This window comes from Anomaloglossus baeobatrachus, unplaced genomic scaffold, assembly GCF_048569485.1.
Source record: "Anomaloglossus baeobatrachus isolate aAnoBae1 unplaced genomic scaffold, aAnoBae1.hap1 Scaffold_2909, whole genome shotgun sequence".
NCBI classification, from domain to species: Eukaryota; Metazoa; Chordata; class Amphibia; order Anura; family Aromobatidae; genus Anomaloglossus; species Anomaloglossus baeobatrachus.
The window spans coordinates 1-130,165 of NW_027442360.1; the positions used below are offsets into that span (position 1 = coordinate 1).

At 53.3% G+C, this 130,165-nt stretch overlaps 2 protein-coding genes across 2 annotated transcripts; one reads left to right on the top strand and one right to left on the bottom strand.

The window, feature by feature from the left end:
* Positions 1-14,454: 14,454 nt before the first annotated feature.
* On the top strand, positions 14,455-29,862 carry LOC142266784 (U3 small nucleolar ribonucleoprotein IMP4-like). Its single transcript, XM_075332317.1, has 4 exons — positions 14,455-14,619; positions 14,692-14,786; positions 14,868-14,941; positions 29,709-29,862. Exons 1-4 carry the CDS (start codon positions 14,530-14,532, stop codon positions 29,819-29,821), a joined length of 372 nt encoding a protein of 123 aa, XP_075188432.1. The 5' UTR covers positions 14,455-14,529; the 3' UTR covers positions 29,822-29,862.
* Positions 29,863-30,239: 377 nt separating this feature from the next.
* Positions 30,240-102,977, bottom strand: LOC142266786 (tubulin alpha-3 chain). Its single transcript, XM_075332318.1, has 5 exons — positions 102,759-102,977; positions 89,592-89,814; positions 89,084-89,232; positions 50,237-50,917; positions 30,240-30,637 (listed from the first exon to the last, which is right to left on the bottom strand). Exons 1-5 carry the CDS (start codon positions 102,759-102,761, stop codon positions 30,341-30,343), a joined length of 1,353 nt encoding a protein of 450 aa, XP_075188433.1. The 5' UTR covers positions 102,762-102,977; the 3' UTR covers positions 30,240-30,340.
* Positions 102,978-130,165: the final 27,188 nt, after the last annotated feature.

Sequence of the window (130,165 nt, forward strand, 5' to 3'; positions counted from 1 at the left end):
GAGAGAGGAGGAGGAGAGAGGAAGAAGATAGGAGGAGGAGGAGAGAGGAAGGAGAGAGGAGGAGGAGGAGAGAGGAAGAAGAGAGGAGGAGGAGGAGAGAGGAAAAAGAGAGGAGGAGGAGGAGAGAGGAAGAAGAGAGGAGGAGGAGGAGAGGAAGAAGAGAGGAGGAGAGAGGAGGAGGAGGAGGAGGAGAGAGGAAGAAGAGAGGAGGGGGAGAGAGGAAGAAGAGAGGAGGAGGAGAGAGGAAGAAGAGAGGAGGAGGAGAGAGGAAGAAGAGAGGAGGAGGAGAGAGGAAGAAGAGAGGAGGAGGAGAGAGGAAGAAGAGAGGAGGAGGAGAGAGGAAGAAGAGAGGAGGAGGAGAGAGGAAGAAGAGAGGAGGAGGAGAGAGGAAGAAGAGAGGAGGAGGAGAGAGGAAGAAGAGAGGAGGAGAGAGGAAGGAGAGAGAGGAGGAGAGAGGAAGAAGAGAGGAGGAGAGAGGAAGAAGAGAGGAGGAGGAGAGAGGAAGGAGAGAGGAGGAGGAGAGAGGAGGTGGAGGAGGAGAGAGGAAGAAGAGAGGAGGAGGAGGAGAGAGGAAGAAGAGAGGAGGAGAGAGGAAGAGGAGGAGGAGGAGAGAGGAAGAAGAGAGGAGGAGGAGAGAGGAAGAAGAGAGGAGGAGGAGAGAGGAAGAAGAGAGGAGGAGAGAGGAAGGAAAGAGAGGAGAGAGAGAGAGAGAGAGGAGGAGAGAGAGAGGAGAGGAAGAAAAGAGGAGCAGGAGGGGAGGAAGAAAAGAGGAGGAGAGAGGAAGAAAAGAGAGGAGGAGAGAGGAAAAGAGAAGAAAAGAGAGGGGAGGAGAGAGGAGGAGAAAGGGGAAGAGGAAAGAAGGGAATTTTGTTTACTTACCGTAAATTCCTTTTCTTCTAGCTCCAATTGGGAGACCCAGACAATTGGGTGTATAGCTACTGCCTCCGGAGGCCGCACAAAGTACTACACTTAAAAGTGTAAGGCCCCTCCCCTTCTGGCTATACACCCCCCGTGGGATCACGGGTTCCTCAGTTTTAGTGCAAAAGCAAGAAGGAGGAAAGCCAATAACTGTTTCAAAAACAAATTCAATCCGATAAACAACATCGGAGAACTGAACTTATTAACATGAACAACATGTGCACCCGAAAAACAAAATCCCTAAGAAAAAACAGGGCGGGTGCTGGGTCTCCCAATTGGAGCTAGAAGAAAAGGAATTTACGGTAAGTAAACAAAATTCCCTTCTTCTTTGTCGCTCCTAATTGGGAGACCCAGACAATTGGGACGTCCAAAAGCAGTCCCTGGGTGGGTAAAAGAATACCTCATGATAGGGCTGTCAAGCAGACCTTTCCTACAGGTGGCCACCGCCGCCTGAAGGACTTGTCTACCTAGGCCGGCATCCGCCGAAGCGAAGGTATGCACCTGATAATGTTTGGTAAAAGTGTGCAGACTCGACCAGGTAGCCGCCTGGCACACCTGCTGAGCCGTAGCCTGATGCCGTAATGCCCAGGACGCACCCACGGCTCTGGTAGAATGGGCCTTCAGTCCAGATGGAATCGGAAGCCCAGCAGAACGGTAGGTGTGAAGAATTGGTTCCTTGATCCACCGCGCAAGGGTGGATTTGGAAGCTTGCGACCCTTTACGCTGACCAGCGACCAGGATAAAGAGTGCATCCGAGCGGCGCAGGGGCGCCGTGCGGGAAATGTAGATCCTGAGTGCTCTCACCAGGTCCAACAAATGCAAACCCTTTTCGAATTGGTGAACTGGATGCGGACACAAAGACGGTAAAGTGATATCCTGATTGAGATGAAAGGAAGATACCACCTTGGGAAGAAACTCTGGAATTGGACGCAGAACTACCTTGTCCTGGTGAAACACCAGGAAGGGAGATTTGCAAGATAACGCCGCCAGCTCGGACACTCTCCGAAGAGACGTGACCGCCACTAGAAAAGCCACTTTCTGTGAAAGCCGAGAAAAGGAAATCTCCTTCATAGGCTCGAAAGGCGGCTTCTGGAGAGCAATTAGAACCTTGTTCAGATCCCAGGGCTCCAACGGCCGCTTGTAAGGAGGGACGATATGACAGACTCCTTGCAGGAACGTGATAACCTTAGGAAGTCGCGCTAGGCGTTTCTGAAAAAATACGGATAGCGCGGAGACTTGACCTTTAAGGGAGCTAAGCGACAAACCTTTTTCCAACTCAGACTGCAGGAAGGAAAGAAAAATAGGCAATGCAAATGGCCAGGGAGAAACTCCCTGGGCAGAGCACCAAGATAGGAATATCTTCCACGTCCTGTGGTAGATCTCGGCGGAGGATGGTTTCCTAGCCTGTCTCATGGTGGCAACCACCTCATGAGATAACCCTGAGGCCCCTAGGATCCAGGACTCAATGGCCACACAGTCAGGTTCAGGGCCGCAGAATTCAGATGGAAAAACGGCCCTTGATACAGCAAGCCTGGACGGTCTGGTAGCGCCCACGGTTGGCCTACCGTGAGGTGCCACAGATCCGGGTACCACGACCTCCTTGGCCAGTCTGGAGCGACGAGAATGGCGCGGCCGGCAGTCGGACCTGATCTTTCGGAGCACTCTGGGCAACAGTGCCAGAGGTGGGAACACATAAGGTAGCCGGAACTGTGACCAATCTTGAACTAAGGCGTCTGCCGCCCAAGCTCGGTGATCGTGAGATCGTGCCATGAAAACCGGGACCTTGTTGTTGTGTCGTGACGCCATCAGGTCGACGTCCGGCATCCCCCAGCGGCGACAGATCTCCTGAAACACGTCCGGGTGAAGGGACCATTCCCCTGCGTCCATGCCCTGGCGACTGAGAAAATCTGCTTCCCAGTTTTCCACGCCTGGGATGTGAACTGCGGATATGGTGGATGCTGTGTCTTCCGCCCACGACAGAATCCGCCTTACTTCCTGGAAGGCTTGCCGACTGCGTGTTCCCCCTTGGTGGTTGATGTACGCCACCGCCGTGGAATTGTCCGACTGAATTCGGATCTGCTTGCCTTCCAGCCACTGTTGGAAGGCTTGCAGGGCAAGATAGACTGCTCTGATTTCCAGAACATTGATCTGAAGGGTGGACTCTTTCCGAGTCCACGTACCCTGAGCCCTGTGGTGAAGAAACACTGCTCCCCACCCTGATAGGCTCGCATCTGTCGTGACTACCGCCCAGGATGGGGGTAGGAACGACCTTCCTTTTGACAAAGAGGTGGGAAGAAGCCACCACCGGAGAGAATCCTTGACTGTCTGAGAGAGGGAAACATCCCTGTCGAGGGACGTCGACTTCCCGTCCCATTGGCGGAGAATGTCCCATTGTAGAGGGCGCAGATGAAACTGCGCGAAAGGGACTGCTTCCATTGCTGCCACCATTTTCCCTAGGAAATGCATGAGGCGCCTCAAGGTGTGCGACTGGCCCTGAAGGAGAGATTGCACCCCTGTCTGCAGCGAGCACTGCTTGTCCAGTGGAAGTTTCACTATCGCTGAGAGAGTATGAAACTCCATGCCAAGATATGTTAGTGATTGGGTCGGGGTTAGATTTGACTTTGCAAAGTTGACAATCCACCCGAAACTCTGGAGAGTCTTCAGTGCCACGTTCAAACTGTGTTGGCATGCCTCTTGAGAGGGTGCCTTAATAAGTAGATCGTCCAAATACGGAATCACAGAGTGACCCTGCGAGTGCAGGACTGCTACTACTGCAGCCATGACCTTGGTGAAGACCCGAGGGGCTGTCGCCAGCCCGAAAGGTAGCGCTACGAACTGCAGGTGTTCGCTTCCTATAACGAAGCGTAGAAAACGCTGATGCTCTGGCGCAATCGGCACGTGGAGATAAGCATCCTTAATGTCTATTGATGCTAGGAAATCTCCTTGAGACATTGAGGCGATGACGGAGCGGAGAGATTCCATCCGGAACCTCCTGGTTTTTACGTGTTTGTTGAGCAACTTTAGATCCAGGACGGGACGAAACGACCCGTCCTTCTTTGGCACCACAAACAAATTGGAGTAAAAACCGTGACCTTGTTCCTGAAGAGGAACGGAAGTCACCACTCCTTCCGCCTTTAGAGCGGCCACCGCCTGCAGCAGAGCATCGGCCCGGTCGGGCGGTGGAGAAGTTCTGAAGAAACGAGTTGGAGGACGAGAGCTGAACTCTATCCTGTACCCGTGAGACAGAATGTCTCTCACCCAACGGTCTTTGACCTGTGACAGCCAAATGTCGCCAAAGCGGGAGAGCCTGCCACCGACCGAGGATGCGGAAAGAGGAGACTGAGAGTCATGAGGAAGCCGTCTTGGTGACGGTTCTTCCTGCTGTCTTTTTTGGGCGTGATTGAGTCCGCCAAGAATCTGAGCCTCTCTGATCCTTTTGAGTCCTCTTAGACGAGGAGAATTGGGACCTGCCTGAGCCTCGAAAGGACCGAAAACCAGACTGACCCCTCCTTTGTTGGGGTTTGTTTTGTCTGTGTTGAGGTAAGGATGAATCCTTACCCTTGGAGTGTTTAATGATTTCATCCAAACGCTCACCAAACAATCGGTCACGAGAAAAAGGCAAACTGGTTAAGCACTTCTTGGAAGCAGAATCTGCCTTCCATTCCCTCAACCACAAGGCTCTGCGTAAAACTACGGAGTTGGCTGACGCCACCGCCGTACGGCTCGTAGAGTCTAGGACAGCATTAATCGCGTAAGACGCGAATGCAGACATCTGAGAGGTCAATGGTGCCACCTGCGGAGCAGATGTACGTGTGACAGTGTCGACTTGTGTAAGCCCAGCTGAAATAGCTTGGAGTGCCCATACGGCTGCGAATGCTGGCGCCAACGACGCTCCAATAGCTTCATAGATGGATTTCAACCAGAGCTCCATCTGTCTGTCAGTGGCATCTTTAAGTGCCGCTCCATCTTTCACTGCAACTAAGGATCTAGCTGCAAGCCTGGAGATTGGAGGGTCCACCTTGGGACACTGGGTCCAGCCCTTGACCACGTCAGGGGGAAAAGGATAGCGTGTATCTTTAAGCCGTTTGGAAAACCGCTTATCGGGATAAGCGTGGTGTTTCTGGATTGCGTCTCTAAAGTCAGAGTGGTCCAGAAAAGAGCTTAATTTACGCTTGGGATATCTGAAATGGAATTTCTCATGCTGTGAAGCTGACTCCTCCTCAGGAGGAGCTGGCGGAGAAATATCTAACATCTTATTGATGGACGCTATAAGATCATTCACTATGGCGTCACCATCCGGTGTATCCAGATTGAGAGCGGTCCCAGGATCAGAATCCTGATCAGTTACATCCGCCTCATCACCCATAGATTCATCCCGCTGGGATCCTGACCAGTGAGACGAAGTTGACGGCCCCTCATAGCGAGCCCGCTTAGGCTGTCTGGGACTGTCGTCCGAGTCAGAGCCGTCACCCTGGGGTGCATGTGACACCCCCGGAGCCCGGAAGTGTTCCAGTTGAGGGGGACCAGGGAGCAATGATTCAACAGTGTCCGTGGTCTGAGTTACTGGTCTAGACTGCAATGTTTCAAGAATCTTAGACATTGTCATAGACAATCTATCAGCAAAAGCTGCAAACTCCGTTCCTGTCACCTGGACAGCATTCACAGGTGGTACACCCTGGGTCACGTCTAGCAGAGGCCCCGGCTGAGCAAGTGCTGCAGGGGCCGAGCACTGCACACAATGGGGGTCAGTGGAACCTCCCGGTAGAGTAGCCCCACATGCGGTACAGGCAGCATATAAAGTCTGTGCCTTGGCACCCTTGCGTTTAACGGACGACATGCTGTTGCCTCCTTGCAATCTAGGAGGGTATATAGCCGAGAATCACCAGCGACCGTACAGTGAAAAGTATTTGCAAACACAAAATACCAAGTACACAACGGCACAAGTGGGGGTGAGCCCTTGAGGGCTGCTTACCGCCCGCTGAAAAGCGGGTATGAGGTCGTAGAATCCCGTGTCTGGGTCTCCCAGGCTCCCCTCTCCAGCTCAGCGTGCAGACAGGAATGGCTGCCGGCGTCCTGTGAAGAGGGGCGGACCGTGGGCGTGCCACAAACAAAGTGCGGGAAACTGCGTCCTACTGTGCCTGGTGTGAGGGCTGGAGTATGTAAAACAGACTCCAGCCCTCAGCGCTGATGCTCTGTACGGCGTCCCGCCCTCCTCCTGACTGGCAGGTGCGGAGGCGGGAACGAGACGAACTAGGCCGCAAAAGCCGGGGACTGTAGTAATAAGCGCGGCCGTGATATATGCACGGCCAGCGCGGAAGTCCCCGGCGCACCACAAGTCCCAGCCGCGTCGCAGTGTGACTGACCCCAGCGGCCGGCGCGACCGTTCGCCCTAAGTCTACCCACTCAGCCAAGCTGTAGTGAGGAAATGGCACAAGCGCAGCAGCGCTGATGTCCCCGGCGCACTAACACACCCAGCCATGCTGCGGTGTGCGCGCGGTATGCACGGGGACACAGAGTACCTTGACGGAGCAGGGTCTGTCCCTGACGATACTCAGCTCCATATCCAGCGGCTTCTCCAGGGGCTGCGGATGGAGCACGGTCTCAGTGCCTGGAGACCGGTAAAGTCCCACTTCACCCGGAACCCTAATGGGGATGGGGAAGGAATCAGCATGTGGGCTCCAGCCTCCGTACCCGCAATGGGTACCTCAACCTTAACAAACACCGCCGACAGAAAGTGGGGTGAGAAGGGAGCATGCTGGGGGCCCTGTATGGGCCCTCTTTTCTTCCATCCGACATAGTCAGCAGCTGCTGCTGACTAAACAGTGGAGCTATGCGTGCGTGTCTGACCTCCTTCGCACAAAGCAAAAAACTGAGGAACCCGTGATCCCACGGGGGGGTGTATAGCCAGAAGGGGAGGGGCCTTACACTTTTAAGTGTAGTACTTTGTGCGGCCTCCGGAGGCAGTAGCTATACACCCAATTGTCTGGGTCTCCCAATTAGGAGCGACAAAGAAATAGAGGAGAGAGGGGAAGAGAGAGCAGAGAAGAAAAGAGGATAGAGGAAAAGAGAGGAAAAGAGAGGAGAGAGGGGGAAGAAAAAAGGAGAGGGGAGGAGAGAGCAGAGAAGAAAAGAGGAGGAGAGAGAGGCTAGAGGAAAAGAGAGGAGGGAGAGAAAGGAGGGGAGAGGAGAAGAGAGGAAAAGAGAGGGTAGGAGAGAGCAGAGAAGAAAAGAGGAGGAGAGAGGAAAAGAAAGGGGAGGGAGAGAAAGAGGGGAGAGGAAAAAAGAGAGGGGAGGAGAGAGCAAAGAAGAAAAGAGAGGAGAGAGAAGAGAAGAAAAAAGAGGAGAGCGGGGGGAGAGAGAAGAGAAGAAAAAAGAGGAGAGAGGGAGGAGAGAGCAGAGAAGAAAAGAGGAGAGAGAGGATAGAGGAAAAGAGAGGGGAGGGAGAGAAAGGAGAAGAGGGGAGAGGAGAAGAGAGGAAAAGAGAGGGGAGGAGAGAGCAGAGAAGAAAAGAGGAGAGTGAGGATAGAGGAAAAGAGAGGGGAGGAGACGGGAGAGGTGAGGGGAGCAGAGAGGAGAGAGCAGAGAAGAGTGGAGAAGAGAGCAAGAGAGACTGTGTTCACGCCAGGCTGGTTTCCGGCCAAACAGGATCCTGTCTATCAGTATAGCACCGTTCACATGCGTTTGCTGTATAGTCAGGATCCAGCGATTTTGCAGTATTTGGACGCAGCTCAAAAACACTACAAGGAGCGTTTTTGAAAAAAGTTAAAAAACTGCAAGTCGCTGGACCCTCACTATAACGCACGGAAACGCAAGTGAACGCATGTTGTCGCAAGTCCATTGCAAATGCATTGAAATGAAAACGCATTTGCACTGGATCCGTTTTTGCGTTAAAAACCGTTCAGGACGCATGTTAAAAAAGAAGGGAATTTTGTTTACTTACCGTAAATTCCTTTTCTTCTAGCTCCAATTGGGAGACCCAGACAATTGGGTGTATAGCTATGCCTCCGGAGGCCACACAAAGTATTACACTAAAAGTGTAAAGCCCCTCCCCTTCTGCCTATACACCCCCCGTGCTCACGGGCTCCTCAGTTTTGGTGCAAAAGCAAGAAGGAGGAAAAAATTATAAATTGGTTTAAAGTAAATTCAATCCGAAGGAATATCGGAGAACTGAAACCATTCAACATGAACAACATGTGTACACAAAAAACAGGGGCGGGTGCTGGGTCTCCCAATTGGAGCTAGAAGAAAAGGAATTTACGGTAAGTAAACAAAATTCCCTTCTTCTTTGTCGCTCCATTGGGAGACCCAGACAATTGGGACGTCCAAAAGCAGTCCCTGGGTGGGTAAATAATACCTCATAATAGAGCCGCAACCGGCTCCGTCCTACAGGTGGGCAACCGCCGCCTGAAGGACTCGCCTACCTAGGCTGGCATCTGCCGAAGCATAGGTATGCACCTGATAGTGTTTCGTGAAAGTGTGCAGGCTCGACCAGGTAGCCGCCTGACACACCTGCTGAGCCGTAGCCTGGTGCCGCAAAGCCCAGGACGCTCCCACGGCCCTGGTAGAATGGGCCTTCAGCCCTGAGGGAATCGGAAGCCCCGAGGAACGATAAGCCTCGAGAATTGGTTCCTTGATCCATCGAGCCAGGGTTGATTTGGAAGCCTGTAACCCTTTACGCTGGCCAGCGACAAGGACAAAGAGTGCATCCGAGCGGCGCAGGGGCGCCGTACGAGAAATGTAGAATCTGAGTGCTCTCACCAGATCTAACAAGTGCAAATCCTTTTCACATTGGTGAACTGGATGAGGACAAAAAGAGGGTAAGGAGATATCCTGATTGAGATGAAAGGGGGATACCACCTTAGGGAGAAAGTCCGGAACCGGACGCAGAACCACCTTGTCCTGGTGAAACACCAGGAAGGGGGCTTTGCATGACAGCGCTGCTAGCTCAGACACTCTCCGAAGTGAAGTGACTGCTACTAGAAAAACCACCTTCTGCGAAAGGCGTGAGAGAGAGATATCCCTCATTGGCTCGAACGGTGGTTTCTGAAGAACCATCAGCACCCTGTTTAGATCCCAGGGTTCTAACGGACGCTTGTAAGGAGGGACGATGTGACAAACCCCCTGCAGGAACGTGCGTACCTGTGGATGTCTGGCTAGGCGCTTCTGAAAAAACACAGAGAGCGCTGAGACTTGTCCCTTAAGGGAGCCAAGCGACAAACCCTTTTCCAATCCGGATTGAAGGAAGGAAAGAACAGTGGGCAAGGCAAAAGGCCAGGGAGAAAAACCCTGAGCAGAGCACCATGACAGGAAAATTTTCCACGTCCTGTGGTAGATCTTGGCGGACGTTGGTTTCCTAGCCTGTCTCATAGTGGCAATGACCTCTTGAGATAACCCTGAAGACGCTAGGATCCAGGACTCAATGGCCACACAGTCAGGTTGAGGGCCGCAGAATTCAGATGGAAAAACGGCCCTTGAGACAGCAAATCTGGTCGGTCTGGTAGTGCCCACGGTTGGCCGACCGTGAGATGCCACAGATCCGGGTACCACGACCTCCTCGGCCAGTCTGGAGCAACGAGGATGGCGCGGCGGCAGTCGGCCCTGATCTTGCGTAACACTCTGGGCAACAGTGCCAGAGGAGGGAACACATAAGGGAGTTGAAACTGCGACCAATCCTGAACTAAGGCGTCTGCCGCCAGAGCTCTGTGATCTTGAGACCGTGCCATGAATGTCGGGACCTTGTTGTTGTGCCGGGACGCCATTAGGTCGACGTCCAGCATTCCCCAGCGGCAACAGATCTCCTGAAACACGTCCGGGTGAAGGGACCATTCCCCTGCGTCCATGCCCTGGCGACTGAGAAAGTCTGCTTCCCAGTTTTCTACGCCCGGGATGTGAACTGCGGATATGGTGGAGGCTGTGGCTTCCACCCACAGCAGAATCCGCCGAACTTCCTGGAAGGCTTGCCGACTGCGTGTCCCGCCTTGGTGGTTGATGTATGCCACCGCTGTGGAGTTGTCCGACTGAATTCGGATCTGCTTGCCTTCCAGCCACGGCTGGAACGCCTTTAGGGCAAGATACACTGCCCTTATCTCTAGAACATTGATCTGAAGGGAGGACTCTGTCTGAGTCCAAGTCCCCTGAGCTCTGTGGTGGAGAAAGACCGCTCCCCACCCTGACAGGCTCGCGTCCGTCGTGACCACCGCCCAGGATGGGGGCAGGAAGGATTTCCCCTTCGACAGAGAAGTGGGGAGGAGCCACCCCTGAAGGGAAGCTTTGGCTGCCCGAGAAAGGGAGACGTTCCTGTCGAGGGACGTCGACTTCCTGTCCCATTTGCGGAGAATGTCCCATTGAAGAGGGCGCAGATGAAACTGCGCAAAAGGAACTGCCTCCATTGCTGCCACCATCTTCCCTAGGAAGTGCATGAGGCGCCTCAGGGGGTGTGACTGACCATGAAGGAGAGATTGCACCCCTGTCTGTAGTGAACGCTGTTTGTTCAGCGGAAGCTTCACTATCGCTGAGAGAGTATGAAACTCCATGCCAAGATATGTTAGTGATTGGGCCGGTGTCAGATTTGACTTTGGAAAATTGATGATCCACCCGAAACTCTGGAGAGTTTCCAGAGCAATGTTCAGGCTGTGTTGGCATGCCCCTTGAGAGGGTGCCTTGACAAGGAGATCGTCTAAGTAAGGGATCACCGAGTGTCCCTGAGAGTGTAGGATTGCCACCACTGTTGCCATGACCTTGGTGAAGACCCGTGGGGCTGTCGCCAGGCCAAAAGGCAGTGCCACGAACTGAAGGTGTTCGTCCCCTATGGCGAAGCGCAGGAAGCGCTGATGCTCTGGTGCAATCGGTACGTGGAGATAAGCATCTTTGATGTCTATTGATGCAGGAAATCTCCTTGGGACATTGAGGCGATGACGGAGCGGAGCGATTCCATCCGGAACCGCCTGGTTTTCACATGCTTGTTGAGCAGTTTTAGGTCCAGAACGGGACGGAAGGATCCGTCCTTTTTTGGCACCACGAACCAGTTGGAGTAAAAACCATGACCCCGTTGCTGAAGAGGAACAGGGATCACCACTCCTTCCGCCTTCAGGGTGCCCACCGCCTGCATAAGAGCCTCGGCTCTGTCGGGGGGCGGAGATGTTCTGAAGAAACGAATCGGAGGACGAGAGCTGAACTCTATCCTGTAACCGTGAGATAGAATGTCTCTCACCCATCGGTCTTTTACTTGTGGCAGCCAGGTGTCGCAAAAGCGGGAGAGCCTGCCACCGACCGAGGATGCGGTTTGAGGAGGCCGAAAGTCATGAGGAGGCCGCTTTGGGAGCGGTTCCTCCGGCGGTCTTTTTAGGACGTGACTTAGACCGCCATGCATCGGAGTTCCTCTGACCTTTCTGAGGCCCTTTGGACGAGGAAAATTGAGACCTGCCCGCGGTCCGAAAGGACCGAAACCTCGATTGTACCTTCCGTGGTTGAGGTCTGTTTGGTTTGGACTGGGGTAAGGATGAATCCTTTCCCTTGGATTGTTTAATGATTTCATCCAATCGCTCACCAAACAAGTGGTCGCCAGTCAATGGCAAACCGGTTAAGAACTTTTTGGAAGCAGAGTCTGCCTTCCATTCACGTAGCCACATGGCCCTGCGGAGTACCACCGAATTGGCGGATGCCACCGCCGTACGGCTCACCGAGTCCAGGATAGCATTAATGGCGTAGGACGCAAACGCCGACGCCTGATTGGTTAAGGACACCACTTGCGGGGCAGATGTACGTGTTACAGCATTAATCTGCGCCTGACAAGCTGAGATAGCTTGGAGCGCCCATACGGCTGCGAATGCTGGAGCAAAAGACGCGCCTATAGCTTCATAGATGGATTTCAACCATAGTTCCATCTGTCTGTCAGTGGCATCTTTGAGTGAAGCCCCATCTTCCACTGCAACTATGGATCTAGCCGCCAGTCTGGAGATTGGAGGATCCACCTTAGGACACTGAGTCCAGCCCTTAACAACCTCGGGGGAAAAGGGATAACGTGTGTCCTTAAGGCGCTTGGAAAAACGTTTGTCTGGACAGTCTCGGTTTTTTTTTTTTTGGATTGCCTCTCTGAAGTCAGAGTGATCCAGAAACATATTTAATGTACTCTTTGGAAACCTGAAACGGAATTTCTCCTGAGAAGCAGACTCCTCAATTGGGGGAGCTGGGGGAGAAATATCCAACACCTGATTGATGGTCGCTATAAGGTCATTCACTACTGCGTCACCTTCAGGTGTATCTAGGTTGAGAGCGGCTTCAGGATCAGAATCCTGATCTGATACCTCCGCTTCATCCTCCAGAGAGTCCCCCTGCTGGGACCCTGAACAGTGTGATGAAGTGGAGGGAATTTCCCAGCGACCCCGCTTGGGCGGCCTGGGACTGCGGTCCGTGTCAGAGACCTCACCCTGTGACCTATGGGTTACCCCAGGGGCACTTTGCTGTTCCAAATGAGGGGGACCAGGGGTCAAGGATTGGACAGTGCCCGGGGCTTGAATCACCGGTCTGGACTGCAATGCTTCCAGTATTTTAGCAGACCATTTATCCATACTCTCAGACAGTTTGTCAGCAAAGGCTGCAAACTCCGTCCCTGTCACCTGGACAGTGGTAGCAGGTGGTTCCACCTGGGCCACCTGTAGCAGAGGCTCCGGCTGAGTAAGTGCCACAGGGGCCGAGCATTGCACACAATGAGGGTCAGTGGAACCTGCCGGTAGTACAGCTGTACAAGAGGTACAGGTTGCAAAGTACGCCTGTGCTTTGGCACCCTTGCTTTTTGCAGATGACATGTTGTCTCCTCTGAGAACAACCAGGAGGGTATATAGCCAAAAATAAACAGAGCGACCATACAGTGCAATGTATAGCCTATAAGCCTATATATATATATACACTTCGGTACTCAGTGGGGCCAGCACCAGAGGTGCTGCTTACCGACCGCTGAGAGCGGTTGTGTGATCACCAGATTCCCTGCCTGGGTCTCCCTGTGTTGTCTCTCCTCTCCAGCATCTGAATCGCTGACAGGAATGGCTGCCGGCGTTCTGTGGGGAGGAGGGGACCGTGGGCGTGCCCAAGAAAAGTGCGGGAATCTAGTGCCCCAGTGTACTGAGTGAGGAGGGAGGAGGATACAAATGTATGCTCCAGCCCTCGGCGCTGACGATCTGTGCAGCGTCCCGCCCTTCCCCTGACTGGCAGGCCTGTGGGCGGGAATAAACGACACTAGGCCGCAGAAGCCGGGGACTAAAGTTATAAGCGCGGCCGGCAATAAGCGCGGCCGCGCGGTAGTCCCCCGGCGCACTAACACCTCCAGCAGTGCTGGAAAGTGTCTGGCACAAGCGCCCCATGTCCGGCGCACTAACACACCCAGCCGTGCTGGAAAGTGTCTGGCCCAAGCGCTCCATGCCCGGCGCACTAACACACCCAGCAGTGCTGGAAAGTGTCTGGCACAAGTGCTCCATGTCCGGCGCACTAACACACCCAGCCGAGCTGGAAAGTGTATGGCACAAGCGCTCCATGCGCGATAGTCCCCGGCGCACTAACACACCCAGCAGTGCTGCAATGTGTGTGGCACCAGCGCTCCATGCGCTGTCCCCACGGGGACACAGAGTACCTCACAGTAGCAGGGCCTTGTCCCTGACGATACCCGGCTCCTATCCAGCAGATTCCCAGGGGCTGCGGAGGGAGCACGGTCCCAGTGCCTGGAGACCGATCCGGATCCCACTTCACCCAGAGCCCATTAAGGGATGGGGAAGGAAAACAGCATGTGGCTCCTGCCTGTGTACCCGCAATGGGTACCTCAACCTTAACAACACCGCCGACAAAGTGGGGTGAGAAGGGAGCATGCTGGGGGCCCTGTTATGGGCCCTCTTTTCTTCCATCCGACCTAGTCAGCAGCTTCTGCTGACTAAGCTGTGGAGCTATGCGTGGATGTCTGCCTCCTTCGCACAAAGCATAAAAACTGAGGAGCCCGTGAGCACGGGGGGTGTATAGGCAGAAGGGGAGGGGCTTTACACTTTTAGTGTAGAACTTTGTGTGGCCTCCGGAGGCATAGCTATACACCCAATTGTCTGGGTCTCCCAATGGAGCGACAAAGAAACGTAGTGTGAAAGCCGCTAACAAAAACAAAACAGACCCCAAAACTATGTATGATTAGATTGTACTCGCTGATCAGATCACAAATACAGTTTGGTACATTGCAGAGCAGGGCGGGGACCGTGCGTCTCGGGTGACTACTCTGAGGCACGTTCCTGGTGGCTTCTCTGTGCCTCTGATCCTATTGGCTGTTGGGTCTCTCCGTGTGTCTGTATATGGAGAGATCAGTCAGTCGTGGACTGAGAGAAGCCGTCACGGATCAGCCCCGGTTTGGTCAGTCTGTGGTCGGCCCTTTCACGTGAAGTCTTATAAGGCTGCCAGACGCCCCGCCCAGGACCCGAGCAGCGTGAATCAGATGACGAGTTCCCTTTAAGTATCTGGATCTCTGCTGCACCTGTGTGTATCGGGCGCAGTAACTCACACATCATTTCCTGTTCTTTAGACGGGCTGATCGTCTGCCATCTTCCGTTTGGGCCGACCGCATATTTCACCCTCTGTAACGTGGTAATGAGGCACGATATTCCGGACCTGGGCACGATGTCGGAGGCGCACCCACACCTCGTCTTCCACAACTTCACCTCGCGGCTTGGACAGCGGGTGAGACCGGCTTCCTGGACCACCACATACATCAGTCGTTACTTTTCTAAACCTTTCCTTTCCTGCCTCCAGGTGTCCAATATCATGAAGTATTTATTCCCTGTGCCCAAGGATGACAGCAGGCGAGTGATAACTTTTGCAAATCAAGAGGACTACATTTCCTTCCGGTACGTGCTGTGGACCAGGCCTGGGTGATCAGCACCCACTGTGCCGGGGTCCTCCATAATAACCGCTGCTTCTTCCTGCAGGCACCACGTCTACAAGAAGACCGATCACCGCAATATTGAGTTGTCTGAGGTTGGGCCTCGGTTTGAGATGAAATGTGAGTAACAGTGAAAGATTTTTGCCAGGATCCGATTATCTCTTGTAGGATGAGCAGTGGTCTGCCATCCGCGGGTCTCAGGCTGGACAGAGTAGAGCCTGCCCGGTCCTGCGCACTATAAATGGTACAGACTGATCATTGCCATTAGTGAGGGGCTGTGATCTGGGCCCACGTCTTCAGCTTCGTAGGCTAGTTTCAAACTTGCGTTGTTTTCCTTCAGTCGCAATCCACCGTTTTAGAAAACAGCGGAATCCGATTCCGCTGCTTCCCATAGACTTGTATGGACGACGGATTGCGACTGATGGACCTGTGTTGCTTCCGCTGGCCGACGCTGCGTTGCTTCCGCTGGGCAAAAGGAACGCAGCATATAACGTTTTTTTGAGCGGTGGAATCCTTTATTTTTCACTGCACATGCTCAGCATTTTTTTTTAATCACAGAAACTTTGTTCGGCCATCGAGAGACAAAACAATCAGTTGATCGCCCGGCAGCCGGCTTTTGAGAGCGCTCAGCTGATCGCCCGGCAGCCGGCTTTTGAGACTGCTCAGCTGATCGCCCGGCAGCCGGCTTTTGAGAGCGATCAGCTGATTGCCCGGCAGCCGGCTTTTGAGAGTGATCAGCTGATCGTTCACAATAGTCTGCCGCCGGTAAAACTGTAAAAAAAAAAAAAAAAGCAGATTCCGTTGGTTGTTTTGTACGATCCGTTGCGCCACTTTATGCAACGGATGCCGTTCAACCCAAGTGTGAAACTAGCCTTACAAGTGCAGTACAATATGATGGTGACCTCAATATAGCGGAGATCTGAGACTTCAGACGTGATCAGTAGCTTTTTGAGCTCATAGATTCCCATCACCCAATTTCTGGTCCAGAAAAGCATTTTTTTTTTTCCCCTTAACGTGGTTTCTGACGGGATGGTCCAATTCATCATTTGTGTATATTGTACGCCCCTTTTCATCTTTTTTTATCTGACATTTTTGACCCAAACTACTTAAAATAGTACATGGGATTCAAGAATTTTGCACAAAGCAAAAAAAACGCAACTCTTTAGTGGGAAATGTAACATTACGGGTAACACACGGGTACAATCTGATGTCATCACCCCTCCCCCTTCCTTTCCAAATGACTTGGTGGGATGAGAAGTATTATCACTGTTCAAACAAATATGTTGTAATATGATTTTATGTTCTAATAAAAATTTAAGGTTTAAAAAAAAAAATAAATGTCACAAAACAATTGCCAAAATAACTGGTGTATATAAAATCACTCGGGAGGGGGGGCTGGAGTGGGGTTAAGATGAATTTTTCTAACCATTTAAAAGTTTATTTCCCTGACTTTGTGTAAGACGTCTGCAGAAGCCGCAATGACAGTAACAATCTGAAAAGAAACCTTAAGGCCCTGTGCGCACTAGACATTGACTTTTTCTAAGGGAAAATCCGGACCCTCTGAAAGAATCCCGCACCTGCGCTAAAAAACGCACCAAAACCGCAACGAAATCCGCATGCTGTTTTTCCGCAGGTTGTTCCCTGCGGAGTTTTACCATTATCTATGGCAAAAACTGCAGGTGCCTGCGGAAAAGAAGTGACATGCACATTAATTCCACAGGTATAAAAAAAACACATTTTTTTTTAAACCCATAGGTTTTGCTGGGGAATGACTGTAGCAATGTTAAAAACATTTTCTGCAGCAAATCTGTGGTAAAAGCCGCAGCGTGTGCACAGGGCCTTAAAAGAAGGGAATTTTGTTTACTTACCGTAAATTCCTTTTCTTCTAGCTCTAATTGGGAGACCCAGACAATTGGGTGTATAGGCTATGCCTCCGGAGGCCGCACAAAGTATTACACTTAAAAGTGTTAAGCCCCTCCCCTTCTGCCTATACACCCCCCGTGCTCCCACGGGCTCCTCAGTTTTGGTGCAAAAGCAAGAAGGAGGAAAAAGAATTATAAACTGGTTTAAAGTAACTTCAATCCGAAGGAATATCGGAGAACTGAAACCATTCAACATGAACAACATGTGTACACAAAAAAACAGGGGCGGGTGCTGGGTCTCCCAATTAGAGCTAGAAGAAAAGGAATTTACGGTAAGTAAACAAAATTCCCTTCTTCTTTGTCGCTCCATTGGGAGACCCAGACAATTGGGACGTCCAAAAGCAGTCCCTGGGTGGGTAAAATAATACCTCGTAAGAGAGCCGTAAAACGGCCTCTTCCTACAGGTGGGCAACCGCCGCCTGAAGGACTCGTCTACCTAGGCTGGCATCCGCCGAAGCATAGGTATGCACCTGATAGTGCTTCGTGAAAGTGTGCAGGCTCGACCAGGTAGCCGCCTGACACACCTGCTGAGCCGTAGCCTGGTGCCTCAAAGCCCAGGACGCGCCCACGGCTCTGGTAGAATGGGCCTTCAGCCCTGAGGGAACCGGAAGCCCAGCCGAACGGTAAGCTTCGATAATTGGCTCCTTGATCCACCGAGCCAGGGTTGATTTGGAAGCCTGTGACCCTTTACGCTGGCCAGCGACAAGGACAAAGAGTGCATCCGAGCGGCGCAGGGGCGCCGTACGAGAAATGTAGAGTCTGAGTGCTCTCACCAGATCTAACAAGTGCAAATCCTTTTCACATTGGTGAACTGGATGAGGACAAAAAGAAGGTAAGGAGATATCCTGATTGAGATGAAAGGGGGATACCACCTTAGGGAGAAATTCCGGAACCGGACGCAGAACCACCTTGTCCTGGTGAAACACCAGGAAAGGGGTTTTGCATGACAGCGCTGCTAGCTCAGACACTCTCCGAAGTGAAGTGACTGCTACTAGAAAAACCACTTTCTGCGAAAGGCGTGAGAGAGAAATATCCCTCATTGGCTCGAATGGTGGTTTCTGAAGAACCATCAGCACCCTGTTCAGATCCCAGGGTTCTAACGGCCGCTTGTAAGGAGGGACGATGTGACAAACCCCCTGCAGGAACGTGCGTACCTGTGGAAGTCTGGCTAGGCGCTTCTGGAAAAACACAGAGAGCGCTGAGACTTGTCCCTTAAGGGAGCCGAGCGACAAACCCTTTTCCAGTCCAGATTGAAGGAAGGACAGAAAAGTGGGCAAGGCAAAAGGCCAGGGAGAAATACCCTGAGCAGAGCACCACGACAGGAAAATTTTCCACGTCCTGTGGTAGATCTTGGCGGACGTTGGTTTCCTAGCTTGTCTCATAGTGGCAATGACGTCTTGAGATAACCCTGAAGACGCTAGGATCCAGGACTCAATGGCCACACAGTCAGGTTGAGGGCCGCAGAATTCAGATGGAAAAACGGCCCTTGAGATAGCAAGTCTGGTCGGTCTGGTAGTGCCCACGGTTGGCCGACCGTGAGATGCCACAGATCCGGGTACCACGACCGCCTCGGCCAGTCTGGAGCGACGAGGATGACGCGGCGGCAGTCGGCCCTGATCTTGCGTAACACTCTGGGCAACAGTGCCAGCGGAGGAAACACATAAGGGAGCTGAAACTGCGACCAATCCTGAACTAAGGCGTCTGCCGCCAGAGCTCTGGGATCTTGAGACCGTGCCATGAACGCCGGTACCTTGTTGTTGTGCCGGGACGCCATGAGGTCGACGTCCGGCACCCCCCAGCGGCAACAGATCTCCTGAAACACGTCCGGGTGAAGGGACCATTCCCCTGCGTCCATGCTCTGGCGACTGAGAAAGTCTGCTTCCCAGTTTTCCACGCATGGAATGTGAACTGCAGAGATGGTGGAGGCCGTGGCTTCCACCCACATCAAAATCCGCCGGACTTCCTGGAAGGCTTGCCGACTGCGTGTGCCGCCTTGGTGGTTGATGTATGCCACCGCTGTGGAATTGTCCGACTGAATTCTGATCTGCTTGCCTTCCAGCCACTGCTGGAACGCCTTCAGGGCAAAATACACTGCCCGTATTTCCAGAACATTGATCTGAAGCGAGGACTCTTGCTGGGTCCACGTACCCTGAGCCCTGTGGTGGAGAAAAACCGCTCCCCACCCTGACAGACTCGCGTCCGTCGTGACCACCTCCCAGGATGGGGGTAGGAAGGATTTCCCTTTCGATAATGAAGTGGGAAGAAGCCACCACCGAAGGGAAGCTTTGGTCGCCTGCGAGAGGGAGACGTTCCTGTCGAGGGACGTCGGCTTCCTGTCCCATTTGCGTAGGATGTCCCATTGAAGAGGATGCAGGTGAAACTGCGCGAAAGGAACTGCCTCCATTGCTGCCACCATCTTCCCCAGGAAGTGCATGAGGCGCCTCAAGGTGTGTGACCGACCTTGAAGGAGAGATTGTACCCCTGTCTGTAGTGACCGCTGCTTGATCAGCGGAAGCTTCACTATCGCTGAGAGGGTATGAAACTCCATGCCAAGGTATGTCAGCGATAGGGCCGGTGTCAGATTTGACTTTGGAAAATTGATGATCCACCCGAAACTCTGGAGAGTCTCCAGGGTAGCGTCGAGGCTGTGTTGGCATTCCTCTAGAGAGGGTGCCTTGATCAATAGATCGTCCAAGTACGGGATCACCGAGTGACCCTGAGAGTGGAGGACCGCTACTACAGTAGCCATAACCTTGGTGAACACCCGTGGGGCTGTTGCCAGGCCGAACGGCAGTGCCACGAACTGCAGGTGTTCGTTTCCTATGGCGAAGCGCAAGAAGCGCTGGTGCTCTGGAGCAATCGGTACGTGGAGATAAGCATCTTTGATATCGATCGATGCAAGGAAATCTCCCTGGGACATTGAGGCGATGACGGAGCGGAGGGATTCCATCCGGAACCACCTGGTCTTTACGTGTTTGTTGATAAGTTTCAGGTCCAGGACAGGTCGGAAAGACCCGTCCTTCTTTGGGACCACAAACAAGTTGGAGTAAAAACCGTGGCCCTGTTGCTGAAGAGGAACAGGGACCACCACTCCTTCTGCCTTCAGAATGCCCAGCGCCTGCAGAAGAGCCTCGGCTCGCTCGGGAGGCGGGGATGACCTGAAGAATCGAGTCGGGGGACGAGAGGTGAACTCTATCTTGTAACCGTGAGACAGAATGTCTCTCACCCAACGGTCTTTTACCCGTGGCAGCCAGGTGTCGCAAAAGCGGGAGAGCCTGCCACCGACCGAGGATGCGGAGTGAGGATGCCGAAAGTCATGAGGAAGCCGCTTTGGTAGCGGCACCTCCGGTGGTCTTTTTAGGACGTGACTTAGACCGCCATGCATCAGAGTTCCTTTGATCTTTCTGAGGCCTTTTGGACGAGGAGAATTGGGACCTGCCCGCGCCCCGAAAGGACCGAAACCTCGACTGCCCCTTCCTCTGTTGGGGTATGTTCGGTTTGGGCTGGGGTAAGGATGTATCCTTTCCCTTGGATTGTTTGATGATTTCATCCAAACGCTCGCCAAACAATCGGTCGCCAGAAATTGGCAAACTGGTTAAGCGCTTTTTGGAAACAGAATCTGCCTTCCATTCCCGTAGCCACAAGGCCCTGCGGAGTACCACCGAATTGGCGGCTGCAACCGCCGTACGGCTCGCAGAGTCCAGGACAGCATTAATAGCGTAAGACGCAAATGCCGACGTCTGAGTGGTTATGGACGCCACCTGTGGCGCGGATGTGCGTGTGGCTGCGTCAATTTGCGCTTGACCTGCTGAGATAGCTTGTAGCGCCCATACGGCTGCGAATGCTGGGGCAAAAGAAGCGCCGATAGCTTCATAGATGGATTTCAACCAGAGCTCCATCTGCCTGTCAGTGGCGTCTTTGAGTGAAGCCCCATCTTCCACTGCAAGTATGGATCTAGCTGCCAGTCTGGAGATTGGAGGATCCACTTTGGGACACTGAGCCCAACTTTTGACCACGTCAGGGGGAAAGGGATAACGTGTATCCTTAAGGCGCTTAGAAAAACGCTTATCTGGACAAGCATGGTGATTCTGGACTGCCTCTCTGAAATCAGAGTGGTCCAGAAACATACTCGGTGTACGCTTGGGAAACCTGAAACGGAATTTCTCCTGCTGGGAAGCTGACTCCTCCACCGGAGGAGCTGAGGGAGAAATATCCAACATACGATTGATGGACGCAATAAGGTCGTTCACTATGGCGTCCCCGTCCGGAGTATCAAGATTGAGAGCGGCCTCAGGATCAGAATCCTGATCAGCTGTCTCCGCATCATCAACCAGAGATTCCCCCCTCTGAGACCCTGCACAATATGATGATGTCGAGGGAAAATCTAAGCGAGCTCGCTTAGTCGGTCTGGGGCTGGGGTCTGTGTCAGAACCCTCAGCTTGGGATCCATGAGATACCCCGGGAGGACATTGTTGGTCCAGCTGAGGTGGGCCAGGGAACAAAGATTCAACAGAGTCCCTGTGCTGAGATACCGGCCTGGACTGCAAGGCTTCTAGTATCTTAGCCATAGTCTCAGAGAGTTTTGCAAACTCCGTCCCTGTCACCTGAACAGTGTTAGCAGGTGGCTCCCCCTGGGCCCCCCCTAGCAGAGGCTCTGGCTGAGCAAGTGCCACAGGGGCCGAACAGTGCACACAATGAGGGTCAGTGGAACCTGTCGGTAGCGGGGTCGTACATGCGGCGCAGGCAACATAATAAGCCTGTGTTTTCGCACCCCTGCCTTTCGTGGGCGCCATGCTATTATCTTCCCTGAGTAACACAATAGGGTATATAGCCAGAAATCAACTGTGCACTATACAGTGTAAAAGAAGGGAATTTTGTTACTTACCGTAAATTCCTTTTCTTCTAGCTCCAATTGGGAGACCCAGACGATTGGGTGTATAGCTACTGCCTCCGGAGGCCACACAAAGCATTACACTAAAAAGTGTAAGGCCCCTCCCCTTCTGGCTATACACCCCCCGTGGGATCACGGGCTGCTCAGTTTTAGTGCTAAAGCAAGAAGGAGGAAAGCCAATAACTGGTTTAAACAAATTCAATCCGAAGTAACATCGGAGAACTGAAACCGTTCAACATGAACAACATGTGTACCCGAAAAAAACAAAAATCCCGAAGGAAACAGGGCGGGTGCTGGGTCTCCCAATTGGAGCTAGAAGAAAAGGAATTTACGGTAAGTAACAAAATTCCCTTCTTCTTCGGCGCTCCATTGGGAGACCCAGACGATTGGGACGTCCAAAAGCAGTCCCTGGGTGGGTAAAATAATACCTCAAGTTAGAGCTGCAAAACAGCCCTCCCCTACGAGGAGGCAACTGCCGCCTGCAGGACTCTTCTACCTAGGCTGGCGTCCGCCGAAGCGTAGGTATGCACCTGATAATGTTTGGTGAAAGTGTGCAGGCTCGACCAGGTAGCCGCCTGGCACACCTGTTGAGCCGTAGCCTGGTGTCGTAATGCCCAGGACGCACCCACGGCTCTGGTAGAATGGGCCTTCAGCCCTGATGGAACCGGAAGCCCAGCAGAACGGTAGGCTTCAAGAATTGGTTCCTTGATCCATCGAGCCAGGGTGGATTTGGAAGCCTGCGACCCTTTGCGCTTACCAGCGACAAGGACAAAGAGTGCATCCGAGCGGCGCAGGGGCGCCGTGCGGGAGATGTAGATTCTGAGTGCTCTCACCAGATCTAACAAATGCAAATCCTTCTCATACCGATGAACTGGATGAGGACAAAAGGAAGGTAAGGAGATATCCTGATTGAGATGAAAAGAGGATACCACCTTAGGGAGAAATTCCTGAATCGGGCGCAGCACTACCTTGTCCTGGTGAAACACCAGGAAGGGAGCTTTGGATGACAGCGCTGCTAGCTCAGACACTCTCCGAAGAGACGTGACCGCTACCAGAAAGGCCACTTTCTGTGAGAGTCGAGAAAGTGACACCTCCTTCAGAGGCTCGAAGGGCGGCGACAAAGAGTGCATCCGAGCGGCGCAGGGGCGCCGTGCGGGAGATGTAGATTCTGAGTGCTCTCACCAGATCTAACAAATGCAAATCCTTCTCATACCGATGAACTGGATGAGGACAAAAGGAAGGTAAGGAGATATCCTGATTGAGATGAAAAGAGGATACCACCTTAGGGAGAAATTCCTGAATCGGGCGCAGCACTACCTTGTCCTGGTGAAACACCAGGAAGGGAGCTTTGGATGACAGCGCTGCTAGCTCAGACACTCTCCGAAGAGACGTGACCGCTACCAGAAAGGCCACTTTCTGTGAGAGTCGAGAAAGTGACACCTCCTTCAGAGGCTCGAAGGGCGGCTTCTGGAGAGCAACCAGTACCCTGTTCAGATCCCATGGATCTAACGGCCGTTTGTACGGAGGGACGATGTGACAAACCCCCTGCAGGAACGTGCGTACCTGAGGAAGTCGTGCTAGACGCTTCTGAAAAAATACTGATAGCGCTGAGACTTGTCCTTTAAGGGAGCCGAGCGCTAAGCCTTTTTCCAAACCAGATTGCAGGAAGGAAAGAAAAGTAGGCAATGCAAATGGCTAGGGGGACACTCCCTGTGCAGAGCACCAGGATAAGAAAATCTTCCACGTTCTGTGATAGATCTTAGCAGACGTGGGCTTCCTAGCCTGTCTCATGGTGGCCACGACCCCTTGAGATAATCCTGAAGACGCTAGGATCCAGGACTCAATGGCCACACAGTCAGGTTCAGGGCCGCAGAATTCAGATGGAAAAACGGCCCTTGTGACAGTAAGTCTGGCCGGTCTGGTAGCGCCCACGGTTGGCCGACCGTGAGATGCCACAGATCCGGGTACCACGATCTCCTCGGCCAGTCTGGGGCGACGAGTAAGACGCGGCGGCAATCGGACCTGATCTTGCGTAGCACTCTGGGCAAGAGTGCCAGAGGGGGAAACACATAGGGAAGCTGGAACTGCGACCAATCTTGCACCAAGGCGTCTGCCGCCAGAGCTCTTGATCGCGAGACCTCGCCATGAAGGTCGGGACCTTGTTGTTGTGCCGAGACGCCATTAGGTCGACGTCCGGCACTCCCCAGCGGCGGCAGATTTCCTGAAACACGTCCGGGTGAAGGGACCATTCCCCTGCGTCCATGCCCTGGCGACTGAGGAAGTCTGCTTCCCAGTTTTCTACGCCGGGGATGTGAACTGCGGATATGGTGGAGGCCGTGGCTTCCACCCACATCAGAATCCGCCGGACTTCCTGGAAGGCTTGCCGACTGCGTGTCCCACCTTGGTGGTTGATGTATGCCACCGCTGTGGAGTTGTCCGACTGAATTCGGATCTGCTTCCCTTCCAGCCAGTGCTGGAAGGCTTGTAGGGCAAGATACACTGCCCTGATTTCCAGAACATTGATCTGAAGGGTGGACTCCTGCTGAGTCCACGTACCTTGAGCCCTGTGGTGGAGAAAAACTGCTCCCCACCCTGACAGGCTCGCGTCTGTCGTGACCACCGCCCAGGATGGGGGTAGGAAGGACCTTCCTTGTGATAATGAGGTGGGAAGAAGCCACCACTGAAGAGAGTCCTTGGCCGTCTGGGAAAGGGAGACTTTCCTGTCCAAGGACGTCGACTCCTGTCCCATTGGCGGAGAATGTCCCATTGAAGTGGGCGCAGATGAAACTGCGCAAACGGAACTGCCTCCATTGCTGCCACCATCTTCCCTAGGAAGTGCATGAGGCGTCTTAAGGGGTGCGACTGGCCTTGAAGGAGAGACTGCACCCCTGTCTGTAGTGACCGCTGCTTGTCCAGCGGAAGCTTCACTACCGCTGAGAGAGTATGAAACTCCATGCCAAGATATGTTAGTGATTGGGTCGGAGACAGATTTGACTTTGAAAAGTTGATGATCCACCCGAAGGTCTGGAGAGTCTCCAGCGCAACGTTCAGGCTGTGTTGGCATGCTCCTTGAGAGGGTGCCTTGACAAGTAGATCGTCCAAGTAAGGGATCACCGAGTGTCCCTGAGAGTGCAAGACTGCTACCACTGCTGCCATGACCTTGGTGAAAACCCGTGGGGCTGTCGCCAGACCAAATGGCAGGGCTACGAACTGAAGATGGTCGTCCCCTATCACGAAGCGTAGAAAACGCTGGTGCTCTGGAGCAATCGGCACGTGGAGATAAGCATCTTTGATGTCTATTGATGCTAGAAAATCTCCTTGAGACATCGAGGAAATGACGGAGCGGAGGGATTCCATCCGGAACCGCCTGATTTTCACGTGCTTGTTGAGCAGTTTTAGGTCCAGAACAGGACGGAAAGAGCCGTCCTTTTTTGGTACCACAAACAGATTGGAGTAAAAACCTTGACCTTGTTCCTGAGGAGGAACAGGGATCACCACTCCTTCTGCCCTTAGGTCCTTGACCTGTGACAGCCAAATGTCGCCAAAGCGGGAGAGCCTGCCACCGACCGAGGATGCGGAGAGAGGAGGCTGAAAGTCATGAGGCAGCCGCCTTGGAAGCGGTTCCTCCGGCTGCTTTCTTTGGGCGTGAGTGAGCCCGCCAGGAATCTGAACTCCTCTGCTCTTTCTGAGTCCTTTTGGACGAGGAGAATTGGGCCCTGCCCGAGCCACGAAAGGACCGAAACCTCGACTGTCCCCTCCTCTGTTGGGGTTTGCTTGATCTGGGCTGGGGTAAGGAAGAGTCCTTACCCTTGGACTGTTTAATGATTTCAGCCAATTGCTCACCAAACAGTCTGTCTCCAGATAATGGCAAACTGGTTAAGCATTTTTTGGACGCAGAATCTGCTTTCCATTCTTTCAACCACAAGGCTCTGCGTAAAACGACAGAGTTGGCAGACGCCATAGATGTACGGCTCGTAGAGTCCAGGACAGCATTGATAGCGTAAGTCGCAAACGCAGACATTTGCGAGGTTAAGGACGCCACCTGCGGCACTGATGGACGTATGACAGAGTCCACCTGCGCCAGACCAGCTGAAATAGCTTGGAGTGCCCACACGGCTGCGAATGCTGGAGCAAACGACGCGCCAATAGCTTCATAGACAGATTTCAACCAAAGGTCCATCTGCCTGTCAGTGGCATCTTTAAGTGAAGCCCCATCTTCCACTGCAACTATGGATCTAGCCGCAAGCCTGGAGATTGGGGGGTCCACCTTTGGACACTGGGTCCAGCGTTTGACCACGTCAGGGGGAAAAGGATAATGTGTATCCTTAAGACGCTTGGAAAAACGCTTATCTGGATAAGCATGATGTTTCTGGACTGCTTCTCTGAAGTCAGAGTGGTCTAGAAAAGTACTCAATTTACGCTTGGGATATCTGAAATGGAATTTCTCTTGCTGTGCAGCTGCCTCCCCCGCTGGAGGGGCTGGGGGAGAAATATCCAACAGTCTATTGATGGCCGCTATAAGGTCATTCACCATGGCGTCACCATCAGGAGTATCCAGATTGAGAGCGGTCTCAGGATTAGACTCCTGATCATCTACCTCTGTCTCATCATACAGAGAATCCTCTCGCTGAGACCCTGACCAGCGTGATGACGCCGAGGGTCTCTCCCAGCGAGCTCGCTTAGGCTGCCTGGGACTGTCGTCCGAGTCAGAGCCTTCAGCCTGTGATGCGTGGGACCCCCTTGGAGCACGGATTAGTTCCAACTGAGGGGGACCGGGGAACAGTGAATCAACAGTGCCCATGGTCTGAGTGACCGGCCTGGACTGCAAAGATTCTAGAATTTTTGTCATAGTCACAGACATTTTATCAGCAAAAACTGCAAACTCTGTCCCCGTCACCGGGGCAGGATTCACAGGCATCTCTGCCTGGGCCACTACTAGCATAGACTCCGGCTGACGAAGTGGCACAGGGACCGAACATTGCACACAATGGGGGTCAGAGGAACCTGCCGGTAGATCAGCCCCACATGCGGTACAAGCAGCATATAAAGCCTGTGCCTTGGCACCCTTGCTTTTTGCGGATGACATGCTGTCGTCTCCTCAGAGCAATATAGGGGTATAAGCCAAGAAGCGACCGTACAGTGCAATATATATAGGTACAGACAAAAGTACACTAAACAACACTGTGGCACTAGTGGAGTCAGCACCTAGGTGCTGCTTACCGCCCGCTTAAGAGCGGGTGTGTGGTCGCCAGAATCCCCTGTCTGGATCTCCCAGGGCTATGTCCGTTCTCCAGCTCAGACTGCATGCAGGAATGGCTGCCGGCGTCCTGTGAAGAGGGACGGGCCGTGGGCGTGCTGCAGACAAAGAGCGGGAAACTGGCGTCCCACTGTGCCCAGTGAGAGGGCTGGAGTATGTAAATACGACTCCAGCCCTTCGGCGCTGATCATTATACAGCGTCTCGCCCCTTCCCTGACTGACAGGGTTGGGGGCGGGAACGAAACGGAACTAGGCCGCAAACGCCGGGGACTAGATTTATAAGCGCTGCCGTCGTAAAAGCACGGTCAGCGCGAAGTCCCCGGCGCACCACAAGTCACAGCCGCGCCGCAGCCTCTAGGGCGGCCGGCGCGGTAGTTCCCCACAAATAAACTCACTGCAGCTAAGCTGCAGTGAGGATAGCCCAAGCGCGCAGCGCTACTGTCCCCGGCGCACTAGCACACCCAGCAACGCTGGAGTGTGTCTGTGCCTGTCTGCACGGGGACACAGAGTACCTGAATGTTGCAGGGCCTTGTCCCTGATGGTACCCAGCTCCGTATCCAGCAGGTTCTCCGGGTCTGTGGATGGAGCCCGGCCTCAGAGCCTGGAGGCCGGTAAGATCCCACTTCACCAGAGCCCTTCAGGGGGATGGGGAAGGAAAACAGCATGTGGGCTCCAGCCTCCGTACCCGCAATGGGTACCTCAACCTTAACAAACACCGCCGACAAAAGTGGGGTGAGAAGGGAGCATGCTGGGGGCCCTAGTATGGGCCCTCTTTTCTTCCATCCGACATAGTCAGCAGCTACTGCTGACTAAACAGTGGAGCTATGCGTGGATGTCTGCCTCCTTCGCACAAAGCTTGAAAACTGAGCAGCCCGTGATCCCACGGGGGGTGTATAGCCAGAAGGGGAGGGGCCTTACACTTTTTCGTGTAATGCTTTGGGTGGCCTCCGGAGGCAGTAGCTATACACCCAATCGTCTGGGTCTCCCAATGGAGCGCCGAAGAAATAAACATATAATGTTACACTACTGCACAATGGGGCTAGCACCACAGGTGCTGCTTACCACCCGCTTAAAGCGGTTGTGAGGCCACCAGAGTCCCTGCCTGGGTCTCCCAGACTTCGTCCCCCTCTGTAGCGTCCGAGGAGCTGACAGGAATGCGTCCTGAGGAGAGGAGGGAGCCGGGGGCGTGACCCAGAAAGAGCGGGAACTGGTGCCTGCACTGTGCACAGTGAGGGGAGTGGAGTATGCAAAGCATGCTCCAGCCCTCAGTGCTGCTCGTTCTGAGCAGCGTCCCGCCCTTCCCCTGCCTGTCAGGGCTGGGGGTGGGAGGAAAGGAACTAGGCCGCAAAAAGCCGGGGATTCTAGTAATAAACGCGGCCGCCGTAAAAGCGCGGCCGCGTGGAAGTCCCCGGCGAACTACAAGTCCCAGCCGCGCCGCAGTGTTTCCATGGCAGCGGCGGTCAGTGCGGCAGTCCCTATACATAAACACACTCAGCAACGCTGAGTGTGTAATGGCACATATTAACCCGGTCAGCGCCGCGGTCCCCGGTGCACTAGCACACCCAGCAAAGCTGGAGTGTTGCTGTGCGCGGTCCCCACCGGGATACAGAGTACCTCCAAGTAGCAGGGCCATGTCCCTGAACGATACCCGGCTCCTATCCAGCAGGCTCCACAGGAGTTGTGGATGAAGCGCGGTCTCAGTGCCTGGAGACCGATAGGATACCACTTCCACCAGAGCCCTGAGGGGGATGGGGAAGGAAAACAGCATGTGGGCTCCAGCCTCCGTACCCGCAATGGATACCTCAACCTTACAACACCACCGACAAGAGTGGGGTGAGAAGGGAGCATGCTGGGGGCCCTATATGGGCCCACTTTTTTTCCATCCGACATGGTCAGCAGCTGCTGCTGACCAATCTGTGGAGCTGTGCGTGCGTGTCTGACCTCCTTCGCACAAAGCAAAAAACTGAGGAGCCCGTGGGAGCACGGGGGGTGTATAGGCAGAAGGGGAGGGGCTTAACACTTTTAAGTGTAATACTTTGTGCGGCCTCCGGAGGCATAGCCTATACACCCAATTGTCTGGGTCTCCCAATAGAGCGACAAAGAAAGCAGCAAATAGTTTGATGAATTTGTCGCAAACCTCTGTCACTAAGGGAAGAGTCGGACGGGGATGGCAGGCTTGGACTGGCCGGCGGCTCTCCCCACCCGAGCACAACGGCCTCATGCTCCTCTATGCAGCAGTCACTCTTTGGTGGGGAGAGCCGCCGGCCAGTCCAAGCCTGCAATCCCCGTCCGAGTTATACGATCGTCCGACTCTTCACAGATTAAGGCTTTGTGCCCACGGGACTCTGTACCAGTGGATTTTGCTGCTGAAAACCTGCGGATTTATCTGGATTTTCTAGATAAATCCGGAGGTTTTAGCAAGTACAGACACTCCCCATGTTATCCTATGGGGAGTGCTGTGTCCATGCTGCGGTATGTGCAGCTGCAGAATATGCTGCAGATGTCCTGCAGCCGCACGTAACTACATGTCAATTATTCCTGCGGACGTTCCGCCTCTCCACTATGGAGACTTCCGTGGGTAAGTCACATGAATGTCCGCAGGTTTCCCGCAGATATTTCGCTGGAATCCCGTAGGTATGGATAGCTGCGGATTCCGGGGATCAGCTGCGGGAAACCTGCGGATATATCCGCGAGTACAGTGTCCCGGGGCCACATAGCCTAAGACGTTTTCATGTAGAAACCCCTGTGAAATGCTGTGATGTATCAGGGCCCCAGTGTCAGCGCTCCGTACTTATCACCGGCTGTTACTCTTTGCAGTGTACATGATAAAGCTGGGCACCCTGGAGAATGAGGGCACGGCAGAGGTGGAGCGGCGCTGGCATCCATACACCAACACCGCTAAGAAGAGGAAATATCTCACCAATGAATAGTATTTGTGTGTTACCTGTAAATAAAGATCTTTATATAAGGACGGGACGTGGAGAATCTCTTCAATGTAACTTATTTTAATGAGTGTAAACTGTAACCTACAGAGAACAAGTAACAGAATAACCACTAATAACTGCTAATAACCACTAATAACTGCTAATAACCCCTAATAACTGCTAATAACCCCTAATAACTGCTAATAACCACTAATAACTGCTAATAACCCCTAATAACTGCTAATAACCCCTAATAACTGCTAATAACCCCTAATAACTGCTAATAACCACTAATAACTGCTAATAACCCCTAATAACTGCTAATAACCACTAATAACTGCTAATAACCACTAATAACTGCTAATAACCCCTAATAACTGCTAATAACCCCTAATAACTGCTAATAACCCCTAATAACTGCTAATAACCACTAATAACTGCTAATAACCACTAATAACTGCTAATAACCACTAATACCTGCTAATAACCACTAATACCTCTCCTATCCCATCGGCTGCTCCTTCCTCAGTACTCCTCTCCCTCTTCAGCCTCCTCGTCTACAGAGTCTATTCCCACTTCTTCGTAGTCCTTTTCCAGCGCGGCCAGATCTTCTCGAGCCTCGGAGAACTCTCCTTCCTCCATTCCCTCTCCCACGTACCAGTGCACGAAGGCTCGCTTGGCGTACATCAGATCGAACTTGTGGTCCAGCCGGGCCCAGGCCTCTGCGATGGCCGTAGTGTTGCTCAGCATGCACACAGCGCGCTGCACTTTGGCCAGGTCTCCCCCGGGCACCACTGTTGGGGGCTGGTAGTTGATTCCGACCTGAGGGGAGAGGTAATAAGCGGTAAGCTCTGACAGCCGGCTTCTATGCAGCGTAAGGAGACTCCCAACTCCCATTTGGCTGATTCTTCATTCATTTAGGCTAAGTTCACACTTCCGTTGTTTTGCTTCAGTCACAATCCATCGACTTGAGGAATTACAGTATCCTGCAAAATATTTTGCAGGAATCCAGTTTTTCCCCATAGACTTCTATTAGCGACAGATTGTGACTGATGATGCTGCGTTGCATCCGCTGCGTCACGGTCAGTCGTTTTTTGACTGACCGCCGGGCGGGAGCAACACAGCATGTAACGTTTTTTAAGCAGCGTGATCCTTAGGATTTCGTGCGCATGCGCTCTCTGGCTCCCTGCACCCGTAACCAGGATACACATCGGGTTACTAATCAATGCGCTTTGGTTAGTTACCCGATATTTACACTGGTTACGTGTGCAGGGAGCCAGCGCTGAGCGGTGTATGCTGGTAACCAAGATAAATATCGAGTAACCAAGCAAAAAGTGCTTTGCTTTTACCTGATATTTACCCTGGCCCTCGCCCTCCCCAGCCTGAGAATATCGGGCCGCCGCTGTGTGCTTACCCGGCTGGACGGTAAAAATACGGCGGAGCACACGCTTTTTTTTTTAATATGTACATTGGATTTCTATGTGTCTGTGCATTATATATGTATACTTCCTACACCACTGAAAGAAGGGAATTTTGTTTACTTACCGTAAATTCCTTTTCTTCTAGCTCTAATTGGGAGACCCAGACAATTGGGTTGTATAGGCTATGCCTCCGGAGGCCGCACAAAGTATTACACTCAAAAGTGTTAAGCCCCTCCCCTTCTGCCTATACACCCCCCGTGCTCCCACGGGCTCCTCAGTTTTGGTGCAAAAGCAAGAAGGAGGAAAAAGAATTAAAAACTGGTTTAAAGTAACTTCAATCCGAAGGAATATCGGAGAACTGAAACCATTCAACATGAACAACATGTGTACACAAAAAAACAGGGCGGGTGCTGGGTCTCCCAATTAGAGCTAGAAGAAAAGGAATTTACGGTAAGTAAACAAAATTCCCTTCTTCTTTGTCGCTCCATTGGGAGACCCAGACAATTGGAACGTCCAAAAGCAGTCCCTGGGTGGGTAAAATAATACCTCGTAAGAGAGCCGTAAAACGGCCCTTTCCTACAGGTGGGCAACCGCCGCCTGAAGGACTCGTCTACCTAGGCTGGCATCCGCCGAAGCATAGGTATGCACCTGATAGTGCTTCATGAAAGTGTGCAGGCTCGACCAGGTAGCCGCCTGACACACCTGCTGAGCCGTAGCCTGGTGCCTCAAAGCCCAGGACGCGCCCACGGCTCTGGTAGAATGGGCCTTCAGCCCTGTGGGAACCGGAAGCCCAGCCGAACGGTAAGCTTCGATAATTGGCTCCTTGATCCACCGAGCCAGGGTTGATTTGGAAGCCTGTGACCCTTTACGCTGGCCAGCGACAAGGACAAAGAGTGCATCTGAGCGGCGCAGGGGCGCCGTACGAGAAATGTAGAGTCTGAGTGCTCTCACCAGATCTAACAAGTGCAAATCCTTTTCACATTGGTGAACTGGATGAGGATAAAAAGAAGGTAAGGAAATATCCTGATTGAGATGAAAGGGGGATACCACCTTAGGGAGAAATTCCGGAACCGGACGTAGAACCACCTTGTCCTGGTGAAACACCAGGAAAGGGGCTTGGCACGACAACGCTGCTAGCTCAGACACTCTCCGAAGTGAAGTGACTGCTACTAGGAAGACCACTTTCTGCGAAAGTCGTGAGAGGGAAATATCTCTCGAATGGTGGTTTCTGAAGAGCCATCAGCACCCTGTTTAGATCCCAGGGTTCTAACGGCCGCTTGTAAGGTGGAACTATGTGACAAACCCCCTGCAGGAACGTGCGTACCTGTGGAAGTCTGGCTAGGCGCTTCTGGAAAAACACAGAGAACGCTGAGACTTGTCCCTTAAGGGAGCCGAGCGACAAACCCTTTTCCAGTCCAGATTGAAGGAAGGACAGAAAAGTAGGTAATGCAAATGGCCAGGGAGAAAAACCCTGAGCAGAGCACCATGACAGAAAAATTTTCCACGTCATGTGATTGATCTTGGCGGACGTTGGTTTCCTAGCCTGTCTCATAGTGGCAATGACGTCTTGAGATAACCCTGGAGACGCTAGGATCCAGGACTCAATGGCCACACAGTCAGGTTGAGGGCCGCAGAATTCAGATGGAAAAACGGCCCTTGAGATAGCAAGTCTGTTCGGTCTGGTAGTGCCCACGGTTGGCCGACCGTGAGATGCCACAGATCCGGGTACCACGACCTCCTCGGCCAGTCTGGAGCGACGAGGATGGCGCGGCGGCAGTCGGCCCTGATCTTGCGTAACACTCTGGGCAACAGTGCCAGCGGAGGAAACACATAAGGGAGCTGAAACTGCGACCAATCCTGAACTAAGGCGTCTGCCGCCATAGCTCTGGGATCTTGAGACCGTGCCATGAACATTGGTACCTTGTTGTTGTGCCGGGACGCCATGAGGTCGACGTCCGGCACCCCCCAGCGGCAACAGATCTCCTGAAACACGTCCGGGTGAAGGGACCATTCCCCTGCGTCCATGCCCTGGCGACTGAGATAATCTGCTTCCCAGTTTTCCACGCCTGGGATGTGAACTGCGGATATGGTGGAGGCCGTGGCTTCCACCCACATCAAAATCCGCCGGACTTCCTGGAAGGCTTGCCGGCTGCGTGTGCCGCCTTGGTGGTTGATGTATGCCACCGCTGTGGAATTGTCCGACTGAATTCGGATCTGCTTGCCTTCCAGCCACTGCTGGAACGCTTTCAGGGCAAGATACACTGCCCGTATTTCCAGAACATTGATCTGAAGCGAGGACTCTTGCTGGGTCCACGTACCCTGAGCCCTGTGGTGGAGAAAAACCGCTCCCCACCCTGACAGACTCGCGTCCGTCGTGACTACTTCCCAGGATGGGGGTAGGAAGGATTTCCCCTTCGATAATAAAGTGGGAAGAAGCCACCACCGAAGGGAAGCTTTGGTCGCCTGAGAGAGGGAGACGGTCCTGTCGAGGGACGTCGACTACCTGTCCCATTTGCGTAGGATGTCCCATTGAAGGGGACGCAGGTGAAACTGCGCGAAAGGGACTGCCTCCATTGCTGCCACCATCTTCCCCAGGAAGTGCATGAAGCGCCTCAAGGGGTGTGATTGGCCTTGAAGGAGAGATTGTACCCCTTTCTGTAGTGACTGCTGCTTGATCAGCGGAAGCTTCACTATCGCTGAGAGGGTATGAAACTCCATGCCAAGATACGTCAGTGATTGGGCCGGTGTCAGATTTGACCTTGGAAAATTGATGATCCACCCGAAACCCTGGAGAGTCTCCAGGGCAGCGTCGAGGCTGCGTTGGCATGCCTCTTGAGAGGTGCCTTGATCAACAGATCGTCCAAGTACGGGATCACCGAGTAACCCTGCGAGTGTAGGAGCGCTAATACAGTAGCCATAACCTTGGTAAAAACCCGTGGGGCTGTTGCCAGGCCGAACGGCAGTGCCACGAATTGCAGGTGTTCGTTTCCTATGGCGAAGCGCAAGAAGCGCTGGTGTTCTGGAGCAATCGGTACGTGGAGATAAGCATCTTTGATATCGATCGATGCAAGGAAATCTCCTTGGGACATTGAAGCGATGACGGAGCGGAGGGATTCCATCCTGAACCGTCTGGCTTTTACGTGTTTGTTGAGCAGTTTCAGGTCCAGGACCGGGCGGAAAGACCCGTCCTTCTTTGGGACTACAAACAAGTTGGAGTAAAAACCGTGGCTCTGTTGCTGGAGAGGAACAGGGATCACCACTCCTTCTACCTTCAGAGCGCGCAGCGCCTGCAGAAGAGCCTCGGCTCGCTCGGGAGGCGGGGATGCCTGAAGAATCGAGTCGGGGGACGAGAGGTGAACTCTATCTTGTAACCGTGAGACAGAATGTCTCTCACCCAGCGGTCTTTTATTTGTGGCAGCCAGGTGTCGCAAAAGCGGGAAAGCCTGCCACCGACCGAGGATGCTACTAGAGGAGGTCGAAAGTCAAGAGGAAGCCGCTTTGTTAGCGGCGCCTCCGGTGGTCTTTTTAGGACGTGACTTAGACCGCCATGCATCAGAGTTCCTTTGTTCTTTCTGAGACCTTTTGGACGAGGAGAATTGGGACCTGCCCTCGCCCCGAAAGGACCGAAACCTCGACTGCCCTCTCCTCTGTTGGGGTATGTTCTGTTTGGGCTGGGGTAAGGATGTATCCTTTCCCTTGGATTGTTTGATGATTTCATCCAAACGCTCGCCAAACAGCCTGTCGCCAGAAATTGGCAAACTGGTTAAGCGCTTTTTGGAAGCAGAATCTGCCTTCCATTCCCGTAGCCACAAGGCCCTGCGGAGTACCACCGAATTGGCGGCCGCAACCGCCGTACGGCTCGCAGAGTCCAGGACAGCATTAATAGCGTAAGACGCAAATGCCGAGGTCTGGGTGGTAATGGATGCCACTTGTGGCGCGGACGTGCATGTGGCTGCTTCAATTTGCGCTTGACCTGCTGAGATAGCTTGTAGCGCCCATACGGCTGCGAATGCTGGGGCAAAAGAAGCTCCGATAGCTTCATAGATGGATTTCAACCAGAGCTCCATCTGCCTGTCAGTGGCATCTTTGAGCGAGGCCCCATCTTCCACTGCAAGTATGGATCTAGCCGCCAGTCTGGAGATTGGAGGATCCACTTTGGGACACTGAGTCCAACCTTTAACCACGTCAGGGGGAAAGAAGGGAATTTTGTTACTTACCGTAAATTCCTTTTCTTCTAGCTCCAATTGGGAGACCCAGACGATTGGGTGTATAGCTACTGCCTCCGGAGGCCACACAAAGCACTACACTAAAAAGTGTAAGGCCCCTCCCCTTCTGGCTATACACCCCCCGTGGGATCACGGGCTGCTCAGTTTTAGTGCTAAAGCAAGAAGGAGGAAAGCCAATAACTGGTTTAAACAAATTCAATCCGAAGTAACATCGGAGAACTGAAACCGTTCAACATGAACAACATGTGTACCCGAAAAAATCAAAAATCCCGAAGGAAACAGGGCGGGTGCTGGGTCTCCCAATTGGAGCTAGAAGAAAAGGAATTTACGGTAAGTAACAAAATTCCCTTCTTCTTCGGCGCTCCATTGGGAGACCCAGACGATTGGGACGTCCAAAAGCAGTCCCTGGGTGGGTAAATTAATACCTCAAGTTAGAGCTGCAAAACAGCCCTCCCCTACGAGGAGGCAACCGCCGCCTGCAGGACTCTTCTACCTAGGCTGGCGTCCGCCGAAGCGTAGGTATGCACCTGATAATGTTTGGTGAAAGTGTGCAGACTCGACCAGGTAGCTGCCTGGCACACCTGTTGAGCCGTAGCCTGGTGTCGTAATGCCCAGGACGCACCCACGGCTCTGGTAGAATGGGCCTTCAGCCCTGATGGAACCGGCAGCCCAGCAGAACGGTAGGCTTCAAGAATTGGTTCCTTGATCCATCGAGCCAGGGTGGATTTGGAAGCCTGCGATCCTTTGCGCTTACCAGCGACAAGGACAAAGAGTGCATCCGAGCGGCGCAGGGGCGCCGTGCGGGAAATGTAGATTCTGAGTGCTCTCACGAGATCCAACAAATGCAAATCCTTTTCAAACCGATGAACTGGATGAGGACAAAAGGAAGGTAAGGAAATATCCTGATTGAGATGAAAAGAGGATACCACCTTAGGGAGAAACTCCTGAATGGGGCGCAGCACTACCTTGTCCTGGTGAAAAACCAGGAAGGGAGCTTTGGATGACAGCGCTGCCAGCTCGGATACCCTCCGAAGAGACGTGACCGCTACCAGAAAGGCCACTTTCTGTGAGAGTCGAGAAAGTGAAACATCCCTCAGAGGCTCGAAGGGCGGCTTCTGGAGAGCAACTAGTACCCTGTTCAGATCCCATGGATCTAACGGCCGTTTGTACGGAGGGACGATGTGACAAACCCCCTGCAGGAACGTGCGTACCTGAGGAAGTCGTGCTAGACGCTTTTGAAAAAATACCGATAGCGCTGAGACTTGCCCTTTAAGGGAGCCGAGTGATAAGCCTTTTTCCAAACCAGATTGCAGGAAGGAAAGAAAAGTAGGCAATGCAAATGGCCAGGGGGACACTCCCTGTGCCGAGCACCAGGATAAGAAAATCTTCCACGTTCTGTGGTAGATCTTAGCAGACGTGGGCTTCCTAGCCTGTCTCATGGTGGCCACGACCCCTTGAGATAATCCTGAAGATGCTAGTATCCAGGACTCAATGGCCACACAGTCAGGTTCAGGGCCGTAGAATTCAGATGGAAAAACGGCCCTTGTGACAGTAAGTCTGGCCGGTCTGGTAGCGCCCACGGTTGGCCGACCGTGAGATGCCACAGATCCGGATACCACGACCTTCTCGGCCAGTCTGGGGCAACGAGCAGGACGCGGCGGCAATCGGACCTGATCTTGCGTAGCACTCTGGGCAAGAGTGCCAGAGGGGGAAACACATAGGGCAGCTGGAACTGCGACCAATCTTGCACTAAGGCGTCTGCCGCCAGAGCTCTGTGATCGCGAGACCGTGCCATGAAAATTGGGACCTTGTTGTTGTGCCGGGACGCCATTAGGTCGACATCCGGCCTTCCCCAGCGGCGACAGATTTCCTGAAACACGTCCGGGTGAAGGGACCATTCCCCTGCGTCCATACCCTGGCGACTGAGGAAGTCCGCTTCCCAGTTTTCTACGCCGGGGATGTGAACTGCGGATATGGTGGAGGCCGTGGCTTCCACCCACATCAGAATCCGCCGGACTTCCTGGAAGGCTTGCCGACTGCGTGTCCCGCCTTGGTGGTTGATGTATGCCACCGCTGTGGAGTTGTCCGACTGAATTCGGATCTGCTTTCCTTCCAGCCACTGCTGGAAGGCTTGTAGGGCAAGATACACTGCCCTGATTTCCAGAACATTGATCTGAAGGGTGGACTCCTGCTGAGTCCACGTACCCTGAGCCCTGTGGTGGAGAAAAACTGCTCCCCACCCTGACAGACTCGCGTCTGTCGTGACCACCGCCCAGGATGGGGGTAGGAAGGACCTTCCTTGTGATAATGAGGTGGGAAGAAGCCACCATTGAAGAGAGTCCTTGGCCGTCTGGGAAAGGGAGACTTTCCTGTCTAAGGACGTCGACTTCCCGTCCCATTGGCGGAGAATGTCCCATTGAAGTGGGCGCAGATGAAACTGCGCAAACGGGACTGCCTCCATTGCTGCCACCATCTTCCCCAGGAAGTGCATGAGGCGTCTTAAGGGGTGCGACTGGCCTTGAAGGAGAGAGTGCACCCCTGTCTGTAGTGAACGCTGCTTGTCCATCGGAAGCTTCAATATCGCTGAGAGAGTATGAAACTCCATGCCAAGATATGTTAGTGATTGGGTCGGTGACAGATTTGACTTTGAAAAGTTGATGATCCACCCGAAAGTCTGGAGAGTCTCCAGCGCAACGTTCAGGCTGTGTTGGCATGCCTCTTGAGAGGGTGCCTTGACAAGTAGATCGTCCAAGTAAGGGATCACCGAGTGTCCCTGAGAGTGCAAGACTGCTACCACTGCTGCCATGACCTTGGTGAAAACCCGTGGGGCTGTCGCCAGACCAAATGGCAGGGCTACGAACTGAAGGTGTTCGTCTCCTATAACGAAGCGTAGAAAACGCTGGTGCTCTGGAGCAATCGGCACGTGGAGATAAGCATCTTTGATGTCTATTGATGCTAGGAAATCTCCTTGAGACATCGAGGCAATGACGGAGCGGAGAGATTCCATCCGGAACCGCCTGGTTTTCACGTGCTTGTTGAGAAGTTTTAGGTCCAGAACAGGACGGAAAGAGCCGTCCTTTTTTGGCACCACAAACAGATTGGAGTAAAAACCTTGACCACGTTCCTGAAGAGGAACAGGGATCACCACTCCTTCTGCCCTTAGAGAGCACACCGCCTGCAGAAGAGCATCGGCTCGGTCGGGATGTGGGGAAGTTCTGAAGAACCGAGGCGGAGGACGAGAACTGAACTCTATCCGGTACCCGTGAGACAAAATGTCTGTTACCCACCGGTCTTTGACCTGTGGCAGCCAAATGTCGCCAAAGCGGGAGAGCCTGCCACCGACCGAGGATGCGGAGAGAGGAGGCCGAAAGTCATGAGGCAGCCGGCTTGGAAGTGGTTCCTCCGGCTGCTTTCTTTGGGCGTGAGTGAGTCCGCCAGGAATCTGAGCTCCTCTGCTCCTTCTGAGTCCTTTTGGACGAGGAGAATTGGGCCCTGCCCGAACCTCGAAAGGACCGAAACCTCGACTGTCCCCTCCACTGTTGAGGTTTGCTTGATCTGGGCTGGGGTAAGGAAGAGTCCTTACCCTTGGACTGTTTAATGATTTCCGCCAATTGCTCACCAAACAGTCTGTCTTGAGATAATGGCAAACTGGTTAAGCATTTTTTGGAAGCAGAATCTGCTTTCCATTCCTTTAACCATAAGGCTCTGCAAAAAACCACAGAGTTGGCGGACGCCATTGACGTACGGCTGGTAGAGTCCAAGACCGCATTGATAGCGTAAGTCGCAAACGCAGACATTTGCGAGGTCAAGGACGCCACTTGCGGCACTGATGGACGTATGACAGAGTCCACCTGCGCCAGACCAGCTGAAATAGCTTGGAGTGCCCACACGGCTGCGAATGCTGGAGCAAACGACGCGCCGATAGCTTCATAGACAGATTTCAACCAAAGGTCCATCTGTCTGTCATTGGCATCTTTAAGTGAAGCCCCATCTTCCACTGCAACTATGGATCTAGCCGCAAGCCTGGAGATTGGGGGGTCCACCTTTGGACACTGGGTCCAGCGTTTGACCACGTCAGGGGGAAAGGGATAACGTGTATCCTTAAGACGTTTGGAGAAACGCTTATCTGGATAAGCATGGTGTTTCTGGACTGCTTCTCTGAAGTCAGCGTGGTCCAGGAAAGTACTCAATTTACGTTTGGGATACCTGAAATGGAATTTCTCCTGCTGTGCTGCTGCCTCCTCCGCTGGAGGAGAAATATCCAGCAGTCTATTGATGGCCGCTATAAGATCATTCACCATGGCGTCACCATCAGGGGTATCCAGGTTGAGAGCAGTCTCAGGATTAGACTCCTGATCACCTAGCTCTGTCTCATCATACAGAGAATCCTCTCGCTGAGACCCTGACCAGCGTGATGACGCCGAGGGTCTCTCCCAGCGAGCTCGCTTAGGCTGCCTGGGACTGTCGTCCGAGTCAGAGCCTTCAGCCTGTGATGCCTGGGACCCCCTTGGAGCACGGATTAGTTCCAACTGAGGGGGACCGGGGAACATTGAATCAGCAGTACCCATGGTCTGAGTGACCGGCCTGGACTGCAAAGTTTCTAGAATTTTTGTCATAGTCACAGACATCTTATCAGCAAAAACTGCAAACTCTGTCCCCGTCACCGGGGCAGGGTTCACAGGCGTCTCTGCCTGGGCCACTACTAGCATAGACTCCGGCTGACGAAGTGGCACAGGGACCGAACATTGCACACAATGGGGGTCAGTGGAACCTGCCGGTAGATCAGCCCCACATGCGGTACAGGCAGCATATGAAGCCCATGCCTTGGCACCCTTGCTTTTTGCGGATGACATGCTGTTGTCTCCTCAGAGCAATATAGGGGTATAAGCCAAGAAGCGACCGTACAGTGCAATATATAGGTACAGACAAAAGTACACAAAACAACACTGTGGCACTAGTGGGGTCAGCACCTAGGTGCTGCTTACCGCCCGCTAAACAGCGGGTGTGTGGTCGCCAGAATCCCTTGTCTGGGTCTCCCAGGGCTATGTCCGTTCTCCAGCTCAGACTGCGTGCAGGAATGGCTGCCGGCGTCCTGTGAAGAGGGGCGGGCCGTGGGCGTGCTGCAGACAAAGAGCGGGAAACTGGCGTCCCACTGTGCCCAGTGAGAGGGCTGGAGTATGTAAATAAGACTCCAGCCCTCGGCGCTGACTATTGTACAGCGTCTCTCCCCTTCCCTGACTGACAGGGCTGGGGGCGGGAACGAAGCGTAACTAGGCCGCAGAAGCCGGGGACTAGATTTATAAGCGCTGCCGTCGTAAAAGCACGGTCGGCGCGAAGTCCCCGGCGCACCACAAGTCTCAGCCGCGCCGCAGTCTCCATGGCGGCCGGCGCGGTAGTTCCCCACACATAAACTCACTCAGCAAAGCTGCAGTGAGTATAACCCAAGCGCGCAGCGCTACTGTCCCCGGCGCACTAGAACACCCAGCAACGCTGGAGTGTGTCTGTGCCTGTCTGTACGGGGACACAGAGTACCTGAATGTTACAGGGCCTTGTCCCTGACGGTACCCAGCTCCGTATCCAGCAGGATCTCCGGGTCTGTGGATGGAGCCCGGCCTCAGAGTCTGGAGGCCGGTAAGATCCCACTTCACCAGAGCCCTTCAGGGGGATGGGGAAGGAAAACAGCATGTGGGCTCCAGCCTCCGTACCCGCAATGGGTACCTCAACCTTAACAAACACCGCCGACAAAAGTGGGGTGAGAAGGGAGCATGCTGGGGGCCCTAGTATGGGCCCTCTTTTCTTCCATCCGACATAGTCAGCAGCTACTGCTGACTAAACAGTGGAGCTATGCGTGGATGTCTGACCTCCTTCGCACAAAGCATAAAACTGAGCAGCCCGTGATCCCACGGGGGGTGTATAGCCAGAAGGGGAGGGGCCTTACACTTTTTAGTGTAGTGCTTTGTGTGGCCTCCGGAGGCAGTAGCTATACACCCAATCGTCTGGGTCTCCCAATGGAGCGCCGAAGAAAGGATAACGTGTATCCTTAAGGCGCTTAGAAAAAATGCTTATCTGGACAAGCATGGTGATTCTGGACTGCCTCTCTGAAATCAGAGTGGTCTAGAAACATACTCGGTGTACGCTTGGGAAACCTGAAACGGAATTTCTCCTGCTGAGAAGCTGACTCCTCCGCCGGAGGAGTTGAGGGAGAAATATCCAGCATTTGATTGATGGACGCAATAAGGTCGTTCACTATGGCGTCCCCGTCTGGAGTATTAAGATTGAGAGCGCCCTCAGGATCAGAATCCTGATCAGTTGTCTCCGCATCATCAACCAGAGATTCCCCCCGCTGAGACCCTGAACAATATGATGTCGAGGGAAATTCTAAGCGAGCCCGCTTAGTCGGTCTGGGACTGGGGTCTAAGTCAGAACCCTCAGCCTGGGATGTATGAGATACCCCGGGAGGACATTGTTGGTCCAACTGAGGGGGGCCAGGGAACAATGATTCAACAGAGTCCCTTTGCTGAGATACCGGCCTGGACTGCAAGGCTTCTAGTATCTTAGCCATAGTCTCAGAGAGTTTTGCAAACTCAGTCCCCGTCACCTGGACAGTGTCAGCAGGTGGCTCCCCCTGGGCCCCTCTTAGCAGAGGCTCTGGCTGAAGAAGTGCCACAGGGGCCGAACATTGCACACAATGAGGGTCAGTGGGACCTGCCGGCAGCTGGGTCGTACAAGCGGCGCAGGCAGCATAATAAGCCTGTGTTTTGGCACCCCTGCCTTTGTGGGCGCCATGCTATTGTTTTCCCTGAGTAACACAATAGGGTATATAGCCAGAATGAACTGGGCTCATACAGTGAAAGAGTATACTATAAACAAATAATGTATCAATACACTACAGCACCATGGGGCTAGCACCACAGGTGCTGCTTACCACCAGCCTAAAGCGGTTGTGAGGCCACCAGAGACCGTGTCTGGGTCTCCCAGGGTTTGTCCCCCTCTACAGCGTCGGAGGAGCTGACAGGAATGGCTGCGGCGTCCTGACGAGAGGAGGGAGCCGTGGGCGTGGCCGAGAAAGTGCGGGAACTGGTGCTCACACTGTGCACAGTGAGGGGGGTGGAGAATGGAAATCATACTCCAGCCCTCAGTGCTGCTCGTTCCGTGCAGCGTCCCGCCCTTCCCCTGCCTGTCAGGGCTGGGGGCGGGAGAAAAAGAAACTAGGCCGCAAGAAAGCCGGGGACTCGAGTATAAGCGTGGCCGCCGTAAAAGCGCGGCCAGCGCCGAAGTCCCCGGCGAACTACAAGTCCCAGCCGCGCCGCAGTTTCCCATGGCAGCGGCGGTTAGCGCGGTAGCCCCTACATATAAACACACTCAGCGACGCTGAGTGTGTAATGGCACAGTTTAACCCGGTCAGCGCCGCGGTCCCCGGTGCACTAGCACACCCAGCAAAGCTGAGGTGTTGCCGTGCGCGGTCCCCACAGGGATACAGAGTACCTTCAAGTAACAGGGCCATGTCCCTGAACGGTACCCGGCTCCTATCCAGCAGGCTCCACAGGAGTTGTGGATGAAGCACGGTCTCAGTGCCTGGAGACCGATAAGATCCCACTTCGCCCAGAGCCCTGAGGGGGATGGGGAAGGAAAACAGCATGTGGGCTCCAGCCTCCGTACCCGCAATGGATACCTCAACCTTAACAACACCGCCGACAAGAGTGGGGTGAGAAGGGAGCCTGCTGGGGGCCCTATATGGGCCCACTTTTCTTCCATCCGACCTGGTCAGCAGCTGCTGCTGACCAATCTGTGGAGCTATGTGTGCAGGTCTGCCTCCTTCGCACAAAGCAATAAAACTGAGGAGCCCGTGGGAGCACGGGGGGTGTATAGGCAGAAGGGGAGGGGCTTAACACTTTTGAGTCTAATACTTTGTGCGGCCTCCGGAGGCATAGCCTATACACCCAATTGTCTGGGTCTCCCAATAGAGCGACAAAGAAATGGAGGAACTTCCTCTTCCTCTTCTAGTCACATCACGTCCTTGCAAAACACAGGGCAGTGATGTACACTATGTCCCGAAAAACGTGAAACAACGCGGGAATAACGCAGGAAAACGCAATGAAACGCACATGATTTGCTACCTGCGCTATTCCTGCGCTATTTCATGATTACATTGCAGTCAATGGAGTGAATAACGCAGCTACCTGCAGAAAAGAAGTGACTGCTCATTCTTTTTCTTAAGAAAATTATTTCGGTAGATTTTCTTAAGAAAAGAAGGGAATTTTGTTACTTACCGTAAATTCCTTTTCTTCTAGCTCCAATTGGGAGACCCAGACGATTGGGTGTATAGCTACTGCCTCCGGAGGCCACACAAAGTATTACACTAAAAAGTGTAAGGCCCCTCCCCTTCTGCGTATACACCCCCCGTGGGATCACGGGCTGCTTCAGTTTTAGTGCAAAAGCAAGAAGGAGGAAAGCCAATAACTGGTTAAACAAATTCAATCCGAAGGAACATCGGAGAACTGAAACCATTCAACATGAACAACATGTGTACCCGAACAACCAAAAAACCCGAAGGAACAGGGGCGGGTGCTGGGTCTCCCAATTGGAGCTAGAAGAAAAGGAATTTACGGTAAGTAACAAAATTCCCTTCTTCTTCGGCGCTCCATTGGGAGACCCAGACGATTGGGACGTCCAAAAGCAGTCCCTGGGTGGGTAAATTAATACCTCAAGTTTGGACTGTAAAAACAGCCCTTCCCTACATGGAGGCAACCGCCGCCTGCAGGACTCTTCTACTTAGGCTGGCATCCGCCTAAGCGTAGGCATGCACCTGATAACGCTTGGTGAAGGTGTGCAGACTCGCCCAGGTAGCCGCCTGGCACACCTGCTGAGCCGTAGCCTGGTGCCGTAATGCCCAGGACGCACCCACGGCTCTGGTAGAATGGGCCTTCAGCCCTGATGGAACCGGAAGCCCAGCAGAACGGTAGGCTTCAAGGATTGGTTCCTTGATCCATCGAGCCAGTGTGGATTTGGCAGCCTGCGACCCCTTGCGCTGACCAGTGACAAGGACAAAAAATGCATCCGATCGGCGCAGGGGCGCCGTGCGGGAAATGTAGATTCTGAGTGCTCTTCACCAGATCCAACAATGCAAATCCATTTCATATCGATGAAATGGACAAGAACAAAAGGAAGGTAAGGAGATATCCTGATTTGTGATGAAAAGGGAATACCACCTTAGGGAGAAAAACTCCGGAATCGGGCGCAGCACTACGTTGTCTTGGTGAAACACCAGGAAGGGAGCTTTGGATGACCGCGCTGCTAGCTCGGACACTCTCCGAAGGGACGTGACCGCTACCAGAAAGGCCACTTTCTGTGAAAGTCGAGAAAGTGAAACATCCCTCAGAGGCTCGAATGGCGGCTTCTGGAGAGCAATTAGTACCCTGGTCAGATCCCATGGGTCTAACGGCCTCAGTACGGAGGGACAATGTGACAAACCCCCTGCAGGAACGTGCGTACCTGAGGAAGTCGTGCTAGACGCTTCTGAAAAAATACAGACAGCGCTGGAACTTATCCTTTAAGGGAGCCGAGCAACAAACCTGTTTCCCAACCCGATTGCAGGAAGGAAAGACAAGTAGGCAATGCAAATGGCCAGGGAGACAGTCCCTGAACAGAGCACTAAGGTAAGAATATCTTCCACGTCCAGTGGTAGAACTTGGCAGACGTCGGCTTCCAAGCCCGTCACATAGTGGCAATGACGTCATGAGATAATCCTGAAGACGCTAGGATCCAGGACTCAATGGCCACCCAGTCAGGTTTAGGGCCGTAGGATTCAGATGGAAAAAGCGGCCCTTGGGACAGTAAGTTTGTCCGGTCTGGTAGTGCCCACGGCTGGCCGACTGTGAGATGCCACAGATCCGGGTACCACGACCTCTTCTGCTAGTCTGAGGCGACGAGGAGGGCGCGGCGGCAATCGGCGCTGATCTTGCGTAGCACTCTGGGCAACAGTGCCAGAGGGGGAAACACATAGGGTAGCTGGAACTGCGACCCATCCTAAACTAAGGCGCCTGCCGCCAGAGCTCGTTGATCGTAAGACCACAGCATGAAACTCGTGACCTTGGTGTTGTGCCTAGACGCCATTAGGTCGACGTCCGGCCTCCCCCGAAGGCCCCAGATTTCCTGAAACCCGTCCGGGTGCAGAGACCATTCCCCTGCGTCCATACCCTGGCGACTGAGGAAGTCTGCTTCCCAGTTTTCTACGCCCGGGATGTGAACTGCGGATATGGTGGATGCTCTGTCTTCCACCCACATCAGAATCCGCCGGACTTCTTGGGAGGCTTGCCGACTGCGTATTCTGCCTTGGTGGTTGATGTATGCTACCGCTGTGGAGTTGTCCGACTGAACTCGGATCTGTTTGCATTCCAGCCACTGCTGGAAGGCTTGCAGGGCAAGATACACTGCTTAGATTTCCAGAACATTGATCTGAAGGGTGGACTCCTGCTGAGTCCACGTACCCTGAGCCCTGTGGTGGAGAAAGACTATTCTCCACCCTGACAGACTCACGTCTGTCGTGACCGCCGTCCAGGATGGGGGTAGGAAGGACCTTCCTTTTGACAATGAGGTGGGAAGAAGTCACCACTGAAGAGAGTCCTTGACCGTCTGAGAAAAGGAGACGTTCCTGTCTAGGGACGTCGACTTCCCATCGCTTTGGCGGAGAATGTCCCATTGAAGTGGACGCAGATGAAACTGCGCGAAAGGGACTGCCTCCATTGCTGCTACCATCTTCGGTAGGAAGTGCATGAGGCGTCTTAAGGGGTGTGACTGGCCTTGAAGGAGAGACTGCACCCCCGTCTGTAGTGAACGCTGTTTGTCCAGCGGAAGCTTCACTATCGCTGAGAGAGTATAGAACTCTATGCCAAGATATGTCAGTAATTGGGTCGGTGTCAGATTTAACTTTGAAAAGTTGATGATCCACCCGAAACTCTGGAGAGTCTCCAGCGCAACGTTCAGGCTGCGTTGGCATGCCTCTTGAGAGGGTGCGTTGACAAGTAGATCGTCCAAGTAAGTGATCACAGAGTGACCCTGAGAGTGCCGGACTGCTACCACTGCTGCCGTGACCTTGGTGAAAACCCGTGGGGCTGTCGCCAGACCTAAGGGCAGGTCTACGAACTGAAGTTGCTCGTTTTCGTAACGAATCGCAGCAAAACGCTGGTGCTCTGGAGCAATTGGCACGTGGAGATAAGCATCCTGATGTCTCTTGATGCCAGGAATCTCCTTGAGACCTTGAGGCAATGACGGAGCGGAGGGATTCCATCCGGAACCGCCTGGTTTACACTGCTTTTTGAGCAGTTTTAGGTCTAGAACGGAACGGAAGAGCCGTCCTTTTTTGGCACCACAACCAGATTGGAGTAAAAACCGTGACCTTGTTCCTGAAGAGGAACAGGGATTATCACTCCTTCTGCCTGCAGAAGAGCATCGGCTCGGTCGAGAGGTGGGGAAGTTCTGAACAATCGAGCCGGAGGACGAGAACAAAACTCTATCCTGTACACGTGAGAGAAAATGTCTCTCACCCACCGGTCTTTGACCTGTGGCAGCTAAATGCCGCCAAAGCGGGAGAGTCTGCCACCGACCGTGGATGCGGAGAGAGAGAGAGAGAGAGAGGGCTGAAAGTCATGAGGAAACTGCCTTGGTAGCGGTTCCTCCGGCTGCCTTCTGTGGGCGTGATTGAGCCCGCCAGGAGTCTGAGCCCCTCTGAGCCTTTTGAGTCCTTTTGGACTAGGAAAATTGGGACCAGCCCGAGCCTGGAAAGGACCGAAACGTCGACTGTCCTTCCTTGGGTCTTGTTTGATCTGGGCTGGTGTAAGGAAGAATCCTTACCCTTGGCCTGTTTAATGATTTCATCCAATCGCTCAGCCAACAGTCTGTCACCAGATAATGGCAAACTGGTTAAGCCCTTTTTGGAAGCAGGAGCTGCCTTCCATTCCCTTAACCCCAAGGGTCTGCGCAAAACCACGGAGTTGGCGTATGCCACCGGCGTACGGCCCGTAGAGTCCAGGACAGCATGAATAGCGTAAGTCGCAATGCGAGGTTAAGGACGCCACCTGCGGCACAGATGTACGTGTGACAGTGTCTATCTGCGCAAGACCAGCTGAAATAGCTTGGAGTGACCATACGGCTGCGAATGCCGGAGCAAACGACACGCCGATAGCTTCACAGACAGATTTCAACCAGAGGTCCATCTGTCTGTCAATGGCATCTTTAAGTGAAGTCCCGTCTTCCACTGCAACTATGGAGGATGTCGCGGTGGAGAAAAGCTTGTCTGGATAAGCGTAGTGTTTGTGGACTGCTCCTCTGAGTCAGAGAGGCCCAAAAGGTACTGAATTTACGCTTGGGATACCTGAAATGGAATTTCTCCTGCTGAAGCTGCCTCCTCCACTGGAGGGGCTGAGGGAGAAATATCCACCAGTGTATTGATGGGCGCTATGAGATCATTCACCATGGCGTCCCATTAGGAGCATCCAGAATGAAAGCGGTTACAGGATCCGAAACCTGACCAGCTACCTTATCAAACAGAGAATCCCCTCGCTGAGACCCTGACCAGTGTGAAGTCGAGGGTCTCTCCCAGCGAGCTCGCTTAGGCTGTCTGGGACTGTCGTCCGTGTCAGAGCCTTCAGTCTGGGATGTATGGGACCCCCTTGGAGCACGGATTAGTTCCAACTGAGGGAGACCGGGGAGCCTTGATTCAACAATGCCCTTGGTCTGAGTCACCGCCCTGGACTGCAAAGTTGCTAGAATTTTGTTCATAGTCCAAGACATTTTATCAGCAAAAAAAAAAAAACTGCAAACTCTGTCCTCTGGACAGTTTCACAGGTGGCCCTCTCTGGGCCACCACTAGCAGAGACTCTACCCATTAGGGGTTAGTGGAACCTGCCGGTACAACAGCCTCACGTGCGGTACAGACAGGAAAGCCTGTGCCTTGGCCCCCTTGCTCTATGCTGACGACATGCTGTTGTCTCCTAAGAGCTATCTAGGGGTATATCGCCAAGAAGCGACCGTACAGCCACAAGTCTCAGCCGCGCCGCAGCCTCCAGCGCGGCAGTTTCCCACAGATAAACTCACTCAGCTAAGCTGCAGTGAGTATAGTCCAAGCGCGCAGCGCTGTTGTCCTCGGCGCACTAACACGCCCAGCAATGCTGGCGTGTGTCTGTGTATGGTCTTGCAAATATAAGTACAAGGATAAAGTACACAAAAAAAAACCACTGTGGCGATAGTGGGGTCAGCACCAAGGTGCTGCTTACCGCCCGCATAAGCGGGTAAGTGGTCGCCAGAATCCCTTTGCTGGGTCTCCCAGAGCCTGTGTCCGTTCTCCAGCTTAGATTGCCTGCAGGAATGGCTGCCGGCGTCCTGTGAAGAGGGGCGGGCCGTGGGCGTGCCCCAGACAAGAGCGGGAAACTGGCGTCCCCCTGTGCCCAGTGAGAGGGCTGGAGTATGTAAATAAGACTCCAGCCCTCGGCGCTGACTATTGTACAGCGTCTCTCCCCTTCCCTGACTGACAGGGCTGGGGGCGGGAACGAAACGTAACTAGGCCGCAAAAGCCGGGGACTAGATTTATAAGCGCTGCCGTCGTAAAAGCGCGGCAGCGCGAAAGTCCCCGGCGCACCACAAGTCTCAGCCGCGCCGCAGCTCCAGCAGCGGCTGGCGCGGTAGTTCCCGACACATAAACTCACTCAGCTAAGCTGCAGTGAGTAAAGCCCAAGCGCGCAGCGCTACTGTCCCCGGCGCACTAACACACCCAGCAACGCTGGAGTGTGTCTGTGCATAGACTGTACGGGGACACAGAGTACCTTAACGTTGCAGGGCCTGTCCCTGACGATACTCCGCTCCATTCCAGCAGGATCTCCGGGTCTGTGGATGGAGCCCGGCCTCAGAGCCTGGAGGCCGGTAAGATCCCACTTCACCAGAGCCCTTCAGGGGGATGGGGAAGGAAAACAGCATGTGGGCTCCAGCCTCCGTACCCGCAATGGGTACCTCAACCTTAACAAACACCGCCGACAAAAGTGGGGTGAGAAGGGAGCATGCTGGGGGCCCTAGTATGGGCCCTCTTTTCTTCCATCCGACATAGTCAGCAGCTGCTGCTGACTAAAAACAGTGGAGCTATGCGTGGATGTCTGACCTCCTTCGCACAAAGCATAAAACTGAAGCAGCCCGTGATCCCACGGGGGGTGTATACGCAGAAGGGGAGGGGCCTTACACTTTTTAGTGTAATACTTTGTGTGGCCTCCGGAGGCAGTAGCTATACACCCAATCGTCTGGGTCTCCCAATGGAGCGCCGAAGAAAACGCAGTGTGCGCACAGCTATTTTTTTTCCCCATAGGTTTTGCTGGGGAATGTCTGCAGAAAGGCACAACCATTTTCTCAAATTTCTGCAGCAAAAACGCACAAAAAAAGCGGGTAAAAACGCAGTGTGCGCACAGGGCCTAATGGAGTCTTCAGACTTGGTATATTGATGACCTTTCCTTGGCACGGACATGCCATCACTTTATTATCAGTAGGGTTATACTTCTAGGACCCCCCACAATCCTGAGACTGAAGGGGCTAAAATGTCAATGTGTAGGAAAATTAGTGAGGATCCGCTTCAATCTCACAATCTGCACCCCACTAGTCATGTGATGGTATATCTTTTCTATAGGCTTCACTTTATTATATGGGTTTTTCCACCAATCTAATTCTGTGCTAATATTCTCGGCACTGGTAATGACACTTTCCATTTAGGCCGGTGTGGGTGGGTTTCTAATACTAACCTTGAATCCTGTTGGGCACCAGTCTACAAACTGAATAGTGCGTTTTGTCTTAATGGTTGCGATGGCGGCGTTGACATCCTTGGGGACCACGTCCCCCCTGTATAACATGCAGCAGGCCATGTATTTGCCGTGGCGGGGGTCACACTTCACCATCTGGTTTGCAGGCTCAAAGCAGGCATTGGTTATTTCGGCCACGGACAGCTGCTCGTGGTAGGCCTTCTCTGCAGAGATGACAGGCGCGTACGTGACCAGCGGGAAATGGATACGTGGATATGGAACCAGGTTTGTCTGAAATTCGGTGAGATCAACGTTTAAAGCCCCATCAAACCTCAGCGAGGCAGTGATGGACGACACGATCTGCCCAATGAGACGGTTGAGATTTGTGTATGTTGGACGTTCAATGTCCAAGTTACGGCGACAAATATCATAAATGGCCTCATTGTCCACCATAAAGGCACAATCTGAATGCTCCAGCGTGGTGTGTGTGGTCAGTATGGAGTTGTATGGCTCCACCACTGCTGTGGACACTTGCGGTGCTGGGTAGATTGCAAACTCAAGCTTGGACTTCTTGCCATAATCTATAGAGAGTCTCTCCATCAGAAGAGATGCAAATCCTGAGCCTGTGCCGCCTCCAAAGCTGTGGAAAATGAGGAAACCTTGTAATCCGGTGCACTGGTCAGCCTGCGAGAGAAGATAGTGCCATATTACACATAACTGTCATAACCAAAGCCTTCCATGTCCTCTATGTATAGATCAGTGCTGATCATAGGGGCCGTAGAGGAGCCTCAGTCACCATCACAGCCCTGCGATCATGTAACGCCAGCTTCATACAGTGCGTCCACCCATCTCCTGTATACACCGCACCTATATACAGTGTGTCCACCCATCTCCTGTATACACCGCACCTATACAGAGCGTGTCCACCCATCTCCTGTATACACCGCACCTATATACAGTGTGTCCACCCATCTCCTGTATACACCGCACCTATATACAGTGTGTCCACCCATCTCCTGTATACACCGCACCTATATACAGTGTGTCCACCCATCTCCTGTATACACCGCACCTATATACAGTGTGTCCACCCATCTCCTGTATACACCGCACCTATATACACAGTGTGGCCACCCATCTCCTGTATACACCGCACCTATATACAGTGTGTCCACCCATCTCCTGTATACACCGCACCTATATACAGTGTGTCCACCCATCTCCTGTATACACCGCACCTATATACAGTGTGTCCACCCATCTCCTGTATACACCGCACCTATATACAGCGTGTCCACCCATCTCCTGTATACACTGCACCTATATACAGCGTGTCCACCCATCTCCTGTATACACCGCACCTATATACAGTGTGTCCACCCATCTCCTGTATACACCGCACCTATATACAGTGCATCCACCCATCTCCTGTATACACCGCACCTATATACAGTGTGTCCACCCATCTCCTGTATACACCGCACCTATATACAGTGTGTCCACCCATCTCCTGTATACACCGCACCTATATACAGTGTGTCCACCCATCTCCTGTATACACCGCACCTATATACAGTGTGTCCACCCATCTCCTGTATACACCGCACCTATATACAGTGTGTCCACCCATCTCCTGTATACACCGCACCTATATACAGCGTGTCCACCCATCTCCTGTATACACCGCACCTATATACAGCGTGTCCACCCATCTCTTGTATACACCGCACCTATATACAGCGCGTCCACCCATCTCCTGTATACACCGCACCTATATACAGCGCGTCCACCCATCTCCTGTATACACCGCACCTATATACAGCGCGTCCACCCATCTCCTGTATACACCGCACCTATATACAGCGCGTCCACCCATCTCCTGTATACACCGCACCTATATACAGCGTGTCCACCCATCTCCTGTATACATCGCACCTATATACAGCGTGTCCACCCATCTCCTGTATACACCGCACCTATATACAGCGTGTCCACCCATCTCCTGTATACACCGCACCTATATACAGCGTGTCCACCCATCTCCTGTATACACCGCACCTATATACAGCGTATCCACCCATCTCCTGTATACACCGCACCTATACACAGCGTGTCCACCCATCTCCTGTATACACCGCACCTATATACAGTGTGTCCACCCATCTCCTGTATACACCGCACCTATACACAGCGTGTCCACCCATCTCCTGTATACACCGCACCTATATACAGTGTGTCCACCCATCTCCTGTATACACTGCACCTATATACAGTGTGTCCACCCATCTCCTGTATACACCGCACCTATATACAGCGTGTCCACCCATCTCCTGTATACACCGCACCTATATACAGTGTGTCCACCCATATCCTCTATACACCGCACCTATATACAGCGTGTCCACCCATCTCCTGTATACACCGCACCTATATACAGTGTGTCCACCCATATCCTCTATACACCGCACCTATATACAGTGTGTCCACCCATCTCCTGTATACACCGCACCTATATACAGTGTGGCCACCCATCTCCTGTATACACCGCACCTATATACAGCGTGTCCACCCATCTCCTGTATACACCGCACCTATATACAGCGTGTCCACCCATATCCTGTCCACCGCCATTAACTTGAGAACGGCGGCAGCTATAGGCATAGAAGTGGTGTCTAGGTATAGTAAAGTAGCCATGCGCTACGCAATGAAGCCACCTATAGCGCCACCTGGTGGAAAACAACGGGCGTAGCATTTTTATCTCGAAAACGGAACGAAATAGAGAAAAAATGTGAATTACAAAGTTGTAGGGCATCATCAATTCAATACGAATCCACACCTTGCATACAGAAATGCTATGATATGAAACCCATGACCCCCCAAAGAAGGGAATTTTGTTTACTTACCGTAAATTCCTTTTCTTCTAGCTCTAATTGGGAGACCCAGACAATTGGGTGTATAGGCTATGCCTCCGGAGGCCGCACAAAGTATTACACTCTAAAGTGTTAAGCCCCTCCCCTTCTGCCTATACACCCCCCGTGCTCCCACGGGCTCCTCAGTTTTGGTGCAAAAGCAAGAAGGAGGAAAAGATTATAAACTGGTGTAAAGTAGATTCAATCCGAAGGAATATCGGAGAACTGAAACCAAACAACATGAACAACATGTGTACACAAAAAAACAGGGGCGGGTGCTGGGTCTCCCAATTAGAGCTAGAAGAAAAGGAATTTACGGTAAGTAAACAAAATTCCCTTCTTCTTTGTCGCTCTATTGGGAGACCCAGACAATTGGGATGTCCAAAAGCAATCCCTGGGTGGGTAAAATAATACCTCGTAATAGAGCCGTAAAACGGCCTCTTCCTACAGGTGGGCAACCGCCGCCTGAAGGACTCGTCTACCTAGGCTGGCATCCGCCGAAGCATAGGTATGCACCTGATAGTGTTTCGTGAAAGTGTGCAGGCTCGACCAGGTAGCCGCCTGACACACCTGCTGACCCGTAGCCTGGTGCCTCAAAGCCCAGGACGCGCCCCCGGCTCTGGTAGAATGGGCCTAGAGCCCTGAGGGAACCGGCAGCCCGGTAAGCTTCGAGAACTGGTTCCTTGATCCACCGGGCCAGGGTTGATTTGGAAGCCTGTGACCCTTTACGCTGGCCAGCGACAAGGACAAAGAGTGCATCCGAGCGGCGCAGGGGCGCCGTACGAGAAATGTAGAGCCTGAGTGCTCTCACCAGATCTAACCAGTGCAAATCCTTTTCACATTGGTGAACTGGATGATGACAAAAAGAGGGTAAGGAGATATCCTGATTGAGATGAAAGGGGGGTACCACCCTTGGGAGAAATTCCAGAACCAGACGCAGAACCACCTTGTCCTGGTGAACACCAGGAAAGGGGCTTTGCACGACAACATTGCTAGCTCAGACACTCTCCGAAGTGAAGTGACTGCTACTAGGAAAATCACTTTCTGCGAAAGGCGTGAGAAAGAAATATCCCTTATTGGATCGAATGGTGGTTTCTGAAGAACCATCAGCACCCCGTTCAGATCCCAGGGTTCTAACGGCCGCTTGTAAGGATGAACGATGTGACAACCCCCTGCAGGAACGTGCATACCTGTGGAAGTCTGGCTAGGCGCTACTGGAAAAAACACAGAGAGCGCTGAGACTTGTCCCTTAAGGGAGCCGAGCGACAAACCCTTTTCCAGTCCAGATTGAAGGAAGGACAGAAAAATGGGCAAGGCAAAAGGCCAGGGAGAAAAACCCCGAGCAGAGCACCACGACAGGAAATTTTTCCACGTCCTGTGGTAGATCTTGGCGGACGTTGGTTTCCTAACCTGTCTCATAGTGGCAATGACCTCTTGAGATAATCCTGAAGACGCTAGATCTAGGACTCAATGGCCACAGTGTCAGGTTGATGGCCGCAGAATTCAAATGGAAAAACGGCCCTTGAGACAGCAAGTCTGGTCGGACTGGTAGTGCCCACGTTTGGCCTACCGTGAGATGCCACAGATCCGGGTACCACGACCTCCTCGGCCAGTCTGGAGTGACGAGGATGGCGCGGCGGCAGTCGGCCCTGATCGTGCGTAACACTCTGGGCAACAGTGCCAGCGGAGGAAACACATAAGGGAGTTGAAACTGCGACCAATTCCGAACTAAGGCGTCTGCCGCCATAGCTCTGTGATCGTGAGAGCGTGCCATGAATGCCATGACCTTGTTGTTGTGCCGGGACGCCATTAGGTCGACGTCCGGCCTCCCTCAGCGGCAACAGATCTCCTGAAACACGCCCGGGTGAAGAGACCATTCCCCTGCGTCCATGCCCTGGCGACTGAGAAAGTCTGCTTCCCAGTTTTCGACGCCCGGGATGTGAACTGCGGAGATGGTGGAGGCCGTGGCTTCCACCCACATCAAAATCCGCCGGACTTCCTGGAAGGCTTGCCGACTGCGTGTTCCGCCTTGGTGGTTGATGTAAGCCACCACTGTGGAGTTGTCCGACTGAATTCGGATCTGCTTGCCTTCCAGCCACTGCTGGAACACTTTTTAGGGCAAGATACACTGCCCTGATCTTCAGAACATTGATCTGAAGCGAGGACTCTTGCTGAGTCCACGTACCCTGAGCCCTGTGGTGGAGAAAGACTGCTCCCCACCCTGACAGACTCGCGTCCGTTGTGACCACCTCCCAGGATGGGGGTAGGAAGGATTTCCCATGCGATAATGAAGTGGGAAGAAAGCCACCCCCTAAGGGAAGCTTTGGTTGCCTGAGAGAGGGAGACGTTCCTGTCGAGGGACGTCGGTTTCCTGTCCTATTTGCGTAGGATGTCCCAATGAAGAGGATGCAGGTGAAACTGCGCGAAAGGAACTGCCTCCATTGCTGCCACCATCTTCCCCAGGAAGTGCATGAGGCCCTTCAAGGGGTGTGCTTGACCTTGAAGGAGAGATTGCACCCCTTTCTGTAGTGAACGCTTGTTGATCAGCGGAAGCTTCACTATCGCCGATAGGGTATGAAACTCCATGCCAAGATATGTCAGCGATTGGGCTGGTGTCAGATTTGACTTTGGAAAATTGATGATCCACCCGAAACTCTGGAGAGCCCCCAGAGAAGCGTCGGGGCTGTGTTGGCATGCCTCTTGAGAGGGTGCCTTGATCAGCAGATCGTCCAAGTAAGGGATCACCGAGTGACCCTGAGAGTGGAGGACCGCAACTACTGTAGCCCTGACCTTGGTGAAAACCCGTGGGGATGTAGCCAGGCCGAACTGCAGTGCCACGAACTGCAGGTGTTCGTCTCCTATGGTGAAGCGCAAGAAGCGTTGGTGCTCTGGAGCCACCGGTACGTGGAGAAAAGCATCTTTGATATCGATCGATGCAAGGAAATCTTCTGGGGACATTGAGTCGATGACGGAGCGGAGGGTTTCCATCCGGAACCGTCTGGTCTATACGTGTTTGTTGAGCAGTTACGGGTCCAGGACAGGACGGAAAGACCCGTCCTTCTTTGTAACCACAAACAGGTTGGAGAAAAACCCGTGACCCTGTTGCTGAAGAGGAACAGGGACCACCACTCCTTCTGCCCTCAGGGTGCCCAGCGCCTGCAGAAGAGCCTCGGCTCGCTCGGGAGGCGGGGATAACCTGAAGAATCGAGTCGGGGGACGAGAGGCGAACTCTAACTTGTAACCGTGAGACAGAATGTCTCTCGCCCAACGGTCTTTTACCCTTGGCAGCCAGGAGTCGCAAAGGCGGGAAAGCCTGCCACCAACCGAGGATGCGGATTGAGGAGAACGAAAGCCATCAAGAAGCCGCTTTGGTAGCGGCACCTCCGGTGGTCTTTTTGACTTAGACCGCCATGAATCGGAGAGCCCTTGATCTATTCAGAGGCCTTTTGGACGAGGAGAATTGGGACCTGCCCGCGCCCCGAAAGAACCGAAACCTCGACTGCCCCATCCTCTGTTGGGGTATGTTCGGTTTGGGCTGGGGTAAAGATGTATCCTTTCCCTTGTATTGTTTGATGATTTCATCCAAACGTTCGCCAAACAGTCGGTCGCCAGAAATTGGCAAACTGGTTAAACGCTTTTTTGGAAGCAGAATCTGCCTTCCAGTTCCGTAGCCACAAGGCCCTGCAGAGTACCACCGAATTGGCGGAAGCAACCGCCATACGGCTCGCAGAGTCCAGGACAGCATTAATAGCGTAAGACGCAAATGCCGACGTCTGTGTGGCTGCGTCAATTTGCGCTTGACCTGCTGAGATAGCTTGTAGCACCCATACGGCTGCAAATGCTGGTGTAAAAGAAGCGCTGATAGCTTCATAGATGGATTTCAACCAGAGCTCCATCTGCCTGTGAGTGGCATCTTTGATTGATAGACGCTATAAGATCGTTCACTATGGCGTCCCCGTCAGGCGTATCAAGATTGAGAGCGGCCTCAGGATCAGAATCCTGATCAGCTGTCTCCGCTTCATCATCCAGGGATTCCCCCCGCTGAGACCCTGACCAATATGAAGATGTCGAGGGAATTTCCCAGCGAGCTCGCTTAGACGGTCAGGGGCTGGGGTCTGTATCAGAGACCTCACTCTGGGATCTATGAGACACCCCGGGGAGACCTCTGGTCCAACTGAGGTGGGCCAGGGAGCAATGATTCAACAGTGCCCCTGTGCTGAGATACCGGTCTGGATTGCTCAGTGGATCCTGCCGGCAGAGGGGTCGTACATGCGGCGCAGGCAGCATAGTAAGCCTGTGGTTTGGCGCTCCTGCCTTTTATGGGCGCCATGCTGTTGACTTCCCTGAGCAACACAATATATATACAGAATCAACTGTGCACCATACAGTGTAAAGCATATCTTATAAACATATGATTTAAAATTACACTCCTGCACAAATGTGGCTAGCACCACAGATGCTGCATACCCCCCGCATAAAGCGGTTGTGAGGCCACCAGGGTCCCTGCCTGGGTCTGTCAGAATTTGTCCCCCTCTGCAGCATTCAAGGAGCTGACAGGAATGGCTGCCGGCTTCTGAGGAGAGGACAGTGAGGGGGATGGAGTATGCAAAGCATGCTCCAGCCCTCAGTGCTGCTCATCCTGTGCAGCGTCCCGCCCTTCCCCTGCTTGTCAGGGCTGTGGGCGGGAGGAAGAAAGACTAGGCCGCAAAAGCCGGGGACTCGAGTAATAAACGCGGCCGCCGTAAAAGCGCGGCCGCGCGGAAGTCCCCGGCGCACTACAAGTCCCAGCCGCGCCTCAGTGTCAAAACATGGCGGCGGCGGTCAGCGCGGTAGTCTCCCTACATAAACACACTCAGCGATGCTGAGTGTGTAATGGCACGGCTGCCGGCGTCCTGAGAGAGGAGGAAGCCGTGGGCGTGACCCTTAGAAAGTGCGGGAACTGGTGCCTCACAGTGCAGTGAGGGGAGTGGAGTATGCAAAGCATGCTCCAGCCCTCACTGCAGCTCGTCTGTAAAGCGTCCCGCCCTTCCCCTGCCTGTCAGGGCTGTGGGCGGGAGGAGGAAACACTAGGCCGTACAAGCCGGGGACTCAAGTAATGAGCGCGGCTGCCATAAAAGCGCGGCCGCGCGGAAGTCCCCGGCGCACTACAAGTCCCAGCCGCGCCTCAGTGTTAAAAACATGGCGGCGGCGGTAGTACGGTAGTCCCCCTACATAAACACACTCAGCGACGCTGAGTGTGTAATGGCACATTAACCCGGTCAGCGCCGCGGCCCGGTGCACTAGCACACCCAGCAATGCTGGAGTGTTGCTGTGCGCGGTCCCCACAGGGACACAGAGTACCTTCAAGTAGCAGGGCCATGTCCCTGAACGATACCCGGCTCCTATCCAGCAGAGTCTTAGGAGCTGTGGATGGAGCACGGTCTCAGTGCCTGGAGACCGGTAAGATCCCACTTCACCCAGAGCCCTGAGGGGGATGGGGAAGGAAAGCAGCATGTGGGCTCCAGCCTCCGTACCCGCAATGGATACCTCAACCTTAACAACACCGCCGACAAGAGTGGGGTGAGAAGGGAGCATGCTGGGGGCCCTATATGGGCCCACTTTTCTTCCATCCGACATGGTCAGCAGCTGCTGCTGACCAATCTGTGGAGCTGTGCTGTGCGTGTCTGACCTCCTTCGCACAAAGCAAAAAACTGAGGAGCCCGTGGGAGCACGGGGGGTGTATAGGCAGAAGGGGAGGGGCTTAACACTTTTGAGTGTAATACTTTGTGCGGCCTCCGGAGGCATAGCCTATACACCCAATTGTCTGGGTCTCCCAATAGAGCGACAAAGAAACATTGAATGCTGGTCACGCATATGGCGCTCATTAGTGGCCCCCGTCAGCTGCAATGCACATCTGGCCTCTGCACAGCATACTGTATCTTGCTGCAATGCACATCTGGCCTCTGCACAGCATACTGTATCTGGCTGCAATGCACATCTGGCCTCTGCACAGCATACTGTATCTTGCTGCACGCTGTGCAATATGGTGGTGACACGTCTGCACAAGCATTTGTGATACGTCGTCGTAGGTCCTGCAATGTTGGGGGAGGGGTCGCATACACCTGCTGTTTGATGTGACCTCACAGAAAGAAGTCCAATGGGGTCAGGTCAGGTGAGAGGAGGCCACTCCACACAGCCACCATACCCAATGACTTGTAGGAAGGTCTCCATGAGGTATCGCTTCACGTCCGCAGCCTTGTGAGGTTTACACCTTCTAATCATAGCATTTCTGTATGCAAGGTGTGGATTCCTATTGAATTGATGATGCCTACAACTTTGTAATTCACTTTTTTTCTCTATCTCGTTCAGTTTTAGAGATAAAAATGCTAACTCCGTTGTTTTCCACCAGGTGGCGCTATAGGTGGTTTCATTGCGTAGCTCATGGCTACTTTACTATACCTAGACACCACTTCTATGCCTATAGCTGCCGCCGTTCTCAAGTTAATGGCAGTGGAAAGGATATGGGTGGACACACTGTATATAGGTGCGGTGTATACAGGATATGGGTGGACACACTGTATATAGGTGCGGTGTATATAGGATATGGGTGGACACACTGTATATAGGTGCGGTGTATACAGGAGATGGGTGGACACACTGTATATAGGTGAGGTGTATACAGGATATGGGTGGACACACTGTATATAGGTGTGGTGTATACAGGATATGGGTGGACACACTGTATATAGGTGCGGTGTGTACAGGATATGGTTGGACACACTGTATATAGGTGCGGTGTATACAGGATATGGGTGGACACACTGTATATAAGGCTGTTGAGGTCGGGTCTGGAGACCCCTGGCCGGGCCATTTGCTGACCGCGAATCTGATGTGTGACAGATCTAATACTAATTGTATAAGGTGCAAATTAGTGAAGACAAAACTGTTCGGTGCTCGGGACAAGCATTTTGATGCTTGGAAGTCAATGGGGGACCTGCATTTTTCAGTAAGATTTTCCATAAAAGAAGGGAATTTTGTTACTTACCGTAAATTCCTTTTCTTCTAGCTCCAATTGGGAGACCCAGACGATTGGGTGTATAGCTACTGCCTCCGGAGGCCACACAAAGCATTACACTAAAAAGTGTAAGGCCCCTCCCCTTCTGGCTATACACCCCCCGTGGGATCACGGGCTGCTCAGTTTTAGTGCTAAAGCAAGAAGGAGGAAAGCCAATAACTGGTTTAAACAAATTCAATCCGAAGGAACCTCGGAGAACTGAAACCATTCAACATGAACAACATGTGTACCCGAACAACCAAAAAACCCGAAGGAACAGGGGCGGGTGCTGGGTCTCCCAATTGGAGCTAGAAGAAAAGGAATTTACGGTAAGTAACAAAATTCCCTTCTTCTTCGGCGCTCCATTGGGAGACCCAGACGATTGGGACGTCCAAAAGCAGTCCCTGGGTGGGTAAATTAATACCTCAAGATACCGCTGCAAAACAGCCCTCCTCTACGAGGAGGCAACTGCCGCCTGCAGGACTCTTCTACCTAGGCTGGCGTCCGCCGCCGCGTAGGTATGCACCTGATAATGTTTGGTGAAAGTGTGCAGACTCGACCAGGTAGCTGCCTGGCACACCTGTTGAGCCGTAGCCTGGTGTCGTAACGCCCAGGACGCACCCACGGCTCTGGTAGAATGGGCCTTCAGCCCTGATGGAACCGGAAGCCCAGCAGAACGGTAGGCTTCAAGAATTGGCTCCTTGATCCATCGAGCCAGGGTGGATTTGGAAGCCTGCGACCCTTTGCGCTTTCCAGCGACAAGGACAAAGAGTGCATCTGAGCGGCGCAGTGGCGCCGTGCGGGAAATGTAGATTCTGAGTGCTCTCACCAGATCTAACAAATGCAAATCCTTCTCATACCGATGAACTGCATGCGGATAAAAGGAAGGCAAGGAGATATCCTGATTGAGGTGAAAGGAGGATACCACCTTAGGGAGAAACTCCTGAATCGGGCGCAGGACCACCTTGTCCTGGTGAAACACCAGGAAGGGAGCTTTGGACGACAGCGCTGCCAGTTCGGACACCCTCCGAAGAGACGTAACCGCTACTAGAAAGGCCACTTTCTGTGAGAGTCGAGAAAGTGAAACATCTTTCAGAGGCTCGAAGGGCGGCTTCTGTAGAGCTATGAGAACCCTGTTCAGATCCCATGGATCTAAGGGCCGTTTGTACGGCGGGACAATGTGACAAACCCCCTGCAGGAACGTGCGTACCTGAGGAAGTCGTGCTAGGCGCTTCTGAAAGAATACCGATAGCGCTGAGACTTGCCCTTTAAGGGAGCCGAGCGATAAGCCTTTTTCCAAACCAGATTGCAGAAAGGAAAGAAAGGTAGGCAATGCAAATGACCAGGTGGACACTCCCTGAGCCGAGCACCAGGATAAGAAAATCTTCCACGTCCTGTGATAGATCTTAGCAGACGTGGGTTTCCTAGCTTGTCTCATGGTGGCAACGACCCCTTGAGACAATCCTGAAGACGCTAGGATCCAGGACTCAATGGCCACACAGTCAGGTTCAGGGCCGCAGAATTCAGGTGGAAAAACGGCCCTTGTGACAGTAAGTCTGGCCGGTCTGGTAGCGCCCACGGTTCGCCGACCGTGAGATGCCACAGGTCCGGGTACCACGACCTCCTCGGCCAGTCTGGGGCGACGAGGATGGCGCGGCGGCAATCGGATCTGATCTTGCGTAGCACTCTGGGCAAGAGTGCCAGAGGGGGAAACACATAGGGTAGCTGGAACTGCGACCAATCTTGCACTAAGGCGTCTGCCGCTAGAGCTCTTTGATCGCGAGACCGCGCCATGAAGGTTGGGACCTTGTTGTTGTGCCGAGACGCCATTAGGTCTACGTCCGGCATTCCCCAGCGGCGACAGATCTCCTGAAACACGTCCGGGTGAAGGGACCATTCCCCTGCGTCCATGCCCTGGCGACTGAGGAAGTCTGCTTCCCAATTGTCTACGCCCGGGATGTGAACTGCGGATATGGTGGAGGCCGTGGCTTCCACCCACATCAGAATCCGCCGGACTTCCTGGAAGGCTTGCCGGCTGCGTGTCCCGCCTTGGTGGTTGATGTATGCCACCGCTGTGGAGTTGTCCGACTGAACTCGGATCTGCTTGCCTTCCAGCCACTGCTGGAAGGCTAGTAGGGCTAGATACACTGCCCTGATTTCCAGAACATTGATCTGAAGGGTGGACTCCTGCTGAGTCCAGGTACCCTGAGCCCTGTGGTGGAGAAAAACTGCTCCCCACCCTGACAAACTCGCATCTGTCGTGACCACCTCCCAGGATGGGGGTAGGAAGGACCTCCCCTGTGATAAAGAGGTGGGAAGAAGCCACCACTGAAGAGAGTCCTTGGCCGTCTGGGAAAGGGAGACTTTCTTGTCTAAGGACGTCGACTTCCCGTCCCATTGGCGGAGAATGTCCCATTGAAGCGGGCGCAGATGAAACTGCGCAAACGGGACTGCCTCCATTGCTGCCACCATCTTCCCTAGGAAGTGCATGAGGCGTCTTAAGGGGTGCGACTGGCCTTGAAGGAGAGAATGCACCCCCGTCTGTAGTGAACGCTGTTTGTCCATCGGAAGCTTCACTATCGCTGAGAGAGTATGAAACTCCATGCCAAGATACGTTAGTGATTGTGTCGGTGACAGATTTGACTTCGAAAAGTTGATGATCCACCCGAAAGTCTGGAGAGTCTCCAGCGCAACGTTCAGGCTGTGTTGGCATGCCTCCTGAGAGGGTGCCTTGACAAGTAGATCGTCCAGGTAAGGGATCACCGAGTGTCCCTGCGAGTGTAGGACTGCTACCACTGCTGCCATGACCTTGGTGAAAACCCGTGGGGCTGTCGCCAGACCGAATGGCAGGGCTACGAACTGAAAATGTTCGTCTTCTATCACGAAGCGTAGAAAACGCTGGTGTTCTGGCGCAATCGGCACGTGGAGATAGGCATCTTTGATGTCTATTGATGCCAAGAAATCTCCTTGAGACATTGAGGCAATGACGGAGCGGAGGGATTCCATCCGGAACCGTCTGGTTTTCACGTGCTTGTTGAGCAGTTTTAGGTCCAGAACAGGACGGAAAGAGCCGTCCTTTTTTGGTACCACAAAGAGATTGGAGTAAAAACCTTGACCTTGTTCCTGAAGGGGAACAGGGATCACCACTCCTTCTGCCCTTAGAGAGCCCACCGCCTGCAGAAGAGCATCGGCTCGGTCGGGATGTGGAACAGTCCTGAAGAACCGCGACAGAGGACGAGAACAGAACTCTATCTTGTACCCGTGGGACAAAATGTCTGTTACCCACCGGTCTTTGACCTGTGGCAGCCAAATGTCGCAAAAGCGGGAGAGCCTGCCACCGACCGAGGATGCGGAGGGAGGAGGTCGAAAGTCATGAGGTCGCCGCTTTGGAAGCGGTACCTCCGGCTGCCTTCTTTGGGCGTGAGAGAGCCCGCCAGGAATCTGAGTTCCTCTGCTCCTTCTGAGTCCCTTTGGACGAGGAGAATTGGCCCCTGCCCGAGCCTCGAAAGGATCGAAACCTCGACTGTCCCCTCCTCTGTTGAGGCTTGTTTGATCTGGGCTGAGGTAAGGAGGAATCCTTACCTTTGGACTGTTTAATGATTTCAGCCAATTGCTCACCAAACAGTCTGTCTCCAGATAATGGTAAACTGGTTAAGCATTTTTTGGAAGCAGAATCTGCTTTCCATTCCTTTAGCCACAAGGCTCTGCGTAACACCACAGAGTTGGCGGACGCCATTGAGGTACGGCTCGCAGAGTCCAGGACAGCATTGATAGCATAAGTTGCAAATGCAGACATCTGTGAAGTTAAGGACGCCACTTGCGGCACTGATGGACGTATGATAGAGTCCACCTGCGCCAGACCAGCTGAAATAGCTTGGAGCGCCCACACGGCTGCGAATGCTGGAGCAAACGACGCGCCGATAGCTTCGTAGACAGATTTCAACCAAAGGTCCATCTGCCTGTCATTGGCATCTTTAAGTGAAGCCCCATCTTCCACCGCAACTATGGATCTAGCCGCAAGCTTGGAGATTGGGGGATCCACCTTTGGACACTGGGTCCAGCGTTTGACCACGTCAGGGGGAAAGGGATAACGTGTATCCTTAAGACGTTTGGAGAAGCGCTTATCTGGATAAGCATTGTGTTTCTGGACTGCTTCTCTGAAGTCAGAGTGGTCCAGAAAAGTGCTCAATTTACGCTTAGGATACCTGAAATGGAATTTCTCCTGCTCTGCAGCTGCCTCCTCCGCTGGAGGAGCCGGGGGAGAAAGATCCAACAGTTTATTGATGGCCGCTATAAGGTCATTTACCATGGCGTCACCATCAGGGGTATCCGGATTGAAAGCGGTCTCAGGGCTAGACTCCTGATTACCTGCCTCTGTCTCATCATACAGAGAATCTTCTCGCTGAGACCCTGACCAGCGTGATGACGCCGAGGGTCTCTCCCAGCGAGCTCGCTTAGGCTGCCTGGGACTGTCGTCCGAGTCAGAGCCTTCAGCCTGTGATGTCTGGGACCTCCTTGGAGCCCGGATCAGTTCCAACTGAGGGGGACTAGAATCAGCAGTACCCATGGTCTGAGTGACCGGCCTGGACTGCAAAGTTTCCAGAATTTTTGTCATAGTCACAGACATCTTATCAGCAAAAACTGCAAACTCTGTCCCCGTCACCGGGACAGGGTTCACAGGCGTCTCTGCCTGGGCCACTACTAGCATAGACTCCGGCTGACGAAGTGGCACAGGGACCGAACATTGCACACAATGGGGGTCAGGGGAGCCTGTCGGTAGATCAGCCCCACATGCGGTACAGGCAGCATATGAAGCCCGTGCCTTGGCACCCTTGCTTTTTGCGGATGACATGCTGTTGTCTCCTCAGAGCAATCTAGGGTATAAAGCCAAGAAGCGACCTACAGTGCAATATATATATATATATAGGTACCTCCAAAAAGTACACAAAATAACACTGTGGCACTAGTGGGGCCAGCACTAAAAGTGCTGCTTACCGCCCGCTTAAGAGCGGTTATGTGGTCGCCAGAATCCCCTGTCTGGGTCTCCCAGGGCTATGTCCGTTCTCCAGCCAGACTGCTTGCAGGAATGGCCGCCGGCGTCCTGTGAAGAGGGACGGCCCGTGGGCGTGTTCAGACCAAGAGCGGGAAACTGGCGTCCCACTGTGCCCAGTGAGAGGGCTGGAGTATGTAAATAAGACTCCAGCCCTCGGCGCTGATCATTGGATCGCGTCTCTCCCCTTCCCTGAATGACAGGGTTGGGGGCGGGAACGAACCGTAACTAGGCCGCAAAAGCCGGGGACTAGATTTATGAGCGCTGCCGTCGTAAAAGCACGGCCGGCGCGAAGTCCCCGGCGCACCACAGGTCTCAGCCGCGCCGCAGCTTTCAGTGGCAGTCGGCGCGGTAGTTCCCCACAATAATGCCACTCAGCAAAGCTGTAGTGCATATAACCCCAGCGCACAGCGCTACTGTCCCCGGCGCACTAGAACACCCAGCAACTCTGGCGTGTTCTGTGCCTGTCTGTAGGGGACACAGAGTACCTGAATGTTGCAGGGCCGTGTCCCTGATGGTACCCAGCTCCGTATCCAGCAGGATCTCCGGGTCTGTGGATGGAGCCCGGCCTCAGAGTCTGGAGGCCGGTAAGATCCCACTTCACCAGAGCCCTTCAGGGGGATGGGGAAGGAAAGCAGCATGTGGGCTCCAGCCTCCGTACCCGCAATGGGTACCTCAACCTTAATAAACACCCGACAAGAGTGGGGTGAGAAGGGAGCATGCTGGGGGCCCAAGTATGGGCCCTCTTTTCTTCCATCCGACATAGTCAGCAGCTACTGCTGACTAAACAGTGGAGCTATGCGTGGATGTCTGACCTCCTTCGCACAAAGCTTGAAAACTGAGCAGCCCGTGATCCCACGGGGGGTGTATAGCCAGAAGGGGAGGGGCCTTACACTTTTTAGTGTAATGCTTTGTGTGGCCTCCGGAGGCAGTAGCTATACACCCAATCGTCTGGGTCTCCCAATGGAGCGCCGAAGAAATGCTCGAGTTCCCCATTGACTTCCGTTATACCCAGTAATCGATTACCAAGCATCAAAATGCTCATTACGAGCACTGAACAGTTCACTCATCACTTCCGCAAGAAGGGAATTTTGTTTACTTACCGTAAATTCCATTTCTTCTAGCTCCAATTGGGAGACCCAGACAATTGGGTGTATAGCTTCTGCCTCCGGAGGCCACACAAAGTATTACACTTTAAAAAGTGTAACCCCTCCCCTCTGCCTATACACCCCCCCCGTGCATCACGGGCTCCTCAGTTTTGGTGCAAAAGCAGGAAGGAGGAAATTTATAAATTGGTCTAAGGTAAATTCAATCCGAAGGATGTTCGGAGAACTGAACCATGAACCAAAAGAACAATTCAACATGAACAACATGTGTACACAAAAGAACAACAGCCCGAAGGGCACAGGGGCGGGTGCTGGGTCTCCCAATAGGAGCTAGAAGAAAAGGAATTTACGGTAAGTAAACAAAGAAGGGAATTTTGTTTACTTACCGTAAATTCCTTTTCTTCTAGCTCCAATTGGGAGACCCAGACAATTGGGTTGTATAGGCTATGCCTCCGGAGGCCGCACAAAGTATTACACTAAAAGTGTAAAGCCCCTCCCCTTCTGCCTATACACCCCCAGTGGGATCACTGGCTCACCAGTTTTAGTGCAAAAGCAAGAAGGAGGAAAGCCAATAACTGGTTTAAACAAATTCACTCCGAAGATACGTCGGAGAACTGAAAACCATTCAACATGAACAACATGTGTACCCGAAAAACAACCAAAAATCCCGAAGGACAACAGGGCGGGTGCTGGGTCTCCCAATAGGAGCTAGAAGAAAAGGAATTTACGGTAAGTAACAAAATTCCCTTCTTCTTCGGCGCTCCATTGGGAGACCCAGACGATTGGGACGTCCAAAAGCTGTCCCTGGGTGGGTAAAGAAATACCTCATGTTAGAGCTGCAAAGACAGCCCTCCCCTACGGGGAGGCAACTGCCGCCTGCAGGACTCTTCTACCTAGGCTGGCGTCCGCCGAAGCATAGGTATGCACCTGATAATGTTTGGTGAAAGTGTGCAGACTCGACCAGGTGGCTGCCTGGCACACCTGTTGAGCCGTAGCCTGGTGTCGTAATGCCCAGGACGCACCCACGGCTCTGGTAGAATGGGCCTTCAGCCCTGATGGAACCGGAAGCCCAGCAGAACGGTAGGCTTCAAGAATTGGTTCTTTGATCCATCGAGCCAGGGTGGCTTTGGAAGCCTGCGACCCTTTGCGCTTACCAGCGACAAGGACAAAGAGTGCATCCGAGCGGCGCAGGGGCGCCGTGCGGGAAATGTAGATTCTGAGTGCTCTCACCAGATCCAACAAATGTAAATCCTTTTCATACCGATGAACTGCATGCGGATAAAAGGAAGGCAAGGAGATATCCTGATTAAGATGAAAAGAGGATACCACCTTAGGGAGAAACTCCTGAATGGGGCGCAGCACTACCTTGTCCTGGTGGAACACCAGGAAAGGAGCTTTGGATGACAGCGCTGCTAGTTCGGACACTCTCCGAAGAGACGTGACCGCTACCAGAAAGGCCACTTTCTGTGAGAGTCGAGAAAGTGACACATCCCTCAGAGGCTCGAAGGGCGGCTTCTGGAGAGCAACAAGGACCTTGTTTAGATCCCACGGATCTAACGGCCGCCTGTACGGAGGTACGATATGACAAACCCCCTGCAGGAACGTGCGCACCTGAGAAAGTCGTGCTAGACGCTTCTGAAAAAACACGGATAGTGCCGAGACTTGCCCTTTAAGGGAGCCGAGCGACAAGCCCTTTTCCAACCCAGATTGCAGGAAGGAAAGAAAAACAGGTAACGCGAATGGCCAGGGAGATACTCCTTGTGCAGAGCACCAGGATAAGAAAATCTTCCACGTTCTGTGGTAGATCTTAGCGGAAGTGGACTTCCTAGCCTGTCTCATGGTGGCCACGACCCCTTGGGATAATCCTGAAGACGCTAGGATCCAGGACTCAATGGCCACACAGTCAGGTTCAGGGCCGCAGAATTCCGATGGAAAAACGGCCCTTGGGACAGTAAGTCTGGACGGTCTGGTAGTGCCCACGGTTGGCCGACCGTGAAATGCCACAGATCCGGGTACCACGACCTCCTCGGCCAGTCTGGGGCGACGAGTATGACGCGGCCGCAATCGGATCTGATCTTGCGTAACACTCTGGGCAAGAGTGCCAGAGGTGGAAACACATAAGGGAGCCGGAACTGCGACCAATCTTGCACTAAGGCGCCTGCCGCCAGAGCTCTTTGATCGCGAGACCGCGCTATGAAGGTCGGGACCTTGTTGTTGTGCCGAGACGCCATTAGGTCGACGTCCGGCACACCCCAGCGGCGGCAGATTTCCTGAAACACGTCCGGGTGAAGGGACCATTCCCCTGCGTCCATGCCCTGGCGACTGAGGAAGTCTGCTTCCCAGTTTTCTACGCCCGGGATGTGAACTGCTGATATGGTGGATGCTCTTTCCTCTACCCACATCAGAATCCGCCTGACTTCCTGGAAGGCTTGCCGACTGCGTGTCCCTCCTTGGTGGTTGATGTATGCCACCGCTGTGGAGTTGTCCGACTGAATTCGGATCTGTTTTCCTTCCAGCCACTGCTGGAAGGCTAATAGGGCAAGATACACTGCCCTGATCTCCAGAACATTGATCTGAAGGGTGAATTCCTGCTGAGTCCACGTCCCTTGAGCCCTGTGGTGGAGAAAAACTGCTCCCCACCCTGACAGACTCGCGTCTGTCGTGACCACTGCCCAGGATGGGGGCAGGAATGATCTTCCCTGCGATAATGAGGTGGGAAGAAGCCACCATAGCAGAGAATCCTTGGCCGTCTGAGAAAGGGAGACTTTCCTGTCTAGGGAAGTTGTCTTCCCGTCCCATTGGCGGAGAATGTCCCATTGAAGTGGACGCAGATGAAACTGCGCGAACGGGACTGCCTCCATTGCTGCCACCATCTTCCCTAGGAAGTGCATGAGGCGCCTTAAGGGGTGCGACTGACCCTGAAGGAGAGACTGCACCCCTGTCTGTAGTGACCGCTGCTTGTCCAGCGGAAGCTTCACTATCGCTGAGAGAGTATGAAACTCCATGCCAAGATACGTTAGTGATTGAGTCGGTGCCAGGTTTGACTTTGAAAAGTTGATGATCCACCCGAAAGTCTGGAGAGTCTCCAGCGCAACATTCAGGCTGTGTTGGCATGCCTCTTGAGAGGGTGCTTTGACAAGTAGATCGTCCAAGTAAGGGATCACCGAGTGTCCCTGAGAATGCAAGACTGCTACCACTGCCGCCATGACCTTGGTGAAAACCCGTGGGGCTGTCGCCAGACCAAATGGCAGAGCTACGAACTGGAGATGGTCGTCTCCTATCACGAAACGTAGGAAACGTTGGTGCTCTGTAGCAATCGGCACGTGGAGATAAGCATCTTTGATGTCTATTGATGCAAGGAAATCTCCTTGAGACATTGAGGCAATGACAGAGCGGAGGGATTCCATCCGGAACCGCCTGGCGTTCACATGCTTGTTGAGCAGCTTTAGGTCCAGAACAGGACGGAACGAGCCGTCCTTTTTTGGAACCACGAAGAGATTGGAGTAAAAACCTTGCCCTTGTTCCTGCAGAGGAACAGGGATCACCACTCCTTCTGCTCTTAGTGAGCACACCGCCTGCAGAAGGGCATTTGCTCGGTCGGGATGTGGGGAGGTTCTGAAGAACCGAGGCGGAGGATGAGAACTGAATTCTATCCTGTACCCGTGAGACAAAATGTCTGCTACCCACCGGTCTTTGACCTGTGGCAGCCAAATGTCGCAAAAGCGGGAGAGCCTGCCACCGACCGAGGATGCGGAGGGATGAGGCCGAAAGTCATGAGGCAGCCGCCTTGGAAGCGGTTCCTCCGGTTGTTTTCTTGGGGCGTGAATGAGCCCGCCAGGAATCTGAGCTCCTTTGCTCCTTCTGAGTCCCTTTGGACGAGGAGAATTGGGTCTTGCTGGAGCCTCGAAAGGACCGAAACCTCGACTGCCACTTCCTCTGTTGAGGTTTGCTCGATCTGGGCTGGGGTAAGGAGGAGTCCTTACCCTTGGACTGTTTAATGATCTCAGCCAATTGCTCACCAAACAGTCTGTCTCCAGATAGTGGCAAGCTGGTTAAACATTTCTTGGAAGCAGAATCTGCTTTCCATTCCTTTAACCACAAGGCTCTGCGCAAAACCACAGAGTTGGCAGACGCCATTGAGGTACGGCTCGTAGAGTCCAGGACAGCGTTGATAGCGTAAATCGCAAACGCAGACATTTGCGAAGTTAGGGACGCTACTCGCGGCACTGCTGGACGTATGATAGAGTCCACTTGTGCCAGGCCAGCTGAAATAGCTTGGAGTGCCCACACGGCCGCGAATGCTGGAGCAAACGACGCGCCGATAGCTTCATAGACAGACTTTAACCAAAGGTCCATCTGTCTGTCATTGGCATCTTTAAGTGAAGCCCCATCTTCCACTGCAACTAAGGACCTAGCCGCAAGCCTGGAGATTGGGGGGTCCACCTTTGGACACTGGGTCCAGCGTTTGACCACGTCAGGGGGAAAGGGATAACGTGTATCCTTAAGACGTTTGGAGAAACGCTTATCTGGATAAGCATGATGTTTCTGGACTGATTCTCTGAAGTCAGAGTGGTCCAGAAAAGTACTCAATTTACGCTTAGGATACCGGAACTGGAACTTCTCCTGCTGTGCAGCTGCCTCCTCAGCAGAAGGGGCTGGGGGAGAAATATCCAACAGTCTATTGATGGCCGCTATAAGGTCATTTACCATAGCGTCACCATCAGGGGTATCTAGATTGAGAGCGGTGTCAGGAGTAGATTCCTGATCACCCACCTCTGTCTCCTCATACAGAGCCTCGTCTCGCTGAGACCCTGACCAGTGTGATGACGGCGAGGGTCTTTCCCAGCGAGCCCGCTTAGGCTGCCTGGGACTGTCATCCGAGTCAGAGTCTTCAGCCTGTGATGCCTGGGACCCCCTTGAAGTACGGATTAGTTCCAACTGAGGGGGACCGGGGAGCATAGACACAGCAGTGTCCATGGTCTGAGAAACTGGCCTGGACTGCAAGGTTTCCAGGATTTTTGTCATAGTCACAGACATCTTATCAGCAAAAACTGCAAATTCTGTCCCCGTCACCGGGGCAGGGTTCACAGGCGTCTCTGCCTGGGCCACTACTACCATAGACTCTGGCTGACGAAGTGGCACAGGGATTGAACATTGCACACAATGGGGGTCATTGGAACCTGCCGGTAGATTAGCCCCACATGCGGCACAAGCAGTGCGTACCGCCTGTGCCTTGGCACCCTTGCGTTTTGCGGATGACATGTTGTTGTCTCCTCAGAGCAATGAGGGTATAAGCCAAGAAGCGACTGTACAGTGCAATATAAATATATATGGTACAGAGAAAAAATGCACCAAATAACACTGTGGCACTAGTGGGGCCAGCACTTATGTGCAGCTTACCGCCCGCATAAACGCGGGTGTGTGGTCGCCAGAGTCCCTTGTCTGAGTCCCCCAGAGCCTGTGTCCGTTCTCCAGCCAGACTGCATGCAGGAATGGCTGCCGGCGTCCTGTGGAGAGGGGCGGGCCCTGGGCGTGTTGAGACCAAGAGCGGGAAACTTGCGTCCCCACTGTGCCCAGTGAGAGGGCTGGAGCATGTAAATAAGGCTCTAGCCCTCGGCGCTGCCTATTGCACAGCGTCTCTCCCTTTCCCTGATTGACAGGGTGGGGGCAGGAACGAACCGTAACTAGGCCGCAAAAGCCGGGGACTAGATTTATGAGCGCTGCCGCCGTAAAAGCGCGGGCAGCGCGAGTCCCCGGCGCACTACAAGTCCCAGCGGCGCCGCCGCTCCCGGAGCGGCCGGCGCGGTAGTTCCCAAGACAAAGAATCACTCAGCTAAGCTGCAGTGACTCTAACCCGAGCGCGCAGCGCTAGTGCCCACGGCGCACTAGCACACCCAGCAAGCCTGGAGTGTGCGTGGCCTGTCTGTGCGGGGACACAGAGTACCTGAACGTTGCAGGGCCTTGTCCCTGACTGTACTCAGCTCCTCCAGCAGGGTCTCTGGGTCTGTGGATGGAGCTCGGCCTCAGGGTTCGGGGGCCGGTAAGATCCCACTTCCACAGAGCCCCTCAGGGGGATGGGGAAGGAAAGCAGCATGTGGGCTCCAGCCTCCGTACCCGCAATGGGTACCTCAACCTTACAAACCGCAAGTGGGGTGAGAAGGGAGCATGCTGGGGGCCCTATATGGGCTCTCTTTTCTTCCATCCGATAGAGTCAGCAGCTACTGCTGACTAAACAGTGGAGCTATGCGTGGATGTCTGACCTCCTTCGCACAAAGCAGAAAACTGGTGAGCCAGTGATCCCACTGGGGGTGTATAGCCAGAAGGGGAGGGGCCTTACACTTTTTAGTGTAATTGCTTTGTGTGGCCTCCGGAGGGCAGTGCTATACACCCAATCGTCTGGGTCTCCCAATGGAGCGCCGAAGAAAACCACTTTCTGCGAAAGGCGTGAGAGAGAAATATCCCTCATTGGCTCGAATGGTGGTTTCTGAAGAACCATCAGCACCCTGTTCAGATCCCAGGGTTCTAACGGCCGCTTGTAAGGAGGAACGATGTGACAAACCCCCTGCAGGAACGTGCGTACCTGTGGAAGTCTGGCTAGGCGCTTCTGGAAAAACACAGAGAGCGCTGAGACTTGTCCCTTAAGGGAGCCGAGCGACAAACCCTTTTCCAGTCCAGATTGAAGGAAGGACAGAAAAGTGGGCAAGGCAAAAGGCCAGGGAGAAAAACCCTGAGCAGAGCACCACGACAGGAATATTTTCCACGTCCTGTGGTAGATCTTGGCGGACGTTGGTTTCCTGGCCTGTCTCATAGTGGCAATGACCTCTTGAGATAATCCTGAAGATGCTAGGATCCAGGACTCAATGGCCACACAGTCAGGTTGAGGGCCGCAGAATTCAGATGGAAAAACGGCCCTTGAGACAGCAAGTCTGGTCGGTCTGGTAGTGCCCACGGTTGGCCGACCGTGAGATGCCACAAATCCGGGTACCACGACCTCCTCGGCCAGTCTGGAGCGACGAGGATGACGCGGCGGCAGTCGGCCCTGATCTTGCGTAACACTCTGGGCAACAGTGCCAGAGGAGGAAACACATAAGGGAGCTGAAACTGCGACCAATCCTGAACTAAGGCGTCTGCCGCCAGAGCTCTGGGATCTTGAGACCGTGCCATGAACGTCGGTACCTTGTTGTTGTGCCGGGACGCCATGAGGTCGACGTCCGGCACCCCCCAGCGGCAACAGATCTCCTGAAACACGTCCGGGTGAAGGGACCATTCCCCTGCGTCCATGCCCTGGCGACTGAGATAATCTGCTTCCCAGTTTTCCACGCCTGGGATGTGAACTGCCGAGATGGTGGAAGCCGTGGCTTCCACCCACATCAAAATCCTCCGGACTTCCTGGAAGGCTTGCCGACTGCGTGTGCCGCCTTGGTGGTTGATGTATGCCACCGCTGTGGAATTGTCCGACTGAATTCGGATCTGCTTGCCTTCCAGCCACTGCTGGAACGCTTTCAGGGCAAGGTACACTGCCCGTATTTCCAGAACATTGATCTGAAGTGAGGACTCTTGCTGGGTCCACGTACCCTGAGCCCTGTGGTGGAGAAAAACCGCTCCCCACCCTGACAGACTCGCGTCCGTCGTGACCACCTCCCAGGATGGGGGCAGGAAGGATTTCCCCTTCGATAATGAAGTGGGAAGAAGCCACCACCGAAGGGAAGCTTTGGTCGCCTGAGAGAGAGAGACGTTCCTGTCGAGGGACGTCGGCTTCCTGTCCCATTTGCGTAGGATGTCCCATTGAAGAGGACGCAGGTGAAACTGCGCGAAAGGGACTGCCTCCATTGCTGCCACCATCTTCCCCAGGAAGTGCATGAGGCGCCTCAAGGGGTGTGCCTGACCTTGAAGGAGAGATTGTACCCCTGTCTGTAGTGAACGCTGCTTGATCAGCGGAAGCTTCACTATCGCTGAGAGGGTATGAAACTCCATGCCAAGATATGTCAGCGATTGGGCCGGTGTCAGATTTGACTTTGGAAAATTGATGAGCCACCCGAAACTCTGGAGAGTCTCCAGAGTAGCGTCGAGGCTGTGTTGGCATGCCTCTTGAGAGGGTGCCTTGATCAGCAGATCGTCCAAGTAAGGGATCACCGAGTGACCCTGAGAGTGGAGGACCGCTACTACAGTAGCCATAACCTTGGTGAAAACCCGTGGGGCTGTTGCCAGGCCGAACGGCAGTGCCACGAACTGCAGGTGTTCGTCTCCTATGGCGAAGCGCAAGAAGCGCTGGTGCTCTGGAGCAATCGGTACGTGGAGATAAGCATCTTTGATATCGATTGATGCAAGGAAATCTCCTTGGGACATTGAGGCGATGACGGAGCGGAGGGATTCCATCCGGAACCGCCTGGTCTTTACATGTTTGTTGAGCAGTTTCAGGTCCAGGACAGGACGGAAAGACCCGTCCTTCTTTGGGACCACAAACAGGTTGGAGTAAAAACCGTGACCCTGTTGCTGAAGAGGAACAGGGACCACCACTCCTTCTGCCTTCAGAGTGCCCAGCGCCTGCAGAAGAGCATCGGCTCGCTCGGGAGGCGGGGATGACCTGAAGAATCGAGTCGGGGGACGAGAGGTGAACTCTATCTTGTAACCGTGAGACAGAATGTCTCTCACCCAACGGTCTTTTACCCGTGGCAGCCAGGTGTCGCAAAAGCGGGAGAGCCTGCCACCGACCGAGGATGCGGATTGAGGAGGCCGAAAGTCATGAGGAAGCCGCTTTGGTAGCGGCACCTCCGGTGGTCTTTTTAGGACGTGACTTAGACCGCCATGAATCAGAGTTCCTTTGATCTTTCTGAGGCCTTTTGGACGAGGAGAATTGGGACCTGCCCGCGCCCCGAAAGGACCGAAACCTCGACTGCCCCCTCCTCTGTTGGGGTATGTTCGGTTTGGGCTGGGGTAAGGATGTATCCTTTCCCTTGGATTGTTTGATGATTTCATCCAAACGCTCGCCAAACAATCTGTCGCCAGAAATTGGCAAACTGGTTAAGCGCTTTTTGGAAGCAGAATCTGCCTTCCATTCCCGTAGCCACAAGGCCCTGCGGAGTACCACCGAATTGGCGGATGCAACCGCCGTACGGCTCGCAGAGTCCAGGACAGCATTAATAGCGTAAGACGCAAATGTCGACGTCTGAGCGGTTATGGACGCCACCTGCGGCGCGGAAGTGCGTGTGGCTGCGTCAATTTGCACTTGACCTGCTGATATAGCTTGTAGCGCCCATACGGCTGCGAATGCTGGGGCAAAAGAAGCGCCGATAGCTTCATAGATGGATTTCAACCAGAGCTCCATCTGTCTGTCAGTGGCATCTTTGAGTGAAGCCCCATCTTCCACTGCAAGTATGGATCTAGCCGCCAGTCTGGAGATTGGAGGATCCACCTTGGGACACTGAGTCCAACCTTTGACCACGTCAGGGGGAAAGGGATAACGTGTATCCTTAAGGCGCTTAGAAAAACGCTTATCTGGACAATCATGGTGATTCTGGACTGCCTCTCTGAAATCAGAGTGGTCCAGAAACATACTCGGTGTACGCTTGGGAAACCTGAAACGGAATTTCTCCTGCTGAGAAGCTGACTCCTCCGCCGGAGGAGCTGAGGGAGAAATATCCAGCATTAGATTGATGGACGCAATAAGATCGTTCACTATGGCGTCCCCGTCCGGAGTATTTAGATTGAGAGCGGCCTCAGGATCAGAATCCTGATCAGCTGTCTCCGCGTCATCAACCAGAGATTCCCCCCGCTGAGACCCTGAACAATATGATGATGTCGAGGGAATTTCCAAGCGAGCTCGCTTAATCGGTCTGGGGCTGGGGTCCGTGTCAGAGCCCCCAGCCTGGGATCTATGAGATACCCCGGGGGGACATTGTTGGTCCAAATGAGGGGGGCCAGGGAACAATGATTCAACAGTGTCCCTGTGCGGAGATACCGGTCTGGACTGCAAGGCTTCTAGTATCTTAGCCATAGTTTCAGAGAGTTTATCCTTAAAGACTGCAAACTCCGTCCCTGTCACCTGGATAGTGTCAGCAGGTGGCTCCCCCTGGGCCCCTCTTAGCAGAGGGTCCGGCTGAGTAAGTGCAGCAGGGGCCGAGCAGAGCACACAATGAGGGTCAGTGGAACCTGCCGGTAGCGGCGTCGTACATGCGGCGCAGGCAGCATAGTAAGCCTGTGTTTTGGCACCCCTGCCTTTTGTGGGCGCCATGCTATTGTCTTCCCTGAGCAACACAATAGGGTATATAGCCAGAATCAACTGTGCACCATACAGTGTAAAGTATATACCATAAACATATAATTTATAATTACACTTCTGCACAATGGGGCTAGCACCACAGGTGCTGCTTACCACCCGCTTAAAGCGGTTGTGGGGCCACCAGAATCCCTGCCTGGGTCTCCCAGAATTTGTCCCCCTCTGCAGCGTCCGAGGAGCTGACAGGAATGGCTGCCGGCGTCCTGAGGAGAGGAGGGAGCCGTGGGCGTGACCCAGAAAGTGCGGGAACTGGTGCCCCACTGTGCACAGTGAGGGGGATGGAGTATGCAAAGCATGCTCCAGCCCTCATTGCTGCTCGTCTGTACAGCGTCCTGCCCTTCCCCTGCCTGTCAGGGCTGGGGGCGGGAGGAAAAAAGACTAGGCCGCAAAAGCCGGGGACTCGAGTAATAAGCGCGGCCGCCGTATAAGCGCGGCCGGCGCGGAAGTCCCCGGCGCACTACAAGTCCCAGCCGCGCCGCAGTGTTAACCATGGCAGCGGCGGTCAGCGCGGTAGTCCCCATACACAAACACACTCAGCGACGCTGAGTGTGTAATGGCACATTTAACCCGGTCAGCGCCGCGGTCCCCGGTGCACTAGCACACCCAGCAATGCTGGAGTGTTGCTGTGCGCGGTCCCTACGGGGACACAGAGCACCTCCAAGTAGCAGGGCCATGTCCCTGAACGATACCCGGCTCCTATCCAGCAGGCTCCCAGGAGTTGTGGATGAAGCACGGTCTCAGTGCCTGGAGACCGATAGGATCCCACTTCACCCAGAGCCCTAAGGGGGATGGGGAAGGAAAACAGCATGTGGGCTCCAGCCTCCGTACCCGCAATGGATACCTCAACCTTAACAACACCGCCGACAAGAGTGGGGTGAGAAGGGAGCATGCTGGGGGCCCTGTTATGGGCCCACTTTTCTTCCATCCGACATAGTCAGCAGCTGCTGCTGACCAATCTGTGGAGCTGTGCGTGCATGTCTGCCTCCTTCGCACAAAGCATAAAAACTGAGGAGCCCGTGGGAGCACGGGGGGTGTATAGGCAGAAGGGGAGGGGCTTTACACTTTTAGTGTAATACTTTGTGCGGCCTCCGGAGGCATAGCCTATACACCCAATTGTCTGGGTCTCCCAATGGAGCGACAAAGAAATTCCCTTCTTCTTTGTCGCTCCATTGGGAGACCCAGACAATTGGGACGTCCAAAAGCAGTCCCTGGGTGGGTAAAAGTATACCCCGATAAAAAGAGCCGACAACGGCCCCCTCTTACAGGTGGGCAACCGCCGCCTGAAGGACTCGCCTACCTAGACTGGCATCTGCCGAAGCATAGGTATGCACCTGATAGTGTTTCGTGAAAGTGTGCAGACTAGACCAGGTAGCCGCCTGACACACCTGCTGAGCCGTCGCCCGGTGCCGCAATGCCCAGGACGCACCCACGGCTCTGGTAGAATGGGCTTTCAACCCTGAAGGAAGCGGAAGCCCAGAAGAACGGTAGGCTTCAAGAATCGGTTCCTTGATCCACCGAGCCAAGGTTGACTTGGAAACCTGCGAACCCTTAGGCGGGCTTTGCACACTACGACATCGCAGCCCGATGCTGCGATGCCGAGTGCGATAGTGCCCGCCCCCGTCGCAGCAGCGATATGTGGTGATAGCTGGCGTAGCGAAAGTTATCGCTACGCCAGCTTCACACACACACTCACCTGCCGTGCGACGTCCCTGTGGCCGGCGACCCGCCTCCTTGTTAAGGGGGCGGGTCGTGCGGCGTCACTGCGACGTCACACGGCAGGCGGCCAATCAGAGCGGAGGGGCGGAGATGAGCAGGATGTCAACATCCTGCCCACCTCCTTCCTTCCGCATATCCTACGGAAGCCGCAGTGAGGCCGGTAGGAGACGTTCCTCGCTCCTGCGACTTCACACACAGCGATGTGTGCAGCCGCAGGAGCGAGGAACAACATCGGACCGTCGCGTCAGCGTAATCATGGATTACGCCGACGCTGCACCGATGATACGATTACGACGCTTTTGCGCTCGTTAATCGTATCATCCAGCCTTTACACACTGCGATGTCGCATGCGATGCCGGAAGTGCGTCATTTTCAATTTGACCCCACCGACATCGCACCTGCGATGTCGCAGTGTGCAAAGTGCCCCTTACGCTGGCCAGCGACAAGGACAAAGAGCGCGTCTGAACGGCGCAGGGGCGCCGTGCGAGACACGTAGAACCGGAGTGCTCTCACTAGATCCAAAGAGTGCAAATCCTTTTCACATTGGTGAATTGGATTAGGGCAAAATGAAGGCAAGGAGATATCCTGATTGAGATGAAAAGGGGATACCACCTTAGGGAGAAATTCCGGGACAGGACGCAGAACCACCTTATCCTGGTGAAACACCAGGAAGGGGGCTTTGCATGACAGCGCTGCAAGCTCCGACACTCTTCGGAGTGATGTAACTGCCACTAGAAAAGCCACGTTCTGCGAAAGACGTGATAGAGAGACATCCCGCAGCGGCTCGAAAGGTGGTTTCTGAAGAGCCGTTATTACCCTGTTAAGGTCCCAGGGTTCCAGCGGACGCTTGAATGGTGGGACTATGTGGCAAACTCCCTGCAGGAACGTGCGGACCTGCGGAAGTCTGGCCAGGCGCTTTTGAAAAAATACGGAGAGCGCCGATACTTGTCCCTTGAGAGAGCCGAGTGACAAACCCTTGTCCATTCCGGATTGAAAGAATGAAAGAAAAGTGGGTAAGGCAAACGGCCAGGGAGAAAAACCATTATCAGAGCACCAGGATAAGAAGATCCGCCAAGACCTGTAATAGATCTTGGCGGACGTTGGTTTCCTGGCCTGTTTCATAGTGGCAATGACATCCTGAGATAACCCTAAGGACGCTAGGAGCCAGGACTCAATGGCCACACAGTCAGGTTGAGGGCCACAGAATTCAGATGGAAAAACGGTCCTTGTGACAGCAAGTCTGGGCGGTCTGGAAGCGCCCACGGTTGACCCACCGTGAGATGCCACATGTCACGCTCCCCGGGTCCTCGGCTCCCCTCCCCGGGTCCTCTGCTCCGCTCCCCGGGTCCTCAGCCCCGCTCCCCGACTCACCTGCCACGCTCCCCGCTCCCCAGCCTCCGGTGCCCGTCCTTCCCAGGTTCCCTGGCCTCCGATCCCGGCGTCTGACGGCTTCCCAGGCCCTGGCCGGCTCCCCTGCGTCCTCCCCTCAGCTTCCTTCCCTGGCTTCTGGCACCCGGGCGGCGCGCATGCGCATTAGGGCGCGCGCGCGGTCACTGACCCTTTCTTAAAGGGCCAGCGTCCATTAACAGGAAATGAAGCTAAACAGGTACAGGGTATATAAGGGTTTATTGTCCAAGGGGGCGGGGCCTGATCTTCGTGTTTTCCAAGCTAGGAGTCAGGTCTCCTTATGTCTCCTTGCCATACTCACGTATCTCTCTTCTAGAGCTGATCCTGCCTCGGCATCCGGTCCTGCTGAATCCCGAACCCCGCACGCTGTCCGTCTGCCATCTGACAGTCCGTACCATCTCGGATCCCTGCGGTGACCCGTCATCTCGCTCCAAAGGTTCCGGACCCCGCCTGACCTCATCTCGGCTTCTGAACCTGAGCTACGTCACCCGGACTACCATCTGTGACTCCGTGGTCCCAGGGACTTCTCCGTTACACACTTGCACGGACTGTTCTGCTGCCCATAGTGCTTCAGCTACCGGACTCCTTACCACCATCTTAGAGTTCGGACCAGTGGATCCACCTCCTGGGTCTGCTCGACCGCCTGGCCCTGACAGTAAGATCAGGCCATGGATCCCGCTGCAGCACTAGCGGCCTTGCAAGAGGAACTCCAACGCCAGCGTGAAGTCCAGACCCGCATGTTGGACTTTATGACTTCCGTGGACACCCGCCTGTACACGTTACAAGCGGCAGTTACGCCTTCAACATTCCGGGCCTCCACTAGTCAATCCACGGCTCCCGCACCCGTGGCAGCCTCTTCGGATGCTTCCCGACTCCGTTTGGCTTCACCACCTCGTTATGCCGGAGATCCCAAGACCTGCAGGGGCTTCATAAACCAATGCTCCCTTCATTTCACGCAGCTGCCACATTTGTTTGCCTCCGACCAAGCCAAGGTCGCCTTCATCATGTCTCACCTAGAGGGCGAGGCACTGGCGTGGATGAATCCCTTGTGGGAGAAGGAGGACCCTATGACCAAGGACCTTCAAGAGTTCCTGCAGGCCTTTCGCAGCACCTTCGACGAGCCGGGACGCGCCTCTGCGTCTGCTTCATCCCTTCTCCGCCTGCGTCAAGGAACACTGACGGTAGGCCAATATGCCATCCGTTTCCGCACTTTGGCTTCAGAACTCGGGTGGAATAATGAGGCCCTAACAGCCGCCTTCTGGGAAGGACTCTCGAGTCGCATCAAAGACGAGTTGGCGGGTCGTGACGTGCCCTCCACCCTAGATGCCCTGATTGCCCTAGCAACTCGAGTGGACATTCGTTTTCAGGAACGCTCCAAAGAGCTATCTCGTGAGAGACGTCCGGTACGGCATTCCTCTCCTCCACGGAAGTCCTCCGTACCTCAGTCATCAACAGAGGGGATTCCCGTCCACGAGCCCATGCAGATTGACCGAGTACGGCGGTCTGAACAACGTCGAGCAGAGCGGCTCGCCAAGGGTCTCTGCTTTTACTGCGGAGAGGGCACACACCTGCTACGCTCCTGTCCAGAGAGGCCGGGAAACTCCAAAGCCTAGGGTTGGTAGGAGAGGCCACCCTAGGTGCTGGGACTCTCTCAGACCCGGTTATGTGGACCGTGCAAGTGTCAGCGGGAGAGACGCGCTTCACGGCTGAGGCATACCTCGACTCTGGAGCAGCAGGCAATTTCATCCAGCAGGCCACGGTGGACAAGTACCAGTTGCCTGTTACTCTACTCGATAAGCCCCTAGTGATTGCCCCTGTGGATGGGAGACCCCTCGCTGATACCATCTCCTGGGTCACCAGGCCGGTCGAACTGCGTATCGGTGCCCTGCACACCGAGAACATCGCTCTCTACGTCCTTCCACACATGTCCCATCAAATCCTGCTGGGACTTCCCTGGTTGCGGACACACGAACCATCAGTCAGCTGGGGTACTGGCGAAATCACCCGATGGGGCTCCGCCTGTCATGAGAGGTGTCTGAAGTCTATACAACCCATCCGACGACCTCCGGTTCCAGAGAACCTACCGGAACTGCCCTCGGCCTATTGGTCCTTCGCAGACGTTTTTGACAAGAAGGAGTCTGAGGTACTTCCGCCTCACCATCCCTACGATTGCGCCATCGACCTGCTCCCAGGAACAACACCACCTCGAGGACGGATATATCCGTTGTCTCCAGCCGAAACCAGGGCCATGTCTACCTACATCACAGAAAGCCTGGCAAAGGGATTCATCCGGAGATCCTCCTCTCCTGCGGGAGCAGGCTTCTTCTTCGTTAAGAAGAAAGAGGGTGACCTACGCCCATGCATTGACTACCGGGGTTTGAATCAGATCACCATAAAAAACAAGTACCCCCTGCCGCTCATCCCCGAATTGTTCGACCGGCTCAGAGGAGCCCGTGTGTTCACCAAACTGGATCTTCGGGGTGCCTACAACCTAGTTCGTATCCGCTCTGGGGACGAATGGAAGACCGCGTTTAATACTCGCGATGGGCACTATGAATACTGCGTAATGCCCTTCGGTCTGTGTAACGCTCCTGCCGTATTCCAAGAATTGGTGAACGACATTTTCCGGGACCTTCTCTACATCTGTGTAGTAGTTTATCTGGATGACATCCTTGTCTTCTCTCCGGACCTCCAGACCCACAGAGAGAACGTACGGCTGGTTCTACAGAGACTGAGAGAGAATCGTCTCTACGCCAAATATGAGAAGTGTGTCTTTGAGCAGTCTTCTCTCCCTTTCCTGGGATACATCATCTCGGGTACAGGGCTGCAGATGGATCCACAGAAGGTCTCCTCCATTCTCAACTGGCCTCCCCCTTCTGGACTGAAGGCAATCCAACGGTTCCTGGGATTCGCCAACTACTACCGCCAGTTTGTCCCTCACTTCTCTGCCCTGACTGCTCCTCTCTCCGCCTTGACCAAGAAGGAGGCTAATCCAAAGGACTGGTCACCTGCGGCCGACGCCGCGTTTTGCTCTCTGAAGCGAGCATTTGCCTCCTCTCCTGTACTCCACCGACCGGAGTTAAACCGCCAGTTCACCTTGGAGGTGGATGCCTCCTCCTCAGGAGCCGGAGCAGTGCTCATGCAGAAGTCCTCCTCCGGGAAGATGGTGACTTGCGGTTTCTTCTCCAAGAGCTTCTCAGCGCCTGAACGTAATTACACCATCGGTGACCGAGAACTATTGGCGGTCAAACTGGCTCTGGAGGAGTGGCGCTACCTCCTGGAAGGAGCAGTGTACCCCGTGATTATCTACACGGACCACAAGAACCTGGAATACCTGCGGTCCGCTCAGCGACTGAACCCACGGCAAGCCAGGTGGTCCTTATTCTTTGCCAGGTTTGATTTCCAGCTCCATTTCCGACCCGCGGACAAGAATGTACGCGCTGATGCCCTGTCTAGGTCTCTCATGCCCAAGGAGCAGGAGGAAGAGAGTACCCAACCTATCATCTCTCCTAGCAAGATTATTCCGGTAGCTCCTGTCACCCTGGCCCAGATACCGCCCGGGAAGACCTATGTCTCCGAGACCGACAGGCAAAAAGTCTTACACTGGGGTCATGCCTCAAAAACAGCCGGTCATGCAGGTCAGAAGAGAACATGGGGTGCGATTGTACGCCATTACTGGTGGCCATCCCTTCGCACGGACGTCGCTGCTTTTGTCTCTGCCTGCTCCTCTTGTGCCAGGAACAAGACGTCCAAGCACCTGCCATATGGCCGTCTTCTGCCTCTGCCTATACCCTCAGTTCCATGGCAACACATAGCGATGGACTTTATTACGGACTTGCCATTATCCTCCGGGCACACAGTCATATGGGTCGTGGTGGATCGGTTCTCCAAAATGGCTCACTTCGTCCCTATGGCCGGACTGCCCTCTGCTCAGGAACTCGCGGAAGCCTATATACAACACATCTTCCGCTTGCATGGCTTTCCATCCCACATCGTGTCCGACAGGGGAACTCAGTTCACCTCCCGCTTCTGGAGGGCGCTCTGCAAACATCTGGGAGTGACTCTGGACTTTTCTTCTGCTTACCATCCTCAGTCTAATGGCCAAGTGGAGAGGGTCAATCAGATCTTGACCTCCTTCTTACGTCACTATGTCAACGCCCATCACGACGACTGGTCCACGCTTCTGCCTTGGGCTGAATTCTCCCATAACCACCACATCAGTGAGTCGTCCTCCAAGTCTCCCTTCCATGTCGTTTACGGACTTCAGCCCTCCGTCCCGTTGCCTATATCCCCGTCTTCGGATGTCCCTGCTGCTGATACTGTAGCCCGTGACTTCGCTACCATTTGGGACTCTGTCAAGGCGTCCCTTGGGCGCGCTTCCCAGCGGATGAAGAAACACGCCGACAAGAGGCGCCTGGACCCTCCGTGTTTCTCTCCTGGTGACCTGGTCTGGCTTGCTTCCCAGTACATCCGATTGAAGATACCTTCCTACAAGCTGGGTCCTCGCTACATCGGGCCGTTTAAGGTCCTCAGCAAGATCAATGAGGTCTCCTACAAACTGAGGCTTCCGGCCACGATGCGGATTCCCAACTCCTTCCACGTCTCTCTGCTCAAGCCGGTTTTCCTTGGTCCCTTCTCCTCTGCTGCCAGTCCGGCTCCTCCTATTGCCGAGGACGACATCTATGCGGTAAGGGATATTGTGGCCATGAAGACTGTTCGAGGCCGACAGTTCTTCCTGGTGGACTGGGAGGGGTATGGTCCTGAGGATAGGTCCTGGGAGCCCAGGGAGAACGTGGGCACTCCTCTGATCCGTGCCTTCATGTCCCGGTTGCGGGGAGGGGGGCGTGGGGGGGGGGGGTACTGTCACGCTCCCCGGGTCCTCGGCTCCCCTCCCCGGGTCCTCTGCTCCGCTCCCCGGGTCCTCAGCCCCGCTCCCCGACTCACCTGCCACGCTCCCCGCTCCCCAGCCTCCGGTGCCCGTCCTTCCCAGGTTCCCTGGCCTCCGATCCCGGCGTCTGACGGCTTCCCAGGCCCTGGCCGGCTCCCCTGCGTCCTCCCCTCAGCTTCCTTCCCTGGCTTCTGGCACCCGGGCGGCGCGCATGCGCATTAGGGCGCACGCGCGGTCACTGACCCTTTCTTAAAGGGCCAGCGTCCATTAACAGGAAATGAAGCTAAACAGGTACAGGGTATATAAGGGTTTATTGTCCAAGGGGGCGGGGCCTGATCTTCGTGTTTTCCAAGCTAGGAGTCAGGTCTCCTTATGTCTCCTTGCCATACTCACGTATCTCTCTTCTAGAGCTGATCCTGCCTCGGCATCCGGTCCTGCTGAATCCCGAACCCCGCACGCTGTCCGTCTGCCATCTGACAGTCCGTACCATCTCGGATCCCTGCGGTGACCCGTCATCTCGCTCCAAAGGTTCCGGACCCCGCCTGACCTCATCTCGGCTTCCGAACCTGAGCTACGTCACCCGGACTACCATCTGTGACTCCGTGGTCCCAGGGACTTCTCCGTTACACACTTGCACGGACTGTTCTGCTGCCCATAGTGCTTCAGCTACCGGACTCCTTACCACCATCTTAGAGTTCGGACCAGTGGATCCACCTCCTGGGTCTGCTCGACCGCCTGGCCCTGACACCACAGATCCGGGTACCACGATCGCCTCGGCCAATCTGGAGCGACGAGAATGGCGCGACGACAGTCGGACCTGATCTTGCGTAACACTCTGGGCAGCATCGCCAGAGGGGGAAACACATAAGGCAGTCGAAACTGCGACCAATCCTGAACTAATGTGTCCGCCGCCAGAGCTCTGTGATCCTGAGACCGTGCCATGAAGGCCGGGACCTTGTTGTTGTGTTGTGACGCCATGAGATCGACGTCCGGCGTTCCCCAGCGGCGACAGATCTCTCGAAACACGTCTGGGTGAAGAGACCATTCCCCTGCGTCCATGCCCTGACGACTGAGAAAATCTGCTTCCCAGTTTTCTACGCCCGGGATGTAAACTGCGGAGATCGTGGAGGCTGTGGCCTCCACCCACTGCAGAATCCGCCTGACTTCCTGGAAGGCCTGACGACTGCGCGTGCCGCCCTGATGGTTGATGTATGCGACGGCAGTGGCGTTGTCCGACTGTATTCGGATCTGTCTGCCCTCCAGCCACCGATGGAAGGCCAATAAGGCTAGATACACCGCCCTTATCTCCAGAATATTGATCTGAAGGGAGGACTCTACCGGAGTCCAGGTTCCCTGAGCCCTGTGGTGGCGGAAAACCGCTCCCCACCCTGACAGGCTCGCGTCCGTGGTGACCACAGCCCAGGTTGGGGGTAGGAAGGATTTTCCTTGCGATAGAGAATTGGGAAGGAGCCACCACTGAAGAGACGTCTTGGTTGCAAGGGACAGAGAGACGTTCGTGTCGAGGGAAGTCGACCTCCTGTCCCATTTGCGGAGAATGTCCCATTGGAGTGGCCGCAGATGGAATTGCGCGAACGGCACTGCCTCCATCGCTGCCACCATCTTCCCCAGGAAGTGCATGAGGCGTCTCAAGGGGTATGACTGACCCCGAAGAAGAGATCGCACCCCTGCCTGCAGAGAAAGCTGTTTGTCCAGCGGTAGCTTGACTACCGCTGACTGTGTATGAAACTCCATCCCGAGGTAAGTCAGTGATTGGGTCGGTGTCAACTGGGATTTTGGGAAGTTGATGATCCACCCGAACTGCTGGAGAGTCGCCAGAGCGACTGTAAGGCTGTGTTGACACGCCGCCCGAGAAGGTGCCCTGACTAGGAGATCGTCTAAGTAGGGAATCACCGAGTGGCCCTGAGAGTGTAGGACCGCCACAACGGATGCCATGACTTTGGTGAACACCCGTGGGGCTGTCGCCAGGCCGAAAGGCAATGTAGGAGTCCTTTCCCTTGGATTCCTTAATAATCTCATCCAATCGTTCGCCAAACAATCGGTCGCCAGAAAACGGCAAACCGGTTAAGAACCTCTTGGAGGCCGAGTCTGCCTTCCATTCGCGCAGCCACATGGCCCTGCGGACTGCCACAGAGTTAGCGGATGCCACCACTGTACGGCTAGCAGAGTCTAGGACTGCGTTCATGGCGTAGGAAGAAAAAGCTGACGCTTGAGAAGTCAGAGACGCAACCTGCGGAGCAGAATTACGTGTGACTGCATTAATCTCAGCCAGACAAGCTGAGATAGCTTGTAGTGCCCACACGGCTGCAAAGGCCGGGGCAAAAGACGCGCCTGTGGCTTCATAGATGGATTTCACCAGGAGCTCTATCTGCCTGTCAGTGGCATCCTTTAGCGATGAGCCATCTGCCACCGATACCACAGATCTAGCCGCCAATCTAGAGACTGGAGGATCCACCTTGGGACACTGAGCCCAACCCTTAACTACATCAGAGGGGAAGGGGTAACGTGTGTCATTAAGGCGCTTAGTAAAGCGCTTGTCCGGAACCGCTCTGGGCTTCTGGACAGCGTCTCTGAAGTTAGAGTGATCGAAAAACGCACTCCGTGTACGTTTGGGGAACCGAAACTGGTGTTTCTCCTGCTGAGAAGCCGACTCCTCTACAGGTGGAGGCGGGGGAGACAGATCTAACACCTGGTTGATGGACGAGATAAGATCATTAACTAAGGCGTCCCCTTCAGGTGTATCAAGATTGAGGGCAACGTCAGGTTCAGAGCCCTGAGCTGTGACGTCCGCCTCGTCCTCCAGAGAGTCCTCGAGCTGGGAACCCGAGCAGCGTGAAGAAGTCGGGGAAGATTCCCAGCGGGCCCACTTAGTCGGTCTGGGACTGTGGTCCGGGCAGGAGTCCTCCGCGTGGGACCTAGGGCCCAACCTGGGAGCGCGCTGCGGCGCGGACCGAGAGGGGCCTGGAGGCGACGAGCTAACGGGGACCGGGGCCTGTGTAAGGACCGGTCTGGACTGCAAAGCTTCTAGCAGCTTGGCAGACCATTTGTCCATAGACTGAGCCATGGATTGTGAAAGTGACTCAGAGAGTTTCTCAGCAAACGCAGCAAACTCTGTCCCTGCCGCCTGGACAGGGGGAGCAGGGGGGTCTACCTGAGCGGAGTGGCCCACTAGTGACCGAGGCTCCGGCTGAGCAAGCGAAACAGGGGTCGAGCATTGCTCACAGTGAGGGTAGGTGGAACCCGCAGGTAACATAGCCCCACAAGAGGTACAGGTCGCAAAAAACCCCTGTGCCTTAGCACCTTTGCTCCTTGTGGACGACATGCTGTTGTCTCCTAGGAGAGTGATCACTGAGGGTATATGGGAAGGGGTATACAGCCCGACCGAACAGAAATATGTATATAAATACGTATCTATTCCGGCACCCTGGGGGGGACCAGCACCGGGTGACCAGTGTGGCTTACCGACCGCTAAAAAGCGGAGTGTGTATCCTCCAGATTCCCTGCCTTAGGTCTCCCAGAGCTGCAGAGCTCTTCTCTGATAATCCTCCACCGGCAGAATGCCAAAAACATGGCTGCCGGAGCTCTCAGGGGAGGAGTGGAGCCGTGGGCGGTGCTAGAAAAGTGCGGGAATCTGGGGTCCCCACAGTGATCAGTGAGGGGGGAGGAAACATACAGGATGCTCCGGCCCTCACATCCGACGTCAGGCCGGCCGTCCCGCCCTTACCCCTGACAGGCAGGCCCGGGGGCGGGATTTTTGCTACTAGGCCGCGATGAAGCCGGGGACTAAATTTAAGACCGCGGCCGACAAGCAGGCGCGGTCGGCGCGGAAGTCCGCCGGTCTTCACAAATCAGCAGCTGCTGCAGCGTCCGGGAAGAAGGCGCTCCATGCACAGTCCCCATGGGGACACAGGGTACCTTATAGATGCAGGGCCCGGTCCCTGAGGATGAATAGACTCCTGTCCAGCAGATTCCCACAGGGGCTGCGGAGGGAGCCCGGTCCCAGTGAATGGATGACCGGTCAGGATCCCACTTCTCCCAGAGCCACTAAGGGATGGTGAAGGAAAACGGCATGAGGCTCCGGCCTTTGTACCCGCAATGGGTACCTCAACCTTAACAGCACCGCCGACATAGTGGGGTGAGAAGGGAACATGCCGGGGGCCCCGTGGGGGTCCTCTTTTCTTCCAACCGATATAACTAATCTGAGAATGCATGAGTGGATGTGTGCCTCCTTCCACACAAAGCATAAAACTGAGGAGCCCGTGATGCACGGGAGGGTGTATAGGCAGAGGGGAGGGGTTACACTTTTAAAGTGTAATACTTTGTGTGGCCTCCGGAGGCAGAAGCTATACACCCAATTGTCTGGGTCTCCCAATGGAGCGACAAAGAAATTAACACTAAATACATAAATGAGGACTCAGCAGCGCAGACAGTTGCTTTTGCCACTCACCAACTTGCGTATACGATCTAGGACCAAATCGACTATCTCCTTTCCGATGGTGTAATGTCCCCGAGCGTAGTTGTTGGCAGCATCTTCCTTTCCTGTGATGAGCTGTTCGGGGTGGAACAGTTGGCGGTATGTGCCGGTGCGCACCTCATCTGTACAGGAACGTATGTGATAAGTAACAACCCGTTATTCTGGGAGATACGCGACGTGATCTGAAGGCAGTGATCAGATCCGAGCTAATCTATATCCCGCCATAACTTCTGCTTTACTTATATATCTGGCTCTTTCTGACAATCAGACACTACTGATCTCTACATTCAAACAGAAATTGTTAGCGCAAATTCACGTATGTGAGGCTTTTCCCAAAATCTACAATTAAAGGGCTCAATTCAGCGGTAAAAATCTTCAGCAGAAATTCAGATGCTGAATGTCACCAGGACGTATCCTTGTCTGTTAATTTTACCTGTGAAAATGTCAGATGCTGGCGTCGCAGCCAAAAAGTACTACTTACCAACCACCGTGGGCTCCAGATCCACAAACACCGCCCTGGGGACATGTTTTCCGGCTCCTGTCTCACTGAAGAATGTGTTGAACGAGTCGTCTCCTCCACCGATGGTTTTATCGCTGGGCATCTGTCCATCGGGCTGAATCCCATGTTCCAGGCAGTAGAGCTCCCAGCATGCATTGCCAATCTGAACTCCGGCCTGGCCCACGTGGATAGAAATGCACTCACGCTGCGAGAAAAACAGATTCCTGTAGTCAATGTCGATGTTCTTTGAAATTTGGAAAACCAATATGTCTTTAAGGCTGCTGAACGCCGTGTGCACAGGGCCAGCAGCATGCAAATGTGGCCAGTGCCTAATGGTCTTGGGTTCGGGCAGCACCAAGAGGAAACTACCGGACCCACTCTGCCCAGGTCTGAATTTGCAATATTTGCTGTACATTGATGGCAGATGTCCACGCAATGGAGCAGAGACCAAAGAAAGGCAATTTAGCCTCTTAAAGTAGTTGTTCACCACTCAGACAACTCCTTCTCAATCACTGTTTCACATGTTATTTGTTTGTTTTTTTTTAGAAAATAACATATTTGGTATAAATTTTAGAACTAATAAAATCTAAGAATAACTACATACCAAAATGAAAAAGAAGGGAATTTTGTTTACTTACCGTAAATTCCTTTTCTTCTAGCTCCAATTGGGAGACCCAGACAATTGGGTGTATAGCTTCTGCCTCCGGAGGCCACACAAAGTATTACACTTAAAAGTGTAAAGCCCCTCCCCTTCTGCCTATACACCCCCCCATGCATCACGGGCTCCTCAGTTTTGGTGCAAAAGCAGGAAGGAGGAAACTTATAAATTGGTCTAAAGTAAAATCAATCCGAAGGAAGTTCGGAAAACTGAAAACCATTCAACATGTGTACACAAAGAACAACAGCCCGAAGGGAACAGGGGCGGGCGCTGGGTCTCCCAATTGGAGCTAGAAGAAAAGGAATTTACGGTAAGTAAACAAAATTCCCTTCTTCTTTGTCGCTCCATTGGGAGACCCAGACAATTGGGACGTCCAAAAGCAGTCCCTGGGTGGGTAAAATAATACCTCGTAATAGAGCCGTAAAACGGCCCCTTCCTACAGGTGGGCAACCGCCGCCTGAAGGACTCGCCTACCTAGGCTGGCATCCGCCGAAGCATAGGTATGCACCTGATAGTGTTTCGTGAAAGTGTGCAGGCTCGACCAGGTAGCCGCCTGACACACCTGTTGAGCCGTAGCCTGGTGCCGCAAAGCCCAGGACGCACCCACGGCTCTGGTAGAATGGGCCTTCAGCCCCGAGGGAACCGGAAGCCCAGAAGAACGGTAGGCTTCGAGAATTGGTTCCTTGATCCACCGAGCCAGGGTTGATTTGGAAGCCTGTGACCCTTTACGCTGGCCAGCGACAAGGACAAAGAGTGCATCCGAGCGGCGCAGGGACGCCGTACGAGAAATGTAGAGTCTGAGTGCTCTCACCAGATCTAACAAGTGCAAATCCTTTTCACATTGGTGAACTGGATGAGGACAAAAAGAAGGTAAGGAGATATCCTGATTGAGATGAAAGGGGGATAACACCTTAGGGAGAAATTCCGGAACCGGACGCAGAACCACCTTTGCATGACAGCGCTGCTAGCTCAGACACTCTCCGAAGTGATGTGACTGCTACTAGGAAGACCACTTTCTGCGAAAGGCGTGAAAGAGAAATATCCTTCATTGGCTCGAAAGGTGGTTTCTGAAGAGCCATCAGCACCCTGTTCAGATCCCAGGGTTCTAACGGCCGCTTGTAAGGAGGAACGATGTGACAAACCCCCTGCAGGAACGTGCGTACCTGTGGAAGTCTGGCTAGGCGCTTCTGAAAAAACACAGAGAGCGCTGAGACTTGTCCCTTAAGGGAGCCGAGCGACAAACCCTTTTCCAGTCCAGATTGAAGGAAGGACAGAAAAGTGGGCAAGGCAAATGGCCAGGGAGTAAAACCCTGATCAGAGCACCAGGATAAGAATATCCTCCACGTCCTGTGGTAGATCTTGGCGGACGTTGGTTTCCTAGCCTGTCTCATAGTGGCAATGACCTCTTGAGATAACCCTGAAGACGCTAGGATCCAGGACTCAATGGCCACACAGTCAGGTTGAGGGCCGCAGAATTCAGATGGAAAAACGGCCCTTGAGACAGCAAGTCTGGTCGGTCTGGTAGTGCCCACGGTTGCCCCACCGTGAGATGCCACAGATCCGGGTACCACGACCTCCTCGGCCAGTCTGGAGCGACGAGGATGGCGCAGCGGCAGTCGGACCTGATCTTGCGTAACACTCTGGGCAGCAGTGCCAGAGGAGGAAACACATAAGGCAGTTGAAACTGCGACCAATCCTGAACTAATGCATCTGCCGCCAGAGCTCTGTGATCTTGAGACCGTGCCATGAATGCCGGGACCTTGTTGTTGTGCCGAGACGCCATTAGGTCGACGTCCGGCATCCCCCAGCGGCAACAGATCTCTTGAAACACGTCCGGGTGAAGGGACCATTCCACTGCGTCCATGCCATGCGACTGAGAAAGTCTGCTTCCCAGTTTTCTACGCCCGGGATGTGAACTGCGGATATGGTGGAGGCTGTGGCTTCCACCCACAGCAGAATCCGCCGGACTTCCTGGAAGGCTTGCCGACTGCGTGTTCCGCCTTGGTGGTTGATGTATGCCACCGCGGTGGAGTTGTCCGACTGAATTCGGATCTGCTTGCCTTCCAGCCACGGCTGGAACGCCTTTAGGGCAAGATACACTGCCCTTATCTCCAGAGCATTGATCTGAAGGGAGGACTCTGGCTGAGTCCAGGTACCCTGAGCCCTGTGGTGGAGAAAGACCGCTCCCCACCTTGAAAGACTCGCGTCCGTCGTGACCACCGCCCAGGATGGGGGTAGGAAGGATTTCCCCTTCGACAATGAAGTGGGAAGAAGCCACCACCGAAGGGAGGTTTTGGCTGCCTGAGAAAGGGAGACGTTCCTGTCGAGGGACGTCGACTTCCTGTCCCATTTGCGGAGAATGTCCCATTGAAGGGGACGCAGGTGAAACTGCGCAAAAGGAACTGCCTCCATTGCTGCCACCATCTTCCCTAGGAAGTGCATGAGGCGCCTCAAGGGGTGTGACTGGCCTTGAAGGAGAGATTGCACCCCTGTCTGTAGTGAACGCTGTTTGTCCAGCGGAAGCTTCACTATCGCTGAGTATGAAACTCCATGCCGAGATATGTCAGTGATTGGGCCGGTGTCAGATTTGACTTTGGGAAATTGATGATCCACCCGAATCTCTGGAGAGTCTCCAGAGCGATGTTCAGGCTGTGTTGGCATGCCACTCGAGAGGGTGCCTTGACAAGCAGATCGTCTAAGTAAGGGATCACCGAGTGTCCCTGAGAGTGTAGGACTGCTACCACTGTTGCCATGACCTTGGTGAAGACCCGTGGGGCTGTCGCCAGGCCGAAAGGCAGTGCCACGAACTGAAGGTGTTCGTCCCCTATGGCGAAACGCAGGAAGCGCTGATGCTCTGGTGCAATCGGTACGTGGAGATAAGCATCTTTGATGTCGATTGATGCTAGGAAATCTCCTTGGGACATTGAGGCGATGACGGAGCGGAGCGATTCCATCTGGAACCGCCTGGTTTTTACGTGTTTGTTGAGCAGTTTTAAGTCCAGAACAGGACGGAAAGATCCGTCCTTTTTTGGCACCACAAACAAGTTGGAGTAAAAACCGTGACCCTGTTGCTGAAGAGGAACAGGGATCACCACTCCTTCTGCCTTCAGAGTGCCCACTGCCTGAAGAAGAGCATCGGCTCGCTCGGGGGGCGGAGATGTTCTGAAGAATCGAGTCAGGGGACGAGAGCTGAACTCTATCCTGTAACCGTGAGACAGAATGTCTCTCACCCAACGGACTTGTACCTGTGGCAGCCACCCAGGCGTCGCAAAAGCGGGAGAGCCTGCCACCGACCGAGGATGCGGTGTGAAGAGGCCGAAAGTCATGAGGAGGCCGCTTTGGGAGCGGTTCCTCCGGCGGTCTTTTTAGGGCGTGACTTAGACCGCCAAGAATCGGAGTTCGTCTGACCCTTCTGTGGCCTGTTGGACGAGGAGAATTGAGACCTGCCCGCGGGCCGAAAGGACCGAAACCTCGATTGTACCTTCCGTTGTTGAGGTCTGTTTGGTTTGGACTGGGGTAAGGATGAGTCCTTTCCCTTGGATTGTTTAATGATTTCATCCAATCGCTCACCAAACAGGCGGTCGCCAGAAAATGGCAAACCGGTTAAGAACTTTTTGGAAGCAGAGTCTGCCTTCCATTCACGTAGCCACATGGCCCTGCGGACTGCCACTGAATTGGCGGATGCTACCGCCGTACGGCTCGCAGAGTCCAGGACAGCATTAATGGCGTAGGACGCAAACGCCGACGCCTGAGAGGTTAAGGACACCACCTGCGGAGTAGAGGCACGTGTGACTGCATTAATCTGCGAGTGACAAGCTGAGATAGCTTGGAGTGCCCATACGGCTGCGAATGCCGGAGCAAAGGACGCGCCGATAGCTTCATAGATGGATTTCAACCAGAGCTCCATCTGTCTGTCAGTGGCATCTTTGAGTGAAGCCCCATCTTCCACTGCAAGTATGGATCTAGCCGCCAGTCTGGAGACTGGAGGATCCACCTTGGGACACTGAGCCCAACCCTTGACAACGTCAGGTGGGAAGGGATAACGTGTGTCCTTAAGGCGCTTTGAAAAGCGCTTATCTGGACAAGCATGGTGTTTCTGGACTGCCTCTCTGAAGTCGGAGTGATCCAGAAACGTACTCATTGTACGCTTGGGAAACCTAAAACGGAATTTCTCCTGCTGAGAAGCTGACTCCTCAATTGGAGGAGCTGGGGGAGAAAGATCCAACACCTGATTGATGGTCGCTATAAGGTCATTCACTATGGCGTCACCTTCAGGTGTATCTAGGTTGAGAGCGGCTTCAGGATCAGAATCCTGATCTGCCACCTCCGCTTCATCCTCTAGAGAGTCCCCCTGCTGAGACCCTGAGCAGTGTGATGAAGTCGAGGGAGGCTCCCAGCGAGCCCGCTTAGGCGGTCTGGGACTGCGGTCCGTGTCAGAGACCTCACCTTGGGACCTATGAGTCACCCCAGGAGCACTTTGCTGCTCCAACAGAGGGGGGCCTGGGGTCAATGATTCAACAGTGCCCGGGGCCTGTGTTACCGGTCTGGACTGCAAAGCTTCTAGTATCTTAGCAGACCATTTATCCATACTCTCAGAAAGTTTGTCAGCGAATACTGCAAACTCCGTCCCTGTCACCTGGATAGTGGTAGCAGGTGGATCCACCTGGGCCACCAGTTGCAGAGGCTCCGGCTGAGTAAGTGCCACAGGGGCCGAGCATTGCACACAATGAGGGTCAGTGGAACCTGCCGGTAGCATAGCCGCACATGAGGTACAGGTTGCAAAGTAAGCCTGTGCTTTGGCACCCTTGCTTTTTGCGGACGACATGCTGTTGTCTCCTCTGAGTACAATCCAGGAGGGTATATAGCCAAAAACCAACAGTGCGACCGTACAGAGTAAATGTATAGCATATAAGCATATATATATATATATATACACTTCGGCACTCAGTGGGGCCAGCACCTAGAAACAGGTGCTGCTTACCGACCGCCCAAAGCGGTTGTGTGACCACCAGATTCCCTGCCTGGGCCTCCCAGAGCCGTGTTGTCTCTCCTCTCCAGCTTCAGAAGTGCTGACAGGAATGGCTGCCGGCGTTCTGTGAGGAGGAGGGGGCCGTGGGCGTGCCCTAGAAAGTGCGGGAATCTGGTGCCCCACTGTGCTCAGTGAGGGGGGAGGAGGATACAAAGTATGCTCCAGCCCTCAGCGCTGACGTCCAGTGCAGCGTCCCGCCCTTCCCCTGACTGGCAGGCCTGGGGGCGGGAATATGCGGTACTAGACCGCAGAAGCCGGGGACTAAAGTTATAAGCGCGGCCGGCAAACAAGCGCGGTCAGCGCGGTAGTCCCGGCGCACTAACACACCCAGCAGTGCTGCAGCGTGTATGACACAAGCGCTCCATGCGCCGTCCCCAAGGGGACACAGAGTACCTCACAGTAGCAGGGCCTTGTCCCTGACGATACCCGGCTCCTGTCCAGCAGATTCCCCAGGGGCTGCGGAGGGAGCACGGTCCCAGTGCCTGGAGACCGATTAGGATCCCACTTCACCCAGAGCCCTTAAGGGATGGGGAAGGAAAACAGCATGTGGCTCCTGCCTATGTACCCGCAATGGGTACCTCAACCTTAACAAACACCGCCGACCAGAGTGGGGTGAGAAGGGAGCATGCTGGGGGCCCTGTTATGGGCCCCCTTTTCTTCCATCCGATATAGTCAGCAGCTGCTGCTGACTAAATTGTGGAGCTATGCGTGCATGTGTGCCTCCTTCGCACAAAGCATAAAAACTGAGGAGCCCGTGATGCACGGGGGGGTGTATAGGCAGAAGGGGAGGGGCTTTACACTTTTAAGTGTAATACTTTGTGTGGCCTCCAGAGGCAGAAGCTATACACCCGATTGTCTGGGTCTCCCAATGGAGCGACAAAGAAAAAACATATATCTATCTATATCTATATATATAAATTGAATAAAACAAGATCTGAAAGTCATATGGATCCCGAAAGGTAGTGATAAAGTCTACAGCTCACGCCCAAAAAAAAGTGCTCATACACCTTTATCAAATGAAAATTACACCGGCCATAGACCTCTATGGTGACACCTGCATAGACCTCTGTGATGACACCTGCCATAGACCTCTATGGTGACACCTGCCATAGACCTCTGTGATGACACCTGCCATAGCCCTCTGTGGTGACACCTGCCATAGACCTCTGTGGTGACACCTGCCATAGACCTCTGTGATGACACCTGCCATAGACCTCTGTGGTGACACCTGCATAGACCTCTGTGATGACACCTGCCATAGACCTCTGTGATGACACCTGCCATAGACCTCTGTGGTGACACCTGCCATAGACCTCTATGGTGACACCTGCCATAGACCTCTGTGGTGACACCTGTCATAGACCTCTGTGGTGACACCTGCCATAGACCTCTGTGGTGACACCTGCCATAGACCTCTATGGTGACACCTGTCATAGACCTCTATGGTGACACCTGTCATAGACCTGTGGTGACACCTGCCATAAACCTCTGTTATGACACCTGCCATAGACCTCTATGGTGACACCTGCCATAGACCTCTGTGATGACACCTGCCATAGACCTCTGTGGTGACACCTGCCATAGACCTCTGTGGTGACACCCGCCATAGACCTCTGTGGTGACACCTGTCATAGACCTCTATGGTGACACCTTCCATAGACCTGTGATGACACCTGCCATAGACCTCTATGGTGACACCTGCCATAGACCTCTGTGATGACACTGGCCATAGACCTCTATGGTGACACCTGCCATAGACCTCTGTGGTGACACCTGCCATAGACCTCTGTGATGACACCTGCCATAGACCCCTATGGTGATACTGGCCATAGACCTCTATGGTGACACCTGCCATAGACCTCTATGGTGACACCTGCCATAGACCTGTGGTGACACCTGCCATAGACCTCTGTGGTGACACCAGCCATAGACCTGTGGTGACACCTGCCATAGACCTCTGTGGTGACACCTGCCATAGACCTCTGTGGTGACACCTGCCATAGACCTCTGTGGTGACACCGGCCATAGACCTCTGTGGTGACACCTGCCATAGACCTCTGTGGTGACACCTGTAATAGACCTCTGTGGTGACACCTGCCATAGACCTCTGTGGTGACAACTGCCATAGACCTCTGTGGTGACACCTGCCATAGACCTCTGTGGTGACACCTGTCATAGACCTCTGTGGTGACACCTGTAATAGACCTCTGTGGTGACACCTGCCATAGACCTCTGTGGTGACACCTGCCATAGACCTCTATGGTGACACCTGTCATAGACCTCTATGGTGACACCTGTCATAGACCTCTATGGTGACACCTGCCATAAACCTCTGTTATGACACCTGCCATAGACCTCTATGGTGACACCTGCCATAGACCTCTGTGATGACACCTGCCATAGACCTCTGTGGTGACACCTGCATAGACCTCTGTGATGACACCTGCCATAGACCTCTGTGATGACACCTGCCATAGACCTCTGTGGTGACACCTGCCATAGACCTCTATGGTGACACCTGCCATAGACCTCTGTGCTGACAACTGCCATAGACCTCTGTGGTGACAACTGCCATAGACCTCTGTGGTGACACCTGCCATAGACCTCTGTGGTGACACCTGCCATACACCTCTATGGTGACACCTGTCATAGACCTCTATGGTGACACCTGCCATAGACCTCTGTGGTGACACCTGCCATAGACCTCTGTGGTGACACCTGCCATAGACCTCTGTGGTGACACCGGCCATAGACCTCTGTGGTGACACCTGCCATAGACCTCTGTGGTGACACCTGCCATAGACCTCTGTGATGACACCTGCCATAGACCTCTATGGTGACACCTGCCATAGACCTCTATGGTGACACCTATCATAGACCTCTGTCATGACACCTATCATAGACCTCTATTGTGACACCTGCCATAGACCTCTATGATGACACCTGCCATAGACGTCTATGGTGACACCTGCCATAGACCTCTATGGTGACACCTGCCATAGACCTCTGTGGTGACACCGGCCATAGACCTCTGTGGTGACACCTGTCATAGACCTCTGTGGTGACACCTGTAATAGACCTCTGTGGTGACACCTGCAATAGACCTCTGTGGTGACAACTGCCATAGACCTCTGTGGTGACACCTGCCATAGACCTCTGTGGTGACACCTGTCATAGACCTCTGTGGTGACACCTGTAATAGACCTCTGTGGTGACACCTGCCATAGACCTCTGTGGTGACACCTGCCATAGACCTCTATGGTGACACCTGTCATAGACCTCTATGGTGACACCTGTCATAGACCTCTATGGTGACACCTGCCATAAACCTCTGTTATGACACCTGCCATAGACCTCTATGGTGACACCTGCCATAGACCTCTGTGATGACACCTGCCATAGACCTCTGTGGTGACACCTGCATAGACCTCTGTGATGACACCTGCCATAGACCTCTATGATGACACCTGCCATAGACCTCTGTGGTGACACCTGCCATAGACCTCTATGGTGACACCTGCCATAGACCTCTGTGCTGACAACTGCCATAGACCTCTGTGGTGACACCTATCATAGACCTCTGTGATAACACCTATCATAGACCTCTATTGTGACACCTGCCATAGACCTCTATGATGACACCTGCCATAGACGTCTATGGTGACACCTGCCATAGACCTCTATGGTGACACCTGCCATAGACCTCTGTGATGACACCTGCCATAGACCTCTATGGTGACACCTGCCATAGACCTCTATGGTGACACCTGCCATAGACCTCTGTGATGACTGTGGTGACACCTGCCATAGACCTCTGTGGTGACACCTGCCATAGAAATCTGTGATGACACCTGCCATAGACCTGTATGGTGACACCTGCCATAGACCTCTGTGGTGTCACCAGCCATAGACCTGTGGTGACACCTGCCATAGACCTCTGTGGTGACACCTGCCATAGACCTCTGTGGTGACACCTGCCATAGACCTCTGTGGTGACACCTGTAATAGACCTCTGTGGTGACACCTGCCATAGACCTCTGTGGTGACACCTGCCATAGACCTCTGTGGTGACACCTGCAATAGACCTCTGTGGTGACACCTGCCATAGACCTCTGTGGTGACACCTGCCATAGACCTCTATGGTGACACCTGTCATAGACCTCTATGGTGACACCTGTCATAGACCTCTATGGTGACACCTGCCATAAACCTCTGTTATGACCAGGGCTGTGGAGTCGGTAAGCCAAACCTTCGACTCCGACTCCTCAAATTCTCTTGCACCGACTCCGACTCCGGCTCCGACTCCGACTCCGGCTCCGACTCCGACTCCTACATATATTGCTTATAGTTAGGTGAAAAATTTATTGTAGTACATGAATATGTGTATGTGATCACCAGACATTTAATAATTTTTATGATACAATAATCAAGATATTTGGATAGAACATAAAATATATTTATTGGAATACAACTTTAGAACACAAAAAACTGTAATAAATTGTAAATATGTAATACACTATGTAATATACAGTAGATTACATATATATCTTGTGTGTGTGTATATACACTGTATATATATATATATATTATATATATTACATATTTACAATTTATTAGTTTTTTTGTGTTCTAAAGTTGTATTCCAATAAATATTTTATGTTCTATCCAAATATCTTGATTATTGTATCATAAAAACAATTAAATGTCTGATGTTCACATTGTACTACAATAAATTTTTCACTTAAATATAAGCATTATACTAAATGTTGTTATTTAGTAAAATATTCAGCACATTCTGCATTGCACTCCTGTCCCCAATTTATTATATATTTTAGGAGTCGGAGTCGGTGCATTTTATACCGACTCCGACTCCACCAAAATGAGCTCCGACTCCGACTCCACAGCCCTGGTTATGACACCTGCCATAGACCTCTATGGTGACACCTGCCATAGACCTCTGTGATGACACCTGCCATAGACCTCTGTGGTGACACCTGCATAGACCTCTGTGATGACACCTGCCATAGACCTCTGTGATGACACCTGCCATAGACCTCTGTGATGACACCTGCCATAGACCTCTGTGGTGACACCTGCCATAGACCTCTATGGTGACACCTGCCATAGACCTCTGTGCTGACAACTGCCATAGACCTCTGTGGTGACAACTGCCATAGACCTCTGTGGTGACACCTGCCATAGACCTCTGTGGTGACACCTGCCATACACCTGTCATAGACCTCTATGGTGACACCTGTCATAGACCTGTGGTGACACCTGCCATAGACCTCTGTGGTGACACCTGCCATAGACCTCTGTGGTGACACCGGCCATAGACCTCTGTGGTGACACCTGCCATAGACCTCTGTGGTGACACCTGCCATAGACCTCTATGGTGACACCTGTCATAGACCTCTATGGTGACACCTGTCATAGACCTGTGGTGACACCTGCCATAGACCTCTGTGGTGACACCTGCCATAGACCTCTGTGGTGACACCTGCCATAGACCTCTGTGGTGACATCTGCCATAGACCTCTGTGGTGACACCTGTCATAGACCTCTGTGGTGACACCTGTCATAGACCTCTGTGGTGACACCTGCCATAGACCTCTGTGGTGACACCTGCCATACACCTCTATGGTGACACCTGTCATAGACCCCTATGGTGACACCTGTCATAGACCTGTGGTGACACCTGCCATAAACCTGTTATGACACCTGCCATAGACCTCTATGGTGACACCTGCCATAGACCTCTATGGTGACACCTGCCATAGACCTCTGTGATGACACCTGCCATAGACCTCTGTGGTGACACCTGCCATAGACCTCTGTGGTGACACCTGTCATAGACCTCTATGGTGACACCTTCCATAGACCTGTGATGACACCTGCCATAGACCTCTATGGTGACACCTGCCATAGACCTCTGTGATGACACTGGCCATAGACCTCTATGGTGACACCTGCCATAGACCTCTGTGGTGACACCTGCCATAGACCTCTGTGATGACACCTGCCATAGACCCCTATGGTGATACTGGCCATAGACCTCTATGGTGACACCTGCCATAGACCTCTATGGTGACACCTGCCATAGACCTCTATGGTGACACCTGCCATAGACCTCTGTGATGACACCTGCCATAGACCTCTGTGGTGACACCTGCCATAGACCTCTGTGGTGACACCTGCCATAGACCTCTGTGGTGACACCTGCCATAGACCTCTGTGGTGACACCTGCCATAGACCTCTGTGATGACACCTGCCATAGACCTCTATGGTGACACCTGCCATAGACCTCTATGGTGACACCTATCATAGACCTCTGTGATGACACCTATCATAGACCTCTATTGTGACACCTGCCATAGACCTCTATGATGACACCTGCCATAGACTTCTGTGGTGATACCTGCCATAGACCTCTGTGATGACACCTGCCATAGACCCCTATGGTGATACTGGCCATAGACCTCTATGGTGACACCTGCCATAGACCTCTATGGTGACACCTGCCATAGACCTCTATGGTGACACCTGCCATAGACCTCTGTGATGACACCTGCCATAGACCTCTGTGGTGACACCTGCCATAGACCTCTGTGGTGACACCTGCCATAGACCTCTGTGGTGACACCTACCATAGACCTCTGTGGTGACACCTGCCATAGACCTCTGTGATGACACCTGCCATAAACCTCTATGGTGACACCTGCCATAGACCTCTATGGTGACACCTACCATAGACCTCTGTGATGACACCTATCATAGACCTCTATTGTGACACCTGTCATAGACCTCTATGATGACACCTGCCATAGACGTCTATGGTGACACCTGCCATAGACCTCTATGGTGACACCTATCATAGACCTCTGTGATGACACCTGCCATAGACCTCTGTGATGACACCTGCCATAGACCTCTATGGTGACACCTGCCATAGACCTCTATGGTGACACCTGCCATAGTCCTCTATGGTGACACCTGCCATAGACCTCTATGGTGACACCTGCCATAGACCTCTATGGTGACACCTGCCATAGACCTCTATGATGACACCTGCCATAGACCTCTATGGTGACACCTGCCATAGTCCTCTATGGTGACACCTGCCATAGACCTCTATGGTGACACCTGTCATAGACCTCTATGGTGACACCTGCCATAGACCTCTGTGATGAGACTCCAGTTAAGGTACACATTACACAGCCGGCTCTTCATGTCTTCTGCACCAATCACAGGTCTGATTATAACAGACAGATAGCCAATCACAGACGGGAATTGTGGGAGGTGGTCTTGTCTCCTTTCAACGGTCACTGATGCAGCCTCGCCCCCAGCAATCATAGTGCGTCATGGCCCCCACTAATGGCCCTCACCACGAGACCTTATCCCCTGCTTCTATTAGCTGAGCCGGGGCTCCGCAGTGAGCTGCGGGTGGACGCCATGTCTTACCATAGTTATCTCCGCAGAGGTATGTCCAATGGGGTATGTTTGTTCCGCCGCTTCACGTCTCTTCTTCTCACCTCACACCGCGCAGCTCCAGTAACCAACTGTCGCGTCTCCCGCCCGCTGCCCCTGCTTATAAGACTCATGCGGTGCGCTCGAGCGTGTCTGCCTCTACTGATTGGATGAAATTGCAATGAGGGCGGGAAATTATAACCAGTCACTCTCCAGTTATCTCTACAGGTAGCGCGTGCAGGCTGTGATTGGTTGCTAGGCAGCTGGGGACAGCAGTGATTGGTTGGCTGCTTATGGACTCACTGCGCGGGAAGATTGTTTCTAACGGTCGCTTGAGGTAACCCTCAACTGAGGTAACCCTCAAGCGACCGTTAGAAACAATCTTCCCGCGCAGTGAGTCCATAAGCAGACAACCAATCACTGCTGTCCCCAGCTGCCTAGCAACCAATCACAGCCTGCACGCGCTACCTGTATGGATAACTGGAGATTGACTGGTTATAATTTCCCGCCCTCATTGCAATTTCATCCAATCAGTAGAGGCAGACACGCTCGAGCGCACCGCATGAGTCTTATAAGCAGGGGCAGCGGGCGGGAGACGCGACAGTTGGTTACTGGAGCTGCGCGGTGTGAGGTGAGAAGAGACGTGACGCGGCGGAACAAACATACCCCATTGGACATACCTCTGCGGAGATAACTATGGTAAGACATGGCGTCCACCCGCAGCTCACTGCGGAGCCCCGGCTCAGCTAATAGAAGCAGGGGATAAGGTCTCGTGGTGAGGGCCATTAGTGGGGGCCATGACGCACTATGATTGCTGGGGGCGAGGCTGCATCAGTGACAAGACAAGAGGAGACAAGACCACCTCCCACAATCCCCGTCTGTGATTGGCTATCTGTCTGTTATAATCAGACCTATGATTGGCGCAGAAGACATGAAGAGCCGGCTGTGTAATGTGTACCTTAACTGGTGTCTCATCACAGAGGTCTATGGCAGGTGTCACCATAGAGGGCTATGACAGGTGTCACCACAGAGGTCTATGGCAGGTGTCACCATAGAGGTCTATGGCAGGTGTCACCATAGAGGTCTATGGCAGGTGTCACCATAGAGGACTATGGCAGGTGTCATCACAGGTCTATGGAAGGTGTCACCATAGAGGTCTATGACAGGTGTCATCACAGAGGTCTATGGCTGGTGTCACCACAGAGGTCTATGGCAGGTGTCACCACAGAGGTCTATGGCAGGTGTCACCATAGAGGGCTATGACAGGTGTCATCACAGAGGTCTATGGCTGGTGTCACCACAGATGTCTATGGCAGGTGTCATCACAGAGGTCTATGGCAGGTGTCATCACAGGTCTATGGAAGGTGTCACCATAGAGGTCTATGACAGGTGTCACCACAGAGGTCTATGGCAGGTGTCATGACAGAGGTCTATGGCAGGTGTCACCACAGAGGTCTATGGCTGGTGTCACCATAGAGGTCTATGGCCAGTGTCATCACAGAGGTCTATGGCAGGTGTCACCACATGTCTATGGAAGGTGTCACCATAGAGGTCTATGGCATGTGTCATAACAGAGGTTTATGGCAGGTGTCATAACAGAGGTTTATGGCAGGTGTCATCACAGGTCTATGACAGGTGTCACCATAGAGGTCTATGGCAGGTGTCACCACAGAGGTCTATGGCAGGTGTCACCATAGAGGTCTATGGCAGGTGTCATCACATAGGTCTATGGCAGGTGTCACCATAGAGGTCTATGGCAGGTGTCATAACAGAGGTTTATGGCAGGTGTCACCACAGGTCTATGACAGGTGTCACCATAGAGGTCTATGACAGGTGTCACCATAGAGGTCTATGGCAGGTGTCACCACAGAGGTCTATGGCAGGTGTCACCACAGAGGTCTATGACAGGTGTCACCACAGAGGTCTATGGCAGGTGTCATCACAGGTCTATGGAAGGTGTCATCACAGAGGTCTATGGCAGTTGTCAGCACAGAGGTCTATGGCCGGTGTCACCACAGAGGTCTATGGCAGGTGTCACCACAGAGGTCTATGACAGGTGTCACCATAGAGGTCTATGGCAGGTGTCACCACAGAGGTCTATGGCAGGTGTCACCATAGAGGTCTATGGCTGGTGTCACCACAGAGGTCTATGGCAGGTGTCACCATACAGGTCTATGGCAGGTGTCATCACAGAGGTCTATGGCAGGTGTCACCACAGAGGTCTATGGTAGGTGTCACTATAGAGGTCTATGGCTAGTATCACCACAGAGGTCTATGGCAGGTGTCACCACAGAGGTCTATGGCAGGTGTCACTATAGAGGTCTATGGCAGGTGTCACCACAGAGGTCTATGGCAGGTGTCATCACAGAGGTCTATGGCAGGTGTCACCACAGAGGTCTATGGCTAGTATCACCACAGAGGTCTATAGCAGGTGTCACCACAGAGGTCTATGGCAGGTGTCACCACAGAGGTCTATGGCAGGTGTCATCACAGAGGTCTATGGCAGGTGTCACCGTAGAGGTCTATGGCAGGTGTCATAACAGAGGTTTATGGCAGGTGTCACCACAGGTCTATGACAGGTGTCACCATAGAGGTCTATGACAGGTGTCACCACAGAGGTCTATGGCAGGTGTCACCACAGAGGTCTATGACAGGTGTCACCACAGAGGTCTATGACAGGTGTCACCACAGAGGTCTATGACAGGTGTCACCACAGAGGTCTATGGCAGTTGTCAGCACAGAGGTCTATGACAGGTGTCACCACAGAGGTCTATGACAGGTGTCACCACAGAGGTCTATGACAGGTGTCACCACAGAGGTCTCTGACAGGTGTCACCACAGAGGTCTATGGCAGGTGTCACCACAGAGGTCTATGGCAGGTGTCACCACAGAGGTCTATGGCAGGTGTCACCACAGAGGTCTATGGCAGGTGTCACCACAGAGGTCTATGGCAGGTGTCACCACAGAGGTCTATGGCAGGTGTCACCACAGAGGTCTATGGCAGGTGTCACCACAGAGGTCTATGGCAGGTGTCACCATAGAGGTCTATGGCAGGTGTCATCACAGAAGTCTATGGCAGGTGTCACCACAGAGGTCTATGGCAGGTGTCACCACAGAGGTCTATGGCAGGTGTCACCACAGAGGTCTATGGCAGGTGTCACCATAGAGGTCTATGGCCGGTGTCACCATAGAGGTCTATGGCCGGTGTCACCATAGAGGTCTATGGCCGGTGTCATTTTCATTTGATAAAGGTGTATGAGCACTTTTTTTTGGGCGTGAGCTGTAGACTTTATCACTACCTTTCGGGATCCATATGACTTTCAGATCTTGTTTTATTCAATTTATATAGATATAGATAGATATGGGGTTTTTTTTCATTTTGGTATGTAGTTATTCTTAGATTTTATTAGTTCTAAAATTTATACCAAATATGTTATTTTCTAAAAAAAAAACCAAACCAAATAACATGGGAAACAGTGATTGAGAAGGAGTTGTCTGAGTGGTGAACAACCCATTTAAGAGGCTAAATTGCCTTTCTTTGGTCTCTGCTCCATTGCGTGGACATCTGCCATCAATGTACAGCAAATATTGCAAATTCAGACCTGGGCAGAGTGGGTCCGGTAGTTTCCTCTTGGTGCTGCCCGAACCCAAGACCATTAGGCACTGGCCACATTTGCATGCTGCTGGCCCTGTGCACACGGCGTTCAGCAGCCTTAGGCTATGTGCGCACTAGACCGTTTTTTCCGCAGATTTGCCCCGGAAATTTCTTGAGAAATGTCTGCAATCTTTGTGCAGACATTTCCCATGAAATTCAATGAGAAAAAAAAATAGTTGTGCGCACTGTGCGGATTTTTCTCAAGAAAATTTCTTGAGAAAATTTTCTCGAGAAACTTTCTTGAGAAAATGTGCATGTCCATTAATTTCCGCAGGTACCTGCGGTATTCCGGGGGTATTCCGCAGGTAGCAATGATGTGCGGTATACCCCCGGAATAGCCGCGATTTACCTGCGGTAATGCCCATCGCTGCCTGCGGTTTTGCAGGAAGCGATGTCATTATGCCAGGAAGAGGAGCAGAGTAAACACACGTCACACTCCCTGGACGCCGCACAGAAGCGCTTCCGTGCGACCTCCAGGTGCCCGTGCAGTGTGTGTCCTGCTCCAGCCTCGCGGCTGCCTGCACTGCAGTGTCAGTGTCTGCCCGCAGTGTCAGCAGCCTGTCACACGGCAGCGCAGGCAGACACTGACATCCTGCAGTGCTGGGAGCCGCGGGGATTACGATCGCTGCTGTCAGGAGGTGAGATCATTACCTGCTGTGACGATCTCCTGCCTCCTGACGTCACCGCGGTCACTGCTGTCTATGCCCGTCTCGCGAGCGGCCCGAGACTGTCACTAGTGGTGACGTCACGGGCTCTCGCGATAAGTCAGTGACAGCGCTGACGTCAGCAGTACAGGAGATGATCACAGAAGGTAATGATCTCATCTATGCTCCTGATGGCAGCGCTCGTCATCCCCTGCAGTGACCTGAGCTGACCTATTGATGTTAGCTCAGGTCACTGCATTGCTCTCCCAGCCAATGGGGAACATTCTGTTTTTCATTGACTGGGACAGCGACTATGGTATGGATCGCCGTGCCCCCCCCCCCCTTATTGGATTACGCCGGACGTGGAATTGATTGTGCTCTTTTCAATAAATTGGTTAAAGAGGGAATGTTTTGGGGAGTGTTTTTTCAAATAAAACTTTTTTTGTTGTCTATTTTTTAATTATTACTGACTGGGTTGGTGATGTCGGGTATCTGATAGACGCCTGACCTCACCAACCCCAGGGCTTGATGCCAGGTGACATTACACATCTGGCATCAACCCCATATATTACCCCGTTTGCCAACGCACCAGGGCGCGGGATGAGCTGGGGCAAAGCGCCAGGATTGGCACGTCTAATGGATGCGCCACTTCTGGGGCGGCTGCGGCCTGCTATTTTTAGGCTGGGGAGTGTCCGATAACAGTGGACCTCCCTAGTCTGAGAATATCAGACCCCAGCTGTCCGCTTTACCTTGGCTGGTGATCCAATATGGGGGGGACCCCACGTTTTTTGTTTTAAATTATTTATATAATTTAAAATAACAGCGTGGTGTGCCCACTGTTTTGGATTATCAGCCAAGGTGAAGCTGCCAGCGGTGGTCTGCAGGCTGCAGCTGTCTGCTTTACCCTAGCTGGCTACAAAAAATGGGGGGACCTCACGTCATTTTTTTTTAATTATTTATTTATTTTATGGCTAAATACAAGGCTAAGCACCCTTTAGGCTACTTTCACACATCCGGCTTGAGCTCTGCGGCTCAATCCGGCTGTGCAAGCTATGCAACGGATGCGGTGAAAACACTGCATCCTTTGCATACGTTTTTCCTGTGCGGCCAGTCCGGTTTTTGCCGCTTGCGGCATGCTACTGAGCATGCGCAGTGGCAAAAACCGCATGCGGCGGCCGGATGCGGTTATTGCCGCATCGCGCCGCATCCGGCCGCCATAGGCATGCATTGAAAAATGCGCCGCATCGGCCGAATGCGGCGCGATGCGTTTTTTTTTGCCGCACGAAAAAACGTGCCAGGCAACGTTCCATCCGGCCGCCGCATCGGCTACATCTGCCGCATGCGGCAAAAAACGGACGGAACGCAAGGCCATGCGGCACAATGCGGCACTAATTTAAGTCTATGCAGGAAAATCGCAACCGGCAGCAAAAAAAACCGGTTGCGATTTTCATGCAAAGTGCCGGATTGTGCCGCATAGCAAAAACCGGAGGTGTGAAAGTAGCCTAAGTGCCACATGAAAGTCACTAAAGGGTGCAAGCTTAGAAAATGCAGGGAGGTGGAACATTATATAGGTTTTTCTCATCTATTTATCTATCTATCTATCTATCTATCCCTCTATCTATCTATCCCTCTATCTATCCCTCTATCTATCTATTCATCTATCTATCTATCCCTCTATCTATCTATTCATCTATCTATCTATCTATCTATCCCTCTATCTATCTATCCCTCTATCTATCTATCTATCTATCTATCCCTCTATCTATCTATCTATCTATCCATCTATCTATCTATCTATCTATCCCTCTATCTATCTATCCCTCTATCTATCTATCTATCTATCCCTCTATCTATCTATCTATCCCTCTATCCCTCTATCTATCTATCTATCTATCTATCCATCTATCTATCTGTCACAAACCACCGGGGGGGTCACTCAGAAATCCCCCGCGCTGGCTACCAGTACGTCACAATCGGGGGGTAACAAGTGGGGGTCACCCCTCCTTTATACCTCCCGACCGACAGACAGAGCACGTGACGCGCTCTCTAGCGCCCCTCTTATAGTCAGGCCAATTATGGAATTGCCCAACAATAAGCAAGGAGGCCGCTATACTACTTATGCCGATTATTGAAGGGTCCCCGGTGAGAGTAGGGTATATATTCCCCCGACCTCCGCGGGCGGAATATATAAAACCTCCCCGAATCTCACTGGCCTCCCCACAATAATCCTTGGCACAACTCGCTGCCACCAACCGCTTCACGGTAACTATTAGCCGAACACACAGACGTGGGATTCAAGATCGAGATAACAGAACAGCCCAAGATTAATTATATAATTTAATCAGCCTAAAGCACACTAGAAACTACAATATATACAATAGGGAATCTACAGAATATACATATGTCAGAGTACGGTTACAGATAAAGCATGGTTTACAAACAGGTATGCAATTCAATCAGTTACCTTGTGCGTCTGGCCACAGGGGGGCGCTGTAGACCAGGTTTCCAGGAACTCCCACAGATGTTTCCTACACGTGACCCCCAGCGAAAGAACACTGGAAAATGGCCGAAGTAGGGTTATCAACCTGGGCAAATCCAGGTCCCCTCCTACCTTCGTGACCTCAGAGGGAGCACTGCTCCACCCCTGGCTGGAGTTATGGACAAAATCCACAACATGGAATATGGCCATAACTTGGCCTGGGAGCGTCGTAGGCGGACGCCAATGCTCTCATTGTGACAGTTATGAATTTAGCTACAGAACGAGAGGTTTCATGACTTGTCTACTAGTTCCACATTGGCTGATATCACGCCTGGGGTATTTCCCAAGCTCCCGCTCCCATAAAAAAGGGTGTGCCAGCATCGTCCGCATGCGGAGACACCATTTTTATGGTTGCCATATTTATCGGAAATATGGCTTGCGAGATATGAACCATTTTTTACTGGAGTCGTTCTGTCTGGATACTTCCAAGCTTGCTAATTAGATAGCAGCTCCTACCACAGGGTCACGGCATCCTGTGTCCATTGTTCCCACATCATCTCATCTCCATATCACAGGAGATGGCCATGGAGGTGTAACACCTTCACAGATGCTGGACATTGAGAACAAGAAGGGAGGGGGGCACTGCCAGGGAGTTATGAGCGATTATGACTGGAAGTCATAATTCATCTTCATATCCCGGGATTTGCCTCACACCTCCCCCCTTTTGAGGGCGCTAGGGGGCAGCACACTCCGGTGTTCCCCCGTGCGCCCGTCCGCGACCTCTCCTTGTCGGGACAGCCCGTCTGCGTTACCGTGGTCACGGCCCCTTTTGTGGCGAATGGTGAAGTTGTATTGCTGGAGCGCAAGGCTCCATCGCAACAATCGCCCATTCGTCCCAGAGACGGTGTGCAACCAGCTGAGGGGATTGTGGTCCGTCTCCACGATGAAGTGGCGCCCGTATAGATAGGGTTGCAGACGCTGCAGGGCCCACACTATGGCCAGGCACTCCTTCTCCATCGTGGAATAGGCCACTTCCCTTGGTAACAGCTTCCTGCTCAGGTACAAGACTGGGTGCTCTTGGCTCGCAGAGTCCACCTGGCTGAGCACCGCACCGAGGCCGAAGTCACTGGCGTCGGTCTGTACTACAAACGGCCGCGTGAAGTCGGCTGCCTGTAGCACGGGCGGGCTGGACAGGGCGTCCTTTAGGGCCCGGAAGGCTGTCTCGCAGTCCATTGTCCAATCGACTGCAGAGGGCAGCTTCTTCTTGGTGAGGTCCGTCAAGGGCTTTGCCAGGCTACTATAGCATGGAACAAACCTCCTATAGTACCCAGCGGTCCCCAAGAAGGACATCACCTGCTTCTTGGTCCTGGGGGTGGGCCAGGATGCGATGGCTTCCACTTTCTCAGGCTCGGGCTTCAGTGTTCTCCCGCCTACCCGGTGACCGAGGTACTGGACCTCGCTCATGGCCAGCTGACACTTTCCCGGCTTGATGGTCAAACCTGCCTGGTGGATCCGCCTGAGCACCTGTGCTAGATGTTATAGGTGATCTTCCCAGGTGGGACTGAAGACGGCAATGTCATCCAGGTACGCGGCCGCGTACCCTTCAAGTCCCTTGAGCAGGGTGTTGACCATCCGCTGGAAAGTGGCAGGGGCATTCCTCATCCCGAATGGCATCACCGTGGACTCGTACAGTCCAAATGGGGTAATAAAGGCAGAGCGTTCCCTGGCCTTGCGAGTCAGGGGGATCTGCCAATATCCCCGGCTCAGGTCCATGATGGTCAGGTACTGAGCCCCGGCCAACTGATCGAGCAGGTCATCGATGCGTGGCATTGGGTACGCATCGGCGACCGTGACAGCATTGAGCCCCCTGTAGTCCACGCAGAACCGAGTGGTTCGGTCCTTCTTAGGGACGAGGACTACAGGCGAGGCCCAAGCGCTGTTGGATGCCTGGATCACCCCCAGCTTCAGCATCTCGTCAATCTCCTGGCGCATGTGTTGCTGCACCTCCAGGGAGACCCGATATGCTGAACGCCGGATCGGGGGATGATCCCCAGTGTCCACGTGATGGACAGCCAAGTTAGTCCTTCCGGGCTGGTTGGTAAACAACCCCCGGAAGGGGTGTAGGGTGGCCCACAGCTGGGACCGTTGGTCTTCCAAGAGCTGGTGGCCAACCTCCACATCCTCAATGGATCCGCCTGCCCTAACCTGGGCTAGCATATCCAAGAGGGTTTCCGCTTCTCCCTCCTCGGGCAAGTTGCACACGGGGAGCGCACATGCCTCCCGCTCATGATGTGCCTTCATCATGTTCACATGGAAGGGCTTCCGCCTTCCACGGGCAGGGTCCAGGGTGACCAGGTACGTCACAGGGTTGAGCTGCTGGTACACGAGGTATGGGCCTTCCCAGGCTGCCTGAAGCTTGTCCTGTGGTACGGGGACCAGTACCCACACCTTTTGACCCACTTGGTAGGTCCTCTCACAAGCGTTCTGGTCGTACCAACGCTTCTGATCGGCCTGGGCTTGAGCCATATTGTCGTGTACCAGTTGCGTCAAGGCCTGCATTTTGTCCCGGAAGCGCATGACATACTCGATAACCGACACTCCAGGGGTGGCCAAATCCCCTTCCCAAGCCTCTTTCACCAGAGCCAGGGGGCCCCGCACACGTCGCCCGTACAGGAGCTCAAACGGTGAGAATCCTGTTGAGGCCTGTGGAACCTCCCGGTAAGCAAATAACAGGTGTGGGAGATACCGCTCCCAGTCACGCCCATGGGAGTCGACCAACATCTTAAGCATCTGCTTTAAGGTGCCATTAAACCGCTCGCACAGGCCATTAGTCTGTGGATGGTACGGGCTGGCCACCAGATGTCGCACCTGGACTTGCTTACAGAGGGCCTCCATCAGCTGGGACATGAATTGGGTCCCCCGGTCAGTGAGCATTTCCTGGGGAAAACCCACTCGGGAGAAAATCTCCAGCAATGCGGTGGCCACCTTGTCAGCCCGAATGGACGACAAGGCCACTGCTTCTGGGTACCGGGTGGCATAGTCCACTACCGTCAGTATGAAGCGTTTCCCGGAGCTGCTGGGGATGGCCAGCGGGCCGACCAGATCCACAGCCACCCTCCTGAAAGGCTCATCGATGATTGGCAGAGATACTAGTGGGGCTTTGGGGCGTGGCCCCGCCTTCCCCACTCTCTGACAGGTTTCACACGAACGGCAGTAGGCAGCCACATCGGCCCCCATTTTTGGCCAGTAGAAATGCTGGTTTAACCTGGCCTTGGTCTTAGCGATCCCTAGGTGTCCGGCCATCGGAATCTCATTGCGATCCGCAACAACTCCGTCCGGAACGGATAGGGTACCACCAACTGTCGGTCCCTGGGCCACGCCTCCGGTGAACCCTGCTGGACCGTGGCCCGGTACAGCCGTCCTTGGTCCCAGACCACTCGCTCCGGGTCCGAGTCCGAGGGAGGCTGTGCCGCCTGCTCCTTAAGAGCTTTCAGGCTGTCGTCAGCTTCTAATGCTGCCTGAAACCCCTGACTAGATGTGGCCAGAATCGACGAGACTGTCACATCTTCGGTCAGTACCCCGGGACCTGTGTCCTGGCCTCCACCTGACTCGGCTGCCACTGGGTCAGGAGGGGAAGAGCTATCGGACCTCTGGGAGGCCCCTTGGCTTCCAGCACTCCCACTGCGGGTGACAGCGGCCACAGCCGCTGCGACCGTGGGTCGTGCCTGCTCCTCCTCCGTTCCTGACCAAGTCGCCGGTTCAGGCAGACCTACCTGGCTTCCTGACACCCCGGTTGTGGGGGAACCATGCACCGAGATCATACCTGGGAGCACTTCCGCTCCTGGACCGGCCCCAATCTCACCTGCCTGTTCCCCTCCTGCAGCAACAGAGCCCCGCTGTGAAATCTCTGGGGACCCCACATTTGCTGTGGTAGCCCCCACCCCACACACTGGTCCTCCCCCTGCAGCACCCTGCTCTCTGCTTATCCCTGCAGAGGGCAACAGATCCCAGCTCACAGGCTGATTACTTGTAGAGGCATTGTCACACCTTTCTCTGACCCCCTCCCCTGTCACAGCTGCAGCTGTGTGTGTGTCTATGGTGTCTATGCAAGCAGAAATATCAGAGTTCACTCCCTCCTCCCTTACATCATTCATAGATAACACATTAACATTGTCCGGAGGCATGTCAGTACTGGCTGAAGGTTCAGCCCTTGGTTGGGGCCCAAACTGGGAGGTTATCTGCCCCAAATCTGTCCCAAGTAGCACGTTTGCGGGGATCCGATCAGTTACCCCCACCTCCCTCACCCCTCGCCCTGCGCCCCAGTCCACATAAATGTCAGCAACAGGCAGCGCCGGGTCAATGCCTCCAATCCCGGAGACAGCGAGGGTTTTTCCAGGGATCAAGTCTTGGGGGGACACCATCTCAGGCCGCACCAGAGTCACCTCCGAGGCGCTGTCTCGCAGTCCCATGGTCACAGACCGGCCGACGGTGACAGGTTGGAAGCTGTCCAGGGACCTACCACCACCCCCACCCACACAATACACCTTGGGCGGCCCTTGGGACGGGGACGGAGCCGGGGCCTTGGGACGCTGAGGGCACATGGCCTTGAAGTGTCCAGGTAGGTTGCACTGGTGGCACCGTCTTGGTTCTGCCACGGGCCTGGAGAGGGGAGTTGAGGGGGACACCCCCTGCAGTCTAGGGGCAGGTGGGGCAGTCGCAGAGTTCATCTTACCCCCTCTCCAGGTGCTGCTGGTGGCTGCTCTCCTGGCCTCAGGAGCCCGATTGTTGGTGTAGTCATCGGCCAGGGCAGCTGTAGCCGTGGACCCCTTTGGCTTCTGGTCTCGGATGAACTGGCGGAGATCCTCAGGGCAGTTCCACAAGAGTTGCTCCGTGATGAACAAGTCCAGGATCTCCGGTCCGGTGGAAAGCTGCAGGCCTTGGGTCCAGTGGTCGGCAGCTCGGGCAAGTGCCCGCCGGTGGTCAGCCCAGGAGTCCTTTGGTCCCTTCTGTAGGCTCCGGAACTTCTTGCGGTAGGACTCTGGAGTGAGGTTGTACTGTTGGATCAGGGCCCGCTTGATGGTGTCGTAGCCCTGATCTGCCTCAGCAGGCAAGTCCCCAAGGATATCCAGGGCCTTACCCCTTAAACGGGGGGTCAGGTATTTGGCCCACTGGTCCTTGTCCAGATGGTGCTGCAGGCAAGTCCGTTCAAAAGCAGTCAAGAAAGAGTCCAAGTCTCCATCCTTCTCCAGCACTGGGAAGTCCTCAACACGGACCTTTGGAAGTTTGGTGTCTTGAAGGTCACGTGTGGCTGATGAGGGCCGGAGCTGAGCTAGCTGCAGCTGGTAGTCACGCTCTGCCTGGCGCTCTTCACGTGCTGCTTGCCGCTCCGCAGCCTCACGCACTGCTTGCCGCTCCGCAGCCTCAGCGTCACGCGCTGCCTGTCGCTCACGCTCGGCCATGAGTATCTCGTAGGTATCCCGGTCTCCAGCCTGGAGAAGGGCCATAGCCATTTGAAGAAGGCTATCCGAGCCTCCCAGGCTCGGTGGAATGGCACGTGGTGATCTGCGGCCCGCTGCGGAGCCTGGTGCTTCACTGTCCATTGCAGAGCGGAGGGCTGGCATCTGGCTCGTTGAGGACCCTTGGGTGAGCTGCTCCTCATCTTGTCCATAATTGCCAGGTTGTGCGCTGTCCTCTGCAGAACGGTTTTCTGGCGTCGAGCTCCTGGAGGGCTCGTGGACAACCTCCTCATCGTCTCTGGCCTGAGCATCGGCCATTCCTTTGGCTTTGCTCCTGGTGCTCTCAGCCATTGTTGCAGACTTTGGTCACTGACACAGAACTGACACCTGATGCCTCCACACACCTTACAGTATCTGCACTCTGACACTCTAGTGTTGGTCTGGTCTGAAGACCCCAGCAGCCACAGCTGCTGCAGGCAGTCTTTAGTGTCTGGGAGTATGGGTCTCACACTCACACACACTATTATCTCGATCCCACCGCTTGCCACCAATATGTCACAAACCACCGGGGGGGTCACTCAGAAATCCCCCGCGCTGGCTACCAGTACGTCACAATCGGGGGGTAACAAGTGGGGGTCACCCCTCCTTTATACCTCCCGACCGACAGACAGAGCACGTGACGCGCTCTCTAGCGCCCCTCTTATAGTCAGGCCAATTATGGAATTGCCCAACAATAAGCAAGGAGGCCGCTATACTACTTATGCCGATTATTGAAGGGTCCCCGGTGAGAGTAGGGTATATATTCCCCCGACCTCCGCGGGCGGAATATATAAAACCTCCCCGAATCTCACTGGCCTCCCCACAATAATCCTTGGCACAACTCGCTGCCACCAACCGCTTCACGGTAACTATTAGCCGAACACACAGACGTGGGATTCAAGATCGAGATAACAGAACAGCCCAAGATTAATTATATAATTTAATCAGCCTAAAGCACACTAGAAACTACAATATATACAATAGGGAATCTACAGAATATACATATGTCAGAGTACGGTTACAGATAAAGCATGGTTTACAAACAGGTATGCAATTCAATCAGTTACCTTGTGCGTCTGGCCACAGGGGGGCGCTGTAGACCAGGTTTCCAGGAACTCCCACAGATGTTTCCTACACGTGACCCCCAGCGAAAGAACACTGGAAAATGGCCGAAGTAGGGTTATCAACCTGGGCAAATCCAGGTCCCCTCCTACCTTAGTGACCTCAGAGGGAGCACTGCTCCACCCCTGGCTGGAGTTATGGACAAAATCCACAACATGGAATATGGCCATAACTTGGCCTGGGAGCGTCGTAGGCGGACGCCAATGCTCTCATTGTGACAGTTATGAATTTAGCTACAGAACGAGAGGTTTCATGACTTGTCTACTAGTTCCACATTGGCTGATATCACGCCTGGGGTATTTCCCAAGCTCCCGCTCCCATAAAAAAGGGTGTGCCAGCATCGTCCGCATGCGGAGACACCATTTTTATGGTTGCCATATTTATCGGAAATATGGCTTGCGAGATATGAACCATTTTTTACTGGAGTCGTTCTGTCTGGATACTTCCAAGCTTGCTAATTAGATAGCAGCTCCTACCACAGGGTCACGGCAGGGAGTCATCCTGTGTCCATTGTTCCCACATCATCTCATCTCCATATCACAGGAGATGGCCATGGAGGTGTAACACCTTCACAGATGCTGGACATTGAGAACAAGAAGGGAGGGGGGCACTGCCAGGGAGTGATGAGCGATTATGACTGGAAGTCATAATTCATCTTCATATCCCGGGATTTGCCTCACACTATCTATCTATCCATCTATCTATCTATCCTCTATCCCTCTATCTATCTATCCCTCTATCTATCTATCCTCTATCCCTCTATCTATCTATCCCTCTATCTATCTATCCCTCTATCTATCTATCTATCCCTCTATCTATCTATCTATCTATCTATCCATCTATCCCTCTATCTATCTATCCCTCTATCTATCTATCTATCTATCCCTCTATCTATCTATCTATCTATCCCTCTATCTATCTATCTATCTATCTATCCATCTATCCCTCTATCTATCTATCCATCTATCTATCTATCTATCTATCTATCCCTCTATCTATCTATCTATCTATCTATCCATCTATCCCTCTATCTATCTATCTATCTATCTATCTATCTATCCATCTATCCCTCTATCTATCTATCTATCTATCTATCTATCTATCCCTCTATCTATCTATCTATCTATCTATCTATCTATCTATCTATCTATCCATCTATCCCTCTATCTATCTATCTATCTATCCATCTATCCCTCTATCTATCTATCTATCTATCTATCTATCTATCCCTCTATCTATCCCTCTATCCATCTATCTATCTATCTATCCATCTATCCCTCTATCTATCTATCCATCTATCTATCTATTCATCTATCTATCCCTCTATCTATCTATCTATTCATCTATCCATCTTTCCCTCTATCCATTATCTGTCTATCGATTATCTTTATTATTTATTGCAGGGACAAACCTGTGGTAAATCCGCGGCAAAAACGCATGCGGATTTGGTGCGGATTTTTTCCGCAGGTCCGGAAATCTTTCACTGGCAGAAGTTTCTCAAGAAATTTTCTTGAGAAACTTCACATTTCTAGTGCGCACATAGCCTTAAAGACATATTGGTTTTCCAAATTTCAAAGAACATCGACATTGACTGCAGCAATCTGTTTTTCTCGCAGCGTGAGTGCATTTCTATCCACGTGGGCCAGGCCGGAGTTCAGATTGGCAATGCATGCTGGGAGCTCTTCTGCCTGGAACATGGGATTCAGCCCGATGGACAGATGCCCAGCGATAAAACCATCGGTGGAGGAGACGACTCGTTCAACACATTCTTCAGTGAGACAGGAGCCGGAAAACATGTCCCCAGGGCGGTGTTTGTGGATCTGGAGCCCACGGTGGTTGGTAAGTAGTACTTTTTGGCTGCGACGCCAGCATCTGACATTTTCACAGGTAAAATTAACAGACAAGGATACGTCCTGGTGACATTCAGCATCTGAATTTCTGCTGCAGATTTTTACCGCTGAATTGAGCCCTTTAATTGTAGATTTTGGGAAAAGCCTCACATACGTGAATTTGCGCTAACAATTTCTGTTTGATTGTAGAGATCAGTATTGTCTGATTGTCAGAAAGAGCCAGATATAGAAGTAAAAATACACCCTAGTGATATTACACACATAGGGTCACATGAGGGGAGGAGCTGAAATATATGGGGTCCCTAAAGTTTCCCTAAGGGGACCTTGCTCCTACCTGCCAACGGAGAGTTTGACACCGTAACTGTTTTGGGCGCCCCCGTTCCACGTCGGCTGACCCTCACTAAACCCTAACTCGCAAGTGAATTAAAAATTAATTACACTCCTGATGGCCACACAACAGTACTCATACATACAAAAATGGGTAACCTTCAATCCCAGTATGTGGAATTAAATGCTGCTTATAAAGATGAAAGACAGCTACACAAGGCAGGATAGGGGACTCACACCCCAAATTAATATATACACTTATGGTTATTAACCTCCTTGTTCTGACATATTGTGGCCATCAAACATGGAAACCTTCAACACAATTATAATCTATCTCAAGAGACACTGCATTGCCCTAGTCTGGGCAGGTGCATGCAAACCAGTGCAGTGTCCAGAGATAATCAGATAAACACTCCTGAAGCATATAAAGGTGAACAAAATGCATCCAGAGGAAAGAAAATGTTTACTTCCCTTTAGAATATGCTTCACATCGCCTCGACGCGTTTCCCCTTCAGGATACAAGGATCATCAGGAGGCTGAAGTATCATAAGATGTGGATAGAGATGTAATCCATGGCTGTGCGCCCAGATCACAGGATGTCCAAGGTTTAAAAACCGGCGCCAATCATGGTCACATGGACCTAAGCAGCCAATCAAATTCCCTGGCTACTCTGTCTCCAAAGATCTTACTACGCATGTCATTTCCAATCTGGTCACAAGAGGTCTTGATTACGCCACTGCGCATGCGTGCGCTCGTTCCGGCTCACATACTGATACAGCCTACACATAGAGAGGCCGTGGCCAGCCCAATCGGCCAAACCTACCAGAATCGCAGTCCAATAGGCAGCGTGTCCGGGCTGCCCGGGAGGCGGTGACTATGCTAATCAGCCACACCTTCCATACGAACCACCCCGGGCACGCCGTCCAATGAATCACGCACCTGAGTCCCCCTACTGCGCATGCGTCCGCCCACTCCAACCTAGATCGTGACAGCCTGCACATCAAAGTGCATCTCTTGAATTCGGGCGTTTGTATTCCTGCCCCTGGGGACGTCTGATTGGACGGCGTCTCTGCGGTGGAGTGACTGATGGGCCTGGCTTCTTTCTTTGATGTGCAGGCTGTCACGATCTAGGTTGGAGTGGGCGGACGCATGCGCAGTAGGGGGACTCAGGTGCGTGATTCATTGGACGGCGTGCCCGGGGTGGTTCGTATGGAAGGTGTGGCTGATTAGCATAGTCACCGCCTCCCGGGCAGCCCGGACACGCTGCCTATTGGACTGCGATTCTGGTAGGTTTGGCCGATTGGGCTGGCCACGCCCTCTCTATGTGTAGGCTGTATCAGTATGTGAGCCGGAACGAGCGCACGCATGCGCAGTGGCGTAATCAAGACCTCTTGTGACCAGATTGTATTCCTGCTCCTGGGGACGTCTGATTGGACGGCGTCTCTGCGGTGGAGTGACTGATGGGCCTGGCTTCTTTCTTTGATGTGCAGGCTGTCACGATCTAGGTTGGAGTGGGCGGACGCATGCGCAGTAGGGGGACTCAGGTGCGTGATTCATTGGACGGCGCGCCCGGGGTGGTTTGTATGGAAGGTGTGGCTGACTAGCATAATCACCGCCTCCCGGGCAGCCCGGACACGCTGCCTATTGGACTGCGATTCTGGTAGGTTTGGCCGATTGGGCTGGCCACGGCCTCTTTATGTGTAGGCTGTATCAGTATGTGAGCCGGAACGAGCGCACGCATGCGCAGTGGCGTAATCAAGACCTCTTGTGACCAGATTGGAAATGACATGCGTAGTAAGATCTTTGGAGACAGAGTAGCCAGGGAATTTGATTGGCTGCTTAGGTCCATGTGACCATGATTGGCGCCGGTTTTTAAACCTTGGACATCCTGTGATCTGGGCGCACAGCCATGGATTACATCTCTATCCACATCTTATGATACTTCAGCCTCCTGATGATCCTTGTATCCTGAAGGGGAAACGCGTCGAGGCGATGTGAAGCATATTCTAAAGGGAAGTAAACATTTTCTTTCCTCTGGATGCATTTTGTTCACCTTTATATGCTTCAGGAGTGTTTATCTGATTATCTCTGGACACTGCACTGGTTTGCATGCACCTGCCCAGACTAGGGCAATGCAGTGTCTCTTGAGATAGATTATAATTGTGTTGAAGGTTTCCATGTTTGATGGCCACAATATGTCAGAACAAGGAGGTTAATAACCATAAGTGTATATATTAATTTGGGGTGTGAGTCCCCTATCCTGCCTTGTGTAGCTGTCTTTCATCTTTATAAGCAGCATTTAATTCCACATACTGGGATTGAAGGTTACCCATTTTTGTATGTATGAGTACTGTTGTGTGGCCATCAGGAGTGTAATTAATTTTTAATTCACTTGCGAGTTAGGGTTTAGTGAGGGTCAGCCGACGTGGAACGGGGGCGCCCAAAACAGTTACGGTGTCAAACCCTCCGTTGGCAGGTAGGAGCAAGGTCCCCTTAGGGAAACTTTAGGGACCCCATATATTTCAGCTCCTCCCCTCATGTGACCCTATGTGTGTAATATCACTAGGGTGTTGTGATTACTTTTAATAATGTATTAATAAAACAAGTCATTTTAATTGGAATTTGAGGTTTTTCCCGTTTACAGATATAGAAGTAAAGCAGAAGTTATGGCGGGATATAGATTAGCTCGGATCTGATCACTGCCTTCAGATCACGTCGCGTATCTCCCAGAATAACGGGTTGTTACTTATCACATACGTTCCTGTACAGATGAGGTGCGCACCGGCACATACCGCCAACTGTTCCACCCCGAACAGCTCATCACAGGAAAGGAAGATGCTGCCAACAACTACGCTCGGGGACATTACACCATCGGAAAGGAGATAGTCGATTTGGTCCTAGATCGTATACGCAAGTTGGTGAGTGGCAAAAGCAACTGTCTGCGCTGCTGAGTCCTCATTTACATATTTAGTGTTAATTTGCGGAAGTGATGAGTGAACTGTTCAGTGCTCGTAATGAGCATTTTGATGCTTGGTAATCGATTACTGGGTATAACGGAAGTCAATGGGGAACTCGAGCATTTTTATGGAAAATCTTGCTGAAAAATGCAGGTCCCCCATTGACTTCCAAGCATCAAAATGCTTGTCCCGAGCACCGAACAGTTTTGTCTTCACTAATTTGCACCTTATACAATTAGTATTAGAACTGTCACACATCAGATTCGCGGTCAGCAAATGGCCCGGCCAGGGGTCTCCAGACCCGACCTCAACAGCCTTATATACAGTGTGTCCAGCCATATCCTGTATACACCGCACCTATATACAGTGTGTCCAACCATATCCTGTATACACCACACCTATATACAGTGTGTCCACCCATATCCTGTATACACCGCACCTATATACAGTGTGTCCACCCATATCCTGTATACACCGCACCTATATACAGTGTGTCCACCCATATCCTGTATACACCGCACCTATATACAGTGTGTCCACCCATCTCCTGTATACACCGCACCTATATACAGTGTGTCCACCCATCTCCTGTATACACCGCACCTATATACAGTGTGTCCACCCATATCCTGTATACACCGCACCTATATACAGTGTGTCCACCCATCTCCTGTATACACCGCACCTATATACAGTGTGTCCACCCATATCCTGTATACACCGCACCTATATACAGTGTGTCCAACCATATCCTGTATACACCGCACCTATATACAGTGTGTCCACCCATATCCTGTATACACCTCACCTATATACAGTGTGTCCACCCATATCCTGTATACACTGCACCTATATACAGTGTGTCCACCCATATCCTGTATACACCGCACCTATATACAGTGTGTCCACCCATATCCTTTATACACCTCACCTATATACAGTGTGTCCACCCATATCCTGTCCACTGCCATTAACTTGAGAACGGCGGCAGCTATAGGCATAGAAGTGGTGTCTAGGTATAGTAAAGTAGCCATGCGCTACGCAATGACACCACCTATAGCGCCACCTGGTGGAAAACAACGGAGTTAGCATTTTTATCTCTAAAACGGAACGAGATAGAGAAAAAAAGTGAGTTACAAAGTTGTAGGGCATCATCAATTCAATACGAATCCACACCTTGCATACAGAAATGCTATGATTAGAAGGTGTAAACCTCACAAGGCTGCGGACGTGAAGCGATACCTCATGGAGACCTTCCTACAAGTCATTGGGTATGGAGCTGTGTGGAGTGGCCTCCGCTCACCTGTCCCCATTGGACTTCTTTCTGTGAGGTCACATCAAACAGCAGGTGTATGCGACCCCTCCCCCAACATTGCAGGACCTACCACCACGTATCACAGATGCTTGTGCAAACGTGTCACCTGCCATATTGCACAGCGTGCAGCAAGATACAGTATGCTATGCAGAGGCCAGATGTGCATTGCAGCAAGATACAGTATGCTGTGCAGAGGCCAGATGTGCATTGCAGCCAGATACAGTATGCTGTGCAGAGTCCAGATGTGCATTGTAGCTGACGGGGGCCACTAATGAGCGCCATATGCGTGACCAGCATTCAATGTTTTGGGGGGTCATGGGTTTCATATCATAGCATTTCTGTATGCAAGGTGTGGATTCGTATTGAATTGATGATGCCCTACAACTTTGTAATTCACTTTTTTTCTCTATTTCGTTCCGTTTTCGAGATAAAAATGCTACGCCCGTTGTTTCTTTGTCGCTCCATTGGGAGACCCAGACAATTGGGTGTATAGGCTATGCCTCCGGAGGCCGCACAAAGTATTACACTAAAAGTGTAAAGCCCCTCCCCTTCTGCCTATACACCCCCCGTGCTCCCACGGGCTCCTCAGTTTTTTGCTTTGTGCGAAGGAGGCAGACATGCACAGCACAGCTCCACAGATTGGTCAGCAGCAGCTGCTGACTATGTCGGATGGAAGAAAAGTGGGCCCATATAGGGCCCCCAGCATGCTCCCTTCTCACCCCACTCTTGTCGGCGGTGTTGTAAGGTTGAGGTATCCATTGCGGGTACGGAGGCTGGAGCCCACATGCTGTTTTCCTTCCCCATCCCCCTCAGGGCTCTGGTGGAAGTGGGATCCTATCGGTCTCCAGGCACTGAGACCGTGCTTCATCCACAACTCCTGTGGAGCCTGCTGGATAGGAGCCGGGTATCGTTCAGGGACATGGCCCTGCTACTTGGAGGTACTCTGTATCCCGGTGGGGACCGCGCACAGCAACACTCCAGCTTTGCTGGGTGTGCTAGTGCACCGGGGACCGCGGCACTGACCGGGTTAATAGGTGCCATTACACACTCAGCGTTGCTGAGTGTGTTTATGTATAGGGACTGCCGCACTGACCGCCGCTGCCATGGAATCACTGCGGCGCGGCTGGGACTTGTAGTGCGCCGGGGACTTCCACGCCGGCCGCGCTTTTACGGCGGCCACGTTTATTACTAGAGTCCCCGGCTTTTTGCGGCCTAGTTCCTTTCCTCCCACCCCCAGCCCTGACAGGCAGGGGAAGGGCGGGACGCTGCTCAGAACGAGCAGCACTGAGGGCTGGAGCATGCTTTGCATACTCCACTCCCCTCACTGTGCACAGTGCAGGCACCAGCTCCCGCTCTTTCTGGGTCACGCCCACGGCTCCCTCCTCTCCTCAGGACGCATTCCTGTCAGCTCCTCGGACGCTGCAGAGGGGGACAAAGTCTGGGAGACCCAGGCAGGGACTCTGGTGGCCTCACAACCGCTTTAAGCGGGTGATAAGCAGCACCTGTGGTGCTAGCCCCATTGTGCAGTAGTGTAACATTATATGTTTATTTTACACTGTATAGTGCACAGTTGATTTCTGGCTATATACCCTATTGTGTTACTCAGGGAAGATAATAGCATGGCGCCCACGAAAGGCAGGGGTGCCAAAACACAGGCTTATTATGTTGCCTGCGCCGCATGTACGACCCCGCTACCGACAGGTTCCACTGACCCTCATTGTGTGCACTGTTCGGCCCCTGTGGCACTTGCTCAGCCAGAGCCTCTGCTAGGGGGGGCCTGTGAAGATGTAATTTACCCTCTCACTGTATATGCTGTGATACTATGTCATGATATGCATATTTCCCTGGTTGTATTAGTTGTAATTCATGTATTTCCTTGGGGGAGCTACTGATCTCAATGTGTCTCTCTCATACAATTGTAGTCTTGGCATCTAATGTGATTATGTAAATAGCCTGTCCTCTTCTTTCCAGAGTTGTGTATCTAACCTGTAATTGAATTGGCCAGTGAAGGAATAGTCATTGTTCTGCACAGCAGGGGATCCCTTCATCTACTGTGGCTGGCAGACATATCGGAGCCCTGTGATGGACCAAACCATTGATGATAGGATGTGTGACCCCCACCCCCTGAACATGGTGGGCTGGTCAAGGAGCACAGACAATGCATTTCCCTTTTTGTAACTTCAGAGTGAGCTGAAACTTGAAGGGAGCAGGAGCTCCAGCCTGTGTGGCTGTGGACACGGACGGAGCTAGGCCTGTGTGGCGGCCCGTGGGATTGTGTGGAACTCTTTGGGCTACTGTAAGGACGATTGCTTTGTAATCCGGTCCGAGGATTGTCGGGAAGGGCCCCCGAATCTGTTTTACGTGGACTTATCGTGTGCTGTTCCAGTGTTCTTGTGAATAAACCTGTTGGATCGTCCCTCGGCCTCGTCCATCCTTTGCTCTGTTGTACACCCCCGTCACAAACTGGTTGGCAGCGCTGGGATCAGAGCAGAAGGAATGGAGGACAATGGCTCAACATCAGGAACCAGCACTGCAGAGTACAAGACCTGGACTTTGGGGAGCCTGCAATCAAAGGCCCGTGAAGTAGGAGTTCGTTTCAAAGGACTCTCCAAGGAGCAGCTGATTGAGGCGCTAGAAGGAGTCTGCTCGCAAAATGACGTGGAGGAAGGATCCTCACAGCAAAGGGAGGAAAGACGGGAGCTGGAGGTAAATACCCAAAAAAGTCAATGGATTGTGTGGTACAAGGAAAAGATGGCACTGGTTGGAGATGAGGCCACCATAGAAGATAAGAGGGAGGCCATGCGTGGAGCTGAAGAGAAGGAGCGCAGGATGGAGGAGATGGCATTGCTGGATAAGCAGCTCGCTGTGGAAGCCGCGAGAGGTTCCAGACAGACTGTAACCCCAGCACCCATCATGAGGGAACTTCCCAGAGTGTCCCGCAAAGACTTCAAGCAGTTTAATGAGGCTGCTGGTGACATTGAGGGCTTCTTCCAGGACTTTGAGCATCAGTGTCGATTAATGGAAGTCCCAGAAAGGGAGCGCGTCCGGCATCTGGTTGGGCTCCTAGAGGGGGGAGCTGCTGAAGCCTATAGAGCTATGGACCCTCGGTGGAACTGTGAGTATGCGGAGATTAAACAGACTATTCTAGAACATTATGCTGTGACCCCAGACACTTACAGGACTCAGTTCCGTGCTTTAGCCTGTGATGGGGAAGTGTCTTTTAAGATATATGCTCATAGACTCAAACAAATATGTAATCGCTGGCTGGAGGCAGAGGAGGCCTTATCTTGGGAGACCTTCCTGCAGGTCATCCTAAAAGAACAATTCTTTGCCCAGTGCCCCGCTGAGATCCGGGAATGGGTGCGTGAGAGAAAACCAGCGACAGTGGAGGAAGCTGCTGCTCTCGCTGATGAGGCTCTCACCATCAAGCCTCAGTGGAGGGTTCTGTTGGAGGATGGAGAGACGCCTAACAGCTCCACAACACCGGATGCCCCCAGTTATTCTGTCCCCATTGTTCCCCGTTCCTCTAAGCCACCACATGTTGATACCCGTGTTAATGTGCCTCCAGTTGCTTCTACTGCACTTTCTGGAATACGCCGGGGAGAGGAGGTAACAGAGCGCAGGTGTTATGTTTGTAGGCATCCCGGGCATTTGCAGGCCTCATGCCCAGCCAGCCCATGGAGGAATCATCCTCAAACCCCTATAGCACCTTCAGGTGGGAGCCGGCCTCCAAGTTCCCCTACCCCTTACCCAAGAGGACGCCTTGGATGGAGGGAGACCCAGCTCAGATGCTATCAATGTGGACAGCCAGGGCATCGGCAAGTCTCCTGCCCAGCTGTTCAAATGAGGACTGATCCTGCACCCAATCGGATTGTTAATTATTTACAGCCCAGTGCCATGGAGGAAGATGTGGCACCGTTATGTGAGGACTGGCCTAGTGACTCAGCCCCCCATGTTGCACCACCAGGAGTTTACGGGGTGCGACCCGCAGTTATGACGACTTCTGCTCATCGAGGTAAGCACTTGCAGGAGGTTGTGCTGGATGGACAGAGACTTGTTGGATTTTGTGACTCGGGTGCTTTCCTCACACTGGCTGATCCCCGAGTGGTTCGGCCTGAGGCAATCCATAGAGGACCTGGGATTGTCATTGAACTGGCTGGTGGACAATGGAGGACTATTCCCACAGCCACTGTGGATCTGAGCTTTGGTTTTGGGGTCAGGCGATGTGTGGTTGGGGTGATGGGTGGTCTGCCTGCAGCTGTTCTCCTGGGCAATGATGTGGGAGAGCTACGATGCCAATTCGTGGCTGCATGAAGCCACATGTAAGTAACGCTCTGCCTGTGTGTACTTAACCAGTGACCTGTAGAGGTCCCTAGTACGTACACAAGTTGGGAGGGGGAGGGATTGTGAAGATGTAATTTACCCTCTCACTGTATATGCTGTGATACTATGTCATGATATGCATATTTCCCTGGTTGTATTAGTTGTAATTCATGTATTTCCTTGGGGGAGCTACTGATCTCAATGTGTCTCTCTCATACAATTGTAGTCTTGGCATCTAATGTGATTATGTAAATAGCCTGTCCTCTTCTTTCCAGAGTTGTGTATCTAACCTGTAATTGAATTGGCCAGTGAAGGAATAGTCATTGTTCTGCACAGCAGGGGATCCCTTCATCTACTGTGGCTGGCAGACATATCGGAGCCCTGTGATGGACCAAACCATTGATGATAGGATGTGTGACCCCCACCCCCTGAACATGGTGGGCTGGTCAAGGAGCACAGACAATGCATTTCCCTTTTTGTAACTTCAGAGTGAGCTGAAACTTGAAGGGAGCAGGAGCTCCAGCCTGTGTGGCTGTGGACACGGACGGAGCTAGGCCTGTGTGGCGGCCCGTGGGATTGTGTGGAACTCTTTGGGCTACTGTAAGGACGATTGCTTTGTAATCCGGTCCGAGGATTGTCGGGAAGGGCCCCCGAATCTGTTTTAAGTGGACTTATCGTGTGCTGTTCCAGTGTTCTTGTGAATAAACCTGTTGGATCGTCCCTCGGCCTCGTCCATCCTTTGCTCTGCTGTACACCCCCGTCACAGGGCCCAGGGGGAGCCACCTGCTAACACTGTTCAGGTGACAGGGACGGAGTTTGCAAAACTCTCTGAGACTATGGCTAAGATACTAGAAGCCTTGCAGGCCAGGCCGGTATCTCAGCACAGGGACTCTGTTGAATCTTTGTTCCCTGGCTCACCTCAGCTGGACCAACAATGTCCTCCCGGGGTATCTCATGGATCCCAAGCTGAGGGTTCTGACACAGACCCCAGCCCCAGACCGACTAAGCGAGCTCGCTTAGATTTTCCCTCGACATCCTCATATTGTGCAGGGTCTCAGAGGGGGGAATCTCTGGTTGATGATGCGGAGACAGCTGATCAGGATTCTGATCCTGAGGCCGCTCTCAACCTTAATACTCCAGACGGGGACGCCATAGTGAACGACCTTATTGCGTCCATCAGGATATTTCTCCCTCAGCTCCTCCGGTGGAGGAGTCAGCTTCCCAGCAGGAGAAATTCCGTTTTCAGGTTTCCCAAGCGTACACCGAGTATTTTTCTGGACCACTCTGATTTCAGAGAGGCAGTCCAGAATCACCATGCTTGTCCAGATAAGCGTTTTTCTAAGCGCCTTAAGGATACACGTTATCCCTTTCCCCCTGACGTGGTCAAAGGTTGGGCTCAGTGTCCCAAAGTGGATCCTCCAATCTCCAGACTGGCAGCTAGATCCATACTTGCAGTGGAAGATGGGGCTTCACTCAAAGATGCCACTGACAGGCAGATGGAGCTCTGGTTGAAATCCATCTATGAAGCTATCGGCGCTTCTTTTGCCCCAGCATTCGCAGCCGTATGGGCGCTACAAGCTATCTCAGCAGGTCAAGCGCAAATTGACGCAGCCACACGCACGTCCGCGCCACAGGTGGCGTCCATAACCACTCAGACGTCGGCATTTGCGTCTTACGCTATTAATGCTGTCCTGGACTCTGCGAGCCGTACGGCGGTTGCAGCCGCCAATTCGGTGGTACTCCGCAGGGCCTTGTGGCTACGGGAATGGAAGGCAGATTCTGTTTCCAAAAAGCGCTTAACCAGTTTGCCAATTTCTGGCGACCGATTGTTTGGCGAGCGTTTGGATGAAATCATCAAACAATCCAAGGGAAAGGATACATCCTTACCCCAGCCCAAACCGAACATACCCCAACAGAGGAAGGGGCAGTCGAGGTTTCGGTCCTTTCGGGGCGCGGGCAGGTCCCAATTCTCCTCGTCCAAAAGGCCTCAGAAAGATCAAAGGAACTCTGATGCATGGCGGTCTAAGTCACGTCCTAAAAAGACCACAGGAGGTGCCGCTACCAAAGCGGCTTCCTCATGACTTTCGGCATCCTCACTCCGCATCCTCGGTCGGTGGCAGGCTCTCCCGCTTTTGCGACACCTGGCTGCCACGGGTAAAAGACCGTTGGGTGAGAGACATTCTGTCTCACGGTTACAAGATAGAGTTCACCTCTCGTCCCCCGACTCGATTCTTCAGGTCATCCCCGCCTCCCGAGCGAGCCGAGGCTCTTCTGCAGGCGCTGGGCACTCTGAAGGCAGAAGGAGTGGTGGTCCCTGTTCCTCTTCAGCAACAGGGTCACGGTTGTTACTCCAACCTGTTTGTGGTCCCAAAGAAGGACGGGTCTTTCCGTCCTGTCCTGGACCTGAAACTGCTCAACAAACACGTAAAGACCAGGCGGTTCCGGATGGAATCCCTCCGCTCCGTCATCGCCTCAATGTCCCAGGGAGATTTCCTTGCATCGATCGATATCAAAGATGCTTATCTCCATGTACCGATTGCTCCAGAGCACCAGCGCTTCTTGCGCTTCGCCATAGGAGACGAACACCTGCAGTTCGTGGCACTGCCGTTCGGCCTGGCAACAGCCCCACGGGTTTTCACCAAGGTTATGGCTACTGTAGTAGCGGTCCTCCACTCTCAGGGTCACTCGGTGATCCCTTACTTGGACGATCTCCTGATCAAGGCACCCTCTCAAGAGGCATGCCAACACAGCCTCGACGCTACTCTGGAGACTCTCCAGAGTTTCGGGTGGATCATCAATTTTCCAAAGTCAAATCTGACACCGGCCCAATCGCTGACATATCTTGGCATGGAGTTTCATACCCTCTCAGCGATAGTGAAGCTTCCGCTGATCAAGCAGCAGTCGCTACAGAAGGGGGTACAATCTCTCCTTCAAGGTCAGGCACACCCCTTGAGGCGCCTCATGCACTTCCTGGGGAAGATGGTGGCAGCATGGAGGCAGTCCCTTTTGCGCAGTTTCACCTGCGTCCTCTTCAATGGGACATCCTTCGCAAATGGGACAGGAAGCCGACGTCCCTCGACAGGAACGTCTCTCTCTCTCAGGCGACAAAAGCTTCCCTTCGGTGGTGGCTTCTTCCCACTTCATTATCGAAGGGGAAATCCTTCCTACCCCCATCCTGGGAGGTGGTCACGACGGACGCGAGTCTGTCAGGGTGGGGAGCGGTTTTTCTCCACC

Bases quoted from the DNA above. Each gene is read 5' to 3' on its own strand.
- LOC142266786 (XM_075332318.1), bottom strand. The intron at 89,233-89,591 runs GTAAGTAGTACT...GTTCCTGTACAG, and splicing joins TCTGGAGCCCACGGTGGTTG to ATGAGGTGCGCACCGGCACA. The intron at 30,638-50,236 runs GTTAGTATTAGA...CTCTCCCCTCAG, and splicing joins GGTGCCCAACAGGATTCAAG to GTCGGAATCAACTACCAGCC.
- LOC142266784 (XM_075332317.1), top strand. From the start codon at position 14,530: ATGAGGCACGATATTCCGGACCTGGGCACGATGTCGGAGGCGCACCCA. The intron at 14,787-14,867 runs GTACGTGCTGTG...TTCTTCCTGCAG, and splicing joins GAGGACTACATTTCCTTCCG to GCACCACGTCTACAAGAAGA. The intron at 14,942-29,708 runs GTGAGTAACAGT...TACTCTTTGCAG, and splicing joins GCCTCGGTTTGAGATGAAAT to TGTACATGATAAAGCTGGGC.